The sequence below is a fragment of the Haematobia irritans genome, chromosome 3 (genome assembly GCF_050003625.1).
Source record: "Haematobia irritans isolate KBUSLIRL chromosome 3, ASM5000362v1, whole genome shotgun sequence".
Lineage (NCBI taxonomy): Eukaryota > Metazoa > Arthropoda > Insecta > Diptera > Muscidae > Haematobia > Haematobia irritans.
Genome location: NC_134399.1, coordinates 54,676,194 through 54,820,372, shown reverse-complemented (window position 1 = coordinate 54,820,372; position 144,179 = coordinate 54,676,194). Strand labels below are relative to the sequence as shown.

At 33.9% G+C, this 144,179-nt stretch overlaps 2 protein-coding genes across 2 annotated transcripts; both read left to right on the top strand.

Moving 5' to 3' along the window:
• Positions 1 to 60,681: 60,681 nt before the first annotated feature.
• LOC142230930 (uncharacterized) lies at positions 60,682 to 132,058 on the top strand. Its single transcript, XM_075301547.1, has 4 exons — positions 60,682 to 60,820; positions 71,275 to 71,937; positions 127,272 to 127,585; positions 132,002 to 132,058. Exons 1-4 carry the CDS (start codon positions 60,682 to 60,684, stop codon positions 132,056 to 132,058), a joined length of 1,173 nt encoding a protein of 390 aa, XP_075157662.1.
• On the top strand, positions 117,852 to 120,926 carry LOC142230262 (uncharacterized). The gene is made up of 5 exons (XM_075300914.1): positions 117,852 to 117,940; positions 119,991 to 120,125; positions 120,235 to 120,404; positions 120,467 to 120,620; positions 120,695 to 120,926. Exons 2-5 carry the CDS (start codon positions 120,005 to 120,007, stop codon positions 120,826 to 120,828), a joined length of 579 nt encoding a protein of 192 aa, XP_075157029.1. The 5' UTR covers positions 117,852 to 117,940; positions 119,991 to 120,004; the 3' UTR covers positions 120,829 to 120,926.
• Positions 132,059 to 144,179: the final 12,121 nt, after the last annotated feature.

The window sequence follows — 144,179 nt, the reverse complement described above, 5'->3', positions numbered from 1 at the left end:
TTTAAAGCTCCTACATCCAAAACAAAATTTTCACTTCTTTTTTTTTTTTTTGGTGACGTTTTTTTGCTGGAATGTTTACCATTCATTTTGATGTCAGATTCAACTTCATTCTAAAGTCATAAACTTACATGAAACTCTTCAACGTTTTCTTTTACATTTCGGACATAAATTTGATTCTAGACCACAGTGCAAATTGGGAAAATAACTTACCATAGCAAAGAGAGGCTGCTATCGGCCTATACTTGTGTTTGTATTGTAATGTGAAAAATCTTATGAATGAATGGGTTCAGAGCCCATATGAATTCGTATAGCCCAACATGTGTTGCTGTGTGTGTACACTGAAAAAAAAGCATACTCGGTTCCAAAGATTTTGTCTTTACTTTAAAAAATTTGGTATTGATTCCGAGCCAAAGAAGCGGAGAATACAAGTAAGGATACTTTTAAGACACAATTCTCTTTTAAATGTGAGTTTTGTGTACTTGCTTCTAGGAAGCAAATTTTAATTTTTCACTTTTTCAGCTTTTTTCTTTATATGCTATCAAAGTCCTTTAAAAACGAGTTAACGACAACTTTATTTTCCAACTTAAGACTCGACTTCCAGTAGAAATTATGCTATGTTTGAAGTAAAAAACTTCTTTAAAATAAGGTTTTGAAAAACATGTCCCATATTTGAACGATTTTTTGCTTTGTAGTCAAGATGCAAAAAGACAACAAATTTAAAGACAATTTCATTAAATTTAAAGAATTTTTCTGAATTATTAAAGTCATGTTGACCTTAGCCTATAAATTTTTTCTTTCATGTTAAGATACCCATTTTTAAGTCAAATCACTTAATTATAAAGACAATACGACTTCATTGAAAAGTTTATCGACTTTTGGACAAGGAAAATAACTTTATTTTGGAGAAATGCGTTTTCTATGCTAAGCAAAATTTGTATTCGTATTTCAAAGACATGAAATCTTTGACTTCACGACAATATTTTTTTCAGTGTATGCGTGCGTTGTTGTTAGTTTGTTTCAAAGTAAATGGCAAAAGTTTTTATCGAACAATAGGAACCCATCTCCTTTATGACAAAACTGCTCTTTTCTCAAGCTCTATTGCAAGTACTCTATGGCATGTGCTAATAGGAGAACTCCCTTGGGTGTGGTAAATCGTACAGCATAAATTTGTAACAGGTCAAAGAAATCAGATATGATGTATCACATTATGATATGTTAATATAAATATTTAGATGGCAATATTCTCCAGGGAGACAATATATGGAGACAATATGTACTGTTATGTATGTGAAACCGAACATATACTATGCCTTAATAGAGGCCAATTGTTTACGAGTATTGTTATCTCATATATGGGAAATTTATAAAGGTAAGGCCAACGAGTAAAACATATCAATACTTCAATTATAGAAAAGATAGTTCCCAATACAAAAGGTAATAATTTCACAGTGTGGAGATGTAGTCAATGTAGTGCAAAAGTATAAGTAAAAATTTATTTTTTATTTCAGCTTTCACTGAAAGCGATAGTAAAGTCTAAGAACAAGTTTGGAAAATTTGTGTCGTAAACGTTTTTTTTTTGTTTTTAGAGCTTTCAAAATTTTCCGATTATCACCAAAAAAATTTTTGGTAAAAAATGTTTAGTTGTACAATAAAATAATTATTGTTATTCCAAAATCACAGTCCACTTCTTTTATGTCAAGCACTGTCTCCTTCTGACTTCATGTCATAAATAAAACTTATTTAGAGGCTTCGTAGTAACAATTTAAAGTAGTACAATGCAATGTCCAACATATTTTCGAAATATTTCCAAAATTTATGTAATACACGTAAAATTCCATTATTGCCGTTTCGAAAAATTGTATTTTGAACGTCGTTGGTAAAAAAGGGTTCGTTTGTTTTCTGTAAATAAAGTTTGTTTAAATAGAACAATTGATTGTTTATACAACAGATTTGGTCTATAAATGAACTGCTTTACCTTACGCGTTGCTTGTACGTTGATAGTGTGCTTGTTTACAAACTGTATTGGCTGCGGTTCGGTTCTCAGTCTGGACGAAAGTAGAATTTGAAAAAAAAAAATATAAAATATAATATATGCGTCTACATTGTTTGCACCATTGAAAAAGGTATTGAAACCTAAATAAACTAAGTAGTTGTGAGAAAAATTCAATTAGCCAGAAAATTTCCCAAAAAAAAATATGTTTTCAATTAGTTTTATTAAATTGTTTTCACATTCCGTAAAAAATAAAAGAGGGCGTACCAGGTTGGACACTATTGAGGATATTTCACCAAATTTGTAAATAACTTTCGTCGATGGGGACGAGACTCTTGAGTTAGTGACTAGAGAATTTGATTGGAAATTTCCACAAATTTAAAGCATTTTGTGGAGGTTTCTCGAAATCTTCAATATCATAAATCAGTTCTAGAATAATTATGGTTTACATAACAAATGCTCACGCAAAAAGGGGAAATCGAAGTGTTCTACATTCTCTACAAAGACATAAAGAAAAAAACACAACTCCTCTTCATTTCAACGGGTGCTGTGAGAGGAGCATTTGGATCACTAATGGACTAAGAATTTTTTTTATTATAGAAGAATTATATTTTTTTTTTTTCATAAAAATGTCAACATTTTATTGGAGATTTTTTGAGAGCAATCCTATTTTTGGTAGGGAACTACAGAATCTCAATTCAAGACAGGAGCCAGAAAAACATTGGCAATATTGGTCATTCCAATTATCTCGTACATGTTTCTCATTTGTAAATGGCTTGAAGACATAATTAAACGTTACCCACAACATTCCTTCGTTATTTATGTGCGCTCTATGAATTACTTTCTGAATTTTGCCTCACGGAGAATAAAGCAAATGTTTGCTATTTGTAATTGAAATGTCATGTTGTGAAATAACAGTGTTAACTATTTAACCAACAGTAATCATTCATATTTCAGTGAATACTATACGGATTATTACATAATTTTCTTTTGTGGAATTCATCACTGTTCACACATACACAGTCTCCCACATATCCACATACACTTATACACCATCCCACTTATAAATTGTAATTTGTATTAATGGCAATTTCCCGTATAATGACAAGTTTCATGGCATGAAAACCATTTGAAGAATTATTATTGCATGTTCATTATTTTATCGCATCCCATGGCAAAGGAGAGAAATATTTATAGGGACAACTCAATGAAGCACAATGTTAATGCTGGAAGAAATCATGCTGTGAGGAATGCGCTCATTTTGGGCTTCCGTTGAAATTCGTGATGGATGACAAGTCATATATTATGACTGAAGACAAAAAGCATTTCCATTCTAGAGGAAAAATATACCCGATAACAATGGGACACCCATGGCTGGGAATGGCACACATAAAGAGATGATGAGTATGATAGATTCTCCTAAAGAAAATTATTGGACCACTCATATATTGGTTTCAGACCCCAAAATTACATATATTCTTGGTCATGGTGAAATTCTGAGTCGATGTATTAGTTTTAGAACGAAACAAGTTATCGGCTTTAAACTTGGTACAATTTGTTGTTATTGATGGAGGAATGGATGGTAAATGGGCTACAAACAAAAAAATAATACATTTATTTTATGAATTGTGTTCACAAAAATTTTCCAAACACGGGATTCATAAATTATATATACGGATATCATAAAATAAAAAATACTTGTTTTAATTGGCTACGAATGTATACATAATATGAATGGAGTTTTTAATATTATAAATGAAGTATACATATTTTTCGTCATTGAAATGTATGTACTTTTCCATAATATATATTAAAAACGTCATGCAATCCATGTTACTTTTCCTTTAGATTTTTCCCCTGATTCTTAATGCCCGGTCAAAATGTATGAACCCATTTACTAAAACCCGCATTATAGTCCAACCAGTAAAGAACATAAGTTTATAATATTTTATATTACTTATGAGCACCAACGCTTCCATTTAATATTGTTTTTGTCAATTTTTTACAGCAATAAAAAAATTCTTCGAATCGCGACGGCGTCTCAAACTGTACTGAAAAACTCAAACACACGAGTTGCCTTCAAAACGCTGTTTCGTTTTTTTTGTCTCGTATTATATGCTTGTATTGTTACATATGAGAGTAACTCTATGTTGTGGTTCTCTCACGCTAAGAGAAACCCAGTATTTTTTGATATATTGAGTATAGTTTCATTGATTTTATGAAACCGTCCATATATATTATTAAAAATTTCATAATTTCACAACAAGTATTTACGAAAACAATATATTATGTATGTGTACATATTTTTTATGGAAGAGTCCAAAAATTTTTAAAAATGTACAAATTCATATTTTATTTATTTTATTGTGTATATCGCATTATATTTAGCTGTAGCCCTCATATATACCGATCACCAGATGTGACTTCTTGATCCTCACGAAAGAGCAAATTTCTTCTGATCCAATTGTAACTTGGTGGTTGATGTCAGCGCATACCTAAATATATAACTAAAGACCACCCTATATAAACCGATCAGTAACTGAAATTGTTTATATAGGTATTAAAACTGTCGTCTTTAATCTAATATAGACACCATAATTATGGACTTACAATTCAGAATACACCAAAAAAAGTGAACTGTTTTATAGGAAAAATGAACTACCTCGCACGAAAATTGAACTAAATTTTACTCTACATTTTGAGATTTCCACAAAGCTTTGTTAAAACCAGGAAATTTTAATGCCCTGTTGTAATTTTTAAATGCAGTTCACGAAATTACATCATCTCATAGAAGAAAAAATTATCTAAAAGTAAAGAAAAAAATCATTGGCGCCAAATCAGTAGTAGTAGTTCATTCTTACTATTTCTGGGAATCATACTAAAATCTTCTTTTGCTTTAGTTCACATTGAACATATGCGTACGGTCATTGAACTTTATACTCACGTTTAGTTCATAAAATTTTTGAGACATACTTAAAAAAAGTAAGATTTCATTAAACTGTGGAAAATTTCGATAAAAATAATAAAATTTAACTACAAGCAAATACATTTTTTCCAATAAAAATAAGTTAAATTTAGCGTTAGTTTAACTACGGACATTTTTTTCTGTGTACACTGAAAACAAGCATGCCCGGTTTCAAAGATTTTGTCTTTACTTTAAAAATGTTGGTATTGATCCCGAGCCAAAGTAGCGGAGAATACAAGTAAGGATACTTTTAAGACAAATTTGGGTTTTGTGTACTTGCTTCTAGGAAGCAAATTTTAATTTTTCGCTTTTTCAGCTTTTTTTCTTCATATGTTATCAAAGTCCTTTAAAAACGAGTTAATGACAACATTATTTTCTAAATTAAGACTCGACTTCCAGTAGATATTATGCTATGTTTCAAGTAAAAAACGTCTTTAAAATAAAGTGTCCTATAGTTGAACGTTTTTTTTCTTTGTAGTCATGACGCAAAAAGACAACAAATTTAAAGAACTTTTCTGAATTATTAAAGTCAAGTTGACCTTAGCCCAAACATTTTTTCTTTCATGTTATGATACCCATTTTTAAGTGAAACCACTTAATTATAAGGACTTCATTGAAAAGTTTATTGACTTTTGGACAAGGAAAAAAACTTTATGGTAGAGAATTGTGTCTTCCGTGCTAAGCAAAATTTGCATTCGCATTTTAAAGACATGAAATCTTTGACCTCACGACAATATTTTTTTTTTCAGTGTACAATGTTAAAAAATGGAAGAAACCTTGTCAACTGTTATTATAACTTTAGTAATCCGATTGTATATAATAGATTTATCTTTGTAAGAAATTCAGGATGAAGGGTAGCTAAAATTCGCCCTTGCCAAACTTTTGGCCGTATTCACTTCCTTTGCAAGTGAAATATATTTTATATGATATCTTCTATAAGATCTTCTTTTAAGTTTCTACACGATCGAACATACGACAAAAAAGTTTGAAACTCTAATTCTCAACATTAAGTCGTGATGCAAACAGACCCCGGGGAGTAAACTTTATATAGATGGATCCAAATTGGATGGAAGAGTAGGTTTCAGAGTATATTCTAAAGGACTTGAAGGGAAAATATTACCTAATAACTGTAGTGTTTTTCGGGCTGAAATATTATCAATGAAAGAGGTGGCTAATTGTCTAACAAGTAATGCTCAAACAAATGTTGCCTTTAATATATAGTTGGACAGTTATATCCTTGGATTCTATATTCCTTAACTTGAAAACGGTCATCAACTGCCGCAAATCTCTCAATGAGATGGCAGAGAAGCATAGTATTCACCCAATACGGGTGCCTAGCCACAGGAATATACCAGGGAACTGTGAAGCGGATGAGATAGCAAGGCTAGGAACTACCTTACATATTCCAGGGGAAGGCTGTTATGATGGCAAATATTCGATGGGAGAATTGCAAGGGTTGCAACAACACCAAACGACCCATTACACGCACAGAAAAAAACATGTTTGACATGGTTGCCGCATCCATTTAATGCTTATCTAGAGTATATAATTGTCGCGAAAGCCATGTATTTTGTCTTTGTAAAAATAATTTTCGAGCGGAGAAAAATATATGCTGGCAATAAGCATTTTAATGGTTCTCAAATGCCGCAAACATGTTCTATTATTTAAATGATAGAATTTGAGACCATTACATGGTCGGGAAAATCATATACCTGACCATTCAGTTTTTTTACTTTTTTACAGGGAGAAGTATTTTTATAGGTTACGTATAGACATGTCTAGAACCATTACATGGCCATAAAGACCATGTACATTGTTTTCGTAACCATTTTTTTTTTTTGCAGCGAAAATAATTTTATAAAAACAATGAACAATGAAGTGGCACGTGGTTTTATATGAACAAAAAAAGAAAGTGTAATTGAAAACATGTACCTGTTTTTGTTCTGCATTTTGATATATGGTATAATTTATTTTTATTACCAGTTACATGATGTCTGCGTTGGTACATGTGATTGGCACGAAGTAAATATGGAATGATTACTTATTGTTGAAATTGAACCGAAATAGAGTGTGTAAAAATTTAACGGGTAGGCTGATAAGTCCCGGTCTGACACATAGATGCCGTCGCTAGTATTAAATGCATATTATTTTTATATAGTATCAACCTTCAAATGATTCGTGTCAAAATTTGACGTCTGTAAGTCAATTAGTTTGTGAGATAGAGCGTCTTTTGTGAAGAAACTTTTGTTATTGTGAAAAAATGGAACAAAGGAATTTCGTGTTTTTATAAAATACTGTTTTCTGAAGGGAAAAAATACGGCGGAAGCGAAAACTTGGCTTGATAATGAGTTTCCGGACTCTGCCCCAGGGAAATCAATAATAATTGATTGGTATGCAAAATTCAAGCGTGGTGAAATGAGCACGGAGGACGGTGAACGCAGTGGACGCACGAAAGAGGTGGTTACCGAAGAAAACATCAAAAAAATCCACAAAATGATTTTGAATGACCGTAAAATGAAGTTGATCGAGATAACAGAGGCCTTAAAGATATCAAAGGAACGTGTTGGTCATATCGTTCATCAAAATTTGGATATGCGGAAGCTCTGTGCAAAATGTGTGCCTCGCGAGCTCACATTTGACCAAAAACAACAACGTGTTGATGATTCTGAGCGGTGTTTGCAGCTGCTAACTCGTAATACACCCGAGTTTTCCGTCGATATGTGACAATGGATGAAACATGGATCCATCACTACACTTCTGAGTCCAATCGACAGTCGGCTGAGTGGACAGCGACCGGTGAACCGTCTCGAAGCGTGGAAAGGCTCAAAAGTCCGCTGACAAAGTAATGGCCTCTATTTTTTGGGATGCGCATGGAATAATTTTTATCGATTATCTTGAGAAGGGAAAAACCATCAACAGTGACTATTATATGGCGTTATTGGAGCGTTTGAAGGTCGAAATCGCGGCAAAACGGCACCATATGAAGAAGAAACAAGTAAGGAAAGTCTAAAAAATACCCTGCACCACTTTGTAGATATAAACTTTCGATACCATATCACATCCGTCAAATGTGTTGGGTGCTGTATATAAAGGTTTGTCCCAAATAAATACATTTAAATATCACTCGATTTGCCCAGAATTTGATAGACTTTTACAAAATCTATAGACTCAAAATTTAAGTTGGCTAATGCACTAGGGTGGAACACAATTTTACTAAAAAAATATGGGACACAGTTAAATCTGAAGCAATTTTAAGGAAACTTCGCAAAAGTTTATTTATGATTTATCGCTCGATATATATGTATTAGCATTTTAGGAAAATTAGAGTCATTTTTACAACTTTTCGACTAAGCAGTGGCGATTTAACAAGGAAAATGTTGGTATTTTGACAATTTTTGTCGAAATCAGAAAAACATATATATGGGAGCTATATCTAAATCTGGACCGATTTCAATCAAATTTGGCACGCATGACTATATTACTAATTGTACTCCTAGTGCAAAATTTCAACCAAATTGGGCCAAAACTCTGGCTTCTGGGGCCATATAAGTCCATATCGGGCGAAAAATATATATGGAAGCTATATCTAAATCTGAACCGATTTCAATCAAATTTGGCACGCATAGCTACAATGCTAAATCTACTCCCTGTGCAAAATTTCAACCAAATTGGGCCAAAACTCTGGCTTTTAGGACCATATTAGTCCATATCGGGCGAAAGATATATATGGGAGCTATATCCAAATCTGAACCGATTTCAATCAAATTTTGCACACTTGACTATACTACTAATTGTACTCCTAGTGCACAATTTCAACCAAATTCGGCCAAAAATCTGGCTTCTGGGGCCATATAAGTCCATATCGGGCGAAAGATATATATGGGAGCTATATCTAAATCTGAACCGATTTGGCTGATATTTTGCAAGATTTTCGAGATTCAGAATATATTTGGATGTACGGTATTTCAAGAAAATCGGTTGATAAACACGCTAACTATGACCACATCGGGGATAAATATATATGGCAGCTATATCTAAATCTGAACCGATTTTTTCCAAAAACCAATAGCGATTGTCTCTGTCCCAAGAAACGGCCCTCTGCCAAATTTGAGGACGATCGGACTTAAATTGCGAGCTGTACTTTGTGCACAAAATTACATATACAGACAGACGGACGGACAGACAGACAGACGGACATCGCTAAATCGACTCAGAATTTAATTCTAAGCCGATCGGTATACTAAAAGATGGGTCTATGACCACTGTTTCTTGGCGTTACATACAAATGCACAAACTTATTATACCCTGTACCACAGTAGTGGTGAAGGGTATAAAAAGTGTTGTTCCACCAAGACAACGCACCGTGCCACAAGTCATTGAGAACGATGGCAAAAATTCATGAATTGGGCTTCGAATTGCTTCCCCACCCACCGTATTCTCCAGATCTGGCCCCCAGCGACTTTTTCTTGTTCTCATACCTCAAAAGGATGCTCGCAGGGAAAAAATTTGGCTGCAATGAAGAGGTGATCGCCGAAACTGAGGCCTATTTTGAGGCAAAACCGAAGGAGTACTACCAAAATGGTATCAAAAAATTGGAAGTTCGTTATAATCGTTGTATCGCTCTTGAAGGGAACTATGTCGAATAATAAAAACGAATTTTGACAAAAAAAATGTAGTTTTCTTTGTTAGATCGGGGACTTATCAGCCAACCTGTTGTGATGGTTGCTTGCACGACATTATAAACACAAATAAACAATAATTTAATCTATAAATAAATAAATAAACCAATAAATAAAGTTAATTTTGTGTTTTCTTTTCTCAAGTGGCGTCCTTTTTTCGACGACAAAAAAGCTTTTTCATAAAGATCAAAACATATTAGGTTGTGACCATGGTCTTTTAACCATTTTTTATGAATACTATAACATTTTAGATCGTGGCCATTGTCTTTTGATTGAAACAAAATTCTTGTTATCAATATAATAACATTTTAGATGAGGACAATTTTATTTTTCATAGAATCATGTTCACAGAGCCAACATGGTTGCAGGTGAAAATGTTACATGGTCGCCGCGAAAATAGCTCCTATCATATTATTTTGCTCTTCCAATATGATTGCGACAATCATGTTTCTTTTCTGCGTGTAGATATCCTAGTGCTGTGAAGACGTCAGATATCACTCTTTATATCTGCTATAACGGGTCAGTGCCTTATAGGCGGATTCGTAAAAACTATTGGCATGAAGTGTAGTGACTACTGCATGAGCTGTCATGATGTAGAGGAAAAGGAATCAATTAAGGTATAAGCGGATTTTAGGGGAATGTAGCTTTATAGTATTTGCGGACCTGGAAAATAGTATCACAATGTACTGAATATTCTAAGTGAGCCTGGAACAAATGGGTCTGCCACTTTAACCTATCCTAACATTGGACATTATTAATGTTTATTTTGAGAGTACTATCTACCATAGCGTTGATTTACTCTAAATTTATATATCCATATATAATATATTCAAATATATTATATATGTATTTCACTTGGCTCGTAAGAATAGTAATAACATAACCTACATAAAGTTGCATATCGAAAACACACTCAGCTAATAAGCTTATATTTGTTATTATATTAACTATATTTAAAAGACATTTGTTCCGCTTTAATAAAAATTATTTTTGTTAAGCTTCTTTTCATATCAAAGTCTCAACAAATTCCTCTCCTTTCGTCTGCCACAAAGTAAATATCCTGGGTTTAAAACGTCCATTGCCCAATAAGAGAGATGAACCTCTTGGTGGCGACAATGTTTTCACCACCATATCCTATTGCCGTGGTGACACAAAATATGTGGGTTGGCATTAATGATTTATGTTGGGAAATGCCAGCGCATTGTTATTTATAAACGAACGTTGCTGCAAAACATAATAATATTTTATCACCTTTTGCGAAACGATATAAAAAGAATGCCGGTATGTAGTTACTTTTGTTCATAGTATCCGTGATGTAGGTGGGTGAACAACTATGTACAAACGGAAGTTCATTGCAAAACTTATAAATCATATAGGTTTTACCACTTTTTATGATGGATGACCAACCCCATAAATTATGTGTAGGTTAAATGTATTCCTCATATATAATAGAGTTAATTCTTTTTCTGTCTACTATTCAAAATAACAAATATTTTTGGATAAGCCTATTTTGGACCATCAAAAAAGCGGAAATGTATTATTCCTCTTATCTCACAGTTACTGTGAAAACTTTTTTTCAGATTTTTTTATTGCTCTTTGAAAATGATCCCAGAGGTAATGAGTGTTTTCGAGTGATATATCACCAACAGTACATTGCTAGAGATCATATGGGACCTAGAATAATTCCAATTGACATATAAAAAGAATCAAGTGCAGTAATAATTAACATCGATCTAGAATGTTAGCTCATACATAAAAATCGACGTAAATTTACTCAACAAACTCACTGTAAAGTTGTACACGGACGAAAAAGACGGTTTTTTTCATATGTTTGGGTGTAACAATTATATGTTTGGAACTCAAATTTTTTAACACAATATTTTTAAGTGCAAGCACATATTGTTCATAAACTAGCATAACATGTTTGGGACATATATGTTAATATGTTGGAACATATTATTTCTGGGACATAAAATGTTTGTAAATATAATATGCTTGGATGCAAACATATATTAATTCAAAAATAGCCTATAAACATATATTTGTTTAGAAAGAGAGACGTAGAGAGTATGCTGGATATAAAAGAATGGAAGTAACCAATGGCGACTTAAATATATATATACACAAAGAAAATTTTATAAAATTTTTTTCTACCAATGTATGCCTAAGATGAAACATAATATGTTTGAACACTTCAGGAATCAAGTTTTCTAACATATATAAATTTTGTCTTGAAAATTTTTTTGTCGAATATCCTCTACAGAGGGATTGTGGCCTAGGTTAATACTAGCGAAAATCTATACCAAATCACATTTCAGAACAAATTAGCAACACATTAATTGGCATGATGCTAGTAAAACATACCTATGTTTTCTTAATTTGTATAACACAGAAAAAGATTTTACCAAAATATCTCCAAATTAAAAACTTAATTGAAGCTGAACACTTCTTCAATTAAAAATTTAATTGATACAATTAAATTTTATATTTTTAAAAATTGATACAATTAAATTTTATATTTTTAAAAATTGATACAATTAACGTTTTAATCAAACCCCGAAGACTAAGTTATTTTTTTTTAATTTTTAATAAAAAAAGTTAATTGATACAATCAATTTTTTCATTCAAAATAAAAACACACAGCCTACTAAGAAAGTGATTGAAAATAGTTACGTCTTTTCTTATAAATTGATCGTTCTTTAATCAAACTAAGAACACACAGTTAGTTACGAAAATTGAGTGAAGATTTTCGCGGTTTTTATTAAACAATCAATTGTTCCAATTAACATTTGAATTAAAAGATTTAATCGATATCGATTGCAAACCTTAACTAAGTAATTTTGCAATCATCATTGTTTCAGCACAATGTATTTTTGGAATCAACACAAATTAAATTTTAATTGAATCAATAAAAAAATTAATTGAAATTTTCAAATCAAATCAATTAATTTGTTAATCAATTATTTTTTATGCCCAATGAAAATTGTGATTGATTTTATCATTTCCGTGATTGAAGACATTTCAATTAAAAATTAATTGGATCAATTAATTTCGGAATCGAATCGGAAAAAAATGTATAATCATTTATAATGCAAAAATAAATCAACCCATGCCGTGCAGTAGAAAAAGATCAAAGGATTACAAAGCAAAAGGTTTTTTTTTTTTTTTTTTATTTCAATTCATTACAACTGAGTAAAAAACCCATCTAGTAATTTTAGATTATCATTACATATAGCTTATCACTAAAATTTAACATTAGCAAGCACATGGTTGAGGAATAATTCAATAATTACACTCTACTTTTACAATTTTCTGAATTAGTTGGCTAGGTCCATGGGGACAGTCCTTAAAAGTCTTCTTGACGTTACATAGCCGTTGAAAATATCCTTCAGGTCAGAGTTCACATGCGTGTGTAGATTAGCTGCATGCTTCTGGGCGGTGAGGGATATTTCCTCAATAATTGTTTTTATATTGAGATCTCTGTGCAGATCACTATTTCTAACGTACCACGGTGCATTCACTATAGTGCGAAGAATTTGATTCTGCGTCTTTTGTATTTTTTCAATGTCGTTTTGTGCAGCGCAGCCCCAAAGCTGTATACCATAAGTCCATATTGGCTTTATAGTTTGGTTGTAGAGCAATATTTTATTTTCAGTAGATACTCTATTGTCGGTGAGAATCCAAAATATTTGGCCAAATTTTATTTTCATCTCTTTATTTTTTTTCTTCACGTGCTCTTTCCATCTAAGTTTTGTATCCAGAGTCATTCCTAGATACTTCGCGTTGTTTGCAAATGGGACAATTGTTTTATTGATGTACAGCGGAGCATGACTTGTGTTTTTGTTTGTAAATATCATATGAATTGATTTGCTTTCGTTTAATTTCATTCGCCATTTCTTTATCCAGTTTTCTATAGCAGAAAGTACGAATTGCAACTTGCTTGTGGCCTCAGTTTCTGTTTTTGCTGTTGTTAAAATGGCAGTGTCATCTGCAAACGTAGCTATTTTGGCAATTTGTGGATTTGGAATATCTTTCGTGTATAAAAGATACAACACTGGCCCAAGGACACTACCTTGTGGAACTCCTGCTTCAATTGGATTTAGATCTGAATATTGATTCTCTATTTTGACTCGAAAGTGTCTATTCTCAAGATATGATTTCAAAATTTCATAATATTCTTTTGGAAAATCATTGTAGAGTTTGAATAGCAGGCCTTTGTGCCATACTTTATCAAAAGCTTGACCTATGTCTAGAAAGACAGCCGAACAAACGTTTTTGCTTTCAATTGCCTTTTCTGCAACATCAATTATACGATGGACTTGTTGTACAGTAGAATGTTTATTCCTGAATCCAAATTGATGGCTTGGAATCAGTTCTCTTCTTGAGATTATTGGTTGAAGTCTTTTCAGCAAGAGTTTTTCAAATATTTTGGACAAGATTGGTAGAATTGATATAGGCCTGTACGACGTTGTTTCGTTTGGAGGTTTTCCAGGTTTGGGAATTACTATTATTTCAGCAATTTTCCATTCCAGGGGAACGTATCTCAAACGAAAACACGCATTTATTATGAATAAAAATTTTCGTAATGCTTTTGGAGTTAATTTCTTAATGATTTTCGTAGTGATCAAATCATATCCAGGTGCTTTTTTGGAGCTCAAGTCCTTATTAATAATATATTTTAACTCTTCAAAGGAAGCCGGTTTAATGATTGCATTATCATTTTTTTCGACTTTCAGGAGATCCTCAGATTCTTTGTATCCTTCTAGGGAACGGAATGTACTTCGAAAATGTGATGCAAATACATCTGCTTTTTCTCTAGAGCTTCGAGCCCAAGTACCATCTTTCCTCTTGATAGGGGGCATTTGATGTGATTGGTGGTTAAAATTTTTTGTTGCTTTCCACAAGCTGTAGTTTGTGTCCTTCCGTGCTGATAAGTTGTGAAGACTGTCAGTCATAGTTTTATTCTTATTTTCATTCGTTACTTGCTTCAATTCATTACATAGTCTGTTAAGAGTCGCCTTGTTTTCTTGAGTTCTTTCCCTCTGCCATTTTTTGCGTGCTTTACGTTTTTTAGACAACAAATCACGGATAATTTTTGGATATGTAACTTCTACAGTGTTTTGATTCAATTCGGGTGAACTCTCCCAAGCTGATGTTTGAATGGATTGGATAAAATCAGTAAGACCGTTATCAACTTCCCTTTCAGATTTTAAGGGGGTTTTTAGATTTATCTTCTGATCGATAAGATATTGGAATAATCGCCAGTTCGTCCGCTTATTATATAGATGGCATTCAGTTTCTTTCTTTATTATAGAATCACTGATAGTCATAATGACAGCAGAATGATCTGATGAAGATAAAGATGTGGTATTTTCAACAAATATGTAGGATCTTGCTAAATTTTTAACTAGAAAAAAGTCAATAAGGTCTGGAATTCTCTCAGGGTTGGATGGCCAATAAGTAGGTTCATCCCCCGATACTATTTGGCATTTCAATTTTCTACATGCCTTATATAGCTCACTGCCTTTTGTAGATGTAAGTCTCGATCCCCAATTTTTATTTTTGGCATTGAAGTCACCGCCTATTATGAAATGATCTCCAATAGACCTTAACAGCGATTCGTATTGGTCTGATTTAATGTTATGTTTTGGTGGTGAATATATTGAACAAATTTTAAATGACTTGTTTTGTTTAAGACAAACAGATACGCATGCAACTTGAAATACCTCATTTTCGATTTTAAGCTCTTCGTGATGATTTATGTTTGATTTGATTATGACTGTTGAGCCACCTCGTGGTTTTTGAGAAGGATGGATAGAATGGTACAATTTGTAGCCGTCAATAGAAGCGTACGATTGCTTAGTCAAGTGACTTTCAGATATCAGGAGAATGTCAACCTTTTGATCCTTTAAGAAATATTCTATTTCACTAATACGCTTTAGTAAACCATTACAGTTCCAGATTGCAATACGTAATACTGACATTATTGAAGATTTGAGAAACTGATAACCAATGAGTTGAGTTTTTCTATGAGTTTTTCATTTAATATAGTTTGAGCGTCTAACCGACGATTTATTCCTTCAATACTCTTCATTAATTCCTTTAATATAGTGTTTCCGGTAGAATTTGCTCCATTTAGAACTTCGGAATACGATTGTTTTGTTTTGGTATTAGATGGTTGCGGTATTGGATGGAGTAGCTGAGCTGGACGTTCACTATTCGATTTTTTTGTCTCAATTTCTTTGTTGGCACGAGCCTTATTTCTTATCTTTTGGAGCTCTTTGGCTACCTCACAACCACGATAACTTGCCGGATGCTTTCCTTTGCAATTTATACATGTCGGAACTATAGTTTTTGGCATTTGACATTGGTCTGTTTCATGTTTGCCAGCACATTTTACACATCTAGCTTCCCGTTGACAATATGCTTTAGTATGGTTAAAACCTTGACAGCGTTTACACTGCGGAATTAGCTTACTTTGTGTTTTCACAGCTTCAACTTTGACTCTTAGCTGGAGAATGTCTTTTATTTTGTAAATATCATCAATATTGTCGTCTTTGTGAAATGTAATACGAAATAGAGGCAACTTCTTATAGTTGTATTTGTTGGAGTCTTCTTCTCGCTCCTTCTTAAGAATATTTATCGCGTCCAATGGGTTCAACCCCTTTTTATTTAGATCGTCTATTATATCTTCTTTAGAACAAGTATGATGTAAGCCACGCACAATAACTTTAATAGGACGATCATTTTTATTTTCGTATGTGTACCATTCTATTTTATTTGTGTTTAGAACAGATGAAAGGCTTCTATAATCAGTTGAATTAAGTGTGTTTATTTTCCATACATTATTATTTAATGCATTTATGTTATATTTGTTAACTTTGGCAGTTTCCAAAAGCTCTCTAATTGCATTGAAGCTAGTTATTCCCACTATGTTAATTGGTGGTGGCTTTTCGACACGTTCCAATTGATTATGATTTACATCTTCATTAGTTGTATTACTCACAGAAGGTTCATTATTATCTGACACCTTAGGTTTGGATTTATTTTTTCTTGATCTTTGGACGATCCAATTTGTTTCACGCTCTAATTCTTCCTCATCAGTTTGATATTGATGAGTAATTTCATTTATTGTTGCAAGTTGCCTGGGCAAAGCAAAAGGTGATTTCGATTCCCCCTGGCGTCTTTGAGATTTTTAAAATGCAAATTGTACCACAAATATAAACAGAGGGAGAGAGAGGGAGAGAAAAATACCTAAAATATAAAATCTACAATACAAGAAAATAAAATCTGTAAATAGAAATTAGAGCATAACGCTCGCGCGTTTTGAGTACATTTATGGTAAAGCTATTATTTTTGAAGAGCTTGTATGCCTGCTGGTATGCTCCACCGAAGCACTTTCCTCCAATGACATGTAAGTAAGTAAGAGTCTACCAGAGAATGAAGCCGACACATTTTTGTCGGCGGCGGCTGACACTAAATTTTTGCCTACGGCGGCGGCGGCTTAACGGCTGAGCCGATATAAATTTGTTTACTCGGCGGCGGACAATTATCCATTATAAAATCAATTTGAAGTTAATCGAATGGTAATGAGATTAGTTGTACAACCTATCTTACAAACAAATTTACTCTTCGTTCAAATTTTCTGAGCTAAATTTTTGCTAAATTATTATAGCAGATTAAATATGATCGGTTGTGTTCAAAATTTTGGAAAAAATACGACAATTTAATAAAAATTTTTCTGATTTTAATCGATATTTTTGATTACTTGGCGGCTAAATTTGAGTCGAGATGAGTCGACATATTCGGCGGCGGCGTCGACTGGCAAAAAATGGTCGGCGGCGACTGAAATCGGCGGCGCGACTCGGCGGCTTCATTCTCTGGAGTCTACATAAATCATGTCGATAGTCTGCCTTATAATTTTCATAAAATCGGCAGTTGGATAGACCGCATTCTCTTGTTAAACATCAAGTTGTTTCATTTCAAGAGAAATCTATAAAAGTTATTAAAAAATTTTACAAAATAACGTTTTAGGTACGAGAAAGATGACCGCATATAAATATAAAGGAAGATGAAGCACCGTATATGTCGCCTGTCAATTTCATGTAAATTTAATGGTTTTTTCTTGTAAAATATTGCACGGTTTTACCTCGTAATATACTATTGTGAAAAACGTTTGAATTTTCAAAGAATTGACTAAGGAAAAGGTGCCTCTTCCCCACTGGACATCTAAAAGTCACACACCCTACATTCGTTTCCTTTAAAATCGAAGTAAATCGAATGAAGATAAGATTTTTTACTATTCCAAAGGGGAGATCCCTTCCCCGACCAGATATTGAAAAATCAAAAAACAATTTTTCAAGTTGAAAAATATCGGGTAAGGGGAGGTTTTCTCGCAAAAATCAGCCACAAACAGCAAACATTATACAGTACGCTGCATTATAACATACATAAGGAACGAATGCCTAGATAAATATATAGAAGTTCAGGAAATTATCGGAATGTTAGAGAGGACTAAACCAAATAGAGCTCCAGGTTTGGACCGTATACCTTATGAGTTTTTGAATTTTTAATACAGGTGAAATAGATAGCACATTGGAAGAAACTGTTATATTTCCTATATATAAAAAAGGCAATATAGATATATTTCGAATTTATAGGAGTATATCTTTCATGAATACAATGGCAAAGGTGCTAATGGGAATATTGAACGATAGGATGTCCAAGTTGGTGAACGAAAAACGGTTCCTACACGAATGTCAAGCTGGTTTCAGAGATGGATATTCTACGATTGATAATATTTATAATCTATCAGCAATTGTCAACCTCAAATTAAGCGAAAAGGAAAAAAGTTTTCGCGTTTTTCGTAGACTTTTCCACAGCTTTTGATATGATACCCAGAAATCTTCTCTTATATAAGTTACATTCAATGGGGTTATCCACATAAATAGTGAATTCGATCAGGCGTTTGTACCAAAATACCAAATCCGTAGAATGGACAGGTGATTAGCTATCCGAAGATTTCAATACCTACACTGGAGTGAGGCAAGGGTGTCTGTTATCACCACTATTCACGCTATACACAAACGATACACACAAAAAAAATGTTCTGGTTCAATCACGACATTAATTGATCCAATTAGTTTGTTAATTGAAATGTCTTCAATCACAGAAATGATAGTATCAATTAAAAAATTAATTGATCCAATTAAAAAAAATTAATTGATACTATTAATTTTTGTGATTGATTTTTGTTTCAATTAAAAAATTTGTTCAATCAATTAAATTTTTAATTGAATATTTTTAAGACTCAATTAAGACTTTAATTGGATTTTTTTTTGTGAAATTTTTTTATGTGTATTTACGACTGTCTGAAAGGAGGTTTAATGGTAGATGAAGTGAACGCCCGGATGCTATTATATGCCAACGATATTGTATTGCTGGCAGATGAGAAAAATACATTGCAAGATATGATATATAATGTAGAGAGGTAGTGCCAACATTGGAAAATGTTGGTAAATCTAGAAAAATCGAAATTGATGATATTTCGAAACGGTGGGCGTGTAGCAATTAAGCTGCACAGATATTTCCTAAAACGAATTTTGAAACAACCATACAGACATAGTATACAGCCATTTTTACACACGAAAACTGCATCCAAACTACATTTTTGATACAATTTTCAAATATGAAATACAAAAATGCCCCTCAAAGTTTGGTCAAAAAGAGTTTTTTGGGTAATAGCTATGCAATCCCTGGTCAACATTATCATGATTGAAAACTTGATTCGGAGTGAACATGAGTGAGAACGACAATGAATCTGATGGACAATCAGCTTAAATGTCTAAGTTACGCTCAGAAGAGAGATTCCTTAATCCTGAGACTGGAGTGGACTAAAATATCACTTCTAATGAGAACAAGAGCGGAGTATGGAGTGCTCTCTGCAATACGGACGAAGTAGAAAATTTACAACATTTCATCACCTCATGTCCAATATTAAGAGAAATTCGAATGTTAAATTTTGGAAAATCATATCTGGAAGAAAATGAACTTGAAAGCATTTTAAACGTACACCCAGAGAAGGAATATGGTCACCTCAAACATGTTTCAAGAGCAAAATGTTATTTTTGTATGGTGACCATGTAACATGTTCGCCGCAACCATGTTATTTTATGTATATGTTTTCGAAAAGCATGTTATGTTTGCGACAAACGTGTTACATGGTCACCATCCAAAAATAAAATTTTGCTCTTGAAACATGTTTGAGGTGATCATATTCCTTCTCTGGGTATAGAGTTTGAGAATGGATGGGACAGATTGTATAATTATCATTATTATGCTTTAAAATATCGATATTATATTATGAATGAAAACTTTTAAAACAACAAAATATGATTACTTATAAATTAAAAGGATCAGACTTTAATTAACAACAATTTTGAAAGTTACAGACTACTTTATGTTATTGTCATAAACACGAATTCAGTTTGTTTATTTAAATTAAATTAAGGTTTATTTTATGATTGTATTACAAGAAAGTGAACAAAATAAACTAATAAAAAAAATATCGCAAAAACTTGGGGGATTTTTTTAGACACCAACCTCAACCTTACCTGAAAATTTCAAGAAATTGGGAAAAAATCAGGTACCATACACAGAAAAAAATTTCAGTAGTTAAACTAACGCTAAATTTAACTTATTTTTATTGGAAAAAAATTATTTGCTTGTAGTTAAATTTTATTATTTTTATCGAAATTTTCCACAGCTTGAAATCTTACTTTTTTTAAGCATGTCTCAAAAATTTTATGAACTAAACGTGAGTATAAAGTTCAATGACCGTACACATAAGTTCAATATGAACTAAAGCAAAAGAAGATTTTCGTATGATTCCCAAAAATAGTAAGAATTAACTGCTGTATGGTTAAAATGGTCATGATTTGGCACCAATGATTTTCTTCTTTACGTTTAGTTAATTTTTTCTTCTATTTAATTTCGTGAACTGTAGTTAAAAAGTACAACAGGACATTAAAATTTCCTGGTTTTAACAACGCGTTGTGGAAATCTTAAAATATGGAGTTAAATTTAGTTCAATTTTCGTGCGAGATAGTCCATTCATTTTTATAAAACTGTTCACATTTTTTCGGTATATATTAATTTGAATTTGGGAAAAAATCAGGTACCCTATATTAATTTGAAAATCTTTCCCATGTTCTCTGTAAATTCAAGTAAATCGGATAATTTTAGTTTTCCGCTATACTTCAAGCAAAGTCGGATAAAGGAGATGTATCCCTACCCGACCAAATATAAAAATGTATAGTATCAGCATTCTAAATCGACCTATGGCGGTCTACTTGTGATGTAACCGTTAATAGCGAAATTAATGATCTTTTGAGAGAATGAACACAATTTGTAATCGAATGTTCTCAAGGTTTATATCGAATTATATAACTAACTTTTTCATTCCGTTTTTAACCAATTGAAATATTGGTTTCAGACCCTATAAAGCGTATATATTCTTGGTCGTTGTGAAACTCTGAGTCGAAATTCAACAAAGCTATCGTGCGCTGCACGAAAGTGGCTTTACGGTATTTTGGCCCATTCCCGGAGAAGCAAGATAGTTATTTCTTTCGTAAATTATTTTTTTTTGTAAGTTCTATTAATATTTCATATTCGTAAATTAAAGTAATTTCTAGAATTAAGATATATATAATTTCTTAAATATTTTGGAACATGATGAAAAGTGTATTGTTATTTTTAATACCTGAATAAATAAATAAACGTCTTGAGATGATCGACATTTTGATATTTGTAAGAGCCAACCTTACTCTCCAAAATTCTTCATGTGTAATAGACCAACGGGTTGAGTTCCGGGTTGTGCGGTAGAAATGAATGGTGGAACGTACTTTTTTCTGATTCAGTCTCGAAATTAATTGATCCAATTAATTTTCTAACACAGTTTTTTAATCGCAGTTTTAATTGGGCATAATAGAGACTAGCTTAAAGAATTAATAGATTTCATGAGCAAATTTTAATTAATTTTTTAATTAATTGAATTTAAAAAATTTAATTGATTTAAATTTAATTGATGTTGATTACAAAACTCAATAAATTTTTTAATCAACAATTTAACTATTTTCGATTACTCTTTTAACTGACTTTTTAGTTCAATTTGAAATAAATTGTTTGAAATAAATTTTTAATAAAAAATTAAAATTTTCCATCAACTTTTTTGACTGTCGTCGGAGTTTGATTGAAAGGTTAATTGTATCAATTAATTTTTTAATTAAAAATTTAAAAATTTCAATCATTGACTTAATAAACTTAATGTTTCTATCTTGATTAAACAGTTAATTACATCAATTAATTTATTAATTAAAACGTTTTTCAACTTCAATCAACTTTTTAATTGGAAATAGTTTGGTGATATTTTTTTCTGTGTAGCGAATAGAGCCAGTATGACATTACGAGAATCTTCATCCGCCATACGAAATGAACTTGAGATGCACACTGTTCTTTTGTGAAGCGCTCATCTATGCAAATACGGAAGTGTTGGTTACCAAAAAAGTCGACGTTTTAACAGTTTTCGCTCAAAAAAACTTTTCTGTATTCAAAAGAGTTTGTTTATGAACCGTCGGTGGCCATGTTACAACTTGCACTATTTTGGCTACCATATATTTCAGCTTGAACTGATATCACTGGAAATTTGTTTTAATTTATTATTATTTTTATAAATCTTGCCAGTCTGCCCTCGTTTATGCAGCCATTTACAATGGCATATGCAATTGTAAATACTAGAATGCCCATAGTGCTTTCGTGCAACTCTTTTCACTTTGCTTAGTTCCAGTTAAAGTTTTCCGCATCCAGATTTATATTCGCATTTGGAAAGGGAAAACTTTTCTACTTCAAATGCACACATTTCAAAGTGAATATTTTCCAAAAAAAAAAAAATCCTAAAACAAACAAGGAACCGGCAGAATGATAGAGAAGCCTCTATGGAAGACTCGAAAATTCGAACTAACTCTGAAGTGGCTCAACTTTTCAAATTCCACATACACAAAATTGCAATTTCGTTTGAATGCATTCGAAACAATAAAACGGAAGGGTAAACATTTGAAAAGCTTTGAATTGTAACTTTTTGAATTTACTTAAGATATCTTCGATTTTATCTGTTATTGAATGGGTTTTATATTCCAGACTTAAATTTGATATTGAATGTCAAACACAGATAAAAAGAATTTCTAATAAACAAAAAAATGTGGATGGAGAGTAAATTGAAGTATGAGTTCCAAACAAATAGTCTCTGTATATATGAAAGTAGAACGAAATATCCCTGAATACAAGAATACAGAATAACGAGTGAAAAAATTAACTAAGTATAATAAAATTGGTCAAAAATATTTACATACTAGATGGGCTTAATTTTTTATTTTATTTTATGATTTTCCATATACCCCCGAATCATGAGTCTGTGCGCATATAAATTCATGCAGCTTTTCTTTTTATACCCTCCAACATAGGAAGGGGGTATATTAACTTCGAAATATTGCTCTAAGACCACATAAAGTATATAGATTTTGGGTCGAGTTGAAATTCTGAGTCGATCTAGTCACGTCCGTCCGTCCGTCTGATGAAATCACCCTAACTTCCGAACGAAACAATTGTCGGTTTGAATCTTGGCACAAGTAGTTGTTATTGATGTAGGTCGAATGGTATTGCAAATGGGCCATATCGGACCACTTTTACGTATAGCCCCCAGATTTACCTTACGGAGCCTTTTAGAGAAGCAAATTTCATCCGATCCGGTTGAAATTTGGTACGTGGTTTAAGTATATAGCCTCTAACAACCGTGCAAAAATTGTTCCATATAGGTCCATAGTTATATGTTACCCCCATATAAACCGATCCCCAGATTTGACCTCCAGAGCCCCTTGGAGAAGCATAATTCATCCGATTCGGTTGAAATTTGATACATTGTGACAGTATGTGGCCGCTATCAACCATACCAAGTCTGGTCCATATCGGTCTATAGTTATATAGCCTCCAGATAAACCTATCCCCAATTACACAAAAATTGGCCCAAAATTGATCCAAAATTTGCTAAAATTGCAGTTGGTTTGGTTTCCCAGTGAAAAAAATATGGAAGTTCTTCTAAAGGCCCAACTTTAAAAGTACTTCCAAAAATATCTTCCCAAAGATGTTCTTTATTTTAACTACACAGGTTCTTTTAATTCGTTTTTTTTATAAGTCTCAAATACTTGATAAAAATTCAAATACTTGACAGAAATTCAATCCTGTAAACTAGAGGTGTGCGCGTGACAGAAATTTCACTCACACTCACGCACATTCACGAAGCAAAATGCTTATTCACGCACGCTCACGCACGATACGTGTGGTAGCCAATCCCACTCACGCACATTCACGAAATTAAAACCTCACACACGAACTACTTTTAAAGACTCACACTCACGCACGATTCACGACAAATTCACGAGACTCACGACATTTTCCAAACGGAAATAAGCAAAGGTAACAAAATTCAAGAATAGAATATAGTTCGAGAGCTAAATTAATTTCAATTTACCTACGAGTATGAATTAAATATTGATTTTTTTCGTGAGCGTGATTTTGCAGAAATTTTATTCACGCACACTCACGAACCGATTTTATTTCTCACGCACGCTTACGCACGACATACTCATTTTAGTCCCATTCACGCACATTCACGAGAGATCCTTCAAATTTTGTTCACGACTCACGTGAATCACGAAAATTTCGTGTCACGCGCACACCTCTACTGCGAACATTTCAAGCTCATATTAGCTATGGTACATCACGATAGGAGTGTTTTCCAAAAACGGTATCCAGACAATTCAAAAAGGTTCCTGGAGAAAAGTTTGACAGTCATTTTGGATCCAGAGATGGTCGGTCGTAAACTGTAAGGTATATGACATACATTTACAACGTATTTTACCATACTTCAAAAACGTCGTCAACTTTCTGAAAATACATTGTTTTTGAGAATATAATAAGGTGTACAGTACACATGTTTTAGAACCGTTTATTTCGTACTTTTTTAACAATTTTTGTATTTACAAAAGGCATTCGTTTCATTAAAGAAAATGCTAACCTTCGTAAAATACTTAGTTTTTTGCAATATAACCAGAACCACTTATGTTTTACTTGATGTGAAAATATATTTTTCCGTATTAAAAAAAATTGTAAAAATACTACTATGGATTTCACATAGCCGTATTAAATTCGGAGTAAAGGTGGGTATTAAGTTCGAGTTTAGCCGCTAAAATAGCTAAAGTGAAAACTAAATCAGTAAGAAAAATGCATGAAATTATACATATTTGTTGCAAATTTTATTATAACTTGATGGGGAAAAGCCCAAAGCAAATGTTCACAAAGTTTGTATTCCTTAAAATGGATTATTAAAGAAAAGTAATCGTGAAAAAATGACGTATTTAGCGGCTAAACTCGAACTTAATACCCACCTTAATTAATAAATTTAAATCTGTGTGGTTGGTATTTTGCATACCCACACGTTGTGCCGATTTTTGCTACAACAATTTTAACAGTTTCAGAAATTTCAAATGGCGTTGTATTCAAACGTTTATGCCTGCAAATTGTGCAAATTGCATTTGAGTAAAATTTTCAAAATATTATTATAAAAAAAGTTCTAAAATACTTCAATATGACGTTTCTTTGACTTATGATATTAAACATAGTTTTTGAAATCAAATCTAACAATGCTGTAGGTGTTTTTGACATTTACTACGTTTTATACAGGTATATGACGTTTTCGACGTTTACAACTTTTTGACAGTAAAAAACTCAAAAAAATGCTACTCGGACCATCTCTGGTTGCCACAACGTAAGAATTAATAAGATGCTAAAAATTATTTAAATTTTGTAGAAAAAAGGCTTAACTCATTCTAGAAAAATTCCGAATTTTTGAAAATGTTTTAAATCGAACGTTATGGACAATCGTTAGAATGCATTAAAATAAACAAAATATACAAATTATTTTTGTTTGGCAAAATATCACAAAATGTTTTAATTCACTTCCGAAACACTGATCACATCGTGATGCAAATTCAGTGCGACGCACAGTGGGGTTTTTGATGTCAAAAATAGGAATTAATTCGAAGTAGCTTTCCCTGTTTATAGTTTTAACTTTTTCGGCCAAATTCACTAAAAGACATAAAACCAATCAAATTTTAAATATTTTTTAGTCCACATTTTATTTGTTTTCCATTAGTTAATTTGCAACAAAAAAAAGAGAATGAATATCATCGTCAGTAAAATTACTATATGTATCATTATCATCAACACTGGCATTTTGATCACCATCAAGATTTGACTCAAATATCAACATTTGAAATGCTTCCATAGGCAAATTGTGGGGTTTCTTCTCTTTTAATTTCTCATTTCTGATATAACTGGATCCGAAGTATGTTAATTAACAGTCTTTTAAATATCTCTTCATTTGACTTTTCCATAGAACATTTTCGCAAAAACTGCTCTCTAAAATTTCTAAAATCTTTGTTTCTAGCTTCTTGCGCTTCTTCCGACAACTGTCCAATTGGAAGTAAAGCGTGGTTAATTATTTCTGCTCCAAGTAATAAATATTTGTGAACAGTTGGGGACATATAGTACCAGGGGTTGAAAAATGTATTTCAATTTAATTTCAAAATGTGCAAAAAAGTGCAGACAACTTTTTCATCTATGCTTTCAAAAGAGTTTATTGTTTTAGAAAAAATAAACTTTTTTACTTAATTTGGCTTTATTCACAACTATTTGTCGACATATTTCTCGAAATCCTCTAATTTAAAGACTTACGAGCGAAACTAAATTTCATATAATAACACAAGTCAAATATAAAAATAAAAAACACAAAAATAATCTTATTAACCTGAGGATGAAGGTTCCATTATTAACCCCAATGTGCGACGGCTGTTGAAATGAGGAACATCCATGATGAATTCATCGCTTCGGAGCGAATTTTGCACCACTTACGGATCCAAACAGAACATTTTAATCACTTTTTTCTGGGATTGTAATCTTCCTCTCCTTGCCAAAATAGTATTGGTTTCTCATTTGCTTTTCGTTGTAAGGAAGTCTATTTGGAAGAAATGTATATAGTTTTTGTGATAAACGTTTATTCTTTTCCAGGATGTAAAAACAAATTCATAAAGACAAACTCAAAAAAAAAAAAAACAAAAAACAAGTATATACGGCCGTAGATTCGGCCAGGCCGAATCTTATGTACCCTCCACCATGGATTGTGTAGAAACTTCTACGAAAGACTGTCATCCACAATGGAAATACTTGGGTTGTGGTATCTTAAAATTTCTTAACATCGTTTTTTAAATTGTGAGTTAGTCCATACGTGGTATATATTAGACAAAAAAGTTATGTATAGTTAAGTCTACAAATAATTACGAATCGATATGGACTTTTTGCACGGTACGTAGAGAGCTAGAATTGAAATATGGGGGCTATATACAATTATGAACTTGATATGGACCAATTTTTGTGTGATTGGAAATCGATTTATATGAGGGATATATATAACTATAGACCGATATGGACCTAGTTAAGCATGGTTGTTAACGACCACATACTAGCATAATGTACCAAATTTCAACTCACTCGGATGAAATTTGCTCCTCCAAGAGGCTCCAAAACCAAATCTCGGGATCGGTTTATATGGGGCTATATATGATTAAGGACTGACATGGACCACTTTTGGCATGGTTGTTAAATATCTTATACGATCACCACGTACCAAATTTCAAGCAGATCGGATGAATTTTGCTTCTCCAAAAGGCACCGGAGGTCAAATCTGGGGATCGGTTTATATGGGAGCTATATATAATTATGGGCTGATAGGAACCAATTCCTGCATTGATACCATATACTAACTTCACGTACCAAATTTCAAACGAATGGGAAGAATTTTGCTCTTCCAAGTGGCTCTGGAGGTCAAATCTGGGGATCGGTTTATATGGGGCCTATATAAAATTATACTAACACCATGTACCAAATTTCATCCGGATCGAATGAAATTTGCTTCTCTTAGAGGCCTCGCAAGCCAAATCGGGGGATCGGTTTATATGGGGATTATATATAATTATGAACCGATGTGGACCAATTTTTGCATGGTTGTTAGAAACCATATACTAACACCATGTATCAAATTTCAGCCGGATCGGATGACATTTGCTTCTCTTAGAGGCCTCGCAAACCAAATCGGGGGATCGGTTTATATGGGGATTATATATAATTATGAACCGATGTGGACCAATTTTTGCATGGTTGTTAGAGACCATATACTAACACCATGTACCAAATTTCAGCCGGATCGGATGAAATTTGCTTCTCTTAGAGGCCTCGCAAGCCAAATTTTGGGGTCCGTTTATATGGGGGCTATACGTAAAAGTGGACCGATATGGCCCATTTGCAATACCATCCGACCTACATCAATAACAACTACTTGTACCAAGTTTCAAGTCGATAGCTTGTTTCGTTCGGAAGTTAGCGTGATTTCAACAGACGGACGGACGGACGGACGGACATGCTCAGATCGACTCAGAATTTCACCACGATCCAGAATATATATACTTTATGGGGTCTTAGAGCAATATTTCGATGTGTTACAAACGGAATGACAAAGTTAATATACCCCCATCCTATGGTGGAGGGTATAAAAACATTGTTTTCTGCTAATTGCATATCCACAAGGTTTTTTAGTTCTTAACACCTTTTCCTGTAATACCAACAATGTAGAAGAAATTATACGATTTTATACATTTTTAATTTTTTTTACCTTTCGCCAGGATGGAGAATCGAACCGCGGACCATGCACTTTGTAAGCCAACACACTATCCACTGAACTATGTACCTGTTATGGTCATCAATAGATAAATATCCACATAAGTTATATTTATATAGCATAGCTTGCGGAGCCCACGAACCGAATAAACAAAGTTTATTTAACAGAAACAAACATTTAATTTGGGACCGTGGAGCAGTGGTTGAGGGTCGTGGGTTCGATCCCTGCTTCGACCAAAGTTTTTTGTTTGTTTTTTTTTTTACATATATTCCAGATATGTTCGGAAGATTCCGAAAAAATGTTCAACATTACATTGTAGTATATTAAATTTTGAACTGAAAAATGTGTCCTAAAGTCAGAAAAGAACAGTGTTTGATATAAACGAAATGGACTGTGTTATTGTTTCAAAAATAACTTTTTTTATTGAAAACATGTACAGCACGTACTTTACGATTTGGTTTAAAAAAATATAATAGGAAATATTTCATAATTTCATGTAAAACATTCAACAGCTGCTGTCACCAAGTGAATATTATTTATGTGGGCCACAAACCTAACAGATTCCAATTCAAATCCATTCTCTAATAAACATTCGCCACTATTGACCAGGCAATTTATTTGCCATACCAAATGACATACTTCGGTGGTCAGCATATTTGCGACCTTAATCAGAGGCATTTAAACGTTTTCTTAGCCCAGTCAATTTATGAGTGTAAAGGGGAGAGGGTGTTCAATAGAAGCTTCTGTAGAACATCTTCAGTGTATGCCTTTATGGTATTTGAATTGCTACAATTGATTAAATATTCCGGGACACTTGGACAACTCAATACCAATTGATTGTGGTTCTCTTCTCAAGTACAATTGTGTGAAGTTATTATATTTGAAGATTTATTGAATGTGTTTCGTATCTTGGCACATTCTAGAGTATTCCTCATGCAAGGGCCAAGTTGGAGGGGAAGCACATTTGTAATATTCAGTGTGGGTGACATGAGTCGAGGATACACCGAAAAAAAAGTAAACTGTTTTATAGGAAGAATAAACAAACTCGTACGAAAATTGAACTAAATTTTGCTACACATTTTGAGATTTCTCCAAAGCGCTGTTAAAACCAGGAAAATTTTAATGCCCTGTTGTACTTTTTAACTACAGTTCACGAAATTACACCCTCTAATAGAGGAAAATATTAACTAAAAGATAAGAGGAAAATCATTGGCGCCAAATCATGACCATTTTAACCATACCGTAGTTCATTCTTACTATTTTTGGGAATCGTACGAAAATTTTCATTTGCTTTAGTTCATATTTAACTTATGTGTACGGTCATCGAACTTTATACTCACGTTTAGTTCATAAAATATTTGAGACATACTTAAAAAAACGAAAATTTCATTGGGTTGTGAAAAATTTCGCAAAAAGTAATAAAATTTAACTACTAACAAATAATTTTTTTACAATAAAAATAAGTTAAATTTAGCGTTAGTTTAACTTAAACATATATATGTTGTAATATTTTATTCAGAGAGCGACAGAGAGAGAGAGAGAGAGAGAGAGAATATAGAGAAATAAATAGAGATGGAAACCGGAAGGGTTGACGAAAGATATCAACATAACACAGCGAGAGAATCAAAAGAGAGCAATTTCTGTGAAACCGCTTGTATGTTGTTTCTGAAAACTGTTTTATGATAAGGCCAAAAATTTGATATGCTTAAGTCTAAATATTATTTAATTTAAATAGACATTCGGAACCAAGAGAATAGACATTTGAAAAAAACAACAGCATGTGTTTTCGCATTGAGAGCAGCATTTTATGTAGGTTTGGACATGTGTTTTGTTTGGACATTATGGGCACAATTTTTTTTGGTTCCTTAAAAGAAATCGGAATTCAGACAAAGGAAATTAAAAAAAACGGTGGAAAATATACAAAAATTACAAAGAGATCTTCATAAAAATAACGAGAGGGCACTATACTCTTTTTAGAGTTGGGACAGTAAACAAAGGAGGAAATAGTGAAAAATTTAACAGTAAAATGTATAAAAACAAAGTTTAGTTCCTCTTTATTAAGATGTAGTCCAAGAGGAGTTGACGGACACCTTCAAATATTAAAGCGGACATTAAGTTCGAGTTTTGCAGCTAAAACAATTGAAAAAGTTTATTTTCTTTAAAATTAATTACTAAAGAAAAGTAAGTTAGAGCGATAATGCCTACTTAATACCGGCCTTAAAGGTAAAGGGTGATACGGTCAAAATTTGGTCAATATAAACTTGACGTATTTCTTTCAATTTTGCAACCTGAACACCCCTCATTTTGAAGGTGTGTGTGTGTAGAATGTTGCTCCTATTTTGATTTTGGAATTCACTCTTCAGTTGTCAAAATGCCGTCCAAGCAAGAAGAGCAGCGTATCAAAATTTTGCTCGCGCATCGCGAAAATCCGAGCTACTCGCACGCAAAGCTGGCAAAATCGCTAAAAGTTGCCAAATCAACCGTTACAAATGTAATTAAAGTATTTGGGGAACGTTTGTCGACAGCCAGGAAGTCTGGATCGGGGGGAAATCGAAAACCGGAAGCCGTTGAGACGACAAAGAGAGTTGCCGGTAGTTTCAAGCGAAACCCTGACCTCTCTCTCCGAGATGCCGCAAATAAACTGGGTGTATCGTCTAAAACCGTGCATCGAGCCAAAAAACGAGCCGGACTATCGACTTACAGAAGGTAGTGACTCCAAATCGCGATGATAAACAAAATACGACGGCCAAAGCGCGATCCCGGAGGCTGTACACGACGATGCTGACGAAGTTTGACTGCGTGGTAATGGACGACGAAACCTACGTCAAAGCCGACTACAAGCAGCTTCCGGGACAGGAGGAAGGGGAAAGGTAGCAGATATTTTCAAGCACATAAAACTGTCAAAGGTCGCAAAGAAATATCTGGTTTGGCAAGCCATCTGTACCTGTGGCTTGAAAAGCAGCATTTTCATAGCTTCCGGGACTGTCAACCAAGAAATTTACGTGAAAGAGTGTTTGAATAAACGTCTGCTGCCTTTCCTGAAGAAACACGGTTGTTCCGTACTGTTTTGACCGGATTTTGCATCTTGCCATTACGGTAAAAAGGCCATGGAGTGGTTCGCCGCCAACAACGTGCAGGTGGTTCCCAAGGACAAGAACCCTCCCAACACGCCAGAGCTCCGCCCAATTGAGAAATACTGGGCTATGTCAAGCGGAACCTAAAGGAGACCAAAAAAACTGCTAAGGACGAGCAGCAGTTCAAGGCAAACTGGCTTTCTGCGGCGAAGAAGGTGGACAAGGTGGCTGCACAAAATCTGATGGCAGGTGTCAAGCGTGAGGCCCGGCAATTCGGATTTGGAAAAGCGAAAGCCTAACTGAATATTTTTCCTGAATTTTATACTAATTGAACTTGAAAAAGAAATTTAATTTGATTTTTTAAATAAACGATTTCACCGATTTACACGCGTTTTCCCTTGACCAAATTTTGACCGTATCACCCTTTAAAAATGAAATTAAGTACAAAACACAATAAGTTTTAAAAGCATTTAAAAGTTGTGTTCCTTTACGTACTACTTTTACTAGAAACCGTTCCTCAACCCGCAAAAATAGTAAAAGTAGTAAATAATTTTAAGAGAACAATGTCAAAATGCATGTCTCTTTTATTTTTTTTTTACTACAAGTTACTCGACAAATTCTTTCGAGTAAAAGCAGTAGAAATGTCATGACAAAAATAATTATTTCTTTATAAATTTTACAAACCAAAGTATTTCCAAATCGCTTTTTTATACCCACCACCATAGAATGGTGACGGGGGTATAATAAGTTTGTCATTCCGTTTGTAACACATCGAAATATCGATTTCCGACTAAATAAAGTATATATATTCTTGATCAGGGAGAAATTCTAAGACGATATAAGCATGTCCGTCTGTCTGTTGTAATCACGATACAGCCTTCAATAACGGCGCTATCGTCCTGAAATTTGGCACAGATTCGTCTTTTGTTTGCTGGCAGGTCAAGTTCGAAGATGGGCTATATCGGTTCAAGTTTTGATATAGTCCCCATATAAACCGACCTCCCGATTTGGGGTCTTGGGCTTATAAAAACTGTAGTTTTTATCCAATCTGCCTGAAATTGGAAATCTGTTTTATCAAAAATAATGCCTATCGGTCCATGTTTTGGTATAGCCCCCATATGGACCGAATCTCGATTTTGCTTCTTGGGCGCCTAGAAAGTGTATTTTCTATCCGATTTGCCTGAAATTGGAAATCTAGAGGCATTCTAGGACCATAAAGAGGTGTGCTGAAAATGGGGTGTATCGGTCCATGTTTTGATATAGCCCCCATATAGACAGATCTCCCGATTTTACTTCTTGGGCTTCTAGAATCCGTAGTTTTTACCCAATTTGTCTCAAATCGGAAATCTGGAGGTATTCTAGGACCTTAAAAAGGTGTGCAAAAATGGTGAGTATCGGTCCATATTTTGATATAGCCCCAATATAATAAAAATTGTAGTTTTTATCCGATTTGCCACAAATTGAAAATATACTTGCATTTTAGACCCATAACAAAGTGTATATGATTTAGTTTTATTGCTTGAAACTCAATGCAAAATTTCCAGATTTTACTTCTCGTAGTCATTTAAATAATTGGGATGAACATCCACAGATTTTAGATTTCAAATCAAGGCGTTATTTCATAATTTTCTTGAACACTTACAAGAGATGTTTATGATTCCTCTAAAACTCAAACAAAAAATGTTTCTTATAAATTCAGAATCTGATCTTCATAGGTAAAATCTTTACATTTATCTGTGGGAAGCGTACTGGTTAAACTGATCTGCTTGGGAAAATATCTGTCATCAAACCCCCCTGAAATTTTCAAAGGAAACTATTATATTTGATTCATGGTGGTGGGTATTTAAGATTCGGCCCGGCCGAACTTACTACTCTATATACTTGTTTCTTAATATAATACTGTAACTTTTAAATGGATTAAGATATTTTTGTGTCAAAGCTGAGATGTTTCCTTCTATGTTTACAGGTTTGTAGGTCCCTAGTGGGTTCACAGGCTGGCCTATAGACATTGGAAGTTGGATGTATGAAATTTTGTTTACTTGGCAAACGCGAAATTATGAATCAATTTTCATCATTTTTGCTTTGCTAGATTTGCGAGATATGGGCCATACAATTTATTTTTTTTTTTTTGCAAAATTTTAAGAAAGTGGGGTCAGAATTTTGAATCTAGAAGGACAATTTTAAAATCGATTATTGTTCTACTTTTTTAACTATATTACTTATAAAATTCTACGTATTCTAGAGGAACAATATGTGTACCTCTGTGCTTTAGAATGAACGTGTAGACTTCACTATTTGGAATTTTAAAACAATACCGAACCAATACCGCTTGTTTCGAAAAAAGAACCAAAACATTGTCTCACTCATACTAATTTCGGCACACCTATTAATGGACCAAGAGAACATCTACGTTTTGAATTTCATGCAAATTGGGTAAAAGTTTTAATGTCTATGTGCTGAAGACCCCAACTGGGGGGTAGGTTTATATGGGGGCAAAATTGAAACTTAGGCCGATGTAGCCATTTTCGAACTGAACCTGGATGTAGATAAAATTTCAGCAGTATAGTTTCATTTTTGAAGACTGCAGCGTGATTATAACAAACAGACGGACAACATTATATCATCTTATAATTTCTCCCTGATCAAGACTATCTATACTTTCTTTAGTCAGAAATCGTTATTTGTATGTGTTGTAAACGGAATGACAAACCCCCCATACAAGATAATGGTAATATGCGCTATAACTGTGCTTATATTGCCCAAAAGCCAGAGTTTTACTTTGATTTCAAATTTTGCACAAGGACCACTATTAATAACACAAAAAAACCATGGACCCCTTCCATCGCAATAAGGATTTCAAAGTTTCCTGCAAAAAAATCTGCAATTTGTCAAAATATTTGCGATATAAAAGTACTTAACCTACCTGCTTCCATATTTTGAACATATTTTTTCAAATCACAATACTTCTTTTGTTTTTTATTTGGCATTTACCACATTTTCGTTACGGTACATTTAACAAAATTTGAACTCTGAGAGGATTTTCAATATTTCTCTCTTTTACTACTTTTTACTACGAGTAAAGTAAAGGAACACAGCTCAAATGGTGTTAAATGCTAGTAAAAAACTGTTCACGCCTAAATAAATTTATGTGTATATTATAAAATTATTTATGTATGTTTATACTCGACTCCACGTTCTTCTTTTGTTAGAGTGTTTGAAGTCCTTCCAAAATTTCAAACTTTTATAGCAAAAACATTTTTTTATTACAAAATTGTTATTTTTGCAATAAAAAATAATATTTTATCCAAAAGTTCAGTCCATTTCGTTTATATCGAGCACTGTTTCTGACTGTAAATCTTTAATAACCCACATTGCGATGTTTCATTATAAAAATTTAATATAGTATAAATATAAATGTGTAAATTAAAAAAAAAATGGTGTTCGGTCGGAGCAGGGACTGAACCCACGACCTTTTGCATGCAAGGAAGACATGCTAACCACTGCTACACGTGGCCAACAAATGTATGTTTCTGTTAAATAATGTTATGTTGGCATGGGCTCGTGGGCGCTGCAAAGTATGCTATATATTTGTAACTTATAACGATAATTGTCTACTGGTGACTATAACAGCTACATAGCCCAGTGGATAGTGTGTTGGCTTGCAAGCTGTATGGCCCTCGTTTTGATTCTCCGTCCAGGCAAAAGGTAAAATTAAAAAAATATATAAAATTTAATAATTTCTTCAACATTATTTGTATTACAGAAAAAGGTACCAAGAACTAAAAATTTCGTGGAAGTGAGGGAATGAGCACAATCTTCTTTGGGGAAAATTCTTCCAAGCATATAATACTTTTGTTCACATAAAACAAACATATTAATGTTTCGGCAGTTTCCAATACTATATGTGTTTCCTGCAAAATATGTTTGGAACATATGTTAGAGAAGCGTTTTAGGGTGTACGTATTTAATACTAAGTAAAACTGAAATACAAAAGTAGAAAATATTAAACCTTTCTACAACTTATCTAAATTGATATTATTTAAAAGATCTTCAACAATAAAATACAATTAAAGATTTGTTTGGAAATTTGATAAATTATTATATCCATCGATTTCAGACCATCCACTTCTGGGGCTTTTATTCAAGGCAAATCGTACGCTCTAGAAATAACATCTGGATATGCTTCTTTTGAAGAGGTTGCCATTCATTGGCGTAGCTAGGGGGTCCTGGAAGCTAAGCCACCCCAGGGAGCCACCGTGGTGCAATGGTTAGCATGCCCGCCTTGCATAGCTTGTCGTGGGTTCGTTTCCTGCTTCGACCGAACACCAAAAAGTTTTTCAGCGGTGGATTATCCCACCTCAGTAATGCTGGTGACATTTCTGAGGGTTTCAAAGCTTCTCTAAGTGGTTTCACTGCAATGTGGAACGCCGTTCGGACTAGGCTATAAAAAGGAGATCCGTTGTCATTGAGCTTAACATGGAATCGGCAGCACTCAGTGATAAGAGAGAAGTTCAGCAATGTGGTATCACAATGGACTGAATAGTTTAAGTGAGCCTGATACATCGGGCTGCCACCTTACCTAACCTATGGTTGTGCTAACGCAATGGGTGCATTCCAACCGTTGACCAAAGGACAAAGCGACATATTCGCCAACTTGCTGCCAATGAAAATATGAGCTGCAGAGAAACAAAGTAGAATTGGGTCTGAATGCGACTAGACAACGAATTCAGCAAATTATCAAGCACGATATAGGACTAAAATACGAAAATAAAATTCCTAAACCGCGGTTAACACAACACCACAAAAATGCTCGTATTTCTTTTGCTGAAAAATACAAGTTTCGGCACGAAAAGTTCGAAACGGTTATATTTAGCGACGAAAAGAAATTCAATTTGGATGGTCCTAATGACCATTACAAATATTGTCGAGATTTTCGGTACTCTCGTCAAACTTGGTATAAACGCACCCACGGCGGTGGATCTCTTATGGTATGGGCAGCTTTTGGAGCACGAGGAAAATCTAAAATATGTTTTGTCCCCACTAAAATGAACGCAGAGATATATGTCGATTGATGAGAGAACAATTTAATAGATTTTGCAGATGAGTTATGTGGTGAAGTTTGGACCTTCCAAAAAGATAATGCGCCCATCCATGTGTCACGCCTCACAAAAAACTTTTTTAAGTCTCGTGATATACCTTTACTGGACTGGCCAGCGCTAAGTCCCGATATAAATCCTATAGAAGATCTCTGGGGCATATTATCCGCTAAGGTATTTCGAAGTCCAAGCAATATACAACACCCAAAGAACTGAAGTCTGCAATTACGGTAGAATTAGAAAAAATCGATATGGCAACTCAGAAAAACTTGGTATTTTCTACGCCTCATCGGTTACAGCAACTTCTAATAAACAAGGGCAATACTATATCGTATTAGTTAATCAAACTATTTTAATTTTATTTTGACATATAGTTAAAATATAATTTTGCACATATAAATATTATCTATGACTAAAAAATTAAGTATGTATTTTCTGTCAAAGCAATCGTTAAGTAAAGATAAGTGTGTGTATTTTAGTAACGTACAAAAGTGTAAATACAGTAAGAAAAAAATGTTTTCAATTAAAGTTCTTTATAAGATTAGAACATAACATTACACGATGCACATATAATTCTTATATTCTTTCTCCATCAGAAGTTAGCATATAGGACCCACATTGAGGTATCTATTCCAAACAGATTTATACTAATTGCTATGGAAAGGTTCACTCGCCCAAATGAAAACATGTAAAGGGCGTGTAAAGACTTGTATCTTTTCGTTTTCATTGACTGAATTTAGCCAAGCGATTTTAAAATAGTTTCATGGACGTTTCCTATTTTTTAACGCTATTTAGCGTTATAGTCAAATTACAAAAATCATTGAAAGAAAATTCTTTAATATTGAAGGTTTGTTCCAGGCTTTTTAAGACAAGTTGGCTTCAGTTCCATATAATTTTCTTTTATGGAAATATACCAATTTTGAACTCAAACCAAGCATTCGTATTTCAATAACAAGAAATGTTGGAGCTCACGACAATATTTTTTTCAGTGTACATTTTAGACAAGTTTGATTGAAATTTCGATTTATGTATGCTTTGAAATAAACTCCGATTATAAATAGGGGGCCAATTATGTTAAAGGCACTTCGAATTTAAAAAATGGGCTAATATAATTGCTAAATATTCTAGTAGTAAAACCATTACCGTTTCAAGATTTTCAATAATAAAATTGAAAAACAAGTTTATACGAAAACTACTTTATACAGTTCATTGATGTTAACAATTGTTATAGAATTTTATATTGAGAAAAAAAATTACAAATGTATGTCTATGGTACAGAAACCAATACTATAAAGTTTTATAAAAATTTCAGCACATACTCTTTCATCGTTCAGAAACACTACTCAAATTTCACGTCGATTGGATTAGAGTTATTTTTCCATGAGGCTATAATCAATCAATTTGAGTCCAATACTAACAAGATCGGACGACATTTGCTCTTCCAGGAGTTTCAAAAGTCAAATCTGGGGATGGAAGTGCCAATATATCCAGTCTCAAATCACAGCTAGAGGGAAACAATTTTTTGAATTGCAAAAATAAGATAGGAAGAAAATTGGTTAAATTAAGGAATACAATTTCTGGCTTTAATTTTTAAGTTTCCCAATTGAAATTAACTTCCAGGGCAACCCAAGGAAAGGAAGCGAAAATTGAATATTTCTCATGCATACCCACCCAGCAAAAAAATTTGGAAGTTCTTCCAAATGCACAACTTTAAAAGCACTTCCAGAAGATGCACTCCCAATGATGTTCTTTATTTTAACTACCCAGGAAGTTCTTTTAATTCAATTTTTTATATCTTGGTTTTTTCATACTTTTAATAGGTAATTTAAAGTTTTTTTGTTTCAAATAGGTTAAAACCAGAGTAAGAATTCATAAAATGGTACAAATCATCAATTTTGTCGAAAAAAATGCTAAATCCAATCTGAAAAAATTGTGCATTTTTGAAAATATTTGAAGTCAATCGTTTCCGACAAGCGTTAGAATCCATTAAAAATTATAAAAAATTATAAAAATTATTTATTTCACAAAATATCACAGAATTTTTTAATTTACATCCAAAACATTGAATTTTGATCACACCTAAAGAAGTGATGCAAATTCAGTGCAACGGCTGTTGAAATGGAGGACTTCTGTCCTATGACAAGCCCATGTTATATTCATCGCTTCTGCGTCAATTTTGCACCACTTCCGGATCCAAAAAGTAATGAAAATGTTCTCTTTGGATCCGGAAGTGGTGCAAAATTGACGCAGAAGCGATGAATTTAACATGGGCTTGTCATAGGACGGAAGTCCTCCATTTCAACAGCCGTTGCACTGAGTTTGCATCTTCTTCTCACTTCTTTAGGTGTGATCCGAATTCAATGTTTTGGATGTAAATTAAACAATTCTGTGATATTTTGTCAAATAAATATTTTTTATAATTTTTAATGGATTCTAACGCTTGTCGGAAACGTTTGAAAAATTCACAATTTTTTCAGATTGGATTTAGTACTTTTTTCGACAAAATTTAAATGATTTGTACCAATTTATGAATTCTTACTCTGTTTTCAACCTATTTGAAACAAAAAAAGTTAAAATTACCCATTAAAAGTATGAAAAAACTAAGTAAATTGAATTAAAAGAACATCTTGGGTAGTTAAAATAAAGAACATCATTATGAGTGCATCTTCTGGAAGTGTTTTTAAAGTTGTGCCTTTGGAAGAACTTCCAAAATTTTTTGCTGGGTAATGCATTGCAGATAATCGAAATTTGCAGTACTTGGTTATCATTAGTTGAGTGGGACACTACACCATGATCAGATTATTGATCTTGAGCCTATCTTACATATTTCATAATGGCTCAAGTCATTGGGAAAACAGCCAAAAAATTTGAGCTCATTTAATTGTACTATATATGGTAGCGATATGTGTAGCTGGGGATTTTTACGCACAACAATGTGTTGGAGTAGAACGATCTACCACATGTTGGTAATAGGCAACTACTCCGAAATGAATTCAAGTAACCTATTGTCTTCAACTTATCTGTTTCGAATAAACCAAACCAAAAATACTTTACTTATATACATTTGACCCAATATCATCTGAACTCCATATCTTGACAGACATTTTGTCAGCCAAAGCAAGTCACATTCAACGTTCGAAAAAATTCAAGTAACTCGTCAACCTGACTAAAGGGAGAGTGATGAAAATGCACATTGAGGTTTTTAACACTCTATCAACCTCCTTGCATGTGCCTTGCTTTGAAAAATGACTTCTAAATGAACTGAACTCAACTAAGAGTACGATAACATGGACATATTCACACTCACTTTCATGTCAAAATGGAGTAAGGCATCGCACAGAATGTCTAGCGGCATGGAAATCATACGCCTCTGAATAACGTGGCAAAAATCCAGCAGTAGGTTTGAAGACGCAAAGCAAAATCTATCAAATGCCAGTATGAAGTTGGCTTTTGCAGCTGCGTTATTCAAGGATGCAATCTCTCATTGCAACGACCCCGAATTCGCCCGTAGTGGAAGCAAATTGGTTTACAAACAAATGTAATTGTTATTGGAACTTGACAGGCTCGTGGAATTGTTAACCCCATTCGTCTGTTTTTTTCGCCTATGCCAAGAATAGCGAGTGAGTAATGCACTTTCTATTCACGAATCAAATTTTATGTCAGTCAGGGCCAAACACTTCAATGACAAATAATTTCTTGTTTGGCAAAATGATTCACGTGTGGCCGTCAAATTCACATTTGGTCCCTTATTGTTTGTACGACAAAAGGTCATTAGCAATGTAATATGGTCGCAGAAAAATTATTATATAACAAATTATTGCCTTTATTGTGTGATCCGTGTTCCGCATAAGGTGAGAGCACAAAAGTAAGTAAAACAATCAACTCGAAATAGAAGTAATGCGACTGATGTTCACTAGAAAACTCTCTTAACACCCGAACTGTGCGAATAAGCTTCGCAGAAAGTTGTAGAAATACAAATGCTCTTAGGTGAAGTTCCCCCACAATCCGATCTAAGCGACCCTCAGAAGTAGCGACAATCCTCCTGCAGTCCGATCTATGCTAACAAGCTCCAATCCTGGTAATAGGAAAGCCACTAGAGCACCTCGGACCGTCTCTACATCCAATCAAGTGAACCAGCCAAGGAGACTTGCGAAGAAAGCTTCTAATGGACAAAACAAATATTTAAATTTAAATTAGAATTTAATAAATGAAATTAATTGGTTAACATAATTAAATTTACTATATTGTAGCATATTTGATTTAATGAAATCAAAGTTAAATTAAATTGAGAAAATATTAATTTAAAATTCAAGGGGTTTCATAAAACGTTATTGAGTTATTGAGTTAAGTCCATTGTCCGCGGGCAGAGAATTTTTTTTATGATCGAAAAGCGGATTTGCTTGGGATAACTATATTGGTAAATCTGAGTACCATTCTACCCATTTTACCACAGTGGACTTCTGACACACTGAGCAATATTATTTTACTATTAAATGCAGAGTGCGCTTCTCCTTTTGATAAATCATTTTGCTGTCCCTGTATATCGAACGAAAGCTTTCTTTCGTACTCCAAATGAAAGAAAATTGATTTTGGTTCCTCTGTTTCGAAAGGCAAGTCACTTCCTATTTTGTTGTCGAGTAATAAACGAACCTAACAGTTTGGTTGATAAGTCCCCGGTCTGACACATAGATGGCGTCGCTAGTATTAAATGCATATTATTTTTATATAGTACCAACCTTCAAATGATTCGTGTCAAAATTTGCGTCTGTACTGTTTTCTGAAGGGAAAAAATACGGTGGAAGCAAAAACTTGGCTTGATAATGGGTTTCCGGAGTCCGCCCCAGGGAAATCAACAATAATTGATTGGTATGCAAAATTCAAGCGTGGTGGAATGAGCAGGGATGGCGGTGAACGCATTGGAAAGACGTGGTTACCGACGAAAACATAAAAAAAATCCACAAAATGATTTTGAATGACCGTAAAAGGAAGTTGATCGAGATAGCAGAGGCCTTAAAGATATCAAAGGAACGTGTTGGCCATATCATTCATCAATATTTGGATATGCGGAAGCTCTGTGCAAAATGGGTGCCGCGCGAGCTCACATTTGACCAAAACAACAACGTGTTGATGATTCTGAGCGGTGTTTGCAGCTGTTAACTCGTAATACACCCGAGTTTTTCCGTCGATATGTGACAATGGATGAAACATGGCTCCATCACTACACTCCTGAGTCCAATCGACAGTCGGCTGAAAAGTCCGCTGGCAAAGTAATGGGATGCGCATGGAATAATTTTTATCGATTATCTTGAGAAGGGGAAAACCATCAACTGTGACTATTATATGGCGTTATTGGAGCGTTTGAAGGTCGAAATCGCGGAAAAACGGCCCCATATGAAGAAGAAAAAAGTGTTGTTCCACCAAGACAATGCACCGTACCACAAGTCATTGAGAACGATGGCAAAAATTCATGAATTGGGCTTCGAATTGCTTCCCCACCCACCGTATTCTCCAGATCTGGCCCCAACGACTTTTTCTTGTTCTCAGACCTCAACAGGATGCTCGCAGGGAAAAAATTTGGCTGCAATGAAGAGGTGATCGCCGAAACTGAGGCTTATTTTGAGGCACAACCGAAGGAGTACTACCAAAATGGTATCAAAAAATTGGAAGGTCGTTATAATTGTTGTATCGCTCATGAAGGGAACTATGTTGAATAATAAAAACGAATTTTGACAAAAAAAAAAGTGTTTTTCTTTGTTAGACCGGGGACTTATTAGCCAACCTGTTATACAATATGTGTCAAGAAAAAAGTAAAAGCTTTGTTAACATTTGAATGAAAACTCAGACCAAAAATGTGAAAATGCTCATATTTGAAAATGAATGTACTCTCATACAAACGAATCGAACTATCAAAAATAGAGAACTTGCATTCGAATTAGAGTAACTGCCTTTCTTTCGAATGGGTTTCCTTTCGATATACAAGAACAGGGTAGTCTTGGGCAAAATCGTTCATCTTAGTGATTCGGACCTATCTTTCCTTTTGGAAAAAGGAACTAAAGGGTGATACGGTCAAAATTTGGTCAATATAAACTTGACGTATTTCTTTCAATTTTGCATTTGAAAAACCTGAACACCCCACATTTTGAAGGTGTGTGTGTGTAGAATGTTGCTCCTATTTTCATTTTGGAATTCACTCTTCAGTTGTCAAAATGCCGTCCAAGCAAGAAGAGCAGTGTATCAAAATTTTGAACGCGCATCGCGAAAATCCGAGCTACTCGCACGCAAAGCTGGCAAAATCGCAAAAAGTTGCCAAATCAACCGTTACAAATGTAATTAAAGTATTTGGGGAACGTTTGTCGACAGCCAGGAAGTCTGGATCGGGGGGAAATCGAAAACCGGAAGCCGTTGAGACGGCAAAGAGAGTTGCCGGTAGTTTCAAGCGAAACCCTAATCTCTCTCTCCGAGATGCCGCAAATAAGCTGGGTGTATCGTCTACAACCGTGCATCGAGCCAAAAAACGAGCCGGACTATCGACTTACAGAAGGTAGTGACTCCAAATCGCGATGATAAACAAAATACGACGGCCAAAGCGCGATCCCGGAGGCTGTACACGACGATGCTGACGAAGTTTGACTGCGTGGTAATGGACGACGAAACCTACGTCAAAGCCGACTACAAGCAGCTTCCGGGACAGGAGTTTTATACGGTAAAAGGAAGGGGAAAGGTAGCAGATATTTTCAAGCACATAAAACCGTCAAAGTTCGCAAAGAAATATTTGGTTTGGCAAGCCATCTGTAGCTGTGGCTTGAAAAGCAGCATTTTCATAGCTTCCGGGACTGTCAACCAAGAAATTTACGTGAAAGAGTGTTTGAATAAACGTCTGCTGCCTTTCCTGAAGAAACACAGTTGTTCCGTACTGTTTTGACCGGATTTGGCATCTTGCTATTACGGTAAAAAGGCCATGGCGTGGTACGCCGCCAACAACGTGCAGGTGGTTCCCAAGGACAAGAACCCTCCCAACACGCCAGAGCTCCGCCCAATTGAGAAATACTGGGCTATTGTCAATCGGAACCTAAAGAAGACCAAAAAAACTGCTAAGGACGAGCAGCAGTTCAAGGCAAACTGGCTTTCTGCGGCGAAGAAGGTGGACAAGGTGGCTGTACAAAATCTGATGGCAGGTGTCAAGCGTGAGGCCCGGCAATTCGGATTTGGAAAAGCGAAAGCCTAACTGAATATTTTTCCTGAATTTTATTCTAATTGAACTTGAAAAAGAAATTTAATTTGATTTTTTAAATAAACGATTTCACCGATTTACACGCGTTTTCCCTTGACCAAATTTTGACCGTATCCACCGTTTAGTTCCCTTAAATCGTTCTTTCATTCCATCTCGTTCTAGTAATTCCTACCGTTTTTAATTTTTTCCATCACTGTCGTATACTACCGTCTGAGGAACTAGAGTCTTTATATCGTTACTCCCTTCCATTTAGCTCCTTTTAGTAAATTCAATCATTGAGCTGTTGACTCTCTTTGACGAGCTAACAACACAGCAAGTAGTGGAAGAAGAAGCACGTTTTTGTGAAGAAATATAAAAATTTGGATTAATATTCCGTATTCGATGTAGTTTTAAACCGAATTAGTTTTTTTTTTAATTTTTTTCAATAAATGCAGCTTTAATGGTCCGTTTTATTAGAATCTACACCATCAAAAAAAAAATCGCTTCGGTAACATATACCCCAAACACATTCTGCTGCAAGCATATATATTTTCAGGACTGGTCCAAACAAAATATTGTTTGTGTTGTTGAAACATATTACGTTTCACCTTAGGCACACACTGGTAGAAAAAAATTTAATGAAATTTTCTTTGTGTATACATGTTTTTAAGGAGCCAATTGGTTAATTCAATTTTTTTGCTTGCAGCTTACTCTCTAGGTCTCTCTTTCTAAGCACATATATGTTTATAGGCTATTTCTAAATTAATATATGTTTGCATCCAAACTATTATATTTACAAAAATTTTATGTCCCAAAATAAATATGTTCTAACATATTAACATACCCAAACATGTTATGCCAGTTTATGAACAATATATGCTTGCACTTAAAAATATTGTGTTAAAAAATTTGAGTTCCAAACATATAATTTTTAAACCCAAACATGTGAAAACCAGTCTTTTTCCTCCGTGTATGAAATTTTTCATATTGGTTTTCTCTCTAACCTTCTCTCAGAGAATGTCTTTCTATATGAGGATGTCAAACAGCTGGCCAAAATAGAATGAGATATTAAATAAAAAAGGAACTACGGAACTATATGAGCGAAAGTCCGGGAACTAGTACCAGTCATTCCATTAGGTGAACCGTTCATTGGAACTAGTTCGTTCCGGAACGACACAAGACTAGAACAGGGCATAAAAATAATAATAAGTGCACGTTCGACCATATCCTAAAGAAAACTGAACAGTACCGAAAATAATTAATTTGAATTAGACTGGTCAATGTAGCGTATGATTGATTGACCTGTACAAATGTATCTCCCATACGCAGGAGAATAAAAGTCATTTGGAATTTTCTAAAGTTATGGCCGTATCCAAGTTGATGGCCGGTTAGCGATTTTACATATCAAATGCAATGGACTTTGGCTATCAAAATTTTACAAATCACTATGACTTGCCATTTGATTATTGAAAAAATTATTACATTCTTTATTACGAACCCATTAATCAAATATTTAAAAAAAATATTTATCAATAATTATGCAAACATTTTATCACACAAATTTGAACCATTATTAAGTACTAAAGAACACCTCGTTCGTATTTAAATTATAATGAGTAAAGCCTTTCAATATATGTGAAAATTACACATAAAAAAAGGAAAGGAGCTAAACTTTAATCGAAGTTTACTTACCTTATATTTCCTTCAATTTCTTAGTATTCTAAAGGAAATCATTCCATTATGAATAGCTTCGTGAACTCAAACCAAACTCATTTCTTTGGCCATTTCATTTACTATAAGCGACAAAATGTGTTAAGTCAACAATTGTCTGGCATAACTGTAGAGAAAATTATTTAGATAACTAGAATTTGGACACATGACCAACATAATTGGCAATCACAACCAACACGAAGTATTTTTGTAGAGCTACCAATTTATAGAAGTTTGTACGATTTATGTTATAAAAAATTTTTAAATTTAAATTTTCTTATGAAAAACCGTTGTCCTAGTAGCTTACTTGGAATTTTGTATAATTTCACATGAATTTGATGAGACGTGCTCACCTTAAGAAAATTGATTTAAATGGTACACTTCGAAAATTTCCATTTGAAGTTTCTAAATATGCTGTAATCTCCATCAGCTACAGAATTTATAAGAACAATTTTCGTTTGAGTTTTAGCGGAAACATGATGAAATAAAAGGTTTATATGATTAGAAATATAAATTCTGTAAACGCACAGAAATAACATGTTTGGGCATGGTTACCGCGTCCATTTATCTAGAGTAGGTAATTGTCGCGAAAACCATGTATTTTGTTTTTGTAAAAATAATTTTCGTGCGGAGAAAAATATATGTTGGCAATAAGCATTTAAATGGTTCTCAAATGACGCAAATATGTTCTATTATTTAAATGATAGATTTTGAGACCATTACAGGGTCTGGAAAATATGTACCTGACCATTCAATTTGTTTACCTTTTTGCAGAGAGAAAAGTATTTTTATAGGTTACGTATAGACATGTCTAGAACCATTACATGGCCATAAAGACAGTTTTCGTGACCATTTAATTTTTTCCTGCGAAAAGAATTTTATAAAAACATTGAGCAGGTACACACGATTTTCATTTTGCGCGTCAGTTGTGTGTTGATTGTTTCTTGGAATGGATGGAGAATACGGAATTATTGTGTTTTGTATTAATTTATTTATTCAGAAGTGGCACGTGGTTTTATGTGAACACAAAAAAGGAAAGTGTAATTGAAAAAAATGTACCTGTTTTTTTGTTCTGCTTTTTGATATATGATATAATTTATTTTTATTTGCAGTTATACGATGTCTGCGTTGGTACATTTGATGGGCACGAAGTAAAAATGGAATAATTGGTGAAATTGAACCAAAATAGAATGTTTAAAAATATATCATCTTTGCTTGCACGACATTATAAATACAAATAAACAATGATTTAATTTATAAACAAATAAATAAAGTTAATTTTGTGTTTTCTTTTTTCAAGAGGCGTCCTTTTTTCGACGATGAAAAAAGTTTTTTCATAAAGATCAAAACATTTTAGGGTGTGACCATGTTCTTTTAACTGGAAGAAAAACATTTTTGACGGACACCATAACATTTTAGATCGTGACAATTTTCTTTGGATTCAAAAAAAAAAAAAAATCTTTTGATCAATATAATAACATTAGAGATGAGCACAATTATATTTTTCTTAGAACCATGTTCACTGAGCCAACATGGTTGCAGGTTAAAATGTTAAATGGTCGCCGCAAAAATAGCTCCTATCATATTATTTTGCTCTTCGAATATGATTGTTACAATCATGTTTCTTCTCTGCATGTAGATTCTTACCCTATTACTCGAATAGTATGAGAAGTGGAATAGGAAAATTTTAATCTTTACTATATTTCGATTATGAGTGCGTCTTCAATCCCATCAACCCTGGACCTAACAAACCAGTAGATTTCCAGTTTCAAGCAAATCACATAGTATCTAGAAACCTAAGTAGTCAAATCGGGTAATCAGGCTAAATGAGGACATTGTTAAAACCTGGACCACTAAATACCATATACGAGAGCAGTTTCGATCTCGCAACTCCTTCATATAGAAATAGGTGTTCAAAAAAGACGCATCCACAATTTTTCTACAATGGAAAAATTAGAAATGCGTGCTGTCATTAAATATTAACATAAAAAACGTTTATCGGGACAAGAAATTCATAATGATATGGTGAATGTGTTAGGTGAAGGTTAGGTTAGGTTAAAGTGGCAGCCCGATTATATTTCAGGCTCACTTAGACTATTCAGTCCATTGTGATACCACATTTAACTAAAAGTACCTCTTACATATGGGCACTTCTAGTCTTAACCACTGAACCATTTATATTATTTACTTTTGTTGAACCAACCAGATTGCTCCAAAAACATTAACAAACTGCTTATGTTAACGGTTTCCAGGTCCGCCAGTAATCTAAAGCTATATGCTCCTAAAATTCGCTTACGCCTTACACAAAAAACAGAACACTCACACAAGAGGTGTTTAATTGATTCCTTTTCCTCCACATCATGACAGTTATACAATAGTCATTATACTTCGCACCTATAGTTTTTGCAAATTCGCCTATCAGGCAGCGACCCGTTATAGCAGATATCAGGAGTGCTATCTGACGCCTTGGGAACACTAGCATATCTAGTGTGCGGTTTAAGTTTAAATGGGGCCATATTTGCTTGGTGTCGTTACAACCCTTGCAATTCTTCCATCGAATATTGACCATCATAACAGCCTTCTCACGCAGTGGCCAGATGCATACCAACAGATTCTAGGTCCCCTGGAATATGTAAGGTAGTTCCTAGCCTTGCTAACTCATCTGCTTCGCTGTTCCCCGGTATGTTCCTATGGCCAGGCACCCATATTAGGTGAATATTGTACTGCTCAGCCATCTCGTTGAGAGATTTGCGGCAGTCTATGACCGTTTTCGAGTTAAGGAACACAGAGTCCAAGGATTTTATTGCAGGTTGACTGTCTGAGTATATATTAATGCCAATGTTTGTTGGAACATTACTTCTCAGCCAATTCACCACCTCTCTTATTGCCAATATTTCAGCCTGAAAACCACTGCAGTGATTAGGTAATCTTCGAAGTTCCAGATCATTAGAATATACTCCGAAACCCACTTGTCCATTCAATTTGGAGCCATCAGTATAGAAATCTATATATCTTTTATTCCCCGGAGTCTGTGTACACCACGCCTCACTGTTGGGAATTAGAGTTTCAAACTTTTTGTCGAAAAGTGGTTTTGCCAAGGTGTAATCCACTACGTTAGGCACATCTGGCATTACTTTGAGGACCGAACTATGACCGTACATTTATTCCGACCACAGCGATAGCTCGCGCAACCGCACAGCCGTTGTTGCAGCTGACTGTTTGGCCAAAATGTCTAAAGGCAATAGATGTAGCATGACATTAAGGGAGTCTGTTCCTGTCTTACTAAATGCGCCTGAGATACATAAGCTCGCCATACGCTGAACTTTACCTAAACAAGTCGGTTTCTGAAGTGCCGGCCACCAGACTACAACACCATATAGCATTATAGGTCTAACTACTGCCGTGTATAGCCAATGCACAATTTTTGGTCTTAGTCCCCACTTTTTCCCCTATTGCCTTTTTGCACGAGTACAAAGCTACCGTTGCTTTTCTCGCCCTTTCTTCAATATTAAGCTTAAAGTTCAGCTTCCTGTCCAAAATAACGCCAAGGTATTTTGCACACTCACCAAAGGGAATTTCAAGACGCCCTAAGGAAATGGGCCTAACCGTGGGAGTTTTGCGATCTTTGCTGTACATGACTAGTTCTGTCTTTGCAGGACTTACCCCAAGACCATTGTCTTTCGCCCATTTCTCAGTCATCCGGAGGGCTCTCTGAATTATATCTCTGATTGTGGATGGGAATTTCCTCTGACTGCTAGAGCCACATCATCTGCCCACCACACTTGAAATTCTTAGTAGGTACCTATTACGATGAGTTTATCCGCTATTAAAAAACACGTCCATTCCATTAATGCTCCAAATCGTACAACTAGAAACTTTGTATTCTTAAAGACAGAATTTTGCAGACATAACTATGAATTCTTTAATCCACTTAATGTTTTCTGTAAAAACTATAATTCGATATATTCATTGATTTCTTTAACTGCTTCGATTCCTGCCATCAAGGAAATTATACATAATTTTATCAACACAGTTTCTGATCCAAGGGTTGTTGCCTTCTGTATTGTAAAAAAATGTTGATCCTGCTCATCCAATTGCTGTTTCTACGATACTGTTTTGCGCTCCCTTTCCGTCTATGATGGCACTTTTTAAACTTTGTCTGGTTCAATAGGGTCCTTTCTAACCCATCTTTGTATATATGTTGAACTTTAATGAGTACCGTGGAACCCTTATTGACTCAACGGGGTCCCTACTGACCCATCTCGAATAACTAGCTTACGAGTCCCTTCTGACTGGCTGTGGTCCTTACTGACCTATAGGGTCCTTTCTGGCCCATTTGGAATATATAATTATATTTAATTGAATTAAAACAGTTATATTTGGTAATGCCCTAGCTGCTATAAGCTGTGTAAATAAATAAATAAATTTAGCGTTTATTTAAATCAAAACTTTCGCAACTTATTGAAATCAATGGTATTATACGAGTATTGAGATAACTTGATGAAATGCTGTTGAATTCCGTTCTCAAATTTCCAATATTTGAATTATATTGTACTAGTAACCACACACCAAAAAGTTTTTCCTCTCAGTAATGCTGGTGACATTTCTGAGTGTTTCAAAGCTTCTCATCGAGCAAAACTAGAGGACTCGGGCAGCACTTAGTGCTAAGAGAGAAGTATACCACTTTGGTATCACAATGGACTGAAGAGTCTAATGGCGATTTCGATTGGAATAAAAGGTGCAACATTTGAAGGATTGGAAAATATGAAGAACTCCATCATTGGTTTCGAGTCCTGTATCCCCCACAAAATTATGAATTTATAATAATTTTGAAATAACACTATTATTGGGGCGAAAATACAATCAGGAAAAAGACAAACTACTTTTAGCAAAACGAAATCGGTCTAAGTGAGCCCGAAACATCGAGTTGCCACTATGCCTAACCTAACCTAAAGTTTCAATAATTTAATTCATTAGTAGTAATGTAACTGAATTGTTTCTGATTTAAATATATAGACCCCCTTATATGGACCAACTTTTTCATTTAATAATAAAATACATATTTATCAATTTTTGAAATCAACCATCAATATTTTGTTAATAACAGTCTTTGTTGGGAATTTTGGGAAAATTATGGAATTTTAATTCTTCACTTCTTCATTTCACACATGAAATTTTCTCGAACTCTTCAAGGCAAACAAAAATATTTGAAACTTATACATGTTGTTATAATATCATCTGAGTTGTCCCTAATGCGTATGAGTTATAAATGCTACACGTAAATCAATCATGCGTCACATAGTCCAACCCAAGTCGAATGCCGTTGTTGAGAATAAAACGTTTGAGTGGCAGTTTTTATGTCATCGGGCCATTTAACGTACATTACAATATGTGATACATCAATTAACGAGAAAACTCTATATCTATCCATGCGACATTTCCATGTAAAATCTGTCAGCAGCAGATTTTATAGATTAATATCCTCATTTACCTGAAAATACCAAAAGTTCATTACTGAAAAAAGCAACAGATATTTGATGTTAATCCGCGCGAAAAAAACCAAATAACATTTCATCAATTATTTTTAAGACTGATTGTTATTGCCCTTTAAGAAATTTTGTCCAACGTTTTTGAATATGGGAAATGCCTACAGTATTGTTCATAAGTTCGATTTAGGGTTTTTTCCCCGGGAACGGGATCCCAGGACTGAAGTGCGGGAATTCCCGGAAAATTTTCTTTACAATATTTTATGTATAATAGAGGGTTTTATATGGCAAATGACAGTTGAAATCTAGTTAAAGTGGATTTTGGAAGTGTAATGTGAATAACTATGGTACTGTAAGTTCACGTTTTAGATGTTTAAAATAACAGCTTCTTTATTTGAGTTTAAAAATGGAATGAATATTTAATCTATAAAAATTGACAAGAAGAAATTATAATTCTATTATAATAACATTCGTGATGAATTTGAATTTAAAATTGTGCGGTGCAGGTTCGTCGCCACATTCACCCTCCTTCCAAAAGCATTCCATGGATTAGTTTCTTTCGACATAAGCTGGTTTTAAACGATCGATGGAAATGCTGTCTTGTTTGTTTTTTACATTCACTATAAAATATTTTGGGTATAAGGACCAGAATATTTTGAAGATAAGGGTTTCCGTACGCTGTCGATTCTTACCCAGATATGTGAGCATGTTGATAATTCTTTGAAACAAAAAGGTTTTTCTGCAACATGATGTGGCGTCGAAACTGGTCGTAAGTTTTCTATAGTCCTTCAAAGTGTTGTCAGGAATTCGGCGTGCCTTATTTCATTATGATAACTTTCTAAGAACTCTCCAGGAAGCTTCAGGTTCGTCGCCACATTCACGACTGGTAGACTGAGTAAACCTTTAAAAACAACGGGACATTTTACCTTATGTAACCCACGTTGGCAATTGCATAATTTCAAAATTTCATAATTATTGCAAGGATGTTTTTTTTATTAAATAAGAAAATTCCAACCTTTTTTGAGAGATTTATATCTTATACACATTAGGCTTGAAATCTATTAAAATTGGAGTTTAATGCCCTTATTTATAGGGCATACGACAACTGAAATCTAGTTAAAGTGGAAGTGTATTGTGAATGTCGTATTGCATGGCAGTGTTTCCCTTTTGGGAATATTGTCTGAACATGTGCATTTATTGACCCCGTTCAACGATGGTGACATCGAAATAAGTTTCTTTCATTTCCAAACATATTTTTAGTGTCACAAAAAAATCCACTATATTAATAGTGTTCTTCCGAAAACTATGCCTTAACCATTGTCAAAACGTTTTGTATTACAAAATTGTTCGTATTCTAGTACGATTTATGGCTGATGTAAGAGAACAATATAATATATATTGTTAGATGTCCAGAGAGCTCCTTATAACCGTAGCTTTAGGCAATTTCTAATTTATTCAAATGTCTAAATGTATTCCACATCAAAGCAGGCTTCCCTTTGACCGGGATCCCGGGAAATTCGAAAAAAATTCCCGCTTTCCTGGGAGTGCAAAAACTCCGGGAAAAAGAAACCCCTAGTTCGATTCTTAACAGCGAATAGTTTCCCGAATCACACTATTTGTCACATATTCCTAGATAAAGAGTGAGACAACCAAAAAGAAAGCGACAACTATACAAGCTAATGTGTACTCTGTATATAAAATTCTACGTGTTTTAAAATGAGAGTGCATAGATGCACTCTCCTCATTGGTCGTCTCCATGTAAAATTAATTAACTTTTTTTTTATAATTCACGATTAGTTGGCAATGAAAGCTTTTGTTGAGGATGGGAGCCACCGTGGTGCAATGGCCAGCATGCCCGCCTTGCATACACAAGGTCGTGGATTCGATTCCTGCTTCGACCGAACACCAAAAAGTTTTTCAGCGGTGGATTATCGCACCTCAGTAATGCTGGTGACATTCAAGGGTTTCAAAGCTTCTCTAAGTGGTTTCACTGCAATGTGGAACGCCGTTAACCTATATATATAAATCGCCGGATTTTCCAAAATTTGGCCATAATTCTACTCATATTTAGACTATTCGTATTTAGACTAACATGTAACTCTTACATACTAACATTGTCCAATTATGATTAATCAACATGACCACTACAGCGCCAAAAGTTGAATGTATTAATGAATCCAAGAGATATTCCATGTTTAACCACGTAAATGTAAAAAATTTTTGAAACTACTTTTGTGATATTTTCAATAGAGTTCTTCCCATTGCGTATGAGTTATAAACGCTAGAAGTAAATCAATTATGCGTCACATGGTGCAATGCAAGTCGAATACATTTGTTGACAACAAAATGTTTGAGGGGTAGATGTTACGTGATCGGGCCATTTAACGTACATCACTCATCTGATATAATAATAAACGAGAAAACCCTACATCTATCCCAACGACTCTACCATGTAAAATCTCAACGGAGCAATATTTTATAACTGTTGACAAAAAATTTATTTCGAGTGTCATGAAAATTAAATTAATTTCATTATCTCAATTATGTTTCATATCCTCTTGGCCATCAAAACACAAAAAGGTCATTGTTTTAACAAAACCAAGAGATATTTGATGCTAAGCCATGCAAATGAATGATTTTGACGACTGATTGCTATTGTCCTGTACGGGCATGTGTATGAGGAGGATAACGAAGAATATCCTGGCATTTATAGTTCGGACACAACGCATTGTCCATTGTGAATGTTGATATGAAATTGTCGCCGAGCTTTTGTTGTCGAAGCCATGTAAATTCCATTTGCAGTTTGATGGCAATGAACAATTGTCATAACTCACACACGTACATAAAAACTGACTGCATTAATTGTATTACAATGTGATTTATGTGACAAATCACACACACACACGTCTAAAAGTAAACACATATTCACAGCTCACACATAACCAAACTGACCAATAGCTGGCATATGTGCGAGCCAATGTTGGACAAAGACCACTATTGCGTGTGGCGTTCGGCCAAATACAAAAGTGATTACTGAAGCAGAGAAGCCTTACACGCATACAATTCCTTTTGAATGCGAGCGATTCGTATACCACAGTAATACTGGTGATTAATAAAGGTTTCATGTTTGCCACTGCTGTGGTCAGAATCAAAATACCATCAAAGTCCTTTTCGGTTCAACTTGGCTAACCGAATACGTTAAACCAGCTGCAAATAAGGATGTATTGGAATGGATGAATGAAATATGAGCCACTCACCCACACAACAATGCCACTCGGCCATACAAAAATGCGTTTTTGTGTGGGTGAGTGACTCATATTTATATGAATTGAAATCGGATTTATTCACTCAATTTCTTATAACTTTGTCATTTTTCGGTCGATTTCCTTCTTGTTGGTTTTATTTCTTACGTTAAAGTATCATCTTTACGAACATGAAGAGAACCCACACGATTTTGCAATGGTTTATACGGCGACACAAAGTCACTGTAAAACACGATTTTCTGAAAATTCGTCCTATAAAGGAAAAAGAACAAAAAACTAAAAATATCTCAGAAACTATTCCATAAAAAAATTTTTAACCTCAATTTTAGAATTCAGCAGATGAAACTACATAAGAAAAGTCACCTCTCATCAAACGTATATGAAAACCAGTAAGGAAAGTCTAAAGTCGGGCGGGGCCGACTATATTATACCCTGCACCACTTTGTAGATCTAATTTTTCGATACCATATCACATCCGTCAAATGTGTTTGGGGCTATATATAAAGGTTTGTCCCAAATACAAACATTTAAATATCACTCGATCTGGAAGAATTTGATAGACTTCTACAAAACCTATAGACTCAAAATTTAAGTCGGCTAATGCACTAGGGTGGAACACAATGTTAGTAAAAAAATATGGGAAACATTTAAATCTGAAGCAATTTTAAGGAAACTTTGCAAAAGTTTATTTATGATTTATCGCTCGATATATATGTATTAGAAGTTTAGGAAAATTAGAGTCATTTTTACAACTTTGCGACTAAGCAGTGGCGATTTTACAAGGAAATTGTTGGTATTTTGACCATTTTTGTCGAAATCAGAAAAACATATATATGGGAGCTATATCTAAATCTGAACCGATTTCAACCAAATTTGGCACGCATAGCAACAATGCTAATTATACTCTCTGTGCAAAATTTCAACTAAATCGGAGTTAAAAATTGGCCTCTGTGGTCATATGAGTGTAAATCGGGCGAAAGCTATATATGGGAGATATATCTAAATCTGAACCGATTTCAACCAAATTTGGCACGCATAGTTACAATGCTAATTCTACTCCCTGTGCAAAATTTCAACTACATCGGAGCAAAAAATTGGCCTCTGTGATCATATGAGTGTAAATCGGGCGAAAGCTATATATGGAAGCTATATCTAAATCTGAACCGATTTCAACCAAATTTGACACGCATAGCAACAATGCTAATTCTACTCCCTGTGCAAAATTGCAACTAAATAGGAGCAGAAAATGGGCCTCTGTGGGCAAATGAGTGTAAATCGGGCGAAAGCTATATATGGGAGCTATATCTTAATCTGAACCGATTTGGCTGATATTTTGCAAGTTTTTCGAGACTCATAAAATATTCGGATGTACGGAATTTGAGGAAGATCGGTTGATATACACGCCAATGATGACCAGATCGGCGAAAAATATATATGGCAGCTATATCTAAATCTGAACCGATTTTTTCCAAAATCAATAGGGATCGTCTTTGAGCCGAAACAGGACCCTATACCAAATTTCTGCGGTTTATCTGGGAGATAAACCGCAGTTGCATATTTAAGAAAATTAAGGGGTACATGTCTATGGGTGCTTTGTGTCAATCTGACTATAGCTCATAGTCAATGTTGCCAGGGAAAATGTTCGGTTTACCCTACAAGGACAAAAAAACGTTCCCTACTTTCCTATACATTCCCAAACAATTATCCCTACTATATTTTTCGTTAAATTTAAAAAATTTTACAAAACAAAAATGGTTCTAAGTACTTTATTATCTTGAAACATGAATATGCAACGTATATAACTTAGAATATAAATTTGTATTACGACCACGGTTGCCACAGTTGGTAGAATTCTACCCAAATTAGTAATCTTTTTTGTTAAATCTTTATAAAAATAAAATTTTGGAAAAAGTTTCTATAAATAAATTTTTGTGAGAAATTTTTCTATAGAAATAAAATTTTGACAATAAATTCTATAGAAATAAAATTTTGAGACAAAATTCCACAGAAATAAAATTTTGAGAAATTTTTTATAGACATAATATTTTGAAAAAAATTTCTATAGAAATACAATTTTGACAAAATGTTCTATAGGAATAAAATGTTGACAAAATTTTCTTCAGGAATAAAGTTTACCACACATTGTTAAAGATCAAGCCTTACCAATTGTGTTGAGTGAAAATGTCCTACATTGTGGCCCTACGTCCCTACAAGACGCTAAATATTAGAAAAACCCTACATATAGGGAATTTCCCCTACTTCTAGCAACACTGGCTGTGTTGATATTGCACCTACGGAGTTAGGTTAGGTTAGGTGGGAGCCCGATGTATCAGGCTCACTTAGACTATTCAGTCCATTGTGATACCACATTGGTGAACTTGGTATGCCACTAATATTGAGCCCATTATTAAAAAAGAGAGAATCGTTAAATTAATGTGGGTAATAAATACAAATTTGTAAAAATCGAGCAATATTCTTACGTAAGAGCTACAAGTACGTATAAGTACGATGGGCTAGTACATCAAAATTTGAAATTTGAGTAACATTGGTTAATAAATAAGAGTACTATGGCCAAATTTGGGAAAATCGAGCGATGCATATATATGGAAGCTATATCTAAATCTGAACCAATCTGCATAATATTTTGCGGGTTTGATTAATACCACAAAAGGTTACTTTGTGCAAGATTTGAGTAAGATCAGTTAAGAAATGAGGCCTGTATGGTCAAACATAAGGTTATTAGGGGCGAATTTTTCAAAATCGGGTGATACATATATGGGAGCTATATCTACATCTTAACCGATTTCGATGAAATTTTGCACATATAGTTAGTACTATAGAGGACTGGATCTAGCCAACTTTTAGTAAGATCGGTTAATAAATAAGGGTTCTATGGCCAAATTTGGGAAAATCGGGCTATACATATATATGGGAGCTATATCTAAATCTGAACCGATTTCGATGATTTTTTGCACATATAGTTAGTGCTATAGAAGACTACGTTTAGCCAAATTTGAGTAAGATCGGTTGATAGATAAGGGTTTTATGGACAAATTTAGAAAAATCGGGCGGTACATATATATGGGAGCTATAGCTAAATCTGAACCGATTTCGATGATTTTTTGCACATATAGTAAGTGCTATAGAAGATTATATTTAGCCAAATTTGAGTAAGATCGGTTGATAAATAAGGGTTTTATGGCCAAATTTAGAAAAATCGGGCGATACATATATATGAGAGCTATATCTAAATCTGAACCGATTTGGATGAAATTTTGCAGACTTGAAGGGCGATGGAAAAGATTACCTGTTGCCAAATTTGGTGACGATCCGTTTGAAAAAAAGCGCAACGTGACCCCATTTGTCGAAATCGGGCGATACATATATATGGGAGCTATATCTAAATTTGATCTGATTTCTTCCAAATTCAATAGCGTTCGTCCTTGTGCCCAAAAAACTCCCTGTACCAAATTTCATCAAAATCGGTTAATAATTGCGACCGGAATCCTGTGAACAACAAATACATGGACAGACGGACGGACGGACACCAAGCGCTAGATCGACTCAGGAGGTGATTCTGAGTCGATCGGTATATATTTTATGGGGTCTAAAATCAATATTTCTGGTAGGCACATTTTTTGGCCGATCAAACTTATTATACCCTGACCACTATGTGGTTTAGGGTATAAAAAAAACTATTTTGTAAACTAGTGCTATCAACTTATAAATTTTTTGACTTCTCGGCTTTTTTAAATGTCGAATTTTGCGATTATTGAAAAATTGACCATGGAATGGTGTAATACCGGAACAACGGCAACAAATTTTACATTGGCTTGTCAATATTTTCAACATCCATTGTATTGATTTTGCATTATCTCTTCAAACATGAATCTACTTCGCCATTTCGGAATTAATTTAATTTAAGTTTATACGGCGGGCCGATATGTTCAAAGATATTTTTTCAAGGATATTAACGAAGTTAAATTTAATTAAGTTTGCACTTATGCAAACTATATTATATTATGGCGAGATAAGAGCTATATTAAATTGCAAGAATTAAAATTGCGACTTTTATGATCTAAATAAATCAAATCGTGAGATCGGTATTTTTTGGGGGTTATATCAGAACATGGACCGATACACATACATCTATGTTTGGGCCAAACTAACACACAGAAAAAAAGTAATCTCTTTTATAGCAAGAAGAACTACGTCGGATGAAAATTGAACTAAATTATACTCCACATTTAGAGACTTCCACGAAGTGTATTGCCCTCATGTACTATTTAACTACAACTCACGAACACAGAAGGAAATACCTCCATTGGTACAATTAATATTTTAATTAAACTAGAAACATTAAATCAATTAAGTCAGTGATTGAACATTTTTAAGTAAAGAATTAATTGATACAATTAATTGTTTAATCCAACTTGGAAGACTACACGCAAAGAAAAAAAAAACGTTTGGAAAACGTGTACCGAAAACGTTTTTCTTTTGTTAGAGTTTTTTGAATTGCTTCGAAAATTTTTAACTTTTATCACCAAAAAAATTCGTTTGTTACAAAATTTTTATTTTTTCAATAAAAAAGTTATTTTTGAAACAACAACACAGTCCATTTCGTTTATATCAAACACTGTTCTTTTCTGACTTTAGGTCTTTAATAAGACACATTTTACAGTTCAAAATTTAATATACTACAATGTAATGTTGAACATTTTTTCGGAATCTTCCGAACATATCTGGAATATATGTAAAAAAAAAACAAAAAAAAAACTTTGGTCGAAGCAGGGATCGAACCCACGACCCTTGGCATGCAAGTCGGACGTAGCAACCACTGCTCCACGGTGCCAAACTAAATGTTTGTTTCTGTTAAATAAACTTTGTTTATTTGGTTCGTGGGCGCCGCAAGCTATGCTATATAAATATAACTTATATGGATATTTATCTATTGATGACCATAACAGGTACATAGCTCAGTAGTTAGTGTGCTGGCTTACAAAGTGCATGGTCCGCGGTTCGATTCTCCGTCCAGGCGAAAGGTAACAAAAAAATTTAAATATTTGTAAAATCGTATAATTTCTTCTACATTGTTGGTATTACAGTAAAAGGTGTTAAGAACTAAAAAAACCTCGTGGATGTGAGAAAGATGTAAGGGAAAATGCAATTAGCAAGAAAACAATTTTTTTTGAGTTTGTCTTTATAAGATTGTTTTTACATCCTGGAAAAGAATAAACGTTTATCACAAACAGTATATACTTTTCTTCTAAATATACTTCCTTACAGCGAAAAGCAAATGAGAAACGAACTTTGATTGTTTAAAATTTCGTTTGGGAGGAAAGAATTATTTTTTTGCGTGTAAGTCAGTTAAAACAATTAATAATTCAAAATTTATTTGAAACAATAAATTTGTAATCCAACTAAAACTATTATGTCAGTTAAGAAAGTGTTTGAAAGTAGTTATGTTTTTTTATTAAAAAATTAATTGAGTTTTTCCATCAACATTAATTAAATTTTTAAGTGAATCATTTAAAAAATTAATTGAAATTTGCAAATGAAATCAATTAATTTTTTAATCAAATATTATTTTGATGTCCAATTAAAACTGTGATTGATACTATCATTTTCGTGATTGAATACACTTCAATTAAAAATTTCAATTAAAATGATTGAATCAGAAATTTTTTTCTGTGAAATTACAACCCTCTCATAGTAGAAAAAATTATCTAAATGTTCATTTTTACTATTTTGCCAGCGAAAATAGTTAGAAGTTGTTCTAAAGGCACAACTTCAAAAGCACTTCCAGAAATGTATTCCCATAGATGTTTTTTATTTTAACTACACATGAAGTTCCTTTAATTCCGGTTTTTATTATTCGATTTTTTTATATTTTTAATGGGTAATTTTTATCTTTCTTGTTTCAAATAGGTTGAAAACAGAGTAAGAATTAATAAAATGGTAAAACTTATTTAAATTTTGTCGAAAAAATACTAAATCCGTTTCTAGAAAAATTGCGAAAATATTTGAGGTTAAACATTTCAAACAAGCATAAGAATGCATTAAAACTCATAAAAATTATAAAAAACTATTTATTTATCAAAATATCACAAAATTTTGTAATTCACATCCAAAGCACAGAATTCGGATCACACCTTAAGAAGTAAAGCAAAAATTAAATAATGCAGTACAACGGCTGTTAAAATAGTGGACTATGAGAAGCCCAAGTTAAATTCACCGCTTCTGCGTCAATTGTGCGTCACTTCCGGATCCAAAGAGAATATTTGCACTAATTTTTTTGGCGACGCTTTGTTTTATGCTAATCCACACAATTTTTCAATAGCCCAAAAAGACCGATTGGTCAAAAGAAATGCTCCAAAAATGCGTTCGCGGGGCTTCGAAATATATCTATGACATCGTGACAGGTGATGACTATCATCACCACGGCAGTATGAGTTGTCACACACCGGCAACTACATTTTTGAGCACTCAAAAAATCGATTTGATGGGTCAGTCCTGACTTGGCATAGAATGCGAGGTTAACGTTTTTCGATAACTGAAGAAGCGGTTGTTGCAGAACGTACGTTTTGGAGATAATGTATAGATCTAAATGGGGAATATTTAGAAAAAGAATAAAGCGATTTCATGTTCTATTTTCCCGAACTTTAAAGGCAAACCCAGCACTAAAATGTCCCAATTGAAATTCCCCTATAAATAAGGAAATATATCAGAGGCCTTTGACGCACTGTAAAAGATAATTACGAGAGAGATTCAAAATAAATATCTTCGGTAATGTCAGAAATTGCTCCGAATTTCTACAAAATTCGACTCCCATTTCATTTGACAAATGAGTTTAGGTTGTTTTGTTAACAGTCGTTTTTGACGAACAAAACAACGATGAATGGATTTTGTCTAATAACAAAATTCGATTTGACTTGATTTCCAAAGCTGCTAAAAATTAAAAGTCAATTAAAAGAATTTGTCGACTTCACATTTATGACAAAAAAAGAGAAAAATATATTGCACAGACTGTCTGATCAAGGCGCTAGGGATTTAAGAAAAGCGGAAAGGGTTTAAGAAAAGGGAAGATGTCTACACATATATGCTTGTCACGTACAGATGTTGCAGTTCTTCAGCAATATGAGATTTCTGGTATCGACAGCGATATGTAGGACTGATTGCAATTAAATTAATGTCGTAACTATTGGCGGTAGTCATATATAATATTGTTAAGTGCTTCTTAATTCTTCCATAACAAAAATATTCCTCCAACATCATCGTGGCAAAGGTACAAGTATTGCAAGGGTCGTAAAAAGGCCACGGTTAAACCTAACCCCACAAGTGGGAGGTGAAAACAAATCAATCCGCAATAGATCACGATTCACTAGACTCTTTTTTGCATCATAGAAGCGGAATTATTGAAAATATTCTTGCATATTAGATTCTGGTGTAGAGTTTGCCCCAGAAAAAAATATTTCCGACAACTGGCGAGGTCTTTTGGAAGTACTTATATTAAAATAAGCTTCTGAAAGAATGACCTTTCCTTGTTTTTGACCTTCCCTTAAAGATTTTGATATTGATTCCGAGCCGAAGATGTGGCTTCTTTAAAATAAAGACATTTTAGCAACATATCTGGCTGGTTCAATCTAGGATTAATAAAATTAAAATTATGATACATATCTCATTTATAAAGCTATTCACGTACAAACAAATGTTGTTTTAAAATTCCCAATTATAACGGATACTTCAAAGTAAATAAAATTTTCTTAATTACAAAAAAAAAATATAAAAATTTTATAAAATGTATATTCACTCCTGTGGATTTTGTTTATTCTTTCAAAGTCACAATTTTCCTTTTTCGAATATGTCCTAATGTCTTGACGGAATTCTTTGCACAAAAGGCCCAAATAATCAGATTAACAAAGCGAGACACATGCTTCATTCTTGGTATTGTCGGTTTTGATCAATTTACGTATGGTTGTATGTGTTTGTTTTTGCCTTAAGTACTCACTTTGGGAGCCCCGTAAAATATGCATTACTGTGTGTGTGTGTGTGTGTGTGTGAGTGAAAGTGTGTGCGTATGCAAAACGACGTAACGTATTTGAAACGAAATTCTTCAATTTTAACAAGCATTTGCCACTTGTGTTAGTGTTTGTGTGTACCACAGTGCATATGTGATGTATACGTGTGTTTCATATAACCACGAATGGGTAAACTGGCACTTTCGTTTAAAACATGGAAAATTATTCCCATCTACTCCCCAAGTGCTTAATGGATATGTCAGTGGTTATGTCACAACTAAGGAGGAACTTTCTTTATTATGGAAAAATTGTTTGTCGGTTGGATGTCATCAGAAGCCAGCTTAACGACATTGGTTAACAATATTAAGAAAGATTACGAAGTTATTGAGGGATAGAGAATTTACATATTTTGAAAAATCTTTAATTGTTTTTCTCTCTACTTTAGGATGGTTGTTAGCCATAAGTATCTGTTACGTACAGATAAGTGTAAAGGTTGTTTAGCTATTATATTTTTGGCAACACTGGTTTAAACAGCCGACGCACGTTTCGTATTTTGTTTCCCTGTCAAACATCTGCAGGTTGGTCTATAATTTAACCATGGGTCCTCTTACAAATGAAAACCACGTGCAGTTCATTGAACATTTTATTTCACGTTCGGAACCAGTCAATTTGGTCCTACATCGTGCGATTTAACGGCCTTAGACAATGTTTTGAGGGACTATATTACAGCTCATTTATACCGGCTGAAATGTTTCAAAAGGATATGCCTAAATTGGACTACGCGGATGGAGCATAATAAATTTGCCATTCCGTTTGTAACACATCGAAATATCGATTTCCGACTATACAAATATTCGATTTCCGACAAATATATTCTTGATCAGGGAGAAATTGTAAGACGATATAAGCATGTCCGTCTAGCCGTCTGTCTGTCTGTCTGTTGCAATCACGCTACAGCCTTCAATAATGGCGCTATCGTCTTGAAATTTGGCAAAGATTCGTCTTTTGTCGAGTTCGAAGATGGGCTATATCGGTCCAGTTTTTAATATTGCTCCCATATAAATCGATCCCCCGATTTGGGGTCTTAGGTTAGGTTAATAACCCCCTATAGACCGATCTCTCGATTTAACTTCTTGAGCGCGTAGAGACCACAATTTGTATCCGATTTGGCTGAAATTCCAAGTGTGAATGTCTTTTACGTCCACAAAGAGTTGTGGTGAATATGATGTATATCGGCCCACTTTTTGGTATAGCCCCCATATAGACCGATCTCCAGATTTGACTTCTTGGGCTTCTAAACACCGTAATTTTCCCCCAATTTGCCTGAAATTCAAAATCTAGACATATTTTAGGGCCAGAAGAAGGTGTAATGAACATGGTGTGTATCGGTCCATTATTTGATAAAACCCCTTATAAAACCATCTGCTGATTTGATTTTTTGAGCGTTCAGAGACGCCAATTTTTATACGATTTGGCTGAAATTCACAATGGTATATTAAGTCCAAAAAGTATTTTTCAGTCCAACAAGTATATACGGCCGTAAGTTCGGCCAGGCCGAAGCTTATGTACCCTCCACCATGGATTGCGTAGAAACTTCTTCTAAACACTGCCATCCACAATTGAATTACTTAAGTTGCGGTAACGCTTGCCGATGGCAAGGTATCTTAAAACCTCCTGACACCGTCTTCTAAATTGTATGTAAGCCCATATATTAAATCAAAAAAGATCGACCAAATACGTATATAATTCTGTTTGATAAAGTTTTCTATAGACATAAAATTTTGACAACATTTTCTATAGAAATAAAATTTTAACAAAATTTTCTATAGAAATAAAATTTTCAAAAAATTTTTTATAGAAATAAAATGTTGACAAAATTTTCTACAGAAATAAAATGTTAACAAAAATTTTCTATAGAAACAAAATTTTAACAAAGTTTTCTATAGAAATAAAATATTGACAAAATTTTCTATAGAACTAAAATGTTGACAAAATTTTCTATAGAAATAAAATTTTGGTAGATTATTTTTGGCTCGAGTGGCAACCATGATTATGAACCGAATAAAATTTTAACAAAATTTTCTATAAAAATAAAATTTTCAAAAAAGTCTTTATAGAAATAAAATTTTAATAAAATTTTCTACAGAAATAAAAATTTAACAAAAAATTTCAATAGAAATAAAATTTTAACAAAATTTTCTATAGAAATAAAATTTTGACAACATTTTCTATAGAAATAACATTTTGACAAAATTTTCTATAGAACTAAAATTTTGACAAAATCTATAGAAATAAAATTTTGAAAAAATATTCTATAGAAATAAAATTTTGGTAGATTGTTTCTGGCTCGAGTGGCAACCATGATTATGAACCGATATGGACCAATTTTTGTGGGATTGGAGATCGGCTATATATAACTATAGACCGATATGGACCAATTTTGGTATGGTTGTTAGCGGCCATATACTAATACCACGTTCCAAATTTGAACCGGATCGGATAAATTTTGCTCCTCCAAGAGGCTCCGGAGGTCAAATCTGGGGATCGATTTATATAGGGGCTATATATAATTATGGACCGATATGGACCAATTCTTGCGTGGTTGTTAGAGACCATATACTTACACCATGTACTAAATTTCAGCCGGATCGGATGAAATTTTCTTCTCTTAGAGGCCTCGCAAGCCAAATCGGGGGATCGGTTTATATGGGGGCTATATATAATTATGGACCGATGTGGACCAATTTTTGCATGGTTGTTGGAGACCATATACTTACACCGTGTACTAAATTTCAGCCGGATCGGATGAAATTTGCTTCACTTAGAGGCCTCGCAAGCCAAATCGGGGGATCGGTTTATATGGGGGCTATATATAATTATGGACCGATGTGGATCAATTTTTGCATGGTTGTTAGAGACCATATCCCAACACCATGTACCAAATTTCAGCCAGATCGGATAAAATGTGCTTCTGTTAGAGGCTCCACAAGCCAAATCTGAGGGTCCCTTTATATGGGGGCTATACGTAAAAGTGGACCGATATGGCCTATTTGCAATACCGTTCGACCTACTACTTGTGCCAAATTTCAAGTCGATAGCTTGTTTCGTTCGGAAGATCGACTTAAAATTTCACCACGACCCAGAATATATATACTTTATGGGGTCTTAGAGCAACATTTCGATGTGTTACAAACGGAATGACAAAGTTAATATACCCCCATCCTATGGTGGAGGGTATAAAAAGAGTTGTGGCGTATATGATGTGTATCGATCCACGTTTTGGTATAGCCCCCATAAAGACCGTTCTTGAGCACCTATATGCCGCATGAGATTTTCCTGAAACTGGAAATCTAGAAAGTCTTTAGGTCCACAATGATGTGTGGTGTGTATCGGTTCACCACGGTCTATATTTTGGTATGACACCCATATAGACTGATCTCCCGTTTGGAGTTCTTGGACCTCTAGACATCACAATTTTTATCCGATTGTCGTGAATTTGTAAATCTATAACATATAATCCCCTAATATAAAGAGGGGATAGAAGGGGCACTGGTCATCTTAATTGCACGAAACTAGAGGTAAAAATTTCCCGAGTTCACTCCACGTGCTCATTCGAGTAATGGGGGGTAAACATCTTAAGAATTTAGATTTCAAATCATATGAAACGCGTTATTCTATCGGATTTTCGAGACTATTTTTACGAGGTATTTATGATTCTTTTAAAACTAAAAGAAAACTGGTTCTTATAATTCTAAAATCTGATGTAGCATCCACATGTAGAAACTCTAAATGTTACATTCGGGAAGATTACTTGTGATCAAATCCACCTGAAATGCTATTCTATTCTATTTGATTCATGGAGATTTAGCCTGGCCTAACTTAATGACGTATATACTTGTTAATTTTCCTATAGATCTTAAAAATCACCTTTTATATGAAACTTAGAAAATCTCATATTCTCCGTCTCCATATATCTTGTTTTTTGTCCAACTACACATTTTAATAAACAGTTTTAATAAGCAGCTGTAATGTAAACCTAACTTCATGTTCTCAGACCCTAAATGTTTTGATTTATCTACCATATCACTCTGACCTTGGGCCATCAGGCTACTGCTTGTTTCGCGGGTTAAACTGTGTAAAAATTGGAGGATCTAATTAGATATGGTTAGATCTCAAATTACCTAGATATGATGGGACAGAATTTGATATAATTATTATATATAATTCCACATATGACGAGATCTAATATCAGATCCAACTATATATAGGGATAGATATAATTATACCTAAGAAATTTGATCTAGGCCAATATTGAGATATGATCAGATCTAATTCCATAGTAATTAGATATGATTAGATCTTAACATTTTTCCGATGTACTCATATCTAATTGTATCAAATGAGATCCCTCAATTTTTACTCGGGATTGCAGAACTCCTTTATTAGAGCCAATTGTATCAAATGAGATCCCTCCCTAATTGTATCAAATGAGATCCCTCAATTTTTACTCGGGATTGCAGAACTCCTTTATTAGAGCCAAGTTGGCTTCACGAGAAGGCTGTGAAACTTACTTGTCGCAGTTTTTTTTTTTTTTTTTTTGGCACAAAAACCACGCACGAAATTTTCTTTGTCGTACACTTTACAGGAAAATCGCATAAAACTAGGTCTGTCTTGACAGGACCATCCCAACCCAATTTGATTTGCGGCCCAAAAACTTGATGGATTTTGTTGTGAGAAGCGCTAGTCTAGACCAGAGCTTCCCAACTTGGGGGCACCACGTGGTTCCAGGGGGCGCAGCGTCATTTTTGGTTGAGCAGCTTTTGTATCTTTGAATTTGTTAAAACAACACAAATTTATAAGCTCAAAACATAAATAATATACCACAAAAGAACGTACCATTCGTACCTTTCGAAATGTTAATTTATAAACACAGTGAGAAAAGAGTAGAAGTGCCCTGCAATACCATAATTTGGTGTAGGTTTTCCATTATTAGTCGTTCACTACCTTTATTTGCACTCGCTAAATTTCTTGCTAAAATATCAGAAATAGTATCCACTTTTTTTAAATGTGTGAAGACAAAACACATTTTAAAATTTTTGATACAATTTTCGTCACTTTTAGACATACAGTCGAAATATAAAAATGCCTTAATGTTAAAACTGATTTGAGATGTACTTTATCAGTAATAGTACCAATTATTAAAAAACTATCTAATGAACAGAACAATTGCCAAATTTCCCACTAATTGATAAACTCGTTTAAAGGGTGATACGGTCAAAATTTGGTCAATATAAACTTGACGTATTTCTTTCAATTTTGCATTTAAAAAACCTGAACACCCCTCATTTTGAAGGTGTGTGTGTAGAATGTTGCTCCTATTTTGATTTTGGAATTCACTCTTCAGTTGTCAAAATGCCGTCCAAGCAAGAAGAGCAGCGTATCAAAATTTTGCTCGCGCATCGCGAAAATCCGAGCTACTCGCACGCAAAGCTGGCAAAATCGCTAAAAGTTGCCAAATCAACCGTTACAAATGTAATTAACGTGTTTGGGGAACGTTTGTCGATAGCCAGGAAGTCTGGATCGGGGGGCAATCGAAAACCGGAAGCCGCTGAGACGACAAAAAGAGTTGCCGGTAGTTTCAAGCGAAACCCTAACCTCTCTCTCCGAGATGCCGCAAATAAGCTGGGTGTATCGTCTACAACCATGCATCGAGCCAAAAAACGAGCCGGACTATCGATTTACAAGAAGGTAGTGACTCCAAATCGCGATGATAAACAAAATCCGACAGCCAAAGCGCGATTCCGGAGGCTGTACACGACGATGCTGACGAAGTTTGACTGCGTGGTAATGGACGACGAAACCTACGTCAAAGCCGACTACAATCAGCTTCCGGGACAGGAGTTTTATACGGCAAAAAGAAGGGGAAAGGTAGCTGATATTTTCAAGCACATAAAACTGTCAAAGTTCGCAAAGAAATATCTGGTTTGGCAAGCCATATGTACCTGTGGCTTGAAAAGCAGCATTTTCATAGCTTCCGGGACTGTCAACCAAGAAATTTACGTGAAAGAGTGTTTGAATAAACGTCTGCTGCCTTGAACGGTTGTTCCGTACTGTTTTGGCCGGATTTGGCATCTTGCCATTACAGTAAAAAGGCCATGGAGTGGTACGCCGCCAACAACGTGCAGGTGGTTCCCAAGGACAAGAACCCCCCCAACACGCCAGAGCTCCGCCCAATTGAGAAATACTGGGCTATTGTCAAGCGGAACCTAAAGTAGACCAAAAAAACTGCTAAGGACGAGCAGCATTTCAAGGCAAACTGGCTTTATGCGGTGAAGAAAGTGGACAAGGTGGCTGTACAAAATCTGATGGCAGGTGTCAAGCGTGAGGCCCGGCAATTCGGATTTGGAAAAGCGAAAGCCTAACTGAATATTTTTCCTGAATTTTATACTAATTGAACTTGAAACAGAAATTTAATTTGATTTTTTAAATAAACGATTTCACTGATTTACACGCGTTTTCCCTTGACCAAATTTTGACCGTATCACCCTTTATATTAATATTCATTAACATTGTTATTTTTAATCATTATTGATCACATTTTTAGGTTTTGTTAACATTTTTTTCTGATTGTTTGGGTAATCAGAATTTGTTTTAGGTTGGGGGCGCAGCGAAATCGAAACAGTTTTTGGGGGGCGCAAAGCAAATTGGGTTGGGAAGCTCTGGTCTAGACGATCAAGAAGTCAAATCGGGCTATACCAAAGCATGAACTCATTCACACCATATTCGGCACAACTGTGTGGATAAAAACAACGGTTTATATGGTGGCTATATCAAAACCTGGACCTGGATATAGCACATGTTCGAATTTAAACTGCTTGCAAAGAAAAAACAAATATGTGCCAAAATTTAATTGTGATAATATCAAAACTGAAGTCTAATGTGTGATTACCACAGACAGACAGACGGATATGGTTATATCGTCTTACAATTTCTCCCTGATCAAAAATATACAAACATTATAACATATATAGTTAGAAATCAATATTTCGATGTGTTACGCACCCTTAATATCTACCTATATAAGCCTCGTTAGTACTTAGGTTATGTATATTGGAAGCCCTATATTTTAGGCTCACTTATGGTACGGTCACACTGGGCAAATATTTGACAGAAATCACAAAAAAAATCGTCGCCAGCAAACCATTTTAGCTCATATTGGATATATTAAATAACAATATTTTCCAAAAGTTGTATCCAAATATTTCGAAAGTGCTCCCGGAAAAAAGTTTCATATTCATTTTAGACAAATATTTGCCTAGTGTCACCAGACAATTCAGTCCATTGTGATACCACAGTGGTAAACTTCTCTCTTTTTGCAGGTTTTAAATAGATAATTCTATAAATAATTATGAACCGGTATGATCTGATCTAAGTTTACCACGGTAATTAGAGAAGCAACCACACCCTCATAAAAAATCGCTTCTGTAACATATACTCCCAAACATATTTTGCTTCAAGCATATACATTTTTGGGTATTGCCCAAACATTTATATGTTTGATCTCTTCCAATATATAATATGTTTGAAAGCATATTGGTCTAAACAATATATGTTTGGGTAGTCTAAGTTCCAAACATTTTGTATTTTTGCATCCAAATTCAATAATGTTGTCTTCCAAAAAACAATATGTTATTTTGTGAACATATAATATGTTTGGAAGCATTTTGCACCCAAAAATATTATATGCTTAAAAAAATTCTCCCAAACAATATTGTGCTCAAAATTTTATTTATTTATTTATATATTTACAATCATAATGAATTATGAAAATAAACAGGTAATATAGGTGCTAACAACATAGGTTTTCGACCTGAATGCTCAAAATTTTGTTTCTGCCTAATTGTATATTCCCCCACATCTTTCTCACTTCCACAACATTTTTTAGTTCTTAGCACCTTTTTCTGTAATACAAACATTGTAGAAGAAATTATTCAATTTTTTTTTATTTTAATTTTACCTTTTGCCGGACGGGGATTCGAACAGCGGTCCACACAGTTTGTAAGGATCAAAGAAGTAGCTGATCAATTGCCCAAGGAAAAATAAAATGTTAATTTTGTAATAACAAGCAACAACCACCAACTTAATTCAATATCGCTCCCTGTTAAATAGCGCTCGAAGCTACTAAACACATATATGTTTATAGGCTATTTCTAAATTAATATATGTTTGCATCCAAGCATATTATATTTACAAACATTTTATGTCCCAAACATAATATGTTCTAACATATTAACATATATGTCCCAAACATGTTATGCTAGTTTATGAACATTATATGCTTGCACTCAAAAATATTGTGTTTAAAAATTTGTGTTCCAAACATATAATGTTTATAGCCAAACATATGAAAAACAGTCTTTTTCATCCGTGCAGGCTTCCAAAGTTAAATCTTGGGAGGTCGATTTATATGGGGTTTACATATAATTATGGAGCGATATGAAGCAATTTTTGCATTGTTTTTGGAGGGCATATACTCGAACTCCATCAATAACGACTTCTTGTTCCAAGTTTCCAGCCGATAGCTTGTTTCGTTTGGAAGTTAACATGATTTCAACAGACGGACGAATATCGCTAGATCGACTCAGAATTCAACCACGACTCATAATATATATATATAATTTATGGGGTCTGAAATCAATATTTCGATGTGTTACAAACGGAATGACAAATTTTGAATACACGTCCCCCTCCCCCCATTAAAAGAAACACCCCTTAGGGAGATTGGTCGACCTACTTACCACATTAATGTAGCAGATTCATTATATTGAAATACATTGCATGCCTTCCTATTTTTCATTCTCACTCTCTCTGCTATCGTATATTCTTTTCTAAAATTTAAAATTAATGCTTTATTTTCTTCCTTTATTGTTTTCATTGACCAGATATACTAAGCAAAAAAGTTACGGCTGTAGCAGTGGCCTTACCACAAACCCAGACAACAGCATCATTAGGTGGAGCAACGGTGGCATTTGTTGAAAATTTCCAATTCGATGCTTTCGATACAACGCGAACAACATTTGCCTCGTCCTCGTTATCGTCGTCGTCTGCGTCATTGTCATCATTTGAAGAGGCCGGTGGTACACAAATGTCGTCTTTCCCAACATCTTTAGCCACTTCATTAGGGCCTTTCTCCTCTATGACATCATCGTCATCATCATCATCATCAGCAGCAGCAGCAGCATATCCAACGTTGGTATCAACAACTTCAACTGGATATCATAACTTCAAGACATCCAGAATTATGAGCAGCCTGAACAGTATTAGCAGTAGCATACATCCCATCAGTCCAACCTATGGGACACCTACAGCTCATGGACTGCATACTACATTTAGGGGCAGTACCGCGAGTAGCAGAGGCAGCACTAGATCCAAATTTATGGGTACACAACAGACCAGCACGGCCACATTGGGACTTGGCTCCACCAGCGCATTACCTTCATTCAAGAATTTCATGAAGAACACAAATACCCATAGTGGAGGAGGAGGAGTCAAACAGGAGTATCCACTTGATTTTACATTTTCCAAGAACCATTGGACAAATTCAGGTAAGCGGATGGTGGTGGTAACAAAGCATAGCCTCCCCTAGGTATAAGCCGTCCTTGCTACATGCAATCCATTTAAAACGCCATGCTTTGATGAAGTTTGCTCAAACTGCATCAACATTGTCCAGATGACTGCCATGCCAGTTGATTGAATGTCTTGGACGCTTTATTAAAGTGCACTTTGCATCTTGGAAAGTCCTTTCACAATTTTCTGTATGATGAGACTGACATTGATTAAATAAAAAACTAAGATTGAAGTAATTTTTCATAATCGTCAAAATTTGTTCTGGCATTAGCTTCGTTGTTCAGTTCAATGGGGAGCAAAATAGCGATTGCGTATTTAGCCTTATTCTAAGTTCAAGCTGCAAGTAATACATTGAGTCACCATCGTGGGACACAAGTCGTATATCTCGTAGTTCTTATAAAAATTAAAAATTCTGCTTTAGGGTTGAATATTGGATGAAATACTAGGCCACTTGGTTGCTTGAAAGAAAACAAACTCTTTGCAACTAAGTTGAGTGCATTTTAAATGACCTAAATTTTCCTCAGCATAAGAAATGATAACAGCTTTTATGCCTAAGGTTTTCTGTGTACATTTTCTTTAATCATGCATGGTAAAGTCTCAAACGCAATTATCAAGAGAATGGAAAGTTCGTTATCACATATTCAAAAATATCTTAATAATTGGAAAATCAAAATAAACGCTGACAAAACGCAAGCAATCATTTTCCCCTTTAATAAATCGCCAAAAAGGGTCCCCACCAAATCACTTAAGTTTTGTGGTGCTACTATCCCTTTACAGAAATCAATAAAATACTTGGGAATAACTTTAGATAAAAATCTAACTTTCAAGGAACATGTAGATGAATCATCTGAAAAAGCACTGAAATGTGGTCGTGCGCTGTTTCCTTTGCTAAACAAGAGATCACTGCTAAACACGAAAAATAAAATACTACTGTTCAAAATGTGCATTCGTCCAATAATGACATATGGTTGTCAAGTCTGGGGAACTAAATGTGCAAAAACATATTTGAAAAAACTTCAAATCATTCAAAATAAAAATCTTAAAATCATTCATAATTTAAATAGACGTTATCCAATACATAGACTTCACGAACACTATAAGGAGGACATGATACATAATGTTATCACAAATATTACACGAAACTTTGAAAATAGAAATAGAACATCATCGTATAGATTAATCAGAAATCTCCACGAAGAGATAAACTAACTAAACCCATATTCAAAGTTTAGAAATATATTATATTTTATATTTTATTATTTGAAAGGTTTTCCCCTATCTTTTTTCCTTAAACTGATATGAAATTATTACAATTGATATTTATTCGAAAGAAAATTTTCCTTTATATGTTGCAATACTTTTAGTAATATCTCATAATAAGGTAATATAATATAGAGAAAAATCTTGTAAATATTTTGAAGTGCCAAAATGATAGATGAAATTTTAAATAAAAATACAAAATAAAAAAATTTTCTACTCGAAGGATATTGCAAAATATCAGCTTCCATCGATAATATTTCACTTGCATATTTAAATTTGCTCAATAAATCAACGTTGTTGAAAATATAAAATTAACTTAACCTAATGTATGAATTTGTAGCCTGGAGTGCATAGAAATCACAAGAAACACTTTGGTGTGTAGGGGTGTTTTTCCCATTCGGGTGTGGTACACTTCCGTTTGTAACACTTCGAAATATTGGTCGCAGAAAGTACATATATTCTGATTCGTGGTGGAATTCCGTCCGTCCCTTTTGAAATCACTTTTACTTCCGAGAAAAAAAGCTATAGACTGGCCAGATTTGAATTCCAGGAGAGCAAATTTTAACCGATCCCGTTGAATTTTCGTACCTGATAAATGAATATGACGTCTCCCAACAATGCAAAAATTGGTCCACATAAATCTAATGCCAGATTTGTCCTCAAATGCCTCTTGGAGGAGCAAATTCCATTCAATTCGGCTGAAATTTGTTACGTGATGTTAGTATATGTTTTCAAATATCCATGCAAAAATTTATCGATATCGTCGATCCATATAAACCGACATCCAGTTTGATATCCCGAACCTTTTGGAAAAACAAATTTTACCGATACGGTTGAAATTTTGTACGAGACGTATGTACACGCAGAGAATTTATATGGACTTTTCCTAGAGTAAAATGTTATTTTTGGAAGGGTAACATGGTGCACTTTTGCCGCAAAAATTTTATTTTCTCGCCAAACATAAAATGAATGTCGGAATTATATACATAATGTTCCAGAAAATAACAAACATGGTCCATGTTAACCGTCCAAAAACACATTTTGCTCTAGGATGTGATCATATTCCTTCCCTGGGTGTATACGCCCTCTATCAACCATAAATAAATTGGTCCATAGCGGTCCATAATTATAAATAGTATAGCCGTATTTCATAGCTGTTTACACTGCAAAAAATATTGTCGTGAGCAGGGCTGTGGAGTCGAGTCAATTTTGTTCGACTGCGGCTCCGACTCCGACTCCAGCATTTCTTATTAACCTCGACTCCGACTCCGGAGTCGACTCCAGGTGGTGTACCTAAATCTCATTTTAACAGTATTCCAATTGTAATTTTAAGGTGTAGTGTTCCAAAAAAAGACCGATATAAGTATTCTACCTTGCCATATGTGTTTATATGTCCTAAAGAACCCTAATTTTAAATTTTGTTACGACTTGACGACAAATCTCAGCATTTTAGGAATGTAAAGAACTCTACATTTTAATGTCAGGTCAATAAATTAAAATACGACACAAGACTATACAGAAACCTCGTCAAAATATGGGTAGATAACAACAATCACCAGAATATGTACACTGAAAAAAAGCATGCCTGGTTTCAAAGATTTTGTCTTTACGTTAACAATTTTGGTATTGATTCCGAGCCAAAGAACCGGAGAATTCAAGTAAGGATACTTTCAAGACACAATTCTCTTGGTTCTCTTGGGTTTTGTTTACTTGACTCTAGGAAGCAAATATTAATTTTTCGTTTTTTCAGCTTTTTTTTTCATCATATGCTATCAAAGTCCTTTAAGGTTAACGACAACTTTATTTTCCAAATCCAGACTCGACTTCCAGTAGAAATTATGCTATGTTTCAAGTCAAAAACGCCTTTAAAATAAAGTGTTGGAAAACATGCGCTATATTTGAACGATTTTTTGCTTTGTAGTCAAGATGCAAAAAGACAACAAATTTAAAGATATTTTCATTAATTTTAAAGAATTCTTCTGAATTATTAAAGTCAAGTTGACCCTAACCCAAAAAAAATTTTTTCTTTCATGTTTGTTAAGTCAAATCACTTAATTATAAGGACAACACGACTTCATTCAAAAATTTATCGACTTTTGGACAAGGGACAAAACGTTATATAACAGAAATGCGCTAAGCAAATATTGAATAAAGAATTTCGAGTGGTTTGATGAAACAAACTTTCTTCTAAAAGACCGGCTCAAATGGCACGTTGGCAGAGGTTCAATTCAAAATTAACGCTTCCAAGGACATCAGGTGTATATGGAGATTTCTCAAGAAATTATCTCCATATAAAAATCTGGGCCGACGGAAAATTTCCGCATTTATTTATGGATCTCAAATAACTCTAAAATCAACATTTTTATAAATCTGATGAAAATTTTAGACTGGGAAAAACTTCTTAAAACAAATGGGAAGATGGATTTATATGTAGGTGCTTTATCACAAAATTGTCCGGTATGACCCATCTTCGAACTTGACATGCCTGCCAAAAATTTAGAACGTTAGGTTCTACTGCTATATATAACATTTTACCTTTATCAAGAGTACATATATGGTCAAAAATCGATATTTTAATATGTTAAAAATGGACAATACAATTGATCAATTCAGCCCATATTCTAGTAAAACCCACTTTTTATATCACCGTGAAATTTCACCCATATAATTTCACTTTGAATGGCCTGAAATCCATTACTTCGTTTTTTGTTTTTCGATAGGATAGGAAGTGTTTTGAAAAGTTTGTTTCGCCGGAGTCGGAGTCGAGCAAAATTTCTACGACTCCGGCTCGGACTCCGACTCCAGCAAAATCTTCAGACTCTGACTCCAAGACTCCGGCACCGACTCCACAGCCAAAGATTTCATGTCCTTAAAATACGAATGCAAATTTTGCTTAGCGTAGACGACGCATTTCTCTAATATAAAGTTTTTTCCAAAAGTCGATAAACTTTTCAATGAAGTCGTGTTGTCCTTATAATTAAGTGATTAGACTTAAAAATAGGTATCATAACATGAAAGAAAAATGTTTTGGGCTAAGGTCAACTTGACTTTAATAAAATTCTTTAAAATTAATGAAATTGTGTTTAAATTTGTTGTCTTTTTGCATCTTGACTACAAAGCAAAAAATCGTTCAAAAGTAGCACATTTTTTCAACACTTTATTTTAAAGAAGTTTTTTTGATTGAAAAATAGGATAATTTATACTGGAAGTCGTGTCTGAATTTGGAAAATAAAGTTATCGTTTACTTTTTTTTTAAAGAACTTTGATAGAAAATGAAGAAAAAAGGCTGAAAAATTAAAATTTGCTTCCTAGAGTTAAATAAACAAAACCCAAGAGAACTAAGAGAATTGTGTCTTAAAAGTATCCTTACTTGAATTCTCCGGAATCAAAACCAAAATTGTTAAAGTTATGACAAAATCTTTGGAACCGGGCATGTTTTTTTTTCAGTGTAATAACATGAATACTCTGTGAAATAGTACTTTGCTCAATTTAATTGTTTTAGTTAGGGTGGAGGGTACATAAAATTCAGCGCATTTTCAGCCGTAGATACTTGTTTTCTGTTTTTATTATTCAGCCAAATTTGAAGGAGTTTTCTTCTTTCAATCGATTAATATTTCAACTGGATGGGGGAGATTATGACAGCAAACCAAAGCTTAGAAAGTTACGAGCCAAGTGATTAAACCTCCTCGGGAAATTGTTTTTTATACCCTGCACTCAAAAAAAAGTTTACTTGGATCCAAAGATTTTGACCTTCCTTTAAGGATTTTGGTATTGATTCCGAGCCAAAGATGCGGTTTCTTTAAAATAAGGAAATTTTTTTGCGACTTATCTGGCTTTAAATCTAGGATCTATAAAATTAAAATTAGGATACAGATCTCATTTATTGAATTTTCATTCTATAACTTTAAACCAAAGATGCTAAATCCTCAAAATAAGTCTTAACTTATATTTGAAACGTTTTGATCTTAAATCTAAAGATTCAATATTTAAGTTAACTTAATGACGATTTCTTTAAATCAAAAATGTGTTTCTTTACTTTAAGGAAAATTTGCCTTATTTGAAATACATGCGACTTTAACGGAGGGATGCAAATTTACAAAATTTGTGTCCTAAATTTAATGTAACAATTTTTTGAAGCAGGGATTATAAACTTTATTTTAATTAAAATTTCATTGCTTTAAAGGAATTTGTCCTTAATAGTGAATAAATTGTGCATCCTAAAATTGAGGTTGCGTAATCTTTAATATTACGCAAATAAAGGGTGATTCTTTTGAGGTTAGGATTTTCATGCATTAGTATTTGACAGATCACGTGGGATTTCAGACATGGTGTCAAAGAGAAAGATGCTCAGTATGCTTTGACATTTCATCATGAATAGACTTACTAACGAGCAACGCTTGCAAATCATTGAATTTTATTACCAAAATCAGTGGCAGAAAATCCGCTTTTTTATCGACAAATTTTGTTCAGCGATGAGGCTCATTTCTGGTTGAATGGCTACGTAAATAAGCAAAATTGCCGCATTTGGAGTGAAGAGCAACCAGAAGCCGTTCAAGAACTGCCCATGCATCCCGAAAAATGCACTGTTTGGTGTGTTTTGTACGCTGGTGGAATCATTGGACCGTATTTTTTCAAAGATGCTGTTGGACGCAACGTTACGGTGAATGGCGATCGCTATCGTTCGATGCTAACAAACTTTTTGTTGCCAAAAATGGAAGAACTGAACTTGGTTGACATGTGGTTTCAACAAGATGGCGCTACATGCCACACAGCTCGCGATTCTATGGCCATTTTGAGGGAAAACTTCGGAGAACAATTCATCTCAAGAAATGAACCGGTAAGTTGGCCACCAAGATCATGCGATTTGACGCCTTTAGACTATTTTTTGTGGGGCTACGTCAAGTCTAAAGTCTACAGAAATAAGCCAGCAACTATTCCAGCTTTGGAAGACAACATTTCCGAAGAAATTTGGGCTATTCCGGCCGAAATGCTCGAAAAAGTTGCCCAAAATTGGACTTTCCGAATGGACCACCTAAGACGCAGCCGCGGTCAACATTTAAATGAAATTATCTTCAAAAAGTAAATGTCATGGACCAATCTAACGTTTCAAATAAAGAACCGATGAGATTTTGCAAATTTTATGCGTTTTTTTTTTTTAAAAGTTATCAAGCTCTTAACAAATCCCCTTTTATTTTTTTCAGTGTGCGCCATACGTCGGAACACATTTTGCTTGTAAAATTGGCACTGCAAGAATGAAAGCTTCACACAAAAAAATATCAATGAATTTTATTGTCAATATAATTACAATTATGTTTAAATTTGGGGTAACAACGTCATTTGTAAATACAATTACGATTTTGGTAATATTTTGTCACATTAGCATCCAATTTTGTTACACCAACAAAAGTTTTGTTCTACTTAAAAATTTTCTTTAACAACTTTAATTTATTGTAAGTTCAAAAAATATAATATTATTACTAATTTTCGTAAGGTACAATTGTGGTTCATTTTTGGGTTTAGTGAACTGCCTGAATTTATTCTGATAATTGGTTGATAGTTTTGCTGCAAGTAGTACATCCAACCATCTTGCAGTCTATAGGGCTTTGCCCCAATAAATTTGACAAACATTCTTTTCCTCTGTTGGTTAAGCTACACTTGTAGTTTAGTCAATGCATGGTTTTAAGCTGAAATCAAAAACAACAAGAAACCAACAATAACAAAACAAACCGAGAAAAATATTACTAATTATAATATTATTAGTACAATACTCCTTTACGTCCAATACAACCGATAAATCGTAAAGACACTTTTGCGATATTGCAGAAAAATGGTTTTCGATTTCAATATTTCCCATATTATTTTACTACATTGTGCTCCGCCCCAGGGCATTAGCAGATTTAAATTTGAAGTCCAAATAGTCGAAAAAATTTTGTGCAAAACGGTTCAGATTTAAATAAAAATTTGGCACCCATTTTCCACACTTTTGGATCGTTCCCATAGCTTTTAAACATTCAGAAATTGTTTCTTGTGCAACATTGCTGCCATTCGCTTTTGACTATCCATTCAATATGGTTTGCAATTCGGCGTCTTCAAACTATTTTGGTGATCTTCCACATTCTTCATTTCTCACATCAAAATCATTATTTTTGAACCGTTGAAACCATCTTTTGCATGCCTCGACAAGCATTCGATGCGACCCTGCAGCACTTTTCTTCAAATGAAAACAAAAAATTAAAGCTTTCCGCAAATCATCACTTTCTGGTACAAAATTCGATATTTTTAACACGATGAAAAAATATGATGTTGTCTATTCAATGACTTGATGTGTGCTAAATACACAAACAAACACAAACAAAAACAAGTAAGGAAAGTAGAAAGTCGGGCGGTGCCGACTATATCATACCCTCAACCACCCTTACAGAATTAGTAATCATAGCATTTGTGGGGTAACATATAGGTCTGGGAGATAAACCGCAGTTGCATATTTAAGAAAATTAAGGGGTACATGTTTATGGGTGCTTTGTCTCAATCTGACTATAGCTCATAGTCAATGTTGCCAGGGAAAATGTTCGGTTTACCCTACAAGGACAAAAAAGTTCCCTACTTTCCCATACATTTCCAAACAATTTTCCCTACAATATTTTTCGTTTAATTTAAAAAAATTTTACAAAACAAAAATGGTTCTAAGTACTTTATTATCTTAAAACATGAATATGCAATGTATATAACTTAGAATATACATTTGTATTACCACCACGGTTGCCACAGTTGGTAGAATTCTACCCAAATTAGAAATCTTTTTTGTTAAATCTCTATAAAAATAAAGTTTTGGAAAAAGTTTCTATAAACAAATTTTTGTGAGAAATTTTTCTATAGAAATAAAATTTTGACAATAAATTCTATAGAAATAAAATTTTGAGAAAAAATTCCACAGAGATAAAATTTTGAGAAAATTTTTTATAGAAATAATATTTTGAAAAAAATTTCTATAGAAATACAATTTTGACAAAATGTTCTATAGAAATAAAATGTTGACAAAATTCTCTACTGGAGTAAAGTTTACCACACATTGTTAAAGATCAAGCCTTGCCGGCTTCTAATTTCCTCCTCTAGAGCCACCAAAATGTAAAAATTATTACAAATTGTGTTGAGTGAAAATTTCCTACATTGTGGCCCTACGTCCCTAGAAGGCGCTAAATATTAGAAAAACCCTACATATAGGGAATTTCCTCTACTTCTAGCAACACTGGCTGTGTTGAGTTAGTATGCCACTAATATTGAGCCCATTATTAAACCAGTAAGGAAAGTCTAAAGTCGGGCGGGGCCGACTATATTATACCCTGCACCACTTTGTAGATCTAAATTTTCGATACCATATCACATCCGTCAAATGTGTTTGGGGCTATATATAAAGGTTTGTCCCAAATACATACATTTAAATATCACTCGTTCTGGAAGAATTTGATAGACTTCTACAAAATCTACACTCTTAGAAAAATATGTTTTTCATATGTTCCGATATAAACAAAATGTGTTTCGGGCACAATTTTAAAACACAATATATTTAAGTGCAAACAAGGTGTGTTCCTAAACTAACACTAAATGTTTGGGACATCTATGTTAATATGTTAGAATATATTATGTTTGGGGCATGAATGTTTCATAAAAATCATATGTGTGAATGCAAACATATATAAATTTACAAATTTCGACTAAACATACATATGTTGTGATATTTTATTCAAAGCGACAGAGAGAGTATAGAGAAAGAAATAGAGATGGAAACCGGGAGAGTTGACTGGAGAGTCCACGTGGCAAACAAATGTATGTTTCTGTTAAATAATGTTATGTTTGCATGGGCTCGTGGGCGCTGCAAACTATGCTATATAAGTGTAACTTATAACGATAATTATCTACTGGTGACTATAACAGCTACGTAGTCCAGTGGGTAGTTTGTTGGCTTACAAACTGTATAGTCCTCGGTTCGATTCTCCGTGCAGGCGAAAGGTAAAATTTAAAAAATGTATAAAAGTGAATAATTTCTTCAACATTATTTGTATTACAGAAAAAGGTGCCAAGAACTAAAATATTTCGCGGAAGTGAAAATTACGAGTATGTTAGAGAATGAGCACAATAGTCATTGGGAAAAATTCTTCCAAGCATATAATATTTTTGGGCTCAAAATGCTTCCAAACATATGATATGTTCACATAAAACAAACATATTAATGTTTCGGCAGTATCCAATAATATATGTGCTTCCTGCAAAATATGTTTGGAACATATGTTAAAGAAGCGATTTTTTTTGAGGGTGTATAGACTCAAAATTTAAGTCGGCTAATGCACTAGGGTGGAACACAATGTTAGTAAAAAACAAGTAAGGAAAGTCTAAAGTCGGGCGGGGCCGACTATATTATACCCTGCACCACTTTGTAGATCTAAATTTTCGTTACCATATCACATCCGTCAAATGTGTTGGGTGCTATATACAAGGATTTGTCCCAAATACATACATTTAAATATCATTCGATTTGGACAGAATTTGATAGACTTTTACAAAATCTATAGACTCAAAATTTAAGTTGGCTAATGCACTAGGGTGGAACACAATTTTAGTAAAAAAATATGGGAAACATTTAAATCTGAAGCAATTTTAAGGAAACTTCGCAAAAGTTTATTTATGATTTATCGCTTCGTATATATGTATTACAAGTTTAGGAAAATCAGAGTCAGTTTTACAACTTTTCGACTAAGCAGTGGCGATTTTACAAGGAAAATGTTGGTATTTTGACCATTTTTGTCGAAATCAGAAGAACATATATATGGGAGCTATATCTAAATCTGAACCGATTTCAACCAAATTTGGCAGACATAGCTACAATGCTAATTCTACTCCATGTGCAAAATTTCAACTAAATCGGAGCAAAACATTGGCCTCTGTGGTCATATGAGTGTAAATCGGGCGAAAGCTATATATGGGAGCTATATATAAATCTGAACCGATTTCAATCAAATTTGGCACGCATAGCTAGAATGCTAAATCTACTCCCTGTGCAAAATTTCAACCAAATTGGGCCAAAACTCGGGCTTCTGGGGCCATATAAGTCCATATCGAGCGAAAAATATATATGGAAGCTATATCTAAATCTGAACCGATTTCAATCAAATTTGGCACACATGACTATACTACCAATTGTACTCCTTGTGCAAAATTTCAAGCTAATCGGGATAAAACTCTGGCTTCTGGGTCCATATAAGTGCATATCGGGCGAAAGATATATATGGGAGCTATATCTAAATCTGAATCGACTTCAACCAAATTTGGCATACATAGCTACAATGCTAAATCTACTCCCTGTGCAAAATTTCAACCAAATTGGGTCAAAACTCTAGCTTTTAGGACCATATTAGTCCCTATCGGGCGAAAGATATATATGGGAGCTATATCTAAATCTGAACCGATTTCAATCAAATTTTGCACACTTGACTATACTACTAATTGTACTCCTAGTGCAAAATTTTAACCAAATTCGGCAAAAAATCTGGCTTCTGGGGCCATATAAGTCCATATCGGGCGAAATATATATATGGGAGCTATATCTAAATCTGAACCGATTTCAATCAAATTTTGCACACTTGACTACACGACTAAGTGTTATGTTAATACAATATTTCAAGCAAATCGGTATAAAACTCTGGCTGCTGGGTCCATATTAGTGCATATCGGGCGAAAGATATATATGGGAGCTATATCTAAATCTGAACCGATTTCAATAAAATTTGGCACACTTGACAATAGTACTAATTGTTCTTCTTGTGCAAAATTTTAAGCAAATTAGGGTAAGACTCTGGCTTCTGGGGCCATATAAGTCCATATCGGGCGAAATATATATATGGGAGCTATATCTAAATCTGAACCGATTTCTTCCAAAATCAATAGGGATCTATTCTGAGCCAAAACACATACTTGTGCCAAATTTGAAGTCGATTGGACTAAAACTGCGACCTAGACTTTGATTACAAAAATGTGTTCACGGACAGACGGACAGACGGACAGACGGACATCGCTATATCGACTCAGGAACCCACCCTGAGCATTTTTGCCAAAGACACCATGTGTCTATCTCGTCTCCTTCTGGGTGTTGCAAACATATGCACTAACTTATAATACCCTGTTCCACAGTGTGGAGCAGGGTATAAATATGGGAAACATTTAAATCTGAAGCAATTTTAAGGAAACTTTGCAAAAGTTTATTTATGATTTATCGCTCGATATATATGTATTAGAAGTTTAGGAAAATTAGAGTCATTTTTACAACTTTGCGACTAAGCAGTGGCGATTTTACAAGGAAATTGTTGGTATTTTGACCATTTTTGTCGAAATCAGAAAAACATATATATGGGAGCTATATCTAAATCTGAACCGATTTCAACCAAATTTGGCACGCATAGCAACAATGCTAATTCTACTCTCTGTGCAAAATTTCAACTAAATCGGAGTTAAAAATTGGCCTCTGTGGTCATATGAGTGTAAATCGGGTGAAAGCTATATATGGGAGATATATCTAAATCTGAACCGATTTCAACCAAATTTGGCAAGCATAGCTACAATGCTAATTCTACTCCCTGTGCAAAATTTCAACTAAATCGGAGCAAAAAATTGGCCTCTGTGGTCATATGAGTGTAAATCGGGCGAAAGCTATATATGGGAGATATATCCAAATCTGAACCGATTTCAACCAAATTTGGCACGCATAGTTTCAATGCTAATTCTACTCCCTGTGCAAAATTTCAACTAAATCGGAGTTAAAAATTGGCCTCTGTGGTCATATGAGTGTAAATCGGGCGAAAGCTATATATGGGAGATATATCCAAATCTGAACCGATTTCAACCAAATTTGGCACGCATAGTTACAATGCTAATTCTACTCCCTGTGCAAAATTTCAACCAAATCGGAGTTAAAAATTGGCCTCTTTGGGCAAATGAGTGTAAATCGGGCGAAAGCTATATATGAGAGCTATATCTAAATCTGAACCGATTTGGCTGGTACTTTGCAAGTTTTTCGAGACCCATAAAATATTCGGATGTACGGAATTTGAGGAAGATCGGTTGATATACACGCCAATTATGACCAGATCGGCGAAAAATATATATGGCAGCTATATCTAAATCTGAACCGATTTTTTCCACAATCAATAGGGTTCGTCTTTGAGCCGAAACAGGACCCTATACCAAATTTGAGGACAATCGGACTAAAACTGCGAGCTGTACTTTGCACACAAAAATACATCAACAGACAGACAGACAGACGGACAGACAGACAGACAGACAGACAGACAGACAGACAGACGGACATCGCTAAATCGACTCAAAATTTAATTCTAAGACGATCGGTATACTAAACGATGGGTCTCAGACTTTTCCTTCTTGGCGTTACATACAAATGCACAAACTTATTATACCCTGTACCACAGTAGTGGTGAAGGGTATAAAAAGAGAAAATCGTTAAATTAGTATGGGTAATAAATACAAATTTGTAAAAATCGAGCAATATTCTTATGTAAGAGGTACAAGTATGTATTAGTACGATCGGCTAGTACATAAAAATTTGAAATTTGAGTAACATTGGTTAATAAATAAGAGTACTATGGGCAAATTTGGTAAAATGGAGCGATGCATATATATGGAAGCTATATTTAAATCTGAACCAATTTGCATAATATTTTGCGGGTTTGATTAATACCACAAAAGGTTACCTTGTGCAAGATTTGAGTAAGATCGGTTAAGAAATGAGGCCTGTATGGTCAAACATAAGGTTATTAGGGGCGAATTTTTCAAAATCGGGTGATACATATATGGGAGCTATATCTACATCTGAACCGATTTCGATGAAATTTTGCACGTATAGTTAGTACTATAGAGGACTGGATCTAGCCAACATTTAGTAAGATCGGTTAATAAATAAGGGTTCTATGGCCAAATTTGGGAAAATCGGGCTATACATATATATGGGAGCTATATCAAACTCTGAACCGATTTCGATGATTTTTTGCACATAGAGTTAGTGCTATAGAAGACTACATTTAGCCAAATTTGGATAAGATCGGTTGATAAATAAGGGTTTTATGACCAAATTTAGAAAAATCGGGCGGTACATATATATGGGAGCTATAGCTAAATCTGAACCGATTTCGATGATTTTTTGCACATATAGTTAGTGCTATAGAAGATTATATTTAGCCAACTTTGAGTAAGATCGGTTGATAAATAAAGGTTTTGTGGCCAAATTTGGGAAAATCGGGCGATACATATATATGAGAGCTATATCTAAATCTGAACCGATTTGGATGAAATTTTTCAGACTTGAAGGGCGATCGAAAAGATTACCTTTTGCCAAATTTGGTGACGATCCGTTTGCAAAAACGCGCAGCGTGACCCCATTTGTCGAAATCGGGCGATACATATATATGGGAGCTATATCTAAATTTGATCCGATTTCTTCCAAATTCAATAGCGTTCGTCCTTGTGCCCAAAAAACTCCCTACACCAAATTTCATCAAAAACGGTTAATAATTGCGACCGGAATCCTGTGAACAACAAATACATGGACAGACGGACGGACACCAAGCGCTAGTTTGACTCAGGAGGTGATTCTGAGTCGATCGGTATATATTTTATGGGGTCTAAAATCAATATTTCTGGTAGGCACATTTTTTGGCCGATCAAACTTATTATACCCTGACCACTATGTGGTTTAGGGTATAAAAATAAGGTCTCCTTCACCACAAATGTTCCCTATCGAGACATTCGTATCTTGACGCTCACTTCATACGGGTATACCTGGTATACTTCACAGCAAAAGATGTTTTATAGATAGTAAAAATGCATAATTCTTAAATAATTCTTAATCCGTATTTAAAGTTTTTTGATCTTTCAAAGATATATTGCATCTCAGTTAATTTAAAGATTATTTCGTTAGGTCACAAAGTTATTCTTTAAGTTAAGAAAAACTTGCTTTACTTCAAAAACAAATTCGTTTCCTAAATTTAATGAAAAAACAAATTTAACAAATGATTGTGAACTTGTAAAGAAATATGTCCTCAATATTATAAAATTTCATGTCGTATTTCATCTCTTTTTTTTCAGTGTAGCTACTTTCATAACAAACAAAACCAGAAATCACTCTGCACTGAACAAATATTGACTTAAAATATTTTATAATAGGCAATTTACACAAATTTTGAGAACAAATTTCTTTAAAATAAAAAAGTTTTATTAAACTTGAACGAAAATTTCTCGTACACGGTATTAAAATTTAAATACCGTTAAATTAAAATTTAAATACGAAATTTTCATATTTCTCTCTTAATATTGTTTTGATATTTATCTTTAAATTTATTAATTTTTTTATTAGAATTAATTATCCAACATTTTTTAAATACTATGTATTAGAATATTACTTTCTGATATTCATATTGAATTGATTTATCAAAATTAAGCTAGTATTGCAAATTATAAGATATAAAATCTTGTTGTACTGGCGTTCCAAAAATAATAAATAAATTATTAACAATATTTTTATTTATTTTTAGGACACGAATCTTTGAAATTTAAGGTCCTCCGATAGAGTCATAAGTCTTTGAAGAAAGCCAATTTTTCCTTAAAATGAAGAAAAACTTTTAAAATAATAATCTTTATATTAACTGAGATATTGGATATTTGGATTAAAGACAAAAAATTCAAATATAGACATTTGTTATAATTTCGATTTATTGAGCTGACATTTATTTTTACTTTAATATCTTTGTTAATATAACGCAAAAAGACAATTTAAAGTCACATAGCTCATAAAGAAATTTTATGCTCGAAATCAATAACAAATATTTTGACGGAAGTCAAAATCTTTCAATTTAATTAAGCATTTTTTAGTGTGTTTAAAAAGCTGAGTCCGGTGAACACACATACAAGAGAGAGAGAGAGAGAGAGAATACGCATGATTCAGCATTACATTTTTCATCATGTACCAAATTTAAACCGGATCGGACGAATTTTCGAATATCGAATCTGGGTATCAGTTTATATGAAGGCTGTATAATTATAGATCGATATGGATTATTTTTTGCGTGATTGTTTGAGGGCATATATTAATATCACGAATGAAATTTGCACTTCCAACACGCTCCGGAAATCAAATCTGGTGGGTCGGTTTATATGGGGCTCAATACCATCTGACCTATAACGGACATCGCTAGGTTGACTCTACATTTCACTACGACCTAGAATATGTACTTTATGGGTTCTAAAACCAATATTATTTTTTCGTTTTTTGTTGTTTCTTTTTTATACCCTCCACCATAGGATGAGGGTATATTAACTTTGTCATTCCGTTTGTAACACATCGAAATATTGCTCTAAGACCCCATAAAGTATATATATTCTGGGTCGTGGTGAAATTCTGAGTCAATCTGAGCATGTCCGTCCGTCCGTCTGTTGAAATCACGCTAACTTCCGAACGAAACAAGCTATCGACTTGAAACTTGGCATAAATAGTTGTTATTGATGTAGGTCGGATGGTATTGCAAATGGGCCATATTGGTCCACTTTTACGTATAGCCCCCATATAAGCGGACCCCCAAATTTTGCTTGCGATTGCTCTAAGAGACGCAAATTTCATCCGATCCGGCTGAAATTTGGTACATGGTGTTAGTATATGGTCTCTAACAACCATGCAAAAATTGGTCCATATCGGTCCACTTTTACGTATAGCCCCCATATAAACGGACCCCCAAATTTGGCTTGCGATTACTCTAAGAGAAGCAAATTTCATCCGATCCGGCTGAAATTTGGTACATGGTGTTAGTATATTGTCTCTAACAACCATGCCAAAATTGGTCCATATCGGTCTATAATTATATATAGCCTCCATATAAGCCGATCCCCAGATTTGACCTCCGGAGCCTCTTAGAGGAGCAAATTCATCCGATCCGGTTGAAATTGGATAGGTGGTGTTAGTATATGGTATCTAACAACCATGCAAGAATTGGTCCATATCGGTCCATAATTACATATAGCCCCCATATAAACCGATCCCCCGATTTGGCTTGCGGAGCCTCTAAGAGAACCAAATTTCATCCGATCCGGCTGAAATTTGGTACATGGTGTTAGTATATGGTCTCTAATAACCATGCAAGAATTGGTCCATATAGGTCCATAATTATATATAGCCCCCATATAAAGCGATCCCCAGATTTGACCTCCGGAGCCTCTTAGAGGAGCGAAAGTCATCCGATCCGATTGAAATTTGGTCCGTGGTGTTAGTATATTGTCTCTAACAACCATGCCAAAATTGGTCCACATCGGTCCATACTTATATATAGCCCCCATATAAGCCAATCCCCAGATTTAACCTCCGGAGCCTCTTAGAGGAGCAAAATTCATCCGATCCGGTTGAAATTGGGTACGTGGTGTTAGTATATGGTCTCTAACAACCATGCAAGAATTGGTCAATATCGGTCCATAATTATATATAATTATATAAATCGATCCCCAGATTTGTCCTCCGGAGCCTCTTGGAGGAGCAAAATTCATCCGATCCAGTTGAAATTTGGAACGTGGTGTTAAAATGTGGTCTCCAACAAACACGCAAGAATTGGTCCATATCAGTCCATAATTATATATAGCCCCCATATAAACCGTTCCCCAGATTTGATCTCCGGAGCCTCTTAGATGAGCAAAATTCATCCGATCCGGTTGAAATTTGCAACGTGGTGTTAGTATAAGGCCGCTAATAGTCATGCCAAAAATGGTCCATATCGGTCTAAAGTTATATATATGCGATCCCCAATCACACAAAAATTGGTCCTTATCGGTTCATAAACATGGTTGGCGCTCGAGCCAAGAATAATCTACCAAAATTTTATTTTTATAGAAAACATTGTCAAAATGTTATTTCTATAGAAAATTTTGTCAAAATTTTATTTCTATAGAAAATTTTGTCAAAATTTTATTTCTATAGAACATTTTGTCAAAATTTTATTTCTATAGAAAATTTTGTCAAAATTTTATTTCTATAGAAAATTTTGTCAGAATTTTATTTCTATATAAATTTTTTTCCAAATTTTACTTCTATAGAAAATGTTGTCAAAATTTTATTTGTATAGACACTTTAAACTTAATTATATACGTATTTAATCGGCCTTTTTTACTTTAATATATACTACGTATGGACTACTCTGATTTGTTTGTTTAACATTTATTGGTCTTGTACAACAAGACTTAGGTCTTATATGTACTATGGACTATGTGGTATATATTACGGTGTTAGGAAGTTTTAAGATACCTTGCCATCGGCAATTGTTACCGCAACCCAAGTAATTCGATTGACAGTCTTTAGTAGAAGTTTCTACGCAATCCATGGTGGAGGGTACATAAGCTTCGGCCTGGCCGAACTTACGGCCGTATATACTTGTTATTTATTATTTTCTTCCAAAAAAATAATAAACTGTCAGCTATGTATAAATAAATCAAATTTTGTTTAAATGTTGATGTATAAAGTGAAATTGCAAATGGGTCTCCTGCCAAATGTCATCTCATTTAAAATTTACTTATCTCAGCACATTTGTTGCCCTAGAAACTTCTAACAAAGAAAGCTCTACCTGGTGGCATTTGAGTATTCTCCTTTCAGACCAGCAAGGACATTGGAGCACAATATGGCAATCATGTATCTTTTGAATGTCTTATAGATGTCCACCTTGGAAGTTTCTATTCGATGTAATTTCTTTTTATGATTATGATCTACAAAATTCTTTCAATAGATGAACAAAAATTGCCATCTGCTTTCTCTTAATGAAATATGTTAAATGGACTTCATTTGGTAAAGTTCTAGTGTTCGCTCACAAATGATCTGCACAATTGCACAAACTATTTTATAGTTTCCATTTAATTATTCGTTAAGGTAAGACTATTATGATAAGGGTACTGTCAATAAAAGCGTAATCAAGATTTAATGCAAAGTGTACCATCGACTATAGATGGTTTGTTTAATAAATTTTTTTTTTTACCTATTTGTAATGTTGTTGTATGACTCGTTTATTTGTCTTCACTAACTCAGGGTTAATAACTGTGGTCTGCGTAAAACTTTTTCTAATATAAACAAATTAGATCCCCCTAATTGTATATATATACTGATGGGTGAAGAACCATTTCTTCGGAAGATCTACACGTACACCATAAAAAAAAATTCTGTAACATATACCCCCAAACACTTAATATAATATTTCATGCATACACGCACAGAAAAAACATGTTTGGACATGGTTGCCGCATCCATTTAATGCTTATTTAGAGTATGTAATTGTCGCGAAAACCATGTATTTTGTCTTTGTAAAAATAATTTTCGAGCGGAGAAAAATATATGTTGGCAATAAGCATTTAAATGGTTCTCAAATGCCGCAAACATGTTCTATTATTTAAATGATAGAATTTGAGACCATTATATGGTCAGGAAAATCATGTATCTGACCATTCAATTTTTTTACTTTTTTGCAAAGAAAAAAATATTTTTATAGTTTACGTATAGACATGTCTACAACCATTACATGGCCATAAAGACCATGTACATTGTTTTCGTGACCATTTAATTTTTTAATTTTTTTGCAGCGACAAGAATTTTATAAAAACATTGAGCAGGTACACACGATTTTCATTTTGCGCGTCAGTCGTGTGTTGATTGTTTCTTGGAATGGACGGAGAATACGGAATTATTGTGTTTTGTGTTAATTTATTTATTCAGAAATGGCACGTGGTTTTATGTGAATGCAAACAAGGAAAGTGTAATTGAAAAAATATACCTGGTTTTTGTTCTGCATTTTTATATATGGTATAATTTATTTTTATTTGCAGTTACATGATGTCTGCGTTTGTACATTTGATGGTCACGAAGTAAATATGGAATGATTACTTATTGTTGAAATTGAACCAAACTAGAGTGTGTAAAAATATGTGAAGTTTGCTTGCACGACATTATAAATACAAATAAACAATGAATTAGTTTATAAATAAATAAAAACAAATAAATAAAGTTGATTTTGTGTTTTCTTTTCTCAAGTGGCGTCCTTTTTTCGACGACGAAAAAAGTTTTTTCATAAAAATCAAAACATTTTAGGTTGTGACCATGTTCTTTTAACTAGAAGAAAAACATTTTTGACGAATAACATAACATTTTAGATCGTGACCATTGTCTTTTAATGGAAACAAAATTCTTTTTATCAATATAATAACATTTTAGATGAGGACAATTGTATTTTTCTTAGAACCATGTTCACTGAGCCAACATGGTTGCAGGTTAAAATGTTACATGGTCGCCGCAAAAATAGCTGCTATCATATTATTTTGCTCTTCGAATATGATTGTGGCAATCATGTTTCTTCTCTGCGTGTATATATAAGGTATATATTATATTAAGGCGCCATTTGGTTACATCCATTTTATACCCTACGCCACACTGTTGAACAGGGTATTATAAGTTAGTGCATATGTTTGCAACACCCAGGAGGAGACGAGATAGACACATGGTGTCTTTGGCAAAAATGCTCAGGGTGGGCTCCTGAGTCGACATAGCCATGTCCGTCTGTCCGTGAACACTTTTTGTAATCAAAGTCTAGGTCGCAGTTTTAGTCCAATCGACTTCAAATTTGGTACAAGTATGTGTTTAGGCTCAGAATAGAACCCTATTGATTTTGGAAGAAATCGGTTCAGATTTAGATATAGCTCCCATATATATCTTTCGCCCGATATGCTCTTATATGGACCCAGAAGCCAGAGTTTTACCCTGATTTGCTTGAAATTTTGCACAAACATAACACTTGGTCGTATAGTCAAGTGTGCAAAATTTGATTGAAATCGGTTCAGATTTAGATATAGCTCCCATATATATCTTTCGCCCGATTTTTCGTCATATGACCACAGAGTCCAAAGTTGTAGTCCGATTTACGTGAAATTTTACACAGGGAGTAGAACTAAAATATTAAGTATGCATACCAAATACCAAAATCGGTTCAGATTTCTATATAGCTTCCATATATATGCTTTTCCGATTTGGGCAAAAATTACCAAAATACCCACATTTTTCTAATAAAATCGCCACTGCTAAGTCGAAAGCTTATAAAAGTGACTCAAATTTTCCTTTATTTCTAATACATATCTATCGCCCGATAAATCATAAATACACTTTTGCGAAGTTGCCTCAAAATTGGTTCAGATTAAAAGGTTTCCCATATTTTTTTACTAACATAACATAGTGTACCATCCCAAGGCATTAGCCGACTTAATTTAAGTCTATAAATTACAAATTTTGTTCAGATGGAGTCAGATTTAAATGTATGTATTTGGGACAAAAACCTTTATATATAGCACCCAACACATTTGTCGGATTTGTGTAGTATCGAAAATGTGAATTTTGCAAAGTGGTGCAGGGTATAATATAGTCTGCCCGACTTTAGACTTTCCTTACTTGTTTACTTGCAGCAAAATGCAATAAACATACTTGTGTTGAATTACAAATAAAACAATATGTTTATAATTTATTTAAATATTATTTACACGCATAAACATATTATAAAAGTCAACAAGCAATCACGAACATTTACGTTTTACTATATTCCTTCATGTTGGACTTGTAGCCTCACTGTGTGGTGTAGACGTCTGTCGTTATTTCTCTTATTCGCCATGTTTAGTTTTTTTGTTTATACTCTCTGGGTCGCTCCTTCTAAATACATATACAGTAAATCACAGTGAAAATGGCCCACCATAGTGAAATTAAATATTTCGAAACCTTATCTCATATTGGGTCAATCAGAGATCCATATTAGCGAGAACTCTTAAGTAAATTTAATTAACAACAATATTTGGGGAGTATAAAGAAAAAAGAAAAAACAAGTATATACGGCCGTAAGTTCGGCCAAGCCGAAGCTTATGTACCCTCCACCATGGATTGCGTAGAAACTTCTACTGAAGACTGTCATCCACAATCGAATTACTTGGGTTCTGGTAACACTTGCCGATGGCAAGGTATCTTAAAACTTCCTAACACCGTAATATATACCACATAGTCCATACGTGGTATATATTAAACTAAAAATGGCCGATTAAATACGTATATAATTAAGTTTAAAGTTTCTATGAAATAAAATTTTGACAAAAAAAGCTTCGACAAAATAAAATGTTGACAACATTTTCTATAGAAGTAAAGTTTGGAAAAAAATTCTATAGAAATAAAATTTGGAAAAAATTTTCTATAGGAATAAAATTTGGAAAAAAATTTCTATAAAAATACAATTTTGACAAAATTTTCTATAGAAATAAAATTTGGAAAAAAATTTCTATAAAAATACAATTTTGACAAAATTTTCTATAGAAATAAAATTTTGACAAAATTTTGTATAGAAATAACATTTTGACAATGTTTTCTATAAAAATAAAATTTTGGTAGATTATTTTTGGCTCGAGTGGCAACCATGATTATGAAACGATATGGACCAATTTTTGTGTGATTGGGGATCGGCTATATATAACTATAGACCGATACGGACCAATTTTGGCATGGTTATTAGCGGCCTTATAGTAACACCAAGTTGCAAATTTCAACTGGGTCGGATGAATTTTGCTCCTCCAAGAGGCTCCGGAGATCAAATCTGGGTACCGGTTTATATGGGGGCTATATATAATTATGGACCGATATGGACCAATTCTTGCGTGTTTGTTAGAGACCACATTTTAACACCATGTTCCAAATTTCAACCGGATCGGATGAATTTTGCTCCTCCAAGAGGCTCCGGAGGACAAATCTGGGGATCGATTTATATGGGGGCTATATATAATTATGGACCGATATTGACCAATTCTTGCATGGTTGTTAGAGACCATATACTAACACCACGTAACAAATTTCAACCGGATCGGATGAATTTTGCTCCTCTAAGAGGCTCCGGAGGTCAAATCTGGGGATCGGTTTATATGGGGGCTATATATAATTATGGGCCGATGTTGACCAATTTTTGCATGGTCATTAGAGAACATATCCCAACACCATGTACCAAATTTCAGCCGGATCGGATGAAATTTGCTTCTCTTAGAGGCTCCGCAAGCCAAATCGGGGGATCGGTTTATATGGGGGCTATATATAATTATGGACCGACGAGGACCAATTTTTGTATGGTTGTTAGAGACCATATACTAACACCATGTACCAAATTTCAGCCGGATCAGATGAAATTTCCTTCTCTTAGAGCAATCGCAAGCCAAATTTGGGGGTCCGATATGGCCCATTTGCAATACCATCCGACCTACATCAATAACAACTACTTGTGCCAAGTTTCAAGTCGATAGCTTGTTTCGCTCGGAAGTTAGCGTGATTTCAACAGACGGACGGACGGACGGACATGCTCAGACCGACTCAGAATTTCACCACGACCCAGAATATATATACTTTATGGGGTCTTAGAGCAATATTTCGATGTGTTACAAACGGAATGACAAAGTTAATATACCCCCATCCTATGGTGGAGGGTATAAAAAGTGCAAACACGTAAGAAAGTGATCGATTAAAATTTCATTAAAAGAATACGAAAACCGAAAAATGGGACCTCACACTTCGTTTGAGATGCGAAATTTAATAAGTCAAATTCACACTTCGTTTGAGATGCGAAATTTAATAAGAAATAGTCCAAGTCTCTCGTGGAACCATTAAGAATATAATTAAAAGGTATACCGATGAAAATCGGATCATTGAGTGCTCTAAATATCTAAAAGTGAATTGTCATGCAGAAACCATCATAAGAGTTCTTCAACGATCACGATTACATGGGCACATTGCAAGAAAGAAACCTTCGGTGGGCTGATAAGTCCCCGGTCTGACACATAGATGACGTCGCTAGTATTAAATGTATATTATTTTTATATAGTACCAACCTTGAAATTTTTATATAGTACCAACCTTAGATATGCGGAAGCTCTGTGCAAAATAGGTGCCGCGCGAGCTTACATTTGACCAAAAACAACAACGTGTTGATTATTCTGAGCGGTGTTTGCAGCTGTTAACTCGTAATACACCCGAGTTTTTCCGTCGATATGTGACAATGGATAAAACATGGCTCCATCACTACACTCCTGAGTCCAATCGACAGTCGGCTGAGTGGACAGCGACCGGTGAACCGTCTCCGAAGCGTGGAAAGACTTAAAAATCCGCTGGCAAAGTAATGGCCTCTGTTTTTTGGAATGCGCATGGAACAATTTTTATCGATCATCCTGAGAAGGGAAAAACCATCAACAGTGACTATTATATGGCGTTATTAGAGCGTTTGAAGGTCGAAATCGCGGCAAAACGGCCCCATATGAAGAAGAAAAAAGTGTTGTTCCACCAAGACAACGCACCATGCCACAAGTCATTGAGAACGATGCAAAAATTCATGAGTTGGGCTTCGAAGTGCCTCCCCACCCACCGTATTCTCCAGATCTGGCCCCCAGCGACTTTTTCTTGTTCTCAGACCTCAAAAGGATGCTCGCATGGAAATAATTGGCTGCAATGAAGAGGTGATTGCCGAAACTGAGGCCTATTTTGAGGCAAAACCGAAGGAGTACTACCAAAATGGTATCAAAAAATTGGAATCGTTGTATCGCTCTTGAAGGGAACTATCGTTGTATCGCTCTTGAAGGGAACTATGTTGAATAATAAAAACGAATTTTGACTAAAAAAGGTTTTTTTCTTTGTTAGACCGGGGACTTATCAGCCAACCTGGCAAATTGATAGAATTTGAAGTTTTTCCCATTATCATATTTTGCTTGTATTTACCTATATTTTAAGAAAATATAAGAAATTGAACTATATATTTGCAAGAAAATGAGGGTTTCATTCTGATCAGTGTATGTGTTTAGAAGGAGAGACCGATTTCTAAATTAATTTTATTTACATATGTTTGTATCTATACACGGAAAAAGACTGTTTTTCATATGTTTGGGTGATGGGCAACAGCTAATGGTCTGCTACTAAATCCACAAAAGTCTGAATGTTTGATTATACACAAGAATAGAAGGTTCTCTTTGTCCAATGCTGAGATTAGGTTGAATGGTCAAAAAATCGATGTAGTCACTAGTGCTAAGAATCTTGGAGTAGTATTCAATAGCACATTGAGTTGGTCAAGTCATGTAAACACAGCCGTTGGACAAACATATGCAAAACTACGTGCTTTATGGGTTACTCATTCCTACACACCAGTCAATATTCGACTTCTCCTGGCGAAAAGTTTTTTGTTACCGGGTTTAATTTACGGATCTGAACTCTTCGCGAATTGTGACTCCGTGAGCAAAAATAGACTTAACGTGGCATTCAATAGTATAGTTCGTTATGTGTATGGGTTACGCAGGACCGATCATGTTTCGCATGTTACAAACTCCCTCTTTGGCTTTAGTTTTAATACCCTGCTTAATGTCAAGTCGTTAGTATTTCTACATAAATTGAGACCTAGAGAGTAAGCTGCAAGTAAAATAATGGCGCCTTACAATTATATCCACACAAAGAAAATGTCATTAAAATTTGTTTCTACCAGTGTATGCTCTAAGGTGAAACATAATATGTTTGAACAATACAAACAATATTTTGTTTAGACCAATCCTGAAAATATATATGCTTGAAGCAAAATGTGTTGGGGTATATATTACAGAAGCGATTTTTTTTTTAAATGTTATGTTCCAAACGTACTATGTTCTATCATATTAACATATATGTCGCAAACATGGTATGCTAGTTTATGAACACTATATGCTTGCACTTAAAAATAATATGTTAAATATTTGAGTTCCACCATCTTTTTCATCCATGTCAATGTTCTTATACTCGTGTGTCCATGTATTTGCTGTTCGAAAGTTACAGTTCACAATTGTCGCTTAATTAATAAATACCATGTAAATAAATACCTGATTATTACAACCGTATTAGCAAAGGGTATATTAGACCTAAAAAAGTGATGAAGTCAACTTCACACATGTTACAGCAGACGCCCTAAAGTCGGCTGAAGAAAATTTCTGTCTTATTGCGTCTTACTTATCCAAGTTCACTGAAGCCAAATTATGGCCAGATTAGGGTTTCAAGACTCATCCCCACCTATCACCACAACTATCCTATGTTTATGTTGCGAGTTTCGGTTAAAACCCCCAAACGTACAAATTCCATTAGAATTTGAATTGAAGTTAATAGGAAAAACGAATTCCATAAAACCTTAGCTAATTGACAATACGGTAATATTTTCATGGAGACTTTCTATTTAAATCCTTTAAGATGCTTATGCTTTGGATAGTGGCAAATTTAAAAATTTCCCAGAAAAGTAAAAATTGCATTAATTTTTTTGCTATGTCCCAGAGTTTATTTTGTTCGTACAGAAATTGATTTAGTAAAAAAAATCCTTTTCGGTTTGCTTGTTTTTTCTTAGTTCACTGGTATGTGCTTCTGGGTTTGTTGGCTTATTTACGCTTGAAGAAAATCGAGACAAACCGCACTTACCTATTCTTAAAATTTTCAATCACTTTTTTATTTTTTTTTCTACGGATAGAAGAAATCAAGTATAAAATTGGTTTTTGTTATTTTCTCTATTGAAATGCCCTCACCTAAAGATCTTATTCATTGAATGTTTCCTAACAACTCCTATGGTTGATTGTCGTCATGCGGAGAATGTAAGAAGGAAGAAAAAAGAAAGTGCACAGAAGTGGTTGTCTGGCAATTGGTATTAGAGAAGACCAAATATCTGATTTTTTGTTTTTCCATTTGGTACCCGAAGAGCCAACTAACTTCTATGTTGTATGCAACTCTGTTTTGATTTCCTGGTTATGAATACAGTCGAAATTGGATTTTCAGGAGAAGGGGCTAAAGCAAAAGCCATAGATGTTGCCCTATAGTCTTAATTAAATTTTCCAATAATTAGCCCCTTATTGTATTGAATTTCTCTCTTGAGTGAACGTAAATACGAAATCTCTGTGGAGAAGTACAAAGCACCCAATCGCAACATTGAGAGCTTTGGAAGTCAAGGCATCATTCAGTGTGCACTCGAAGTCAAAATGAAAGAAAACCTCATTCGATCTAATAGAATTGGCCACTGAGTCATCTTGTAGACGAATACCCGCACCATGGCTTCATTAAAAGTGAAATGGTGAATATCGTTTGAATATTAAATTTTCGTAAGTTTGGTTTGGTCAAGCAGGAAAATTTGTTGAAAACATCTACGGTTGCCATTACACAAAATTGGAAAATAAACAAAAGCCGATTTATGTTAAAACTGGTCGAATCTACAAAACTTCGGGTTATGACGGAAACGCATCGAACTATTGATCCATAAAATACCATAAAGTATAACTAACCATTCATCTATATGTTTGTCAGTCAGTTGGAATTACCCTTATTTTCGATCGAATAGTGGGATCGGCTTTGAATCTCCTTGAAACCCTGGCAGCTAACATATTCTCTCGAGTGCGAAAGATTTCCGACCAATCAGCTTACCCTCATTCCTACTTAAGACTCTGGACAGGATGATATAGATATTTATCTTAGAACTAGTGTCGATTCAAGTTTGTTCTCGAAACGACAGCATGCATACTCGGAGGGAAGGTCTACTGAGACCGCATTGAATGAAATAGTCAGCTTTATTGAGAGCTCACTATCTGTCATTAAATACACAATCGTGGCTTTTTTAGACATCGAAGGGGCATTCAATAACGTCCATCCGAGTTCGATATTAAATGGACTGACAACTCTGAATGTTGATCCAGGTATACATAGGCTGTTAGACGAGCTTCTAATGAAGAGGCGTATTTCAGCCACACTAGGGCAAGCAAACATACAAAGGTATGTGAACAGAGGCACATTTGGAATGTTGCTATAAACAACCTTCTGGTTTCCCTAGAAAAAGAAAGGATAAAAGTGATGACATATACAGATGAAAATTCCCATATCCGGATGACTGAGAAATGGGCGAAAGAGAATGGTCTTGGGGTAAATCCTGCAAAGACAGACCTAGTCATGTACTACAAAAATCGCAACACTTCTACAGTTAAGCCCATATCATTAGGGGGTATTCCCTTTGGTGACTATACAAAATAACTTGGCGTTATTTTGGACAGGAAGCTGAACTATATGCTTAATATACGAAGAAAGGGCGAGGAAAGCAACGGTAGCTTTGTACTCGTGCATAAAGGCAATAGGAAAAAAGTGGGGACTAAAACCGAAAATTGTGCATTGGCTATACACGGCAGTGGATAGACCTATAATGCTATATGGTGTTGTAGTCTGGTCGCCGGCACTTCAGTAGCCGACCAGTTTAGACAAAGTTCAGCGAATGGCGTGCTTGTGTATCTCAGGCGCATTCAGTAAGACAGGAACAACTTTCCTTAATTTCATGCTGCATCTATTGCCTTTAGACATTTTGGCCAAACCGTCAGCTGCAACAACGGCTGTGCTGTTGCGCGAGTTATCGCTGTGGTCGGAAAAAATGTACGGCCACAGTTCGGTCCTCAAAACAATGCCAGATGGGACTAACGTAGTGGATTACACTTCGGCGAGACCACTTTTCAACAAAAAGTTTGAAACTCTAATTCCCAACAGTGAGGCGTGGTGCACACAGACCCCGGGGAATAAAGAATATATAGATTTCTATACTGATGGCTCCAAATTGAATGGACAAGACGCAATTCACTTTTAAACTAGGTTTTGAGCATTTATTGAGCATAATCACTGTAGTGTTTTTCAGGCTGAAATATTAGCAATAAGAGATGTGGTGCATTGGCTGAGAAGTAATGTTCCAAAAAATGTGGGCATTAATATATACTCAGACAGTCAACCTGCAATAAAATCCTTGGACTCTGTGTTTCTTAACTCGAAAACGGCCATAGACTGCCGCAAATCTCTCAATGAGATGGCTGAGCAGTACAATATTCACCTAATATGGGTGCCTGACCATAGGAACATACCGGGGAACTGCGAAGCAGATGAGCTAGCAAGGCTAGGAACTACCTTACATATTCCAGGGTAACTAGAATCTGTCGGTATGCCCCTGGCTACCTGCAAGCTCATACTGCGTGAGAAGGTTGTTATGATGGCAAATGTTCGATGGGAGAATTGCAAGGGTTGTAATGATACCAAGCAAATATGGTCCCATTTAAACCTAAACCGCACACTAGATATGCTAGTGTTCTCAAGACGTCAGATATCACTCCTGATATCTGCTATACTCGTAACGGGCCGCTGCCTGATAGGCAATTTTGCAAAAACTTTTGGTACGAAGTATAATGACTATTGTATGAGCTGTCATGATCAGGGCTGTGGAGCCGGAGTTGGAGTCTGAAGATTTTGCTGGAGTCGGAGTCGTAAAAATTTTGCTCGACTCCTACTCCGGCTAAACCAAATTTTTTAAAACACTTCACATTTTTGTAACTAAGCAAGTTTTTACGCAAATAAGTTTCCATTGCGTTATTCATTCGATCAATGTACAGCATGATTGTAAATGGAAATCAACTTCCAATTACGGCTATCTTTTTATGTTTCCTAGAAACAAATTTAGTCAAAATTTTATTTCTATAGAAAATTGAGTCAAAATTTTGTTTCTATAGAATATTTTGCAAAATTTTATTTCTATAGAAAATTTTGCAAAAGTTTGTTTGTTACACAATTGTTTTTTAAATTTTATTTCTATAAAAATTTAAGTCAAAATTTTATTTCTATAGAAAATTTTGCCAAAATTTTATAGTAATAAATTTCTTTATTAGAAAATTTTGTCAAAATTTAATTTCTATAGAAAATTTAGTCAAAATTTTGTTTCTGTAGAATATTTTGCAGAATTTTATTTACTATACAAAAATTTTTCTAAAATTGTATTTTTATTGATAATTTTTTTCAAAATTTTATTTCTATAAGAAAAAATTGTCAAATTTTATTTCTATAGCAAATTTTCTCAAATTTTTTTTCTTACTGATGCTCACTGCTATAAAAAATGTATTCGAAATTTTATTACTATAGAAATATTTTTTTCTATATAAAATTTAGTCAAAATTTTATTTCTATAGAAAATTTAGTCAAAATTTTGTTTCTACAGAATATGTTATTTAGCAAAATTTTATTTCTATAGAAAATTTTGTTTGCTACACAATTTATTTTTTAATTGTATTTCTATTGATAATTTTTTCAAACTTTTATTTCTATAAAATATTTTGCCAAATTTTATTTCGTTATTGTTGTTTTTTTTTTTTTTTTGATCTCAGCTTAAAGCCATGCATTGACTAAACTACAAGTGTAGCTTAACCAACAGAGGAAAAGTATGCTTGTCAAATTTATTTGGGCAAAGCCCTATAGACTGCAAGATGGTTGGATGTACAGCTGTTTCGGAATTACCACATTCCTCATCAGCATCCTCTACTTGCAGCAAAACTATCAACCAATTATCAGAATAATTTCGGGTAATTCACTCAACCCAACGTGAACTACACTTGAACCTCCCGAAAAAGGGTTTGATAGTCGGCTACTGCCTAAACTGTACATCCAACCATCTTGCAGTCTATAGGGCTTTGCCCAAATAAATTTGACAAGCATACTTTTCCTCTGTTGGTTAAGCTACACTTGTAGTTTAGTCAATGCATGGCTTTAAGCTGAGATCAAAAAAAAAAAAAACAACAATAACGATTGAAGAGAAGCCAACAATAACAAACAAAACGAACAAATTTTATTTCTATAAAAATTTTATTCAAAATTTTATTTCTATATATTTGGTAAAAATTTGATTTCTATAAAAAATTTTGCCAAAATTTTATTTCTATAAAAAATTTTGCCAAAATTTTATTTCTATCGAAAATTTAGTCAAAATTTTGTTTCTGTAGAAAATTTTGCAAAATTTTATTTACTAGACAAAATTTTTTCCAAAATTGTATGCTCACTGATACTCACTGCTAAGTCGAAAACTTGTAGAAATGACTCCAATTTTTCAATGAATGAATCATAAATGCGTTTTTGCGAAATTGTCTAAACAATTATAAATATTTCCCAAATATTGCCCGAGATTTTGTAGAAGTCTGATTTGAGATCTTATCAAAATGTAGATCTAACTACAAAGTTGTGCAGAGTACATTATAACCGGACTTTAGACTTTCCTTGCATTTTTATTTTTTGTTAAAATTGTGTTACGTCCTATAACGTTAGATTTAAATTTAAAGTACATAGATTTTGTAGAAGTATATACCATTTTGTCTAAATCGATTCAGATTCAAATTCATGCATATGGGAATATAAACCTTTATATAGCTCGCAACAAATTTAAAGGATTTGAGATAGTATCAATAATTTTGGTCCACAAATACATATACTGTTGGTATCTTCTCATATTATGATGGGTATTTATAACATTATTTTATTTATTAAACATTGCCCTAAATTTGAAATATAGAGTTTAATTGGCATCTAATGTGAAATTAAACCTTTTTTTGCACACATAAATAAATACGATACTTTATATCGATCCACTTACGGTACCCCCACAATAGAACTACAAATTAGTGGTATTAAAATGAGATTTAGTTATATTACCCGGAGTCGACTCCGGAGTCGGAGTCGGAGTCGAGCTGATGAAAAATGCTGGAGTCGGAGTCGAGCAAAATTGGCTCGACTCCACAGTCCTGATCATGATGCGGAGGAAAAGGAATCAATTCAGAACCACTTGTGTGAGCGTCCTGCATTTTGTGTAAGGCGTAAGCAAACTTTAGGGGCATTCTGGCGGACCTGGAAAACGTTTACTTAAGCAGTCTGCTAATGTTTTTGGAACAATCTGGTTGGTTCAACAGATGAAAATAATTGAGAAGGTTCAGCGGTTAAAACTAGAAGTGCCCTATATGTAATAGGTACTTTTAGTTAATGTGGTATCACAATGGACTGAATAGTCTAAGTAAAAAATTGTGTCTAAAGTACCACTTCAACGTTCAAGAATGGTTTCTGAACCAAGGTGATACAGTGCATATTTGTCTAATAGAGTACAAAAATAAACGTATGATTCCTAATGCAACAGTAAATTTGAAGATGATTGGAGAGCATGCAACAACAACTCATGACCATATACCCAAACAGTGAATGAGTCTAAAGTCGATTTTCTGCATTACTGGGAGTTACTTTCACCAAAGGCTAACAATTCTTTTACAAATAGACTGGTAATGGGAGAAGTTGTACTAAAGACTGTCATTCACAATCAAATTATCTGGTTTGTGGTAACAGTTACCAATGGCAAGCAGTGTTGCAAGTATTGCGGATATTCCTCATATTGGGGATATTTTTTCGTGAATGGGAACGATATTTTTGAGGTGGGGATTTGCTGGGGAATTTCCAGAAATTTGGGACTGTTTGTGGGGAATTTTTGAAATCTGTTCAGTATAATATGACAGGTTTAGTGTCACGGTTTATATGAAATTATTGTAGAAGAACTAAAGGGTGATTCTTTTGAGGTTAGGATTTTCATGCATTAGTATTTGACAGATCACGTGGGATTTCAGACATGGTGTCAAAGAGAAAGATGCTCAGTATGCTTTGACATTTCATCATGAATAGACTTACGATCTGCCACAACGTCGAATTTTCAGTGAATGGGCCCTAGAAAAGTTGGCAGAAAATCCGCTTTTTTATCGACAAATTTTGTTCAGCGATGAGGCTCATTTCTGGTTGAATGGCTACGTAAATAAGCAAAATTGCCGCATTTGGAGTGAAGAGCAACCAGAAGCCGTTCAAGAACTGCCCATGCATCCCGAAAAATTCACTGTTTGGTGTGGTTTGTACGCTGGTGGAATCATTGGACCGTATTTTTTCAAAGATGCTGTTGGACGCAACGTTACGGTGAATGGCGATCGCTATCGTTCGATGCTAACAAACTTTTTGTTGCCAAAAATGGAAGAACTGAACTTGGTTGACATGTGGTTTCAACAAGATGGCGCTACATGCCACACAGCTCGCGATTCTATGGCCATTTTGAGGGAAAACTTCGGAGAACAATTCATCTCAAGAAATGGACCGGTAAGTTGGCCACCAAGATCATGCGATTTGACGCCTTTAGACTATTTTTTGTGGGGCTACGTCAAGTCTAAAGTCTACAGAAATAAGCCAGCATCTATTCCAGCTTTGGAAGACAACATTTCCGAAGAAATTCGGGCTATTCCGGCCGAAATGCTCGAAAAAGTTGCCCAAAATTGGACTTTCCGAATGGACCACCTAAGACGCAGCCGCGGTCAACATTTAAATGAAATTATCTTCAAAAAGTAAATGTCATGGACCAATCTAACGTTTCAAATAAAGAACCGATGAGATTTTGCAAATTTTATGCGTTTTTTTTTTTAAAAAAGTTATCAAGCTCTTAACAAATCACCCTTTACATGCTTAAAGAAATGCAGCGAATCTTCTAAATAAAACAAACTTTCCTTCTCTTTATTCCACGGCATTTATTTAGGGGTTCAAAAGCTGATTTACAATTTACTCTGCTTGCCTAAGAAAATATTAAACTATTGTGAAATTATTTCGTAAAGACTCGGCTCGAAGTGTTGTCTCCTCATCTGCATACATCCCTGATTTTGAAAATATACCCCATGCATATAGAATAGAGTTCATATCCAGAGTTTGAATAGTGTAACTCGTAAAGAGGGATAACAAAAATGTATATTTTTTCATTTTTTTACTATTTTTTTCACATTGTCAACAACTTATTTGTGGGGAATTTAAATTGAAATTGGGATTTTGGGAACGAAATCGTCCAAGAAAATACTTGAAACAATGATGGCAAGGTATATTAAACCATCTTAAAATTGTCCTCTAAATTGAATGGTAGTCCATATGGAGCCATTAATCGTTTTATAAAGAGACTACTCGATATAAAATGCTATGAATTATGCAGCTATATGAACCTATTTTTCCATGGTTCAAATTTCAACCAGATCAAAGATCCTTCATGAGGTTTCCAAAGTTAAATTTTGGAGGGGCTTATATGGGAGCAATATATAATTATGGAACAATATGACAAATATTTACAGCACCACCTACCGAATTTCAACCGGATCCTTCAAAAGGTTCCGGAGGTCAAATCTTGCGATCGGTTTATATGCACCCAGAAAAAAGTGACCCCTTCTTTAAGTTAAAATGAACTCATTGTGAAGAAAGTTGAACTTCGTATAGCGCCAAAGACATTTTTATTTGTTTGAACGATGTGATTTTCGTAGAAATTAGGAATAATGCATTCCATATATTAGTTAACATTTTCCTATATTTATATACCACTATACTACAGAATGAAAAAATTTAACTAATTTGAATTCATATATGGAATGATTTTATTGAAATTTTTTCATTCATTTCGACAAATCTTACACATTTGTGGTAAAACTTTTACTTCATAATTAGAACTGCTTACCTTCGTTTTTAAATACAATTTTATTTATTTCTACAAGCAATTTTATCTTCAATAAAAGACATGTTTTATTAATATATTGAATATATTTATTAAGAATCAACAGCATCGAATCTCTTTGAAATATTAGTTTATTATTCCACTATTTCCAATTTCCGTGTGATATTATCAACTGTAAAACGCACTTTTTCTTCTTCTTGTACTTTTCACTTTTAATAAGTTGCTGCCTAACGATTTTGTCCTCCTTTTACAATTTCAATACCTACAAATATAAAAAATCATAAAACATTTTTGTTGCAAAAGGTTAGCGTCACTGAATATTACCTGATAATTGAAGATTCCAAAATGAAGACAAATGAAAGGGTTGTTATTCTGCTGGTGTTTTCTTTCTTTATACACTATCACGAACATTGATAGATTTATTTAAAAAACGAAAATTTTTCTCACTAATTTAAAATAACAAATATTTTATATATTTTATTTGTTATTTATTATATTATTTTACCATATTATTTTTTAACAATCTCTCCGTATACCAAAACAACGCGATTCCAACTAAAAAAACAACCGACGCGCAAATATATCGATTACACCCACGCGCAAACACATCGATTACGATGACAGGTATCGATTACAGGTAGACAATAGAAATTTAGGAAAATTTGCTATATTCTAACAAGTGTGTTTCCTTAAGTTTTGAAAGGATTGCATACTTCTTAGTACGAATGAACTAAAATATTTTTCTATACCAAGTGTTGTTCGTATGTATGAAAAACTTTCTATTATAAAGGAAGTCGCAATTATCATTTTATAAGAAATTTTACTAATTTTGAGGAAACTTGGTTTTAGTTCGGTTTTTGTTTATTTTTACGAATGCTTTGTTATCGGCGAATAAAATTTTCTTTTTCAGTAGTAAATTCTTATACCCAGCGAAGAAAATAGTATGAGTAAAATTCCATGCCTTATTCTAGTTAATGAACTATTCCTAACTGCTTACAGTTTAGGATTTTTTTACTGAAACGAGTAAATTTTATTATTTTTCACAAAAATTTACCTTAATGGAAATAAAATGGATAAACTATATTGATGAAAATTTTTTCCTTTAGTTTCGAAGGCACTTTTTTCTGGGTGTGGGGGCTGTTTATAATTATGGACAAATTTTTGCATGGTTGTTGTAGGGCATATACTAAATTCACTTTCTAATAGCCTGTTTCTGTATATCGAACTAAAAGCAGTCACTCGAATTCGAATCAACTTTGGTTTTTCTATTTTTGAAAGTTCATATCGTTTATATGAGAGTACATGGACTATCAAAAATGCATATTTTCAAATTTTTGATTCAAATTTTAAAATTGTTTTTATTTTTTTCTTGACACTTGTTGTATATGTTCGTTTGCTACTCGACAATCAAGGCATATTTAGGAAGGTAGTTTCAAGCTATCAGGTGATTACATTTTTGTCATTTGAGCAGAACATTGATTGTCGGTATTTTGTTAATGGCAAATTATTTTTTTTTAAGTCTATAGATATATACATCCTTACAGACTTATATATACATTATTTCTTATCTATTTAAATGTAAAATAATATTTCTTCTTAATGAATCTACAGACAGGTTTATAATACCATAAAGTTGATTAAATTGTAGACATAATCGACGAAAAGGATCATTATTACGATAATTAGCTCCATAGTATGAAATACGTAAAAATTCTAAATTTCTACTCGGCCTGATCGGAGCGTTGATCAGAATTCTACTAATGAGAAATTCTGATTCAATTTTCCCTGAATAATATTCATCACAAAAGTTACATTTAACATAGTCCTCCTGCTTGACAATGAGGGTAATTTTATAATATTTAGTATATGTTCGTATGACGGAAGTGAGCTATGGTTCCACCCAAGTCCCGCGAAGACAAAATAAAAGGACTTGCTTCTGAACAGATTCAAGCATATTCTTAATAGGGGTCCCAAATTGAATTCTTTGCTCCACCGTTTCATGAAGCCAAGGGCAGTGTAAGCTTTAGTAACTACCATTAGAATATGCTTACAGAAGTTCAGACGTTGGTCCATAAGTATACCTAAATCTTTATAGGAATCTACAGCTTCTAGCTCGTTAGATCCAAAAAAATAGTTAGTATTGAGAGGAGTTCCTCTTGGCATAGGCGTAGCTAAAGCGGTTTTATGGTTTTGTCATCTTCAAACTATGATTATATATAAATGAACTAAATATTCTGGTTTCTTCCCATCTACAAGAATTTATTTGTTCTCTTTTTGAGGTATCTTCAAAATGAGAACATATTGTAGATTTCACCCCTAACGTAAATGTTGCTAGCTACGCCAATGTTTAATTGACAATTGTGACAAATAAAAATTCAAAATAAAATTATTCTATACCAACATTTTTCAAATATTCAATTAAATTTATAACAGAAAAGTACCGAAATAAATGGTCCTCATAATTGATGGTAAGAATTACTTCAATTATTCTTGCGAACCGTAGCACATTTCCTCATATTTCACAGCATACATCGAAACAATTCCAGATTTTCTCTATTTTAAATTTCCCACTTGTTGAACACAGTCAAAATGAATCAATTAAAACCTCTTGTGTGAGTGTCCTGCATTTTGTGTAATGCGCTTTACAGACTATCAGTTATTCCGGACGACAGTGCTCGTGTCGAACATATCCCATATATTGTGCACATTATAAGTTAAGTCCGAAGGTATAATCGATACTGCTGCATGTTTATGGGATCGATGACACATTTACCGATTATTTAGTCATCGCCGACAAGTCGTATCGATCCGACACACTGAAAGATTCTTTATAAACACCGACATTCCGTCCGGAATAACTGATAGTCTGTAAAGCGCATAAGGCGTAAGCGAATTTTGAGGACATATAGCTTTAGATTACTTGCGGACATTGAAAACGTTAACTTAAGCAGTATGCTAATGTTTTTGGAACAATCTGGTTGATTTTACAGAAGAAAATAATCGAGAAGGTTCAGGACTTAAAATTAGATGTGCCCATTATGTAATAGGTACTTTTAGTAAATGTGGTATCACATTGGACTGAATAGTCTAAGTGACCCCGAAACTAAAAACAAAAATGTTTCATTTTAAATGAAACAAGTTTCATTTGAAAAAGGATAAATTAATCCTTTTTCAAATCAAGTTGAACAAATTTTTATATGATTTAAAAAGGTTTAAGTTTTTTAACAGACTTTTTAGTCAGTTTTAGTAAATCAAACGATCTGATTTCGTTCGTGCTTTAAAAGAAAAAAATCGTATTGGAAAAGTCGCAGAATGCACTTTTTGGTGTAATTTAGAAAGCGAATATTAATCCCTAATGCTTATTTTAACGTGGTATTTGACACCGGTGACGCTGGCAGTCTTACCAATAAAACTATGACAAATGGATTAACGCGAAAAATTTTAAATTACTCATAGTCTAGAGAAACGTTGTATTTCCATTTTAATTTGTTCCTATCTAAATGGTAAATTATCTTTCTTTTTCATTGCTCTTTGTATAAAATATTCTTTTTTATTGTACCAACATTTATTGGCCATTCAAAATCAAATGTTATCATAGATTTTTCAAATTTAATTACTTCGAGGGATGAATTACAAAAAATATCATAAATTCCCTTCATTTTCCTTGGTTCTTGTTTCCAAAAAAAAAAAACAAAGAAAAATTCCCAAAGCAACCTAATTATTTTCCTTACCTTATTATCATGATCTCAAGACCGTTTTGTATTTAACTACCAAAATCTTTCTAAATCGTTTCCCTCAGTTCTCATTGAAAGGGTAGTTCTGTCTAATGTTGCAACTTACTTAGCACTTAGCTCTCAAAGTAACCTTATCTATTCATATTTTTCACCTTCATTTTCTTCTCTTTTGCTCAATGTAATAAAGTACAAATTAATTTTGCCCATTTTGGGGATAGAAGTGATGAAGAATAGAAAGAATTTCCCTAAATCATCTTGTTTGACAGACATCAACAATGCCACCCTCCGTAAAGCAGTTAATAAGTAAGACCATTATTGCCACTGCTGAACGACCCATTAATTTTTATAGTGAGAACTGGTTTTGGGATTAAGCAACTATTTCCGCAACATTTATTTGTCATTTTCAGAGAGAAGCCAGAAGCAATCCGGTTTGCCATCTAGCTAAATGGCAATCTCCATGTATTCAACTCAAAGGACACACACTTATCAATGTCGCTTATAAATAATTACGGGCAATAAGCAACTTTTATGAGAGGAATTCATTAAAATAATTTCACTAAAACAGGTACTTGGAATGTGCGAGTGTGGCAAACGTTAAGTATCATGTCACGGGAAATTTAATAAATAATTAATTTCACAATGTAGTTATAAAAACCGTTGGAAATATTATTTGCAGTCTTTATAAACTGAAATTGCTTAGCAAAACTAATTTGAATAATTCTGCTTGTGTCAGCTATACAAAACAATTTGAGAAAAATACAAAAACTACACCCAGAAAAAAGTGACCCCTTCTTTAAGTTAAAACAAGTAAGGAAAGTCTAAAGTCGGGCGGTGCCGACTATATTATACCCTGCTCCACTTTGTAAATCCACATGTTCGATACCATATCACATCCGTCAAATGTGTTGGGGGCTATATAAAGGTTTATCCCAAATACATACATTTAAATATCACTCGATCTGGAAGAATTTGACAGACTTCTACAAAATCTATAGAGTCAAAATCAGGGATCCGGAGCGGAGCGGAGCAAGCCCTTTTTTGCCGGAGCGGGAGCGGCATTTCTAAAATCCGGAGCGGAGCGGTTTTCATTTGGAATAAAAGATTACTTGAATGAAATGTGTAACTTTGAAATTACACTGTGTAGGTAATTTCAAATATAGCTAGTACTTAGCGTAGTGTGAGTAAACGTTTAAAATTTACGATATGTATTTTTGTACGTACGAACATTGAGGAAAACACAACGTGTTTTTTAGTAATTGTTTTCAAAAACGGCAAATGTCAAAATATATCTCTACACTGAAAAAAAGCATACTCGGTTCCAAAGATTTTGTCTTTACTTTAAAAAATTTGGTATTGATTCCGAGCCAAAGAAGCGGAGAATACAAGTAAGGATACTTTTAAGACACAATTCTCTTTTAAATTTAGGTTTTGTGTACTTGCTTCTAGGAAGCAAATTTTAATTTTTCGCTTTCTCAGCTTTTTTTCTTCATATGCTATCAAAGTCCTTTAAAAACGAGTTAACGGCAACTTTATTTTCCAAATTAGGACTCGACTTCCAGTAGAAATTATGCTATGTTTGAAGTAAAAAACTTCTTTAAAATAAAGTTTTGAAAAACATGTCCTATATTTGAACGATTTTTTGCTTTGTAGTCAAGATGCAAAAAGACAACAAATTTAAAGACAATTTCATTAAATTTAAAGAATTTTTCTGAATTATTAAAGTCAAGTTGACCTTAGCCTATACATTTTTTCTTTCATGTTAAGATACCCATTTTTAAGTCAAATCACTTAATTATAAGGACAATATGACTTCATTGAAAAGTTTATCGACTTTTGGACAAGGAAAATAACTTTATTTTAGAGAAATGCGTCTTCTATGCTAAGCAAAATTTGTATTCGTATTTTAAAGACATGAAATCTTTGACCTCACGACAATATTTTTTTCAGTGTAGTATGTGTTGTAAAAGTAACAACAGTACTTTCGATCGATTTCATCCCGTATTACTACAAAGATGTTTGTAATGACCGTCAAACAAATGCAATTAAACGATCTTATTTATATTTAATTTTTTAGTTTTCTACACTGAAACAAGTATATACGGCCGTAAGTTCGGCCAGGCCGAATCTTATGTACCCTCCACCATGGATTGCGTAGGAACTTCTACTAAAGGCTGTCATCCACAATCGAATTACTTGGGTTGCGATAACACTTGCCGATGGCAAGGTATCGTAAAACTTTGTAACACTGTCTTCTAAATTGTAAGTTAGCCCATACGGGGTATATATTAAACAAAAAAAGCCGATTAAATACGTATATAATCTAGTTTGACAAAATTTTTTATAGAAATAAAATTTTGACAAAACTTTCTATAGAAATGAAACCTTGACAAAATTTTCTATAGAAATAAAATTTTGACAAAATTTTCTATAGAAATAAAAATTTGACAACATTTTCTATAGAAATAAAAACTTGACAAAATTTTCTATAGAAATAAAATGTTGACAAAATTTTCTATGGAAGTAAAATGTTGACAAAATTTTCTATAGCAATACAATTTTGACAAAAATTTCTATAGAAATAAAATGTTGACAAAATTTTGTATAGAAATAAAATTTTGACAAAATTTTGTATAGAAATAAAATGTTGACAGAAATAAATTATTTACAAAATTTTCTATAGAAATAAAATTTTGACAAACATTTCTATAGAAATAAACTTTTGACAAAACTTTCTATAGAAATGAAATTTTAACAAAACTTTCTATAGTAATAAAATTTGACAAAATTTTCTATGGAAATAAAGTTTTGGTAGATTACAAAATTTTCTATAGAAATAAAATTTTGACAAAATTTCCTATGGAAATAAAATTTTGACAAACATTTGTATAGAAATAAACTTTTGACAAAACGTTCTATAGAAATGAAATTTTGACAAAACTTTCTATAGTAATAAAATTTGACAAAATTTTCTATGGAAATAAAGTTTTGGTAGATTATTTTTGGCGATATGGACCAATTTTTGTGTAATAAGTAATCGGCTATATATAACTAAATACCGATATGGACCAATTTTTACATGGCTGTTAGAGGCCATATATTGACAAAATGTACCAAATTTCAACCATATCGGATGACTTTTGCTCTTCCAAGAGGCTCCGGAGGTCAAATCTGGGGATCGGTTTATATGGGGGCTATATATAATTATGGACCGATATGGCCCAATTTTTGCATGGTTGTTAGAGACCATATACTAACATCAGGTACCAAATTTCAATCGGATCGGATGAATTTTGCCCCTCCAAGAGGCTCCGGAGGTCAAATCTGGGGATCGGTTTATATGGGGGCTATATATAATTATGGACCGATATGGACCAATTTTTGCATGGTTGTTAGAGACCGTATGCTAAGACCACTTACCAAATTTCAACCGGATCGGATGAATTTTGCTGCTCCGGGAGGCTCCCCAAGCCAAATTTGGGGATCGGTTTATATGGGGGCTATACGTAAACGTGGTCCGATATGGCCCATTTTCAATACCATCCGACCTACATCAATAACAACTACTTGTGCCAAGTTTCAAGTCGATAGCTTGTTTCGTTCGGAAGTTAGCGTGATTTCCACAGACGGACGGACAGCCGGACAGACGGACAGACGGACGGACGGACAGACGGACGGACAGACGGACGGACGGACGGACATGCTTAGATCGACTCAGAATTTCACCACGACCCAGAATATATATACTTTATGGGGTCTTAGAGCAATATTTCGATGTGTTACAAACGGAATGACAAAGTTAATATACCCCCATCCTATGGTGGAGGGTATAAAAAATACTGTCGTGAAGTCAAAGATTTCATGTCCTTAGAATAAGAATGCAAATTTTGCTTAACATGGAAGATGCATTTCTCTGAAATAAAGTTTTTTCCTTGTCCAAACTTTTGATAAACTTTTGAATGAAGTTGTAATGTCCTTATAATTAAGTGATTTTACTTAAAAATGTGTATCATAACATGAGAGATAAAATTTTTGAGGTATGGTCAACGTGACTTTAATAATTAAGAAAAATTCTGTTTTTTTTTTCAGTGTAAGGACATTCATATTTGCTTTACTATTGTACTATATCCTAGCATTCTCTTATTTCTGATATTAGTTCTCGAAAATTTAATTAAAATTATGGATAGTTTCAATTTTGGTTGAAAAATGTGCGCATATACATTTATTTTAATTTTTTTCTCACATTGAAAAATAATGACTTGATTTGTATTATTGCATGTTATCTACTTTTTTTGAGAACGAACATTTCTTAAAAACGCTGTTCGAAAATGGATTTTTACAATAAAGGGGAAAAAAGCGAAATTAGGTAACACTAGATCTGAGTAAGAATATTCGTAGGTATACCACGGACTGATTTCGATGGAGGTTGTTGCAAACATAAACAAAAACATACACACACACATTACAAATATAACAAATCCTCTTCTCTACGTCTGTTGCAAAACAAAACTAGTAAGTAAAGTAGAAAGTCGGGCGGGGCCGACTATATCATACCCTAAACCACCATTACAGACTTAGTAATCATAAGCATTTGTGGGGTAACATATAGGTCTGGGAGGTAAACCGCAGTTGCATCTTTAAGAAAATTAAAGGGTACATGTCTATGGGTGCTTTGTGTCAATCTGACTATAGCTCATACACTGAAAAAACAGTGAACCCTTTTCCATTGCAAAATGAACTAAACTGTAGTAATATTGACAATGATTTAGCCCTTAAGATTTTTTTCAACTTGTCTAGTTTATAATTTTCTTACATTTTAGTTCATCTATAACATTGTAGTTTAGTTCATTTTTACAACACCATAAGATTTATATACCGCTACCAAGTTAGAAGGTCAGTATTTTTTTGGTTTACTTGCTTATTTTGTGGGAAACCCGATAATAAAAATTGGTTAACAGTCTCTTTAAAATGTCGACGACTAAACTATTTTTAAATCAATCGTTCCACAGTACAGAGAAATTAAATAATTAAAGGAACAACAAACCGTTTTACTATTATGAAAATTTTCATACATTAAAATTAAACTTTCTTTAAGCAAAAGTACTTTATTATAAAAACTTATGATGAAAGTTCTTAATACAATGTTTTTGTGAATAAAAATTATGACCACGTGGAACAGAGAGTAGTTCATTTGAACTCGCTATTTGGACATTTTGACTTATCCTTTTTGTATTCATCGTAGGTAATTTTTTCACATATCTTGCTGGAAAAAATGGAAACAATAATGAAAATTGTTAAAAATTAACATTATGTAATAAAATATAATTTTTAATTCTTCATTTTAGCTTGTAACTTACCATATTTGGGGGCATTTTATCAAATGGTGTAAGGAATTCAACTTTTCTTTGGAAAACGTATCTCATAAAATTTGTACCTGAAACAATTAGAGAAATAATGAAGTATTCTATATAAACTCATAAAACTGTGTTGTTAACGATGTGAAGGATATAATAAAATAAATATTCTAGTTGAAAGAAAGCCAAAGTTTTAATATAAAACTTACCAATTCTCTATTAAATTGTATGCTGAGGGGAAATATAAAAAGTTGTCCAAATTTATTTGGGTTACGCTGAAATTAAATATTTTTTTTACATTAAATAGTTTTTGAAAAAATCTTATAAAAAAAATAATAATATGCATAAAAAACCAAATATTCTTGATAACCCTAGACAGTCATCATTCGTCAAAATGACGACACGTAATTTCATTTTCGATTTAAAATTTTAGTCTATTGAGAAATGGTAAATTTAAGTTATACTAATTCGACCGTTTTATTAATTTTTGTTTTATACTACTGAAAACCAAATTGAATAAGAAAATAAATTCAAGTTTGGTTCACTTTTTCGCTCACGATGAAAATTATAGCGTCTTGAAATGAGCCGTAGTCAAAATGACGAAGGATGACGTTAATGTACAAAAAATAAGGATGACTGTCCAGGGTTAAAAGAAAGTTAAAGAATCCTTGCCAATTCACTATTAAATTACAGGCAAAGGAGTACTAAAAATTTGTCCAAATTTTTAAGGGGTTATTCTGAAATTAAATATATGTTTTTACATTAAAAATATTACATTGGTTTTAAAAAAAATTTATTAAAGAAATACTAAAATAAGGTATTAAAAACCTGTAATTTTGATGATAAAAATGTAAATATTCTAGTTGAAAGAAAGCCAATTTGTAAACTTACCAATTCTCTATTTTTTAAATTTGTTCGAATCCATCTGGGGTTGCTCTGAAATTAAATATTGCTTTTACAACAAAGAAAAACATTAAACTGGTATCCAAAAAATTAATTAACAAATAATAATATACATAAAAAGTATTATTTTTAAAAGAAAGCCATATTAAAAAAATACTTACCAATTTATGACTAAATTGTACGCTGAGATATAACACAAATTTTCCATATTCATCTGGAATTGAATATTAAGTTTTTTACATTGAATAATAAAAATTTCAATACACTTTCAATTTCAACATATTTTCCTAAATATTCTTAATAACTTTTTTCAAAACTACCCTTAAAATATTAATAACTTTCATTTAAAAGGTTTAATAAACAAACACTAATATATGTCTCAAAAATACAAAATATTCCATGCCTTTATATTTCCTTGTTGCACACAAACACTAATATATGTCTCAAAAATACAAAATATTCCATGCCTTTATATTTCCTTGTTGCACACAAACACTAATATATGTCTCAAAAATACAAAATATTCCATGCCTTTATACCCAGTGGTATAAAAATATTCCATTGCCGAAAAAGAGTGACGAAGTGGTCCCCTATTTGCCACCATTCATACTTTTGACGGGTGAAGTGGTATGCTCAGTGTTCCCTACCTCCTTTCATAGTCACTGGTAGATACTTCTTACAGGAGCGGGTGGTATCCCTAATTCGGCAGCTAAATTGCTACCTCATAGTACTGCATAAAACCATTTTTTTCTACGACAAACTTCGACCTCGTAATAACTCCTCACCACCTTTCGTGAGCTTATTCCCTACCGCAATGTGGACCGTCATTTCCTAAGGCTGGCTTTGCAATTTCTCTCTTTTGTATGAATAGTTGGGATATGGTTCTACCGCGAATGAGTTACGAAATTGTCAATTGTCTTGTATATACCATTTATAGGAGGATGTGGTATCCCTTATTCGGGGGTATAACGCGGCGGAATTTAAAAGAAAACCCTTTTAGAGTGGCATTTCCCTACCTCTTTGTCAACGAATCATCAAAAAATATATACAAAATTGAGCATAGGCATTTCAATGAATCATAATGCAGACACGTTCATTCGAGTTTTGTATTTCATGTTAAGTAAAATTCTTAAGGCTTTATCAGATCAAACGTTGGCCGAACGTTCCGATTTTATTTTTGAGACTTCTACCATATGATTGGTATATAACATTTTGTTGCAAAAATATCGGTTCAGGAATCTTGGTATAAACCGGTGGAAGCAAAATCATCATATTTAGCCCTGGATTTGGTTCGTATACTCTCCAGTTAGTTTTGCATTTTATATCTGACATCCACCACATTTTTAATTTCTTATTTTATGGCTCAGTAAGTACCGCCTTCGAATCTGGGATAAGTAGGGCGACTTTTTGGAATGTTATATAAAAATCATTCAAATAAAAGTAGTGTTTACGACGCATAATGCGATAACGAAATGGGGTTACCCACATGTCGTCTACAATGGACGGCCGCTATGGCCACCAATTAAGGGTACCACTAGGAGATAAAAAGGGTAGGTGGTACCGTAGGTGGACCCTGGTAAACGTGCTGACTGATATCTAAATTTATTGAACAGAATATTGTGTTACCATAGTAACCACAGGTAAATAAACATTTTCAGACATTTTAGTTAATTTTATGTTGTTTAGAAGAATAGTCGAGGATTTTCCCTTTTTTATTGCGTTGAAATTGTAATTAGAATTTAATTGTTAATGGAAGGTAAGTATGTTGCTTCTTTGAAACAAAAACAATTTTAGGGAGCTTTCTAACTTTAAATCTAGGCTTTTTAAATTTAGGACACAAATCTTGGAAATTTGCGTCCTTCAGTCAAAGCAGTAGGTCTTTGAAGTAAGGCGAATTTTCCTTAAAGTAAAGAAAAAACATTTTTATATTGAATATTGAATGTTTAGATTTAAGATATAAGGGTAAATCCAAAGTAAATGACCCCTACGGGCATATCAACTTTAAAAATCAACACCCTAAAACGCTTAGATTGTAATGATTTTTACAGTACTCATATCGAATAAAAGTAGGCAAGAATTATGCAATAGAATATGACCACCAATCAAGGGTACCACTATGTTTATTATTTTTAAATTTATCGTAGTAGGCGTGTGTATATTTTTTTCTGCTCTGTATGTATCTTATATTTTTTCTTTTGTTACTTCAATAATCGAATTCAAATATAACACAGCGCACAAACTTTCATTGTTGGTTTGGATTTTGCTGTGACAAAAAAGGTAATAATGAGGAAGCGAAATTTAAGACGATTAATCAAAGCGGATCGGGAGGAATTTTTGAAAAAATTTAATAAAATTGGACAGCCCAATAAAAAAATTGAAACAAAAAATACTGAAAATGGTGAAAATAGTGACGTAGTGAAATTTTTGAATATATTTAACCAAATTGGAAAAAATAATGAAGTGCGGGTTTTCAATGAAAATGATTTTTGTTTTAATAATGAAAATGACAAAAATAAAGAAATTTTATGTGAAAGAAATAATAAAACAAAAAGAACATTAACTGAAAAATTAAGGACGTGGTTTGTGCAGCATAGACCTTCACGACGATGTGCAGAAGGTTTATTAAAAGTTCTTAAAGAGGAAAATATTTGTGTTGATAAATTTTACGATTTTAAAGAAGATAAAAGACCAAATATAAAAACTATATGTGGTGGATCATATATGCACCTGGGGTTTGCTAGAACTTTAAGTAAAATATCCAAAATCGTGGGACTGCCAAACAAACTCGCTTTGGACATTAATATAGACGGATTACCACTGTTTCGAAGTTCTCGAACTCAGCTTTGGCCAATTCTTATCAGATTAAATAATGTGGAGTCCAAACCGATTTTTCCAATAGTGGTTTTCTTGGGCAAAAGTAAACCTTCAACTTGTGAAGATTTTCTAAGTGATTTTATTTTAGAAATGCAAAGTGTTAACAAAGCCGGTTTGGAAATAGATGGACAACGAGTTTACTTTGAAATTAAAAGCGTTATTTGCGACGCACCTGCTAAAGCATACATAAGTTGTATACCTGGACACACTTCAAGCCATGGGTGCTCCAAGTGCACACAAATTGCAAAAAAAAATTAATGGGGTCCTCACATATGAATCTGTTTCTAGGGATTTAATAAATGACGAAGATTTCGATGAAAGAAAATATGCACGGCATCACATACCGAAATATTTGCAAAGAAAATCTCCATTGGAAAAGCTTGGGCTTGGCATGATAAAACAACTTCCCCTCGATTGCATGTATCTCATAGATTTGGGTGTGACGCGTAAATTTTTACTTCGATTGTTACAAAATAAAGTATCTTGTCAACAAAAACTAAATTTTGAAAAAAATGTGTCTGAAAAAATTCACAGCTTTAGATCCTTTATTCCTTTTGAATTTGCTAGGAAACCAAGAGCTTTGGACGAAATAAAGAACTGGAAGGCTACGGAGTACCGACAATTTTTACTCTATACCGGAATTGTTGCTTTAAAAGGGGACGTAAATGAAGATATATACTATGAATTTCTTTTACTACACTGCGCATATAGATTCATTTGCTGTCCCAAACAACGCGATAGTAATTTAGAAAATGCTCAAGCTTTATTAGATCTTTTTGTTTTAAATTTTTCAGCAATGTTTGGGGAAAATAGTGTTTCATACAATGTACACAATTTGCTACATGTGAAAGATACTGTTTCACATCTCGGTGATCCCATATCAAATTCTGCATATGGGTTTGAAAATGAATTACAAAGTATAAAAAAATGTATAAAAAGTCCTGTCAAGATACTTGAACAAATATATAGGCAACAATCAGAAAAAAATTTTGTTGTATCTGAAAAATTAGTAGGTTTCTCAGAAAAAAGGAATGGAATAATTACATACAGCTTTCGGGGATGTACTTTAAGTACTTCAAGCCCTAACAACTTGTGTTACTTACACAATAGTATACCAGTAGAAGTTGTATCTTTTAATCAACGGGACAAAACTTTTGTTGGACGAAAATTTAATAACTTGACAAACTTTTTTGTAGAACCCTGTGAATCTATCAATTTAACCGATGTCGAATCGAAATGTGAACTCGAAACGTTCCCATTAGAAGAGTTGGATTGTAAGGGAATTGCTATTCCGTATAATGAAAAACTAGTAATACTGCCTTTATTACATAGTGCATTATAATTTTCACAACCGCTTATTTAAAAATAATAATTTAATAATCAAAAACCAAATTTAAAAATCATTCAGATATTTGTAAAACTAAAAAAATCGTCTATTTTTCGTTAATCCTAGTAAAAAGATCAAAAATGTCTGATAACAGAAGCCCCCCTCGCAAAATAAAACGCCAAAATTGCAATTGTGGCGAATTAAAAGAACAAATAAAAAAGCTGAGAGAAGATCTTCAAAAACGAGATGCTTTATTACAAGGTAAGTATAAATAAAAAAATAATGACCAACTAATTTTTTAAGTACTTCTTTTCAAATTTTTCTTTGTACAACTATAATAAAAATTAATATTTTTACAAATTTATTGCAGAACAAGTGAAATTCCTGGCCGAAGAGATTGCCAAGCAAAGTTCAATATTAAAGGCCATACACTCCAGAGAAAACGACGTGGATGCCTTAAAAAGAATGTTCCCGATAAATACAGAAGAAAAGCTACGGGAAGTTAACGAATCAATATTGGCAGAAAATAGACAAGAATATGTTAGTATCTTCCGGTAAATTTAAAAATACTGTATATAATATAATATTTATAATTTTAATAGATTCAAACCTTGAAAGGACTTATTGAACCAAATGGTATCAAGAAAAATTTGAGAAGTATTTTAATGCCGCAGATAACGTACGATTACAACGTCGATGGAGTGCAAGGGAAAAAATCTCTCAAAGGTTTATGTAATTTTTACAGTGTATTAATAGGTAACTGAATATTTTTATAATTATTTGGTAATTTTTAAAGTTATTTCTATACTAATTAACTCACAAATTTGTAGATTCTATTCAGTGTAGTGGATCTGGAAAGCCGGAAGAGGAATTGCGGAAAGCAATACAGCTGCAAAAGAAGCGTCACTTTAAAAGTATTTCGATTTCAAAAATAAATAAAAATTTGCCACAATGCCCTAAATAATATATTCGTAAATATTTGATTAGCATAAGATTTTATTTTAGGTTTTGTTTTCTTTTTTTAATTTTTCTTTCTATAATATACTGGATTGAATTTTTGTTTTGTTATGTATACATAGTTTTTTTGTTGTTTTTTATATATATTTTTTACTTTACTACTTTACTTTAATTTGAATTAATTTTGTATTATTTTAATCTTTTAACTAAATATATAAACAAAAAATATAAATGTATATATAAACTAAACAATGAAAATATAATTTTATAAATGGGCGGTAAAAGAAAACTGTTAATACGATGGCTAAATGGCGATACCCCTGTGGTATCTACTAAGAGCTACCATCACATGTGGTGCCTACAATAGACAGGTGCCTTGGGCACCAATGTGCGGTACCACTATGAGCTGAACGGAGTAGGTGCCGCCGTAGGTGGTCCCCCGTAAACGATGTGGGATCGATAGACCCCTTCCTAGGACAAGCCCATGTTAAATTCGCCACCCAAATGCATGTAAAAGGTATTGTGTAGGACCAGGGGTAGTGCCTAAAGGGCTAGCGAATATACAGGCTTTTCGTTGATCCCTCACACCACTGGGTATTTCCTTGTTGCACACATGCTTAAAAGATGCAACAGCCCACACCAACGCCAACTATACAACTGAAGCATGCTAAACAAAACCAAGCAAAGCCAAAACATTCCTACAACAACAAAAACACATGTGCCTTTATTGAAAACAACACCTCATCCAGCCAAATAAACCATCCGCGAATAACAAACACACACACACTCAAACCACTAAATGAACAAAAATAAAAACAACCCCACGCTAATGTATACACAACAGGGATGGAAAATGCAGTACTATAGTACTTTTTTCAATACTTTTTCACCCCGGTCAGTACCGTAGTACCCCCGCGAATGATTTAGTACCTTTTGTGTAGACATTTTTGAGTCGATATCAGATTTATGGTACAATAGCTTTGACAAAATATTTTAATATTTTGAGAAAGTCTTTATCAATCTTATTTGCTAATAGTCTTTTACAAATATTGCAAAACAGACATGTTCATGTGGGAAGAAAATCTCGATTTTGTAAAAGACATAGTCAAAAACAGGATTTTATTGAACTTCAAGAATGTTTTAGTCGAAAAAAGAATGCGATTCTATATTATCGATTTTTTATTTCGGTAGAAAATGTTGTCAAAATTTTATTTCTATATAGAATTTTTGCAAAATTTTATTTTTATAGAAAATTTTGTCAAAATTTTATTTCAATTGAAAATTTTGTACAAATTTTATTTCTATAGGAAATTTTTGCAAAATTTTATTTCTATAGAAAAAATTTGCAACATTTTTTATCTACAGATTTTTTTTGCAAAATTTTATTTCTATAAAAAATTTTTGCAAAATTTTATTTCTATAGAAAATTTTTGCAAAATTTTATTTATATAGAAAATTTTGTCAAAATTTTATTTTCTTTAAAATTTAGTCTCTTGACAATAATTTTCCAGTGAAATTTAGTAAAAAGTACCTTTCCGCTCAAAAAATACCTTTTTTGTACTTTCTTAAAAATTGTATTTTCCATCCCTGATACACAACAAAACTCAAGTAACATCATCTTTACATTAATCACATTCCACTATGGCGATAAAGATCTCTGTACTATGCATTAGTTCATCGCATCTGCTGACAATTTACTCTTAGAATAATATTCGTAAAGGCACACCAGTTTATGAACGATGAAACGTTTAACTTAAAATTTGCAAAAACTTCGTGAAATGTTATCTACCATTTTTGACGAAAATATCTATAAATTTAATTACATGTGAACTAAAAATATTTCATTGGGTAATTTTTTACCAACAATTATTAACTATAGGAATTGTCAGTAAGAAATTGCTATCCACTTTCAAGTTCATTTTTCGTAAAAAATTATTTTCTCATACAAAAAAAATCTTATAGTAAATTGCACTTATTATATAGAAAATACTTTACATTTCACAAGTAGTTTTATAGCATGACAAACGAATTTTTAACTACCAGTTAAGAAATTTTTTAAGGAAATTTCCATCGTAATTTGTAGGCCATGGACTAAACGATTGCTACTAAGAATTTGTAAAATTTCCTTTCGAGTAGTTAATTTTCGTTGAAGATACGAAAAATGAACTAAAATTCGGGAAAATTCTTGTAATAATTATTGTAAAAATCTTCTTAAATTTACGAGACACTTTTTTTTCTGTGTAGTCAATGTTGCCAGGGAATATGTTCTGTTTACCCTACAAGGACAAAAAAAGTTCCCTACTTTCCCATACATTCCCAAACAATTTTCCCTACTATATTTTTCGTTAAATTTAAAACATGAACCTTATTATCTTAAAACATGAATATGCAACGTACATAACTTAGAATATAAATTTGTATTACCACCACGGTTGCCACAGTTGGTAGAATTCTACCCAAATTAGTAACCTTTTTCGTTAAATCTCTATAAAAATAAAATTTTGGAAAAAGTTCCTATAAACAAATTTTTGTGAGAAATTTTTCTATAGAAATAAAATTTTGACAATAAATTGTATAGAAATAAAATTTTGAGATAATTTTTTATAGAAATAATATTTTGAAAAAAATTTCTATAGAAATACAATTTTGACAAAATGTTCTATAGAAATAAAATGTTGACAAAATTCTCTACAGGAATAAAGTTTACCACACATTGTAAAAGATCAAGCCTTGCCGGCTTCTAATTTCTTCCTCTAGAGCCACCAAAATGTAAAAATTATTACAAATTGTGTTGAGTGAAAATGTCCTACATTGTGGCCCTACGTCCCTACAAGACGCTAAATATTAGAAAAACCCTACATATAGGGAATTTCCCCTACTTCTAGCAACACTGGCTGTGTTGATATTGCACCTACGGAGTTAGTATGCCACTAATATTGAGCCCAGAAAATCGTTAAATTAGTGTGGGTAATAAATACAAATTTGTAAAAATGGAGCAATATTCTTATGTAAGAGCGACAAGAACATATAAGTACGATCGGCTAGTACATCAAAATTTAAAATTTGAGTAACATTGGTTAATAAATAAGAGTACTATGGTCAAATTTGGGATAATCGAGCGATTCATATATATGGAAGCTATATCTAAATCTGAACCAATTTGCATAATATTTTGCGGGTTTTATTAATACCACAAAAGGTTACCTTGTGCAAGATTTGAGTAAGATCAGTTAAGAAATGAGGCCTGTATGGTCAAACATAAGGTTATTAAGGGCGAATTTTTCAAAATCGGGTGATACATATATGGGAGCTATATCTACATCTGAACCGATTTCGATGAAATTTTGCACATCTAGTAAGTACCATAGAGGACTGGATCTAGCCAACTTTTAGTAAGATCGGTTAATAAATAAGGGTTCTATGGCCAAATTTGGGAACATCGGGCTATACATATATATGGGAGCTATATCTAAATCTGAACCGATTTCGATGATTTTTTGCACATATAGTTAGAGCTATAGAAGACTACATTTAGCCAAGTTTGAGTAAGATCGGTTGATAAATAGGGGTTTTATGGCCAAATTTAGAAAAATCGGGCGGTACATATATATGGGAGCTATATCTAAATCTGAACCGATTTCAATGATTTTTTGCACATATGGTAAGTTCTAGAGAAGACTACAGTTAGCCAAATTTGAGTAAGATCGGTTGATAAATAGGGGTTTTATGCCCAAATTTAGAAAAATCGGGCGATACATATATATGAGAGCTATATCTAAATCTGAACCGATTTGGATGAAATTTTGCAGACTTGAAGGGCGATGGAAAAGAATACCTTTTGCCAAATTTGGTGACGATCCGTTTGAAAAAAAGCGCAACGTAACCCCATTTGTCGAAATCGGGCGATACATATATATGGGAGCTATATCTAAATTTGATCCGATTTCTTCCAAATTCAATAGCGTTCGTCCTTGTGCCCAAAAAAACTCCCTGTACCAAATTTCATCAAAATCGGTTAATAATTGCGATCGGAATCCTGTGAACAACAAATACATGGACAGACGGACGGACACCAAGCGCTAGATCGACTCAGGAGGTGATTCTGAGTCGATCGGTATATATTTTATGGGGTCTAAAATCAATATTTCTGGTAGGCACATTTTTTGGCCGATCAAACTTATTATACCCTGACCACTATGTGGTTTAGGGTATAAATATTTAATAAAAAAAAATGCCGCTGGTGAGTTTTGAACCAGCGTTCTTTATTTTTTCATTCATTATAATAAAGAACATCTCAGGAAATAGTTAGAATGTCATTCCGTGGTATCATAATTGGTTCATATCACAAACATTTGAATAGACGTTTTGATGCATCGTGTTCAATGGCGTTTGTGGCTAAGTGTGCTAAGGAGTTCGTTATGGTGCCAATAAACCCAGGTTCAACCCCCGGTGGAAGCGAAGAAGTTTTCCAATTTGTAAAAACTAGATAAAAAGAAAGTATAGGTGTAGCAAATAGGTGTAGCATACTGATAGAAATAAAAAGTGAAATTGGAAAAATTTTTTTTTTTTGTTAAATTTCTTCATCCAAATTAACTTCAAAGGCACAACTTCTAAAGCAATGCAAACGACCCAAAAATGGATTACTTCCGTCCTATGACAAGCCCATGTAAAATTCATTGGAGATGATCCAAGTTTGCAGTACTTCCGGATCACAAATTGGAGATCCAAACTACTTTTTTTGCAATCTCTTTTTTTGCTGGGCAGTAATGTTCTTTTGCATCGGATGGAAAGCAGTTCATTTTTCTTTCATTTGACCATATAACTTATTTCCAGTCATCAACTGTCCAATCTTTGTGGGCCTAACTGTCTATTCTATTTAATATAGATTGAAAAATGTGAGAACATGCACTCGGTTTTGCTCCCCACTATATGTATAATGTGGGGTTAAAGCGAATTTTCATTGAAGTCTTTAAATTGAATTATTTTTCATTCTTCAGTACTATATTCTGGGACTTTGTTGGTGGATGAACAGAAAGAAAATGCATTGCAACTTCCGTTATACATCGGCATAAAGTAGATTTACATTTCAATGCGAAGACTTAGTAACCAAAATCTCTATTTGAGGATAATCCAGACGAAAGCAAACAGAAATAAAGGGTGATTCTTTTGAGGTTAGGATTTTCATGCATTAGTATTTGACAGATCACGTGGGATTTCAGACATGGTGTCAAAGAGAAAGATGCTCAGTATGCTTTGACATTTCATCATGAATAGACTTACTAACGAGCAACGCTTGCAAATCATTGAATTTTATTACCAAAATCAGTGTTCGGTTCATTTCATCATTGAATTTTATTACCAAAATCAGTGTTCGGTTCATTTCTGGTTGAATGGCTACGTAAATAAGCAAAATTGCCGCATTTGGAGTGAAGAGCAACCAGAAGCCGTTCAAGAACTGCCCATGCATCCCGAAAAATGCACTGTTTGGTGTGGTTTGTACGCTGGTGGAATCATTGGACCGTATTTTTTCAAAGATGCTGTTGGACGCAACGTTACGGTGAATGGCGATCGCTATCGTTCGATGCTAACAAACTTTTTGTTGCCAAAAATGGAAGAACTGAACTTGGTTGACATGTGGTTTCAACAATATGGCGCTACATGCCACACAGCTCGCGATTCTATGGCCATTTTGAGGGAAAACTTCGGAGAACAATTCATCTCAAGAAATGGACCGGTAAGTTGGCCACCAAGATCATGCGATTTGACGCCTTTAGACTATTTTTTGTGGGGCTACGTCAAGTCTAAAGTCTACAGAAATAAGCCAGCAACTATTCCAGCTTTGGAAGACAACATTTCCGAAGAAATTCGGGCTATTCCGGCCGAAATGCTCGAAAAAGTTGCCCAAAATTGGACTTTCCGAATGGACCACCTAAGACGCAGCCGTGGTCAACATTTAAATGAAATTATCTTCAAAAAGTAAATGTCATGGACCAATCTAACGTTTCAAATAAAGAACCGATGAGATTTTGCAAATTTTAGGCGTTTTTTAAAAAAAAAAAAGTTATCAAGCTCTTAACAAATCACCCTTTAGAACAACTGTAAGTTTCTTAGCGCTAGAAAAGTGGGGAAAAGAGATATACATAGTTGCTAGGACATCAACATTATCATCAGTAGCAGACTGGAACATATTTGCTTTAATGGCTTGCCTTTCTATTAGCATTTTTATGAAACATTTAAAATAATATCAGTCCATTACTCTCGTTGAATGTGTTTTTGGAGTTTGTGTGTGTTGGATGTTGATGTTGCATTTGACACACTTCTGGACATTCCAGCTGGACACACAGATCCATTTAGTCCAGCTCAGCTCAGTTAAGCTTAGTGTGGTTTAGTTTTAGTGGTCTTAGCGTTGGGTTTGTTGTTGATGCCATTAACATTTCATTATTATTACAGATGCTGCCTTCATTGATGGTGGTGGCACCGTTGGTGTTGGAAATGGTGGTGAATCCATAGGCAGCATTACCGGCAATGTTGGTGTTCCTGCTGTGGCCTCAGCTTCTGCCACTGGACGACTGGGCTCTTCATTATCATCTGAAACAGAGCGACCACGTATATTTCGCAATAGACACCATCACGAGCAACACTGGGGGCCATTTTTTGAGCAGCCACTCAACTCGACAACCTCGGGCGATAATAGCATCACAACGGCTCATCTTTATACGGAAGCTGTCCTCAATTGTCGAGTTGGAATGCTAAAGGACAAAACGGTACGTAGAACTTTTATTTAAATCAAAATAAAAGAAAAATATTTTGTGCATTTTGCACTGTGGACCGCAACTAAGGAATTACAAAAGTGTATAAACTAAGAGATTTCTTCAAATTCATTTTTATTTATTATTATTATTTTTTTAATTTAATCGTAAAACGAATATTTGCCTGATCTTAGATGTTATAATCTCATTTGCAACGGAAGAATCTTTCAAAGATTGATTTAGTTCCCTCACCACCTTGTGACCATATAGTGATTGCAGTTATACCTATACCTAAAAATTCAAAAACTTCATAGTAGAACATTTTTATCGTACTTGAGTACCTTTTAAGTGATATTCTTCCAAAGTCAACATTTACCATGAATCCACTCTGACAGATATTGCAAATAAAGCAAAGAATATTGAGGTAATTTTTAATTCGAATCTTACCAGTTCGGTTTGCTTCAATCTACGGAAGAGTATATTCAGATCTCAAAAAATCTATGGACTACCCAAAACCCTAACACGACTGAATATTAGAATATTATATATTACATTACAATTCCTTGAACTCTTCTGTAAAAAAAAACAAAAGGAAACTTTAAACTACTTTTCACAACACAGTACGATACGTTTATGGTTTAAAAAGATTTGACAGAATCTCACTACACTACTCACCACTAATTCCAAACCTGCCATTGGAAAAATACTTAATGGACACCAGTAAACCATCGTACCCACACTGAAAAAGATATTGTCGTGAGACTAACGATTTCTTCTCCTTCTTCTCCTTTCGAACCATTTTGCTTAGAATATGTATTAGACACATTTATCTGATGTAAAGTCTTTTTTTTCTTGTCGAAAAGTCAATAAACTTTTCAATGAAGTCGTTTTGTTCTTAAATTATGTGATTTTACTTAAAAACTGAAATCTTTGCATGGAAGCAAATTTAGTTTTACTAAGGAAAGTTTGGATTAATAAAATAACAGGTTGGCTGATAAGTCCCCGCTCTGACACATAGATGGCGTCGCTAGTATTAAATGTATATTATTTTTATATAGTACCCACCTTCAAATGATTCGTGTCAAAATTTGACGTCTGTAAGTCAATTGGTTTGTGAGATAGAGCGTCTTTTGTGAAGCAACTTTTTTTATTGTGAAAAAATGGAGAAAAGGAATTTCGTGTTTTGATAAAATACTGTTTTCTGAAGGGAAAAAATACGGTGGAAGCAAAAACTTGGCTTGATAATGAGTTTTCGGACTCTCCCCTAGATAAATCAACAATAATTGATTGGTATGCAAAATTCTAGCGTGGTGGAATGAGCACGGATGGCGGTGAACGCATTGGAAAGGCGTGGTTACCGACGAAAACATAAAAAAAATCCACAAAATGATTTTGAATGACAGTAAAAGGAAGTTGATCGAGATAGCAGAGGCCTTAAAGATATCAAAGGAACGTGTTGGTCCTATCATTCATCAATATTTGGATATGCGGAAGCTCTGTGCAAAATGGTTGCCGCTCGAGCTCACATTTGACCAAAAACAGCAACGTGTTGATGATTCTGAGCGGTGTTTGCAGCTGTTAACTGGTACTACACCCGACTTTTCCGTCGATATGTGACAATGGATGAAACATGGCTCCATCACTACACTCCTGAGTCCATTCGACAGTCGGCTGAGTGGACAGCGACCAGTGAACCGTCTCCGAAGCGTGGAAAGACTCAAAAGTCCGCTGGCAAAGTAATGGCCTCTGTTTTTTTTTTTTGATGCGCATGGAATAATTTTTATCGATTATCTTGAGAAGGGAAAAACCATCAACAGTGACTATTATATGGCATTATTGGAGAGTTTGAAGGTCGAAATCGCGGCAATACGGCCCCATATGAAGAAGAAAAAAGTGTTGTTCCACCAAGACAACGCACCGTGCCACCAGTCATTGAGAACGATGGCAAAAATGCATGAATTAGGCTTCGAATTGCTTCCCCACCCACCGTATTCTCCAGATCTGGCCCCCAGCGACTTTTTCTTGTTCTCAGACCTCAAAAGGATGCTCGCAGGGAAAAAATTTGGCTGCAATGAATAGGTGATCGCCGAAACTGAGGCCTATTTTGAGGCAAAACCGAAGGAGTACTACCAAAATGGTATCAAAAAATTGGAAGGTCGTTATAATCGTTGGATCGCTCTTGAAGGGAACTATGTTGAATAATAAAAACGAATTTTGACAAAAAATGTGTTTTTCTTTGTTAGACCGGAGACTTATCAGCCAACCTATTACATTTGTTGATTTTTTGTATCTTGACGACAAAATTAAAAGTGATAAAAAATAAAAGATGTCTTTCAATACTTTATTTTATAGACTTGAAACATTGCATAATTTCTACTTGAAGTCGAGTTTGAATTTGATAAATTAAGTTGTCGTTAGCACTTTTTTAAAACACTTTGTTAGCACATTAATAAAACAGCAGGAAAAACTAATACATTCAAATTTGTTTCATAGAGAATTGCGTATTAAAGGTATCCTCGCCGCTCGATATCAACACTTAATGCATTAAGGTGGGTATTAAGTTCGAGTTTAGCCGCTAAAATCGTCATTTTTTCACGATTACTTTTCCTTAATAATCCATTTTAAAGAAGAGAAACTTTATGACAATTTGCTTTGAGCTATTCCCCCATCGAGTTATAATAAATATGTATAATATTATGCCTTTTTTTACTGATTTAGTTTTCACTTTAGCGGCTAAACTCGAACTTCATACCCACCTTTAGTGTAAAGACTATATATTTGCAACAATTTTTTTTAATTAAAACAAAAATCAATCACAAAAATTAAAAGTAGCAATTATTTTTAAATAGAGTTTTGGTGATTGATCACGAAATTAATTGATAATTGTATCAAATAATTTCGTGATTGAATCCAAAAATATTTTTTTTGTGTGTTGACAAGCGAAGCGATATATATTTTCACTAGTAAGAAGTGAAGTATTTTCTTTTTTTCTATGTAGCAAAAATATATTTTCGGAGGGCATCTTCCCGGGCCAAGCCTAAAAAAATTAGTTCATTTCCTTCCATTTTCGTACATCCTTGAATGGCAATGAGAAGCGCTCTCCTTTTTGAAGAACATTTAAATACTTACTTTTTGGAAATTGGCAGGAGATGGGGAGGATTGTCAAAGGACGTAAATAAAAATTTGCATATTTTTTATATAAACCGTTAAAATAAAGTATTTAATTTATTTCAACTTTCATGCCACCATTAAAATTTCACTCATGTTATCCGATATGCATTAAATTGGAAGTGTTGGTAGTGGGTGTCGTAGGGATCCTAACCGGAATCGTTAAGGCGAATTGTAGAGCCGACTTTTTCAAAATTTGGAACATTGGGTGTTTTAAAATGTTTTGCGATGGTTACTATATTAAACAATATGTTCGATATCGTCTATTCATACACTCAAATATTATACAAATATTTGCATCATATTCTCTTTCTAAACCAATGTCGACTTTTTGAATATTTCATTAAATCGTTCGATGTAGAGATTTCCTGGTAAATTTGAATATAATACCACACCCTCAAAAAAAAAAAAATTCACCTCTGCAACATATACTCTCAAATATATTCTGCTTCAAGCATATATTTTCAGAAATTGTGAAAACTTATTTTATGTTTCACCCTAAGCATTTGGTTTTTAAGGCTCCGCACAGAGAATACAGATTGGTTGTAGCAACCGAATTTATAGCCAACCTCCTTTTGGCAGTTATAGCAACTACCAAAAGGCAGTTGTGTCTCCCAACTATTCGGTCAATACAACTAATACAACATAAGCTATTGGTTGTGTAAACCGATGGCAGTTGTGTTATCCAGCCTTATTATACTGGAAACCGTATTAAAATAAATTTTTTTCCTCATAATATATATTTTATTTAGATATGTTTAAATATATTAATATACAGATACATATTATTTATCAAATAAAGAAAGTGCAGCTTTCTTTGTCCATTCTGTTGTCCATTAAGCAATAAACAAACGGGATAACAGCCAAGCTAATTTAATTCCTTATTTAAGTGGGCACGGGTGATATATACCATACCACGATTTGAGGATTTGATTTCTTCTGCGCTTTACGTTCTTCCTGTCTGTACCTCTGGCCGTATTTTTTTTTTTTTATTTGAATTAAAATGTGTAATGTCTACACGTCTTCTTCAACTACTATAAATTGGAAATAACAAAATGACATTTGAAAAATATTTCACATGTCATTCGGTTATGAAGGCCGTATGTACCTGATGACTACTGAATGACTGTTGTGGAATTTATTTATGGTTGGTCGTATGAACCGATTTAAACTAAAATTTTTTATAGGTGATACATTTGGTTGCTACAACTATTTGATTATTATGAAAATAGATAATCTATTGACATGTTCGCCAAATGGTAGGGAAGATTGCAAAATGATTTTGAATATAGCAATAAGGTTGACACAACTGATGAATAACTACTAAAGTAGAATTTTCATAACTACAACCGATATACAACCAATCTCTTCTCTGTGTGCGTATACGCAATGTGCAATTGAATACTGTTTAAAGTTAAATTTATCAAAAAAGAGTTTTTTTAATTCGCTTTTTACAAAAATTTGTAACTTTACTTCCAAACGTATATTTTTACAAAATGATCGTTGATCAAAAAATTCGTTTGGAATGAAGGAGATTGAAGGTTTTATTTCTGTACTTGTAACCAAATACCCCCTAAAATCTATTCTAAATACCGACATGAAACACCCCGTAGAACACTCCTTAAATCAATAGACCCAGATCACTCCAAGATAAACGACGAATATATCGAGGTATTAAAATAACAATATACTGTCACTATAATCATTCAAATAATTTACTTTTCTAAAAGCCAACCTTAAAAAAACTGTACACTGTGTCTGATTTTTATACCGACATCTTCATATTGCTTTGCTCCTTTAGTTTTTCTTTTGTTTTCTTAAGTATCTTAAATATCATCATTTTTAGTACCAGCATCAGCAATGTTATCATCATCGTTTTGACTATAACTTGCTAACGATATGTTGCAATACACATGCACAAACACACACACACACACATAGCAATTGGCATGTATATGCACTTGTATTCACATCGGTGAAAGGAAAAGCGAAATGAAAGCTCTCAAGTCATAAGTGGTAAAGGGGGAAATGAAAGCAGTGGGGAACTTAAAATCCAAAAGGAAGTTGACAAGGGAAAACAAACAAACAAACAAAACGAAATGATGCGAAAACTGGCAGAGTGGAAATGCTCTCAGAAAGAAGGAGCAAGAATAAGAGGCATTTGTCATATATTAAAATTCATAAATAACACAATGTTGCCCCCAAAAGTCAACTCCAAGGAGATGACACTCCGTTACAAAATGTTCCAATTGTTCCACTGCATCCCATTGCTTTCCTATCCGACTTCACTTCCTATGTCATCTCCTGTCAGAGAGAAGCAAGAGCTTGCGCTATCCCTACCCAATTGAAGCAGATGTAGTTGTTATTGTTGTACTTTTCAGTGAAACGGAAAAATTTTTCATTCACTGGAAATCCATTAATGCTTTAAAACCTCCCAACGAAACAAAACAACAGAAGGAAATGAAGATGAAGAAACAAAAAAAAAACTCACAAAGCAATGATGATTACGATGACAACGAAACAAAAGAAAATGAAATGAAAACATTAGAGATCAACTGTGTGGGAGGGATGATGTGGAAACCGGAAATTGTACATGTGTGTATGGAAATATTTTTTTCGTTTGCGAACAACTTTTCTACTTCTCTACTGCTGCGAGTCCTTAAACCCCCTTAAGACAACTCCAATTTGACTAAAAGCTTAGTCCTTCTTAAGGAAGCAGACCTGACAGAAATTACTTGAGAAGTTAGATATCTGCTATGGTGACAGAGGGTTAAGGCAAAAACAAAACATTCCCACTTTTGTGTATTTCTAGAACTGCTGATGTTCTCAAAAGTCAACAAATACAGTAATGCAAATGAAAGAATATTTACGAATTGAGTAAAGTTATTAAAATTGAAATGAGAAGAAGGTAAAAGACTTTGTTGCATTCCATTGACATTTTATGTGTTCTCGTTTCGCATGGATTGTAAGTGAATTAAAATGCAAATGGAACTACACGCCCATAGATGCTTCCGATGAAACATTCACTAGTTAATATAACCAGCTTTAGTAGAAGGTAATATAGACTCAAAATACCTTGTCACGAAATCAGTATTAAAGAATATTTTTTAACACAACGTCTCATGACGCGCCGCCGTTCTAGTTATTTATGGCTAAGGAACATTTTCTCAACGGCGGGACCATTATTTAGTAAAACCAAATCGCAAAAGTAAAGTACGGTCCACCAGCGAACTATCAAACAATGCACGGGATAAAGAATGCGAATATGTTCAAGAGCGTAAACTACTTAGAGGGCATAAATTTGATCGCGGACGTGATTTTTTCGTGAGCGTAAAATGTGGCAGGGTGTTTTTATTCAGTATTGCCTAGACTATTCAGTTCATTGTAATAGCACATTAACTAAAAATACCCATTACGTATAAACTAGAAGTTTTTTACCGTTGAACCCACCAGTTTATTTTCTCCTGTTGAACCAACCATTCCGGAACCTTTAGCAGACTGCTTAAGTTAACTTTTTCGAGGTCCGTCAGTTATCTAAAGCTACATACCCCTAAGATTCGCTTACGCCTCACATAAATTGCAAGACACTCGAATTGATTAATTGATTCCTTTTCCTCCGCATCATGACACATGCAATAGTCACTATTCATCACGGCAAACTAAATCCAATACGGGTTTTTGAGGGTCCAAAATACCAGCATATTTACAATTTCACGCAACTGGGATAAAAACTACGGGTATTAGAAGCCCAAGGAACTAAACGGGGGATTGGTCTATATGGGGACTATTCCAAAAACATGCATCGATCCTTAGATACTTCTTGTATTCCAAGTTCAGGCTAATATGATAAAAACTACGGATTCTAGAAGTCCAAGAAGTAAATTCGAGAGATCGATCTATATGGGAGCTATACCAAAACATGGGCCGATACTCACCATTTTCGGCACACCATTTTACGGTCCCAAAATACATCTAGATTTCCAATTTCAGGCAAATTGAATAAAAACTACGGTTTCAAGAAGAAAAATCGGGAGATCGGTCTATATGGGGGCTATACCAAAACCATGGACTGATACACCACTAGATTTCTAATTTTAGGCAAATTGGATAAAAACTAGGTTTCTAGAAGTTCAAGAAATAAAATCGGGAGATGAGTCTACAAGGGGCTATATCAAAATATGAACCGATACTCATCATTTGCGGCACACCTTTTTATGGTCCTAAAATACATCTATTTTTATAATTTCAACCAAATTGGATAAAAACTACGGTTTTTATCTAATTTTATCCGATCCCAAATAGGGAGGTAGGTTTATATGGGGACTATATCGAAACCTGGACCGATATAGCCCATCTTCGAACTTGATCTGCCTGCAAACAAAAAACGAATCTGTGCCAAATTTCAGTACCATAGCGCCATTATTGTTAGCTGTAGCGTGATTACAATAGACAGACAGACATGGTTACATCGTCTTACAATTTCTCCCTGATACTTTATATAGTCGGAAATCGATATTTCGATGTGTTATAAACGGAATGACAAACTTATTATACCCCCTTCACAATTCCACCACAATGGTGGTGGGTATGGTCAGGTTACTTGTCGGCAATGACTTCGAAAAGCTGTTAAAATGATTTCCTACCTTTAAAGAAAATTAATGTCTTAATTTATACATTGCAGCTGTGGAAGAGCTCTAAAACAACTTTCATTAAAAATTGCTTCAATATTTAAGGAAATGAAATTTTTAAATCCTTAAATAGCATTGGAAATCGCAATAAAATACATTTTTAGTAAAAGTTGCTATGCTAAAACTCATCAAAGGTATTTAGCAACGTTTTAGGATGCATCACAATATTCTGAATTTGTTCTATCAATTGGGTCAAACGAATATTTTCTACCGTAACCATTGTAGGAACAAAGAATAGAATATAAGTAAAATCACGACATTTTGATTTCTATTTCACGAATGGAACCATTTATGTTGATATTTTTACTAAATAAAGAAACTGAAATTTTTTACAATAAAATATTTGCCTCACCGCCTATAGGTTTTGGTGAGGCAGTCGGCAGCAATCAGAAAAAAATTAATTTTATATTTATACCCTAAACCACATGGTAGTCAGGGTATAGTATGATTTGCCAAAAAATGTGCCTACCTATATGTATCGCCTGATTTTCCCAAATGTGGCCATAAAACCCTTATTTATTACCCGATATTATTAAAATTTAGCAAAAGGTAACCTTCTGTGGTATCAACCAATCTTGCCAAATATCATCTAAATCGGTTCAGAATTAGATATATCTCCCATATATATGTATCGCCCGATTTTCAAAAATTTACTCTAATAAGCATATTAGTAGCAAAATAGCCTTATTTATTACCCGATCTTACTAAAATTTAGCACAAGGTAATCTTTTAGTGTATCAATCAAACTTGCCAAATATTATCAAAATCGGTTCAGATTTAGATATAGCTCCCACATATATGTATTGAACGATTTTGAAAAATTTGCCCCTAACAACCATATTTTTAACCATAGAGGCATCATTTTTATCAGATCTTACTCAAATTTAGCACAAGGTAACCTTCTGTGGTATCAATCAAACTTGCCAAATATAACCAAATTGGTTCAGATTTCAACAACACACAAGGAACATTCCATTATCTCTAGAATCAAAACAACCAACAACAGCATAAATGACGCAATAACAAACACAAACAATCATACGAGATATAACATACACAAAATGTTTCTAAAAATATATACAAATTTTTTTTTCCATACAAAATTTTTTCTTAGTAAATTGTCCAGTAAGATTTTTATATTGCCCATGTATTTTTATAATAGAATCAACGATGCATTAACTACTGTGTTGGAAATTTATTTAAGGAAAAATCCTTCCCATTTCGTAGGTAGTGAACTAAAAAACATTTACTGAATTTTTATAAGTTTTCCTTTAGCTAAGTTAATTTTCGTTGTGGTTACAAAAAATGAACTATATTACAGTAAATTTGTTGAACTATGTGGAAGTTAAAATGGTCCTTAAATTTACAAGACACTTTTTTTCTGTGCATAACCATCTACCCCTTTATATTCCTACATACTGAAATGGGGGTTATCTCCCACTCCTATACCATTCATATCGCACAACCAATTTTTACAAATTCAGTAGGGGTGGTTTAGGGTATGATATAGTCGGCCCCGCCCGACTTTCTACTTTACTCACTTGTTTTTATACCCTCCACCATAGGATGGGGGTATATTAACTTTGTATAAAGTATATATATTCTGGGTCGTGGTGAAATTCTGAGTCGATCTGAGCATGTCCGTCCGTCCGTCTGTTGAAATCACGCTAACTACCGAAAGAAACAAGCCATCGACTTGAAACTTGGCACAAGTAGTTGTTATTGATGTAGGTCGGATGGTATTGCAAATGGGCCATATCGGTCCACTTTTACGTATAGCCCCCATATAAACGGACCCCCAAATGGCTTGCGATTGCTCTAAGAGAAGCAAATTTCATCCGATCCGTCTGAAATTTTGTACATGGTGTTAGCATATGGTCTCTAACAACCATGCAAAATTTTTTTCATATCGGTCCACTTTTACGTATAGCCCCCATATAAACGGACCCCTACATTTGGCTTGCGATTGCTCTAAAAGAAGCAAATTTCATCCGATCAGGCTGAAATTTGGTACATGATGTTAGTATATGGTCTCTAACAACCATACATGGTGTTAGTATATGGTCTCTAACAACCATGCACAAATTGGTCCATATCGGTCCACTTTAACGTATAGCCCCCATATAAACGGACCCCCAAATTTGGCTTATTGTAATTTAAAATCCATCCTCATTGTAATTTAAAATCCTTAAAGAGTTTGAGTCATTCCACAGAATTTCCTTCAACTGGATTTTCCCCATACAAACTTATTTAGAAACGGCTTATGCCACAGATTCCCAATTGTGCTGTGTATTTGCACCAAGTTTTTATCCAACTGTCATGCTTGGCAAAACAAACCATTCCAGTCGTTTTGCTTTTTTGGTTCTTGCTTTTTCAAATTTGGCTTACGAGTGCTCTAAGAGAAGCAAATTTCATCCGATCCGGCTGAAATTTAGTACATGGAGTTAGTATATGGTCTCTAACAACCATGCAAAAATTGGTCCATATCGGTCCATAATTACATATAGCTCCCACATGGACCGATCCCCCGATTTAGCTTGCGGAGTCTCTAAGAGAAAAAATTTCATCGGATTTGGCTGAAATTTGGTGCATGGTGTTAGTATATGGTCTCTAACAACCATGCAAAAATTGGTCCACATCGGTCCACAATTATATATAGCCCCCATATAAACCGATCCCCCGATTTGGCTTGCGGAGCCTCTAAGAGAAGCAAATTTCATCCGATCCGGCTGAAATTTGGTACATGGTGTTGGTATATGTTCTCTAATGACCATGCAAAAATTGGTCCACATCGACCCATAATTTTATATAGCCCCCATATAAGCCTATCCCCAGATTTTACCTCCGGAGCCTCTTAGAGGAGCAAAATTCATCCGATCCGGTTGAAATTTGGTACGTGGTGTTAGTATATGGTCTCTAACAACCATGCCAGAATTGGTCCATATCGGTCCATAATTATATATAGCCCCCATATAAATCGATCCCAATATTTGTCCTCCGGAGCCTCTTGGAGGAGCAAAATTCATCCGATCCGGTTGAAATTTGGAACATGGTGTTAGAATGTGGTCTCTAACAAACACGCAAGAATTGGTCCCTATCGGTCCATAATTATATATAGCCCACAGATTTGATCTCCGGAGCCTCTTGGAGGAGCAAAATTCATCCGATCCGGTTGAAATTTGCAACGTGGTGTTAGTATAAGGCCGCTAATAACCATGCCAAAATTGGTCCATATCGGTCTATAGTTATATATAGCCGATCCCCAATATTGTCAAAATATTATTTCTATAGAAAATTTTGTCAGAATTTTATTTCTATAGAAAATGTTTTCCAAATTTTATTTCTATAGAAAACTTTTTCCAAATTTTACTTCTATAGAAAATGTTGTCAAAATTTTATTTTGTCAAAATTTTATTTCTATAGAAACTTTAAACTTAATTATATACGTATTTAATCGGCCTTTTTTAGTTTAATATATACCACGTATGTGGTATATATTACGATGTTAGGAAGTTTTAAGATACCTTGCCATCGGCTTCAGTAGAAGTTTCTACGCAATCCATGGTGGAGGGTACATAAGCTTCGGCCTGGCCGAACTTACGGCCGTATATACTTGTTTTTTTTTTTTTTTTTGTTTTTTTTTAATTGAAAATTATAAAATTGATTTTACATCCTTTTTCATGATGTAAAAACCATTTCATAAAGACTAACTTAAAAAACAATCTTTTCTGGTTCATTGCATTTTCCCTCACATTTTTCTCACTTCCACAAGGTTTTTTTAATTCTTAGCACCTGGAAGAACCGCGGACCATGCAATTTGTAAGCCAGCACACTATCCACTGAGCTACGTAGCTGTTATTGTCATCAATAGATAATTATCCGTATAAGTTATATAAATATAGCTTGCGGCAACCACGAGCCGATTAAACAAACTTTATTTAACAGAAACAAACATTTAGTTGGGCACCGTGGAGCAGTGGTTGCTACGTCCGCCTTGCATGCCAAAGGTCATGAGTTCGAGCCCTGCTTTGGCCGAAATTTTTTTTACATATATTCCAGATATGTTCGGAAAATTCCGAAAAGGTGTTCAACATTACATACTACTATATTAAAGTTTTACTACGAATTGTAAAATGTGTCTTATTAAAGACTTGATATAAACGAAATGGACTGTGTTGTTGATTCAAAAATATTTTTTTTATTGAAAAAAAAATAAAAATTTTGTAGCAAACGAATTTTTTGGTGATAAAAGTTTAAAATTTTCGAAGAAATTCAACAAAACAAAAACAAAAGAAAAACGTTTTCTGTACACGTTTTCCAAAGGTTTTTATTTCTTTGCGTGTAGGTAGAAAGTACTTCCTAACTCAGCAGGTGTGTTATCTATGGATATATGGCTAATCCCCCTTGGGGGTTCTCAGAATAGAAGAATTGATGCCATGAGGCAAGCGAGTATGACTGCTCTTTTCAACCTAACCTAGACTTGCCAAATTAACCAAATGATCTTATTGTCCCAATCCATCCTCATTGTAATTTAAAATCCTTAAAGAGTTTGAGTCATTCCACAGAATTTCCTTCAACTGGATTTTCCCCAAACAAACTTATCTAGAAACGGCTTATGCCACAGATTCCCAATTGTGCTGTGTATTTGCACCAAGTTTTTATCCAACTGTCATGCTTGGCAAAACAAACCATTCCAGTCGTTTTGCTTTTTTGGTTCTTGCTTTTTTTTTTCGTTGGTCCTAAATCTTTCCTTTCGCCATATACAACACGCCTTTGCCATTTGAAACATGTCTTCGATAAAAATTTATATCTGCTCCATGTCACAAAACATTGATTGCACTTAAAACCTCAGCGTTCGAGATGAAACAAAACTGAAAAAAAATAATACGACATCGAAAACTTGGAGCTAAAATGCTGTCCCCACAGACCACAGTGTTCACAAGTGCAGCTGCTTAAACCGAAGCTAAGAGTCGAAGGATTTGTTGTGTGAACACAAAAACAACAAGAGTGAGTTGAATCCTCGAGTTCCTTGTAATTGCAATTGCCAGGATTGCAAAGTATGTGTATTGTAGAACATATACGAGAGTACTTAACTGAAATGACAGTGCCTCTTGTACTCTTACCGCTTCCGATCTCATCACAAATGTCGCTGATGGTGCGGCAGTGCAAGAAAAAAAAAATAAAACAAAAACGAAACATAAAACGACTATCGCTTCGCCAGATTTACTCCATGTGGCAAAGAGACCGCTTCGCTTGAGCTGCTGTGACATCTGCAGCATCCTACTGGCGAATGTTCCACATGTGTGGATCTGCTGCATGTGTACACATAGTTGACCTGGTTTCTTAACGGGATGTTCTTCATTAGAATCATTGTTAGCAAGTCGCTCCTTCTTGTCAAAGAGGTTCCTGCTTTTTTTGCTCTTCTGTGCACATGAACTTAGCCAAGTTGTAATTGCTGTTGTTAGTGTACTCATCATTGTTTTTGTTGTCATTTCCACGGTGAACAATATCAAAGTTAAATGTTTAACAATGTCCAAATACTCGAACATACCAACGAAACCATGGATATAACTCGTGCCCATTCTGGGGGTAATGGCGTTAATAGGGGACACAATCAAAGACTATATACCAGATAATTGTGGATACCTGAAAAACACATAAAGAAATGAAACTCTTAGAATACGGATACCGCAAACGTTTGTTAAATATTATATGTTTGGAACTCAAAATTTTAGCACATTATTTTTAAGTGCAACAATATAATGGTCATAAACTAGTATAACATGTTTGGGACATATATGTTAGGATATATTATGTTTGGGGCATTAAATTTTCTAAAATATAATGACTCATATATTCATTTAAAAATTCCGTACAAATATATATATGTTTAGAAACGTCAGAAAAGATATATAATAAACATCCCAGCAAACAAAACAAAAAAAGCTTCAAAAAAGTAGTTTGGATCCCCAATTTGTGATCCGGAAGTGGTGCAAACTTGGATTATCTCCAATGAACAGTGGTTCGAAGCTCACTAGCTTCAATTTTTTTTATTAACCCTAGCTTAGGCACCAATGTTTTTCTACATTATCTGCCACTATTTACAAATGTAAAGATTTTGTTTCCGTTTTTTTTAACTTCATAACCGCTTTTTTATGTTTGTTTTGAATTCTAATATTCGCTACAGAAAAAATATTGTTGTTTTTGAACATTTTCTGTTCGACATTATTGAAATCGGTTAAGAGTTAGATATAGCTCCCATAATATCTTTCGCCCGATATACACCCATATTACCACAGACGGCAAAGTTTTGCTCCGAACTGCGTGAAATTTTGCACAGGGAGTAGAATTAATATTCTTACTATGCATGCCAAATTTGGAAATCGGTTCAGATTTAGATATAGCTCCCACATATATATCTTTCGCCCGATTTATACAGATATGGCCGTAGAAGCTTAAATTTTATTCCGATTTGTGTGAAATTTTATGCAGGGTGTAGACTTAACATTCTTACTATGCGGCCAAATTTGGTTTAAATCGGTTCAGATTTAGATATAACTCCCATGTATATCTTTAGTCTGATTTGTACACTTAAGACCACAGAGGTCAAATTTTACTCCGATTTATATGAGAATGAAGTGGGGGAATATCATATGGAAAACGACGGTGAACTATCTGAATTAGACAGGTAGCAATTTTTGGTTAGTAAAAACGGATTATAATTGGATAAAAATCCTCAATGGAGCGAAAACATTAAATTTTTCGTGAATGTTTTTTTTTTTAACGACTCTAAACCAATTACAAAAAAACAAATTGAGCATTGTAGACACATTATCGGTCAACCTATACAATCGTTGGCTATTTCTTTTATGCTTGATGAAGGTGATAGAGGATATTCAAAAGTAAAAACCGCTTGCTATATGTGCTACCATGGTGAGAAAAAAAATGAAGCGTCCTACAAGGTAAAAATGTGGGCAATGTAAAAAACCAGTCTGTGTGGGGCAAACTGGGTGCGAACCAAATGCTACAGTTGCCCAAAATATATATATTTAAAATTTTTATTTCCTCTTCTTTTATTTGTATTATTTTCATATGAAATCATTCAAAACAAATCAACCAAAAGTATCTTAAACCACAATATTTACATTTGAAAATAGTGGCAGATTTTGAAGAAAAATACAAAAATTTATTGAAAAATTGCCATATTGTAAAAAATATTGTTAAATTTGTACATATTATGAAAGAGCACGAAAAATTAGCCACTGAGTCCCAATTTCATAAAAATTGGATAAATATTGTTGAAATGGCAAGAGTGTCAAAAATGAAATATTTACATTTGTATATAGTGCCAAAGCTAGGGTTAAAAGTTTTTTCTAAAAAAAATATTTTTTTGTTCTGTTATATGTCGTTTTTATTTTATTTTTTCGGCATATATTTTTGTATAAATATATTTTCCCATTATAAATCAAAAAATAAAAATAAATCCTTCTCCATGGATGTGAAAAAGTCAAACGGCACAGGTTCAAATCCCACCGGGGATAATTTGTGTGGAGCAACTTCCAGTTTTTATACCCTTCACCACTACTGTGGTACAGGGTATAATAAGTTTCTGCATTTGTATGTAACGTCAAGAAGGAAAAGTCTGAGATCCATCGTTTAGTATACCGATCGTCTTAGAATTAAATTCTGAGTCGATTTAGCGATGTCCGTCTGTCTGTCTGTCCGTCTGTCTGTCTGTCTGTCTATTCATGTATTTTTGTGCGCAAAGTACAGGTCGCAGTTTAAGTCCGATCGTCCTCAAATTTGGCATAGGGTCGTTTTTTGGGACAAAGACAATCGCTATTGATTTTGAAAATCTGAAAATCGGTTCAGATTTAGATATAGCTGCCATATATATTTATACCCGATCTGGTTATAATTGGCGTGTTTATAAACCGATGTTCTTCAAATTCTGTACATCCGAATATTTTATGAGTCTCGAAAAACTTGCAAAATATCAGCCAAATCGGTTCAGATTTAGATATAGCTCCCATATATAGCTTTCGTCCGATTTACACTCATTTGCCTACAGAGCAATTTTTTGCTCCGATTTAGTTGAAATTTTGCACAGGGAGTAGAATTAGCATTGTAGCTATGCGTGCCAAATTTGGTTAAAATTGGTTCAGATTTAGATATTGCTCCCATATATATCTTTCGCCCAATTTACACTCATATGACCACAGAGACCAATTTTCAACTCCGATTTAGTTGAAATTTTGCACAGGGAGTAGAATTAGCATTGTTGCTATGCGTGCCAAATTTGGTTGAAATCGGTTCAGATTTAGATATATCTCCCATATATAGCTTTCGCCCGATTTACACTCATATGACCGCAGAGGCCAATTTTCAACTCCGATTTAGTAGACATTTTGCACAGAGAGTAGAATTAGCATTGTTGCTATGCGTGCCAAATTTGGTTGACATCGGTTCAGATTTAGATATAGCTCCCATATATATGTTTTTCTGATTTCGACAAAAATGGTCAAAATACCATCATTTTCCTTGTAAAATCGCCACTGCTTAGTCGAAAAGTTGTAAAAGTGACTCTAATTTTCCTAAACTTCTAATACATATATATTCGGGACAAACCTTTATATATAGCCCCCAACACATTTGACGGATGTGATATGGTATCGAAAATTTAGATCTACAAAGTGGTGCAGGGTATAATATAGTCGACGCCGCCCGACTTTAGACTTTCCTTACTTGTTTTT

Bases quoted from the DNA above. Each gene is read 5' to 3' on its own strand.
- LOC142230930 (XM_075301547.1), top strand. From the start codon at position 60,682: ATGCTCCAAAAATGCGTTCGCGGGGCTTCGAAATATATCTATGACATC. The intron at 71,938-127,271 runs GTAAGCGGATGG...TTATTATTACAG, and splicing joins GAACCATTGGACAAATTCAG to ATGCTGCCTTCATTGATGGT. The intron at 127,586-132,001 runs GTACGTAGAACT...GCCAAATGGTAG, and splicing joins GAATGCTAAAGGACAAAACG to GGAAGATTGCAAAATGATTT.
- LOC142230262 (XM_075300914.1), top strand. From the start codon at position 120,005: ATGTCTGATAACAGAAGCCCCCCTCGCAAAATAAAACGCCAAAATTGC. The intron at 120,126-120,234 runs GTAAGTATAAAT...AATTTATTGCAG, and splicing joins ACGAGATGCTTTATTACAAG to AACAAGTGAAATTCCTGGCC. The intron at 120,405-120,466 runs GTTAGTATCTTC...TAATTTTAATAG, and splicing joins CAGAAAATAGACAAGAATAT to ATTCAAACCTTGAAAGGACT.